We start from the raw sequence: 116,870 nt of genomic DNA on the forward strand, positions 1-116,870 counted from the left end.
AAACAAACGTGCTCACAGATAAACCAAGTAGGAAGCATACCGACATTTAAGTAAGTCAAATTTTTATAATAACGAACAATTTCTAAGTTAAATAGGTTATTATTCTCTTAGAATTTTGGACGAGTAGTATGTCGATCTCGTCAAATTCAAATATCGAATACTTTTACATTTAAGATAAGATTTTTCCCGTTTGTGACGATAACGATGAAACCTAATTTTCCGACCCAATTCTAAAGGAGAAAATTTTTGACTGGTTGACTTGCAAATTCTTAGGTTAATAATTGAAGGATTGAAAATCCCTAAGGGTCCTCCCTTCTCAAAACGTGTATATATATATATATCTATATATATATTTATATATATATATTTGTGCATTTTTTATTTAACCTTTTTTTATACTTTAATTTTATTATTTTTTTTAATTAATTGTGTTTTTTGAAACTTTATTTAAAGAGATAGCTCTCCTCCCCCTAGCTCCATCACCTTTCTCCCTTTCCCCTCACCCTTTCCAACCCTACTCCGTCGTCATGGCCGTGCTCCCGATCAACGACTCCCCGAGCTCCGATGATGATGGTCGCCCCAAGCGGACTGGTAATTGATCTCCTCATCTCCTTCACCTTCTGTTCGTTACAATACATAATTCAATTCATCTATTCGTTTCTTCTTGAATGTTTAGGTACGTTTTGGACAGCAAGTGCTCATATAATCACAGCCGTAATCGGTTCGGGTGTGTTATCATTAGCATGGGCGATCGCTCAACTTGGGTGGATTGCTGGTCCCATCGTGATGCTCCTATTTGCCTTCATCAGTTACTATACCTCTTGTTTGCTCACTGATTGCTATCGCTCCAACGACTCAGTTAACGCCAAGAGAAACTACACTTACATGCATGCAGTCCGCTCCTTCCTAGGTATGCAAAGTAACACAAACAAACAAAAAAAACTGATCAATCCATCTCTTGTTTCTTAAATAATATCGAGATTTGTTCCAGGTAGAGGTCAAACAGTAGTATGTGGAGTAATACAATACATGGACTTGATTGGAGTCGCAATCGGATATACAATCGCGTCATCGATCAGCATGATGTGAGCACACAACACAAACTTTCTCGAATATAACTTATAACTTTCGGTTTTCGATTTTTGAGTTTTAACTCAAAAGCTTATTGTTGGTGTCGTTCGTGTTTGGCAGGGCGGTTAAACGGTCAAATTGCTTCCACAAAAGTGGGGGAAAGAATCCATGTCGTATGTCAAGCAATCCATTTATGGTATCATTTGGAGTTGTGGAGATAATTTTGTCTCAAATTCCAAATTTTGACCAAATTTGGTGGCTCTCCACAGTGGCTGCTATCATGTCGTTTACATATTCAACCATTGGCCTTGCTCTTGGGATTGCCAAAGTTGCAGGTTTTAACCTAAAAATCCCTTTTATTTTCTTTCGATTCGTTTCAAAATGATTAAAGAAATGTTCGGGAGTTCGTCACGAAGAATCGTTCGTAGCTCGTAGCTTATCCATGTTTAGATTTACAGCTGAAAAAAGGGTTTGGGAGAATAAAGGTAATTGTTTAAAATAGAGTGAAAAAAAAGTTTTTTTTTTTTTTTTTTTTTTTTTTTTTTTTTTTTTTTTTTTTTTTACAATTTTATATTTAAAAAATATTTTTTTTTTCTAATGGGTTTAGGATAATTTTAAAAATAAATGTGTTTTAATTTTCTTTAAAAAAAAAATCAAATTTTGTACTAGAATTTTAAAAAAATAATTAATAATTTAGAGTGTATTTAATATAACTTTTCAATGTAGTATTAAATAATAATCACTTTAATTTTTTTTTTTAAAAAAAAGTAAAGAAAAAATACGTTTATAATTAATACAATTATAAAAATATTTATTTTAAAAATTTTAAAATAAGAATTTTTTAAAATGAATTTTAAATAAAATAGAATTAATAATTTATAATGTACTTAATATAATCTTTCATTTCAAAAATAATTTTCAATCCTAATATATAAAAAAAAAAAAACTTCAAAAAGTCGATTTTATTTGATAGATGTTTAGAGATGAATTATCCAAAAAATACATTTATAATTAATAAAATTATAAAAATATATATTTTTAAAATTTTAAAATAAGTATTTCAAATGAACTTTAAATAAAATAGAACTTAAAAAAAAAAAAAAAAAAAAAAATTCAATCGTAGTATTAAAAAAAAAAAAACTTTAAAAAGTCGGTTTATCTAATAGCTGTCTAGAGATGAATTATCCAAAAATATCGACTCTGAAGTTATTAGTCGAGAATCTTACAAATAAATAAATAAATAAATAAATATTAATTTGATGTGCAGAAAATGGGAGTTTTAAAGGAACTGTGACTGAAACCCAAAAGATTTGGAGAACTTTTCAAGCACTTGGAGATATTGCTTTTGCCTATTCTTTTTCAGTTATCCTTATTGAAATTCAGGTATTTTTTATTTCTTTTTTATTTATTTCTTTATTTATTTATTTCTTTATTTATTTATTTATTTATTTTATTCCCCTCACTTTTACCATTTTTTAAAAGTTTTTTTTTTTTTCCTTTTCTAGTTAAATTAATATTATTTTTTAAAATTAATCATATAATAATAGGGAAAAAATAATAAAATATTTTAAATGAAAAATCAAAATTATAAAATAAAGTGGAATAAATACAAAAGTTAGTGACCAAAAAGTAAAATAAAATAAGTACATAATATTCCCGAATAATGTAAGGATTAATTTATTACTTTTCCTTTTCCTTTATTCTATAAACAAAACAAATAAATAAATAAATAAATAAATAAATAATCGAATATATTTGAAACTTCAAAAAGCTTATTCTGTCCACATGGACACTTTTAATTGGATTAGATTAATTAAAGTTTTCTTTTGCTTTAATCAAATCACAAAAATCCCGTCAACGGGTTGATCGATATTTTTTTAAAACTTTCTTCTAAAATTGGAGCTAGAGACTTGAATATACGTTGCCCGATTGTTGGTGACACTAATACAAAATTGGCTTAGCTCACTTGCTGTTGAGAAGTGAGTGCTGCATAATCGTAAAGGTATGACTTTCATTTGAGGATTCTATTGACATGACTAAGTTTAAGGTATGACTTTGATACCATGTTAGATGAACACGACTCTCCACAATGGTATGATATTGTCCACTTTGAGCATAAGCTCTCGTGGCTTTGCTTTGGGCTTCCCCAAAAAGCCTCGTACACATGGAGACAGTGTTCCTTGATTATAAACTCATGATCAACCTAATCAACTCGACCAAATATTTTAGGATTGATTGGATTGAGTTCATTATTTAATAAGAGTCATCTGGACAATTGGGTAGGATTGAAAAATTATTCCAACCCGACTCAACCCGACTCAATCCAACTCATGAAGATTCTTAGTTCTTAGTTGACGGTTTCTGATTCTTTGTGTCGATATCGAACACGGAAGCACGTTTAACTAAGACGGGGATTTGATTTAACATAATCGAGATTATATCGAACGCAGGACACAATCAGATGCCCACCATCAGAAGCAAAGACAATGAAGAAGGCCTCAGGATTCAGCATTGCAGTGACCACAATCTTCTACCTACTTTGTGGATGCATGGGCTATGCAGCCTTTGGCAACAACGCCCCAGGCAACCTCTTGACAGGCTTTGGCTTCTACAACCCGTATTGGCTCCTCGACATCGCCAACGTCGCCATCGTCGTCCATCTCGTCGGCGCCTACCAAGTCTTCTGTCAGCCCGTCTTTGCCTTCGTCGAGAAGACGGCAGCTCAAACATGGCCCGATTCCGCCTTCATCACCAAACATTACAGGCTCTCCCTCTCTTCCTCCCGCTCGTACAATATCAACTTCTTTCGACTTGTATGGCGAACCCTTTTCGTGTGCTTCACCACCGTCGTCGCCATGTTGCTCCCGTTCTTTAACGACATCGTCGGGATTATGGGGGCCTTCCAATTCTGGCCGTTGTCGGTCTACTTTCCGGTTCAGATGTATATTGTTCAGAAGAAGATAGCTAAATGGAGTGTGAAGTGGGTATGTGTTCAAACTATGAGCATGGGATGCCTTTTGATATCCATTGCTGCTGGTGTGGGCTCTCTTATTGGTGTTGTGCTTGATCTTAAGGTTTATAAGCCTTTCATCACAAGATATTGAACATTCAAAGCTTTGAACTTGTCATGTATTGAGGAAAGGAAGTGGAAAGTCTTTCCCTTAACTCTCTTTTATGTATAATAGTTGTTTATGTATCGGTAATTTACGATCTCTAGTTCAAAATCAATTCAATTTCGAGCATTATTGGATGAAGACGTCACAATCTATCCACTTGAAATGTCACTTCATTAAAAAATAACTATCAGACACATTGTAACGACGGTTGAAGATATTTAATCTTCCATTATGGTTTACTGTATGCATCATGTTTAACCTTTGATTATAGGCTAATGTCTTGTATTATTGAGATTAATTACCGTTTACTATATGTATCATCTTGTTTAGGAAACCAAGCCATGGAACGAAGCCACGAAACGTCCTGTTAAGGAAGCCATGGAACGAAACCACGAAACGTCCTATTAAGGAAGCCATGGAACGAACCACGAAACGTCCTATTAAGGAAGACATGGAACAAAACCACGAGGACGCAGCAAAATGGAACAAGATCAACGAATTTCCTGTTATTACTCAAATAATCTCAGTTGCCTTCTTCAAAATCCATCTCAATTGGCCTTCTTTGAGGGAAGCAAAACCACAAAAAAAACATGAGTTTTTATATAACCAATCACAGACTAAATACAACTAAGATAGAATTGCAATCACGTCTGAAGCCCTCAAAGCGATGTAATCAGATCCATCTTTGCCCTTGAACTCGTTCCCAGCATACTTCGAGTACATAACGTTATTTCCCGCTGCAATCGAAAGCGGTTTCTTGTTGCCCTCCTCGTCCAGATGACCAGGGCCAACTGCTATCACCTGAGTAAACCATAATTTTCAAGTCAATCACAGCTGATATGAATCTCTAATGAATCGAAAGGCGTGATTCACACGCTTACTGACCGTTCCGATCGACGGTTTCTCTTTGGATGCCTCTGTCAGCAACAAACCTCCTGCTGTTTTTTCCTCAGCCGCAGCCACCTGAGATATAATTTAAGAACAAGTATTACATACCTGTTATAATTCATGTTTCTTTGATTAGCTGCTTCATTATGCCTCCCATACTCCAAATCAATAGAACTTTTTCGTTCTTAGATTAGGAGAAGGATGAAAAACAATTGGAATATGATAAAAACATGTCAATGGCATTATATCAGAAAGATTTTCTAGATAGGCCAGCGCCAAGCTTCTAAAACATGCACATTCCAATGTTTTGACTATCTGGTCCCATATGATAAAAAATTGTGTTTGGTTGTGTCTAAAGCCCGGGTTATCTCTCTTAATCAAAAACAAAAACAAGTTTTTTAAAACTACTTATAACGGCCCCAAGCCCACCGCTAGCAGATATTGTCCTCTTTAGACTTTCCCTTTCGAGCTTCCCCTCAAGGTTTTTAAAAGGCGTCTACTAGGGAGAGATTTTCACACCCTTACAAAGAATGTTTCGTTCTCCCCAACAGATGTGGGATCTCACACACCTTGCTTCCAAAATTTACCTTCGATTTTGAAAACATTTGTAAGCAGATAACAAGCTGTTATTAAGCCTAATTTTCAGAAACTAAGAACAAAAAGCCTAATGGTTGTCAAATGGAGGAGAAGTATCCAAGGAGACAAACCTTGATCAAGACCCTGTCGTTCAGGGGCTGAAGATCTTTCGCATCATCGGTTTCTAGAATACCGACGATATCATCTTCCTTCAGAATAAGATGCTTTGAACCATTGAACTCTAACTCAGTTCCAGCATACTTGGAGTACACAACTTGAGCACCAGTCTACCGAATCAGAAGAGCATTGAATCAATTAACAGCATAAGAAGATCAAAAGCCACTCCAAACATGTATAAATTCGTACCTTTACACTACTTTCCACTTTGGTATTTCCAATTGACTTGCCTTCTCCAACAGCAACAACCTCCCCACCTTGAGGTTTCGACTGAGCTGTTGTTGGAAGTAAAATCCCTCCATCAGTCTTCTCTTCAGCTTCCTTTATCTTCACCAACACTCTGTCGCCCAATGGCTTGATCGAAGTGTACTGAAACATAACAATTCACAAACCAGAGTAAGTTTCTTATAGATGGACTCAGAAAACCATCTTCAACATGAAATGCACACCACCAGAAACTTATAGCTGTTTGGTTAAGCACCCACACTGGTTTCATTGAATTAAAACTTACCTATCACAACACATACACACTGCTAGCAGCTTCGATTGTAATTATGTAACTACACCAGACTATGAAAAACGAAATATCAGCCCCAAGGGACGGTGTAACGGGCTAAGCCCACCGCTAGCAAATATTGTTCTCTTTGGGCCTTCCCTTTCAGGTTTTCCCTCAAGGTTTTTTAAAGGGTAGGCTAGGAAGAGGTTTCCACGCCCATAAAAATGATTTGTTCTCCTCCCCAACCAATGTGGGATCTCACAATCCACCCCCTTCGGGGCCCAACGTCCTCGTTGGCACTCGTTCCCTTCTTCAATCAATAGTACCCCCAATCCACTCCTTCGGGGCCCAACGTCCTTGCTGGCACATCGCCCGGTCTCCGGCTTTGAAACCATTTGTAACGAACCAAGCCCACCGCTAGCTGATATTGTCTCTTTGGGCTTTCCCTTTCGGGCTTCCCCTCAAGGTCTTTAAAACATGTCTAGCACCCTTATAACGAATGATTTGTTCTCCTCCCCAACCAATGTGGGATCTCACAATCCACCCCCTTCGGTGTCCATCGTCTTCACTGGCACTCGTTCCCTTTTTTAATCGATGTGGGACCCCCTAATCCACCCCCTTCGAGACCAGTATCCTTGCTGGCACACCGCCTCGTGTCCACCCCCTCTGTGGCTCAGCCTCCTCACTGGCACATTGTCCGGTGTCTGGCTCAGCTTTCCCTCAAGGATTCTAAAATGTGTTCTCTAAAATGTGTTTGTTAGGAAGGTCTCCACCCTCCTAAAAAGAATGTTTCCTTCTCCTACACAACCAATGTGGGATCTCACAATGAAAAACGAAATATCAACCACTAAAATGGACAACAAAATGCCGAGAGACGGGAAGTTAGATGCGTGGAAGCAGTAAGAGGGGAATGCAGAAGCAGCCATTCAAGTAAAATGCAGAAAAAATTAGAAATATACTGTGAAGAAGCATATTTCACAGACGTACAGCTCAAAACAAAACAAAAATTAATTGGCTAATGCATTTCAAATTTGCAAATATAAGAGGCATATCCTTGTATGAAACAGAAAAGAAAGAGAAGATGATAAGGTGTAGAAGAATGGATGTTGTGAAACCTTTGGAGCAACCACAGTAGCAGCTCTAACAACCAAGCCAGTGTAAGATCTGTTGGCCCGACCCCCCACTATCATATGAGCAATAGAGGGAGAGAATTTCACCGCAGAAGGACGAAGCCCATTGAAAGAAGGCAGATTCTTCGCAGAAATTAGAGATCCTGTAAGCTGAGCTGCCGCCATTTCACGTTCTATCCACAAAAACACCCAAAAAAATCCAGAAAACAGGTAGAGAAAAGATTAGAACGGAATCCTATTGGTACGAAAAGAAATGCTCAATTTCAAGTGAATCCAAGTACATTCAACGTCCACAACGCAACACATTGCTCGGACACAGAAATGAAGAATCGAGAAAAATCGAAAGAAAACAGATAACGAAATAGAAATGAGAAAAGGAAGAGCACCTGAAGATGAAGAGAGAGCCGCGGCTTCAACGGATTAGAAGATTAGAGAAGAAGGAAGAAGATAAACCCTAGCAGCTCCAGCAGTTGAAGTGGGTTTTATCCGAGAAATTAGAGCCTTCTAGAAATTGCTTCCATAATGTGGACAAATAATGGACCCTTATTATTACTATTTGCAATATTCGTTTGAAAATCATATATTATTATCTCGAGCATTCCATCGTCAAGCGTAGTGTCACGATCGTACATTTTCAACCGTGTAGCGTCATGATTTTAACATGATCATGACAAGTCGTAAGGGTAACTCAAATCCCCTGTATACGTTTTTCATCTGTCTTTGTGATTTTGTCGGACCTTAAGCGAGATTTGTCTTAGTTAATCGAACACAGCTCGTGCGGAATTCAAACTTGTTCGTCCACACACACCACTTGTGCATGCATGTTCAATTGTCTACGACCTAATTGACTTGCCTTTACACTAGAGCAAGTCACTTGGCTCGACCTTACCTCTACTCGGAACAAAGGTCGCTTGTATGCAACGTTGTATCTCATATTCTCATCTTGGTTCTCGATTAACACGTTTTTGATGTCAATGCTCATCGAGAACGGACTCATGTGTCATTTATATCATTGAGACATCCCGAACATCCATTCATTTGGTCTACATGTCCATGTCATATCATTTATGGAATCCGTATAAGATATCAGGTGCATATATCGACCTCTAACACATGAGTTGGGGTACAATGTCGGCGCGCCCTTGATGTTCGACAATGTCCTTGAAAGACCCATTTCAAAGAAAGTTCCCTGAGATGCTCGTCTCGCAATACTCGCCCACACTGTGATAACGTATGTGTCATACGGTAACTCACTTAAGTAACAGGGCCCAAGGGTGTAGAAAGCTGACTCCATGTCTCCCCCTATAGTACGTTTTGAGACATTTCTAATGTTTCTAGAGTAGACATCATTTTAACAAGTAGTCATACGACCTTATAGGGCATTCGTTAGATATTCGATTGACACCAAATTTGATGACTTTTCATCATATAAACAAACTTAACCCTAAAGTCATATGCAAAACTCATATCGAAACTCCGACGTTTGAGGTTATGGTCGGGGACCTTACTTATCCTTCTCTTCAACCGTTTTTATGCCTCAACTTAACTTCGATGCACACTCTTCTTGGTGTGTTGGATGATGCATCGTCATTTTCTATCACATCATGACACTTTCATCTATCTTGGCCCTCACGAGGCCAAATGAGCCACTTGAGGGTCATCACCTTGTCAGGGTCACGCCTTACCTGTCTTATTAGTGAGGTTGTGACACGTAGCACCAGATACCGTCAGTAAGTAGTCTTCCCTAATTCCTTTTTTCTTTCGGTCTCAACCATTGTGTTTCCTGATTTGTATCTCCAGCTTGTGTACACGTTCATGATCTGTCATTCAATTTTCGACCCGACTTTGCCTGTTGATCCTATTCTCGATGATTTGACGAAAGAGAAATGACTAAAAAAAACCAACGATTCTCTCCTCTTAAACAACATATATCCTCCACACTTAATCAACATTCAATAAATTATCCGATAAACAATACGTATTCTATCATAACTTGTTCTCGGCACAAGCCTAAACCTCTAAAGACAGCAATCCCCGATGCCAGATGGATATGGATTTTTTTACCGCTTAACTTGCTTCTAGGCTTAGGGCTGTCGGAGCACTGGGGCTGCCACCCCCTGATAGAGGCAAAAGCCAAGGCTACCGTCCCAACGGGGGGTCGATACCTTTCTTTTACGACCTAAATTCCTATTGTTCGGTCGAATTCGCGGACGAAACCGAAAGCTAGTATGCGACCTCGATTCAAAGATTGAAATATGATCCCGGAGCGAATATCTACTGGATTAAATTTTTTTAAAAAAAGAATTAGATCTTCACAAATTAATTTGATTGGATGGATATGCCTTCCACTCCTCCCACGTGTGGCCCCCAATTCACCCTATGGATAAGCCAAGCCCTTCCCTAAACGCTCCCATTTCAATCCCAAACCCCAAAAAACCTCAAAAAAGTAAAAGAAAAAACCCCTCTTCACAGATCGAAGCCATGACCTCCTAGGGAACAAGAAGAGAGGATCTACAGATATGTCTGTGTTGGCTGCGACCACTGCTCAGATTCTGTACAGCGAAGTTCATCACAATCAACACCAAATTCCGAGCAATGGGGGGAGGCGGTGTTTTGTGAACAGAGATTTTGGGTCTGTTTTATTTGGCCGGAGAAATGGCGAGCGGCGGAGGCTGCGGCGGAGGGAGTTCAGGATGGGGACGGAAGCTGGGTTTTGGCCGGATCTGTCCCGGCCGGCGATGGTGGAGATGGAGTCCATTGAGGATTCCGAGCAGCTTGATCGGATTTTGGCTCACGCCCAGGAACTGTCTCAGCCGGTTCTTATCGACTGGTTCGTATCTCTTCCTTCTTTTATCTCGAAAGGACTTAATCGTCATTTCACCCCCATTAGCTTAATTAGATTATTATTATTATTATTATTATTATTTTTAATAATAATAACTAAATTAATAAAAACATCTTTAAATATATTGTCTACAAAATATCAACATTAAAAAAATAAAATAAAAAAAATAAAAAATATTAACATGAGTGGTAGATGAAAACAAATATTTATTAATACTCTCCGATTTTTTTAATTTTAAAAAATACTATAAACGTCAGTAATATATTTTGAAATTTCATGAGTATTTTTTAAATATTGTATTAACGGTAAGAGTATTTTTAAACTTTTTTAAAAAAATTACGAATATTAATGAAACTTTTTAAAAAATTAATGATATTCTCGAAATATTTTTGAAAGTTAGATGATATTTTTGAATTCATTTTAAAAGTTTAAGAGTATTTTTGAAACAAAATATTAACGAAGAGTATTTTTGAACTTTTTTTTTTTTGTTAAGTTTAGTCTTATTGAAACTTTTAAAAGTTCAGAATTGATTTTTTTAAAAACGGAAAATTTGATTTGGTTTCGTTGGTGGGTTGATATGTTTTTGGTCGGGTTTTGACCAACTCGAGAATAGGGCTACAACCCTACCCATTCCCTATACTGAGCTAAGTTGTGTCAGCATACCCTCGGTTAATTTGTTTTTTTTCGTGTTGGTTGTGAGTATCCTTATAATGAAGGAGACTATGTGTACGAGTAGGTGTTCGTGTATTAGATGTCGATAAATAAAATTAACATAAAATTATACTTAATTAAGGGTAATTAATCCAAATTGGAATGAATGGGGAATAGGATGGCAACGTGGTGTAGGAAATGCATCTACTTGAAGCCTAAATTGGAGAAACTTGCTGCTGATTATCTTACCAAGTAACATTTATTTTATTAACATTTCATTTACGTAACGACAGCAGATATTGTCTTCTTTGGACTTCCCCTCAAGACTTTAAAATGCGTCTGTGAGGGAAAGGTTTTTCATACCTTTATAAATGGTGGTTTGTTCTCCTCCCCAACCAATGTAGGACATCATAATAATGGTATCAAAGCCAGACACTGGACGATGTGCCAGCCTTCTCGTTGTTCCCCGAAAGGGGTAGACACAAGGCGGTGTGCCAGTAAGGACGCTGGGCCCCAAAGGGGAGCGGTCTCACATTGATTGGAGGAAGGAAAGAGTGCCAGCGAGGACACTGGGTCCTGAAGGAGGTGGATTGTGATGTCCCACATTGGTTGGGGAGAACAAACCACTATTTATAAAGGTGTGGAAACTTTCCCCTGACAGTTTTAAAGCCTTGAGGGAAGCACGAAAGGGAAAGCCCAAAGAGAACAATATCTGCTAGCGGTGGATCTGGGTCGTTACTATTTATTTATTTTAATTATTTACTAACTTTTCTCAAAAAAAAAAAAAAAAAAAATTTTGCAGAGCAAAATTTTACTATGTGGATGTGAATAAGGTCCCTCAATCTCTAGTTAAACGTGGAAACATCTCTGTAAGTATACATGTACATCTATATATATATATATATATATATATTTGAGTTCTTCAAATCCTTCAATTTATTAATTTATATATGTTCTCATTATGCAGAAAATGCCAACAATTCAGGTGATCAATTTTATTTATTATTATTTTTTAAATTTTAGATTATAAATTGTTAAATATCTTGTATTTCTTTTGAAAAATCAGTTTCGGGTGTTGATTTTACGTTTTTAAAATCGTTTGGAAGTGCTTTTCGATCAAACTCTCGGGTCAAAACCTTTGAAGAAGTGCTTTCTCTAAATATTTGACTCTTGTATTATTTTTTAGTTTTGTTGAGTACCCCGAAACGTCTTTTTGGGTCGAGAGAGGGACAAATAAGGTAGTTAAAAATTTTGCAAAATTATTGTTTTAGCTTTGGAAGGATGGAGAAATGAAAGCAGAAGTGATTGGAGGGCACAAAGCTTGGCTTGTGATTGAAGAAGTTAAAGAAATGATTCAAAAGTTTGTTTAGATTACGAGAAACACGTTCCTCGTTCTGTTTGATTGTTTAGTCTCTGGTCAGCTCTCGTCTTCAACCTTTCATAGGCCAAATGGTTCTCAAGACTTCATTTTTTTCGTTTATAAGTTGTTATCTTCTGAAAATTTAATGTACATGTATTATAAAAAAGAAAATATCAATGTCAATGAAAATATTAACGAACTTGATAACTATTTATCTAGCTAAGATGGATGCTTCAATGCCCTACCACGCCAGGGTTGAAAACAAGCAACCAACTAGTATTCAATTTAAGTAATTTAATCACACACTTACGAGAGGTCATTTAGAACATGTATCTTCTGAATTTGGACCGCTATAGATCAACTAAAAAAGAAAAAAAAAAACTTAAACCCAATTAGTTTTGAATGTATCCAGTCAAATTGGCTAGCAAATAAATCAACCAGACACGAGTTGAGTGTATTTGAACAAGACGAACTAATACACACTCACTTACCCATTGTCATGTACGACACTGCATAGTGCATCAACCACAATCGTAGTCATGATCATCACACCTTCCAATAACTACAAAGTAGACTCATTTGAGGTAGATGTCATTGAAAGTTCAACGACACGTGGGGTGAAGACATTCAAACCTCTAATCTTTTAAGTCGATAGCCTATGTCTTGAACAATTAAACTATGCTCAAATTGAGGACGTAGTAATTACATCTTGTTCAATACTAATTCAATGATTCATATAGTGTATCAAAAGATGTTTGCAAGTAGCACAATAGTATCCAGCATTTCCTCTCCTCTGTGGCATATCCTCTAACCATGTTGACTCACTTCAATCCTTCCGAATATTATTGTCTCAAACATGCACTAAACATTCAAGTTAACTCGGCCTAAAAATCTACCAAAGATGATGTTTACCAACACGGACCACCTCCATTGTGAATGTAACAGTCCAGCCTACCGCTAACAGATATTGTCTTTTTTGGGCTTTCATTTTTGGACTTCCCCTCAAGGTTTTAAAACGTGTCCACTCGAGAGAGGTTTCCACACTCTTATAAGGAATGCTTTGTTCCCCTCTCCAACCGACGTGGAGTCCCACAATCCACTCCACTTGAGGGCCAACGTCCTCACAGGCACGCCATTACACCACCTCTTCATTCATTTTTTTTTTCTCATTCAATTTAGGGAAGAGCAAAAAAAATTTCATACCAACTTCAGCTACTTTATATCAGTACAGTTGCCAAGTACTACACACTTAAAGAGCAAAGTCGAAATAAAAGCAGATAATCACGCTACTAGCAACCAAAAATTAATTAATAGCCTTGAAGTAATTTCATTCGCATGTCTTTAGAATACTGTTATGTTTTAGTTTTTCTAAAGTATTTAATTTAAGACAGAAACAGTGAGAGAAATTTCGTCCCAAATTTAGAAAGAAATGATGTATAGCAGATCTTCTAATTAAATCATCATTCATGAACCATTTTAAGCCAAGGCAGCTAGTATCTGTTCTATTTACTTATTTTTGCATATACATACCAGAATTTCTTCTGAACACTTCAGAGATGAGAAAAATTTACCAATTTTTTTTAAAAGAATTGAAAATCCTTTTAACAAATAAAAAATGAGCTCTGATGCAAGGAAACAGAGGTAAAGGGTATTTTGTATCCTGTCGAATACTTAACTACCTTTCCCAATGTCAACTTCATACTCAGACAACCTAAAACATAACATAAAATCAAAACCCTATAGGATATATTTCATGATATTGGTACCTTAACTAAGTATTAAACAATTCTATATTTGTGAGATCGCCTTAATAAAGTGGAGAATGGAAAAAAAGATCAAATAGAATGTACATAATGTACCGAATTACGTCGTACGAGCACCATGTGTCCTCGATGCCCAAATGCCGAACAACACCAGGAACAAAAAGATGAGCAAAATAGCCCAATATCGTGCAAGACTGTATTTTATCCTGGTAAGCACAAACTACATAAATGGAAGGAATAGAAGTCAGAAGGCTGAGCATTGAAGTTTATATTTCCAGAAGTAAACAAAAAATAAGAAATTAGATTTGATAATTAGATTTGATGTTTCCAAAATTTATATATAAATCAGAAACGTTCAAAATGAAAAAAAAAAAAAAAAGAGAAATCTGAAAGTAATAAAAACGTCCTCTTAAAAAACCTGAACGAATATGGTTTCCGAACGGGGTCAAAAGGACTCGCAACAAAACCTTGCTAACTAAATGGCTCTAGCAGTTCCTCATTTATTCTAATACCCTTCAGCAGGATTATAGTGAGTAAATCAGTTCTCATCCAATCGAGTGGATGTTGGGTGGGGTCAAAGACACTTAATTATCAAGAAATTAAGAAATAAAAAGCGTAAGTACCTCCCTGGTTTCCTCTTTGTTTTCCAGACCGTTCACATACTTACTCCCTAATTCCAAAAAATAATCCTTGGCCATATCATTGCAAATGGTTTTTTTTATCATAGTTTTAAAAGATGCTATTAACTAACATAAAGCTAGAACCCAAACAAATTTTTGTCCTGTCTAACTCTTGGGGAATATTTTGACATTTCTTGAACCATGAAACGTTATGAAATGTCTTTACTGTAAAAGCCAGTGACGACCTTCCTAGGAAAGCATATCAAATCTATGCCAAGGGTAGGGTATTGTATCCCTCCCTCCATCCAGCTACCTATAGATTCCCCCATCTCACTCTGTTCCTAACCAACCTTGGTAGGCATCAGTTATAGAAATGCAGAAATATCCCGGGCAGACTAGTTACTTGTAAGCTAATTATGGTTTGCCTCCCTGCACATCTAGCATATGTGAATTACTTAGGTAGCCCAGTAATGTTTTCAATAAAGTGCATGAATGAAAAATTCACCAAATACTTCACCAAGAATCAACAGAAGTTGTCAACCATCACAATGTTATATGCGGGAAACTGCTCCTTTTATTACTTTCAGGGAGATTTTCTTTGCTAAGAATCAATACTATCTCAAAGATTCGAGCTGTAACTTGGACAACGTATGAGAGAATTCCCGTACCTCTTTATGGCTTAAGAATTCCATTATTTTTTGTTCCTCTCGTTTTCTTCCATTTTAAATTATGGCCAATCGGAAAGCTTTTTGTACACTGCCTAGCTACCTTTGAGTGAGACCCTCTATACATTACTCAAGAATAAAATTGTTTCCTATAATAAAACATTGCCAGAAAATCAACTTCAGGGCCGTATAAAATGCATTATACTCACAAAGCGGAAGAAAACAACCACGGCTAACGCACAAACTCCTCCAAGAAGAATGTGAAGGCCACTTTTCGCTGTTTTCTGCACCAAATAGAATTTTTTTTAAGATATGGAGAAAAAGTCAAGCACAATCAAATAAACCCAAAAGGATATCACATCAGAGAAAAGGAAGACAAAAATACTCCTAAAGTCATATTTTTCCTTTTTATATTATTCCTGCTTTCTTTTTTTCATTTTTTTTTTTTTTTTCTTTTTTGATAAGAAGAAACTGCATTAAGGAGATGAAATTTAATGAAGCTCCAAAGCTTAAATGGACGACATAAACACATTTCATTATTTTTCTTAGTTGTGTAAATTGAATCCCTTCTTGAAATTACGGTTTATTATATTATAGCGCAATAGACAAGTTTCTTTTAATTCATGGATAGGCTTTTTTTTTTGTTAATTTAATCATATCAATCAAATGAAATTGTTTCCTATCAAAGAAAAATGTATTATCATTCATTATATGTTTGTAACGTCCCAAGCCTAGGATTCCATAGTCTTAGTGTTTCAAAAGAGGCTGAGGAATGAAATTTTTAATCAGAATGTAGATTTTTGTGGTCAAATCCCCAAAATAAGAACTGTCAAATTAATAAATGATCAAGGCATTAGTTTTCTTAATAAGAAAACAAGGACAGTAGCTTCCGACTTATGTAGTGTCATTAGGCATGATACTCAAGTGTGGCCTACTGAGAAGCTTAATTTTTCAGTAATTCCCAGTACTCTGAATTCCCATGTTGAAAAAGAAAATTCTAAATGAACTTTTTTTCTATAAGAATAAATCTATATTAATTATTATAATATAAGATAGCTATAAAGACTTACCTTCCCCAGACGAGGAGCTATTAGGCAAGCGAGCGTCACAGTAAGCAGTCCAGTAGCAAGGAGAATTCCAGTACCCTCAACAGCCCATCTGGTTGCAGGATTTTCAGTATGAATAACATTTTCCGAGATGATATTCGGATGTTCCGAAGCAACCTGGGAGGCTGCAGTAGAATTATTGTTGCTACTATAATTATGAGGACTAAACCACAATGAGATTTCACAAAGTCGCTGCCTGCGGATGGCAGCAACAGCATCAGGATCTATATCAGTACCGGTATTAGTATGCATAGGATTAGGTTCCCCATTAGCAGTTCTTTCCCTTAAAGCTTCATATTCCTTCAAAGAACTCACAACCTTTCTAAAGTCATTAGTTCTAATATTTTCTGCAACACATCCACAGATTTCACAAACTGTAGATCCATGATTGACAAACCACTTGAGAGCACACGCATAATGTACGAGAGCAAGGTCACTCTTGCAAGAACATCCAAGCTCGACTAATGCATCTTCATAATGACATGAACCCATTTCAATATCAGCTTTGCAAATGAAAACCTCCCCATTAGGACCTATGAACTCAATTGAACCAGAATCCCTTTTAACATTTTTTACACTTTGCTTCTCGGGCTTAGAATCCTCGTCATTTTTTCTTGCTTCCATTTTCGGAGAAGTGATGCCAAGAAATCCTAAGGCAGCATCACCCCTTCTGTCCGATTCAGTACATTGACACACACGACAACTTGCCCCAAATTCCTTGCCTACGCTATGGCAAGACTGAGAACCCAAATCTTCATCATTCCCAATTGTTGAACAACCATTCACTTCAGCTTTTTCATCAACACACTGCAACAAATTTTCCTTTCCCATTTCATCAGTTATGGAGTACAAAAGAGTTGAATAAACTAGTAATGTCCTTGGACTACTCAATCATTCTACTTCGATAAGCCCAACAATCATCCAATTCAGACATAACAATCTTGCTCCCCTGATATAACTGACGAATTCTGAACAAGTGATACGATCAGTAGTTTAAGAATCGACCATCAGTTCCATACTGCCTCAACGAACATATATTTTCGTCATCTTTACCCAAACACTAATGTAGCCAAACGCCACAATAGTACTCGTCGACAAGAAAAATCCCTACACCAGAGCAATTTTTTCGCGCCATGAACTTGAAATCTCGAACTGAAGAATAATAATTATGGACTTACAGCACTAGATCACTAGAATTCCGCACATTACAACTAAAACAGAATGTTCCTCATTCCCATTCCCATTCCCACAATTATCGAAGATAGCTCATCAAACTCCTGATAAAAAACCACGCAGAAATGGGAATAAAGTCGGCAAGAGCATGCTAGTTAGTTGAAGCGGCATTGAAACGACAACAAAATGAGATTCCATAGACTGATGTGCAAGTAAAAACAAAGAAAAAGCAAAAGGTATGAGAGACAGACCTGTTGCAAGAATCAATCATTGAGGAAATCGTTGAAGGAATTGATTAGGAGCTACAGTGATGGAAATTCTCCCCTCCCCCTCTTCGTGTGATCTACTCTGCATCTGCATTTTTGTGGCTAAACGATTGCCGTGAGAGCGCGAGCGAGTGGTATCTGCTAGCAACGATATCGACTGCCTTTTGAGATGTTGCCAACACCATACCATCTTTCTAATCTTTTCCATTGCTAAAATTTTGTTCTTCGTTAGATTTCAATCCATAGTTATATTTTACACTAAATTTTACTTCTCTTAATCAAATCCAATACTTAGCTAAATACCACATCTCGGCCCGACCCGGCCCGACCCAACCCAACCCGACGGTCTAGGAATAACGGTTAACTTTCACAACTCAATTCAGCTTCTACAGGCCTTTGCACTCTCTGACTAAACACTACTCGTACTTGATTGACCTTATCAGGTCCTGACTGTATCTATACCCCTCATCTCGTAGTCTCATAAATTCTAGCACTATCTGGTTACTTGTCGTGTCTCGATGGTTCATAACTTGGCTCTTTGGAGTACATCTCGATCTAGCTCTATTTGGGTACTCCTCGCATTGTAATGACTCATAACTTAGCTGCTCGAAGCTTACTTAAGCCAGTATGGATTCTCTAGAGGCTATAGTTTACGGGCTTTATTGCAAGTGCTCGCCTTATGTTTTAGTTAGCTTCACGAGCATTACTTTCATGCACACAAAACTTACTAAGTGAGTATCGCTTTACTATTCCCTAGGTCTTGTCGGGTATGCATCATATCCATACATAAGTGACTATCACTTTCATACACACCGACCATGTAGATATCACTTTCATACATATAATACCCTCGAAAGAAAATATTATACACATACACCAATCACATATCTTGCACAAAATGTTCGGTTCATAAACATGATGTATAGAACGTTCTCCTAACACACATGACTAGCATACATATAAGATCAATCACATATAGATCATAGCTTATTATTTTAGGAAAACACAACTATCGTGCAACAACCAGTCATCTTGGTAGAATGAATACTTCATCCGCAGTGGAGCATTGAATCATCGTTGAATTTGTTTAAAAAATACTCAGTAAGTGATATCACTGTTAAATCGAAAAAATGCATTCACATGCTATATGTATCATGACGGATAGGACTTACTTTTTCATGACTGTTCCTTGGGCTCTACTTTCTCTTCCATGTAGGGTCGAATGCATTGTACTTCTCTACATATGGTTCATGCACGCATGAACCCACTAGGTGGACTCGTTAATGTGCCCCCTAGGTCTGACTAGTGTCACGGTCATGCTCGTCCAAGGCGTGTTGTCCATGACCGCATGCCCATGACAAGCCAAACCCTTTATGTCTTTTCATGTTATAGTGTTTTACTTTTGTATTTCTAAGAAGTATGATGTTTCGGCAAAATCATGTCTAGGCCTGCCAGACATGAAATGCCTCAAAATGTACTATAGGGGGATATGACTAGTAGTCAACTTCTCCCTACCCGATAGTTATATGCAGTAAGCCGTTGTTGTTGTCTTTTTGCTTACATTCCCATATAACACCAATTTCAATTTCTCAAATCTTGCTTTCAAAACTCTCTTTCGAAATCTCTCTGCCCCTATTTTCTAAAACCTTCTTTTTGAACCGGGGCTAGAGGCTTGAGCATACGTCGCTTGGCCGTAGGCAACGCAAGAACGAATAAGCTTAACTCACTCGTTGCTAAGAAGTGAGTGCCGCACAATCGCAAGTCCGCTGCCATCAAAGTGCGATTGTGACAACTAGCACGCCCATGTTGTCGAAAATCAACAGAAAAGAAAGGAACACTAATAATATCGGGGGTTACACGTGCGTACATAACATACTGGAGAAGTAATCTATGATTATATGACATATAACATGCCTGAGGTTTCGAATTAATAATTATGGTTCAATAAAATAATGCACATAATACTTCCATACTTATAATGAAATAAATTCCTCACGAGACGTACATACATATAAATAATATACATTCATGCTTACCCGACATGGTACATCATTGTGTCTTACAAGTCATAAATATGGTCATATTAACATATCAATCATAGTCAAACATAAAATAAAGTACATGTGTCATAGTTCATTCAAATATCGAAACATAAATATTAATACGTAAATAGGGTCATGGGGTACGTGATATTCATTCATCAAATAATTACATCTAACATATCTTGCAGACGTTTCAACAGTACGTCCACTTATCATTTTAGGTTAATGTAATACCGAGTCTCGATGAGGATTAATTTTTCGACTTTTTTTTTAACCACATACTTCCAAAATTTTATTGAGGATCTTAAACATTAAATTTAAGATGACGTACGAGAGAAAAATTTCAATAACTAAAAAAAATAGTGAACATTAAGAAAAAGTCGGTCTAAGTCAAATGAGGGGCAAAATAGTCATTTTGAACTGCTCGGCTAACAAGATTGTTGAGGTAAAAGAAAAAGAAAGAAGAAAATGGAAAAAAAAAAGAGAGAAGAAAGAAAAGAGTTAAGGAATTTGAAAAGAGAACTCTCCCAAGGAGTGGTTCGAGACACGTGACGATTGTGGATTGGACGATGAAAAAAGAAGATTTAATATGTGCTGCATATGGTTCAAAGGCGCGACCCCTACCCGATTCGCAACCTGAACTTGAAGCTTTGATCCAATCCGACTGTCTGGGGACTATCAAGTACACCCTTGTTACATGCGTAATACGAGCGCATGTGTAACGGCCCAAGCCCACCACTAATCGATATTGTCCTCTTTGGACTTTCCCTTTCTGGCTTCTTCTCAAGGCGTGTGTCTATTAGGCAAAGGTTTCCACACCCTTATAAAGGGTGTTTCGTTCTCCTCCCCAACTAATGTGGGATATCACAATCCACCCCTTCAGGGCCTAGCGTTCTCGCTGGCACTCATTCCTTTCTCCAATCGATGTGGGACCCCCCCTCACCGCCAAATCCACCCCATTTACGGCCCAACGTCCTTACTGGCACACCGCCTCATGTCTACCCCTTCGGGGAACAACCTCCTCGCTGGCACATCGTCCGGTGTTTGGTTCTGATGTCATTTGTAACGGCCCAAGTCCACCACTAGCAGATATTGTCCTTTTTGGGCTTTCTCTTTCGAGATTCCCCTCAAGACTTTAAAACACGTCTACTAGAGAAAGGTTTCCACACTCTTATAAAGGGTGTTTCGTTCTCCTCCCCAACCAATGTATGATCCCTTGCAACGATTGGTGAGTGTCTCAACTATAATAAAAAGAGAGTAGGTTATGACCCAGATGAGCATGTCAAGATCAAGACGTGGAAGACGTGGATGGTTGACAAATTCCTCTAACAAAAAACAAAATGAGTAATGCCATATGACACAATTACATACCCCCACCAACAACAAGAGAACTTATTGAATTGAGACAACAAAGAACACAACACAAACAACAAAACCAATACCTACCTTACTATTTCAAGATCAAACCATTTTATTTTCCAAAAACAAAGCCATTTTTGGATCAATTTGGTTCCTTAGATCGTCGTCCACAATCTCTTTGCAATCCCCACTCATGAATCCTCAATTGCAACTCCGCAGCCGCTATGAAAAAATGAACCGTTTGTGACTTTGTCAATATCCCAACAATTTCCTTCAACGTTGTAAGCCTTAGTTCATCAGCCATTTTCACTATCTCTTTCAAACCATCTTCTCTTCTTCCCAAAGCCACCGTCAATTGCTCTTCCATTCTTGTCATGCACTCACCCGATGACTCTCCCCTTTCCCTTTTGGACTCACTCGCCACATGAGCTAGCTCCACCATTGATGGATCAGCTATTGTCTCTTGATATTTCGCCATCTTTTCACTTATTTCCCTCTCTTTCTTAATCGTCGCCCTTTGTAACGTGTCGGTTTCCATGATTTGTTCGTAGGAGAGATCGGCTAGATCGCCCGTCGAGAGGCCGTGGATTAGCTCGGAAAGACGACCTTCGAGTTGGAGACCGGATTTCGAGTAGAGTAAGTGAAAAGCTATGCTTGGTCGCCATCCTCCTAGCCATAGGAATGTGTCTTCCAATGATGATATCCATGTTGGCTTTAGCATTGCCAATGCATCTTGGTCTATCCAATCGGATTTCACCTTGTAGTAATGCTCGTAACACTCCATGACTCGTTTGATTAGCATGTCGACATCGTTCGAACATGTTGTTGGATCGGTGTCGTTGGCTTTCGCTAGGGAAATGAGTTCACTTAGGTATTGATTTTGCTCGACCAACCAATTTTCGAAGAATTCTCGAAAGGTTTCACTCTCGAGATTGCTTGACATTGTGTTGGTAGACATATTGAGATCTTTCGAGACGAAAATGGTTTGTGTTCATCTGATTCGTGTTGGGTTTTATATGTATTGATGATATGAGAAAAGACAAGAATATTGATGTCATCCACTTGTTAGAAAAGTGATTCTCACATGAAAACACACCTAGAGGGGATGAAGTTGGATGAGTTTTGGTTTGGTTTTTTGCAACTCTCAACTTGCAAGTGGTAGAACTGTGGGCTCCTCCTTTTAAATGAACATGTTGTTTCTTGTTTTGGGTATTGATTCTTTTGAAGATAGGACAATCAATCTTCTAGATAGTAGTGCTTAGTTTGACACTTCTATAGCTGTAAATTAGGGTTTTAATATAATTCGGTTTAGTTTTGATTGGATGTTTCAATTCAGAATTTCGATTCGACACTTCATAACCCTAAAATTTTTCTTGTGATATGGTTCTGTGAGATCTCACGTCGGTTGAAGAGGGGAACGAAACACTCTTTATAAGGGTGTGGTATAGAGCCAGACACTGGGTGGTGTGGCAGCGAAAACGGTGGATTCTGAAAGGGGGTGGATTGTGAGATCCCATACCTATTGGAGAGGGGAACAAAACATTCTTTATAAGGGTGTGATATAGAGCCAGACACTGGGTGGTGTGGCAGCGAGAACGCTGGGTCCTGAAAGGGGGGTGGATTGTGAGATCCCACATCGGTTGGAGAGGGGAACAGAACAATCTTTATAAGGGTGTGGAAATCTCTCCCCAGCAGACGTATTTTAAAATTGTGAGATTGACGTCGATACGTAATGGGCTAAAGCAGACAATATCTGGTAGCAGTGAGTTTAGGCTCTTATTAATGGTATGAAAGGCAGACACCGAGTGATGTGCCAGTGAGGATGTTGGGCCCTAAAGGAGGGTGGATTGTGAGATCCCACATCGGTTGGAGAGGGGAACAGAACAATCTTTATAAGGGTGTGGAAATCTCTCCCCAGCAGACGTATTTTAAAATTGTGAGATTGACGTCGATACGTAATGGGCTAAAGCAGACAATATCTGGTAGCAGTGAGTTTAGGCTCTTATTAATGGTATGAAAGGCAGACACCGAGTGATGTGCCAGTGAGGATGTTGGGCCCTAAAGGAGGGTGGATTGTGAGATCCCACATCGGTTGGAGAGGGGAACAGAACAATCTTTATAAGGGTGTGGAAATCTCTCCCCAGCAGACGTATTTTAAAATTGTGAGATTGACGTCGATACGTAATGGGCTAAAGCAGACAATATCTGGTAGCAGTGAGTTTAGGCTCTTATTAATGGTATGAAAGGCAGACACCGAGTGATGTGCCAGTGAGGATGTTGGGCCCTGAAGGAGGGTGGATTGTGAGATCCCACATCGGTTGGAGAGATGAACGAAACATCCTTTATAAATGTGTGAAAACCTCTCCCTAACAGACACATTTTCAACCTGAAGCTGATGACGATACGTAATGGGATCAAACAGACAATATCTACTAGCGGTGCGTGCGTTTAGGTTATTATAGATCCTTTATTCTCACTCACATGCTAAAGCGTATGACGGTTCATCCAAAAGCATATAATTTAATTAGTTGAGCTATGTTCAAATTAATCGGATAGCTAAAACGGTCATTTGCCTCAATAGGTCGGTAAGCTTCTACAAAAGGAGAAGACTACAAAAAAAAAAAAGAACATAAAAACAAAAACCAATGTGTTGGAAATTGGTAATTTCTTGTCTCTTTTGTCCCCGAAACTCGTGCTTCGAATCTCACTCCCTCTCTCAAACGCCATCTTATTCAAAGAATACTTAATTTAAAATAAATACAATTCATTTATTTTCTAAAATATATATTTTTAATTTTTTTAAAAAGATTTAACCAATCATATTTTTATATGCATTTAATAAATATAAAATTTTAGTATGTATTAGGAGTTAAATTTTATGAGGGTGAAAATAGTAATTGGCCATGAGAATTCGAGAGATCCGATTACGACGCAGAAGTGCACATCCAAACCCAACCAATCCCTTAGGTCTAGTTGGGTGACCCCTGGATGGTTCAACCTTGGCCAGGTGGGCCCTCGATCAATTTCGAAAGGTTGACCAAGGTTTCGATAAGTACTTTGAGAGTTGATTAAGTGAGTGAAATCAAACTTAAAAGATGAGAGAAAAGACTAGTTGGCTAATGACCAACCCTTTAGCAATCTTGTTGAGCTCGAGCGGGAGTGGTTGAGTGACTAGAAATGGATGCATCCTTTTACTATCTCTCACGACCCCTAATTCTGCCATCTCGATAGCGAGTATTGTCAAAGAAAACTACACAAAAGTTTTTTTTTTTTTTTTTTTTTTTTTTTTTTTTTAAAGTAATTTCTCTTCAAGAGTGTTTTTTTTTTTTTTTTTCTTTTAATGTTAATGGGTAGGTTTTATTTAGCTCAATGATCGTGAAAGTAGAGCGTTGAAATCAATTTTAATTAGGTAACAGTTCAAGCACATAGCTAGCAAATGTTGTCTTGTATGGACTTTTTCTTAAAGGGTCTCACCTCAAGATTTTAAAACTCGAGTCCCGTGACCCCACAAATCGAGAAATGGTATTAGAGCTAGTCACCGGATGGTGCGAGACACTGGTTGGAGTAGGGCTGACCCTTTTCATAGTAGAAGTATTTTAAAATCTCGAGGGAAGCCCTAGAAGGAAAAATCTAAAGAGGACAATAAAGTAGGAAGATTCAAAACGCTACTTCTTACTCGAGAATATATAGTTTAAGTAATTGAATTATGCTCAAGTTGACTGAAACGTGAAACCTTAACCCGAGTTAAAACGGAGTTGTTTGAATGGTTAGATTTGTGGCTCGGGGTGTCAGGGAATGGGGGAGCTGATTGTTTTTGACCAGCCGTGGTCGTCATTTGCACAATAGGTCGGTAAGCTTCCACAAAAAGAAAGATAAAAGAAGACAGAACAAAAGACAAAACCAATGTGTTGGAAATTGGTAACTTCGTGTTTAAGAAATCATGTCTTCATATGCACATATAACCATATTATGTATGTGTTGGGCAATACGATTTTAAAGATATAATATCCTAATAAAACCTAAAAACGAATACGCCTATCACAAGCCTAACACACGACCCGAAGTACACGGAGTTACACCCAGATAAACTCTAGAAAAGTCGACCCAAAATATAACCGTTCAAGTCCACTGCTATCAGATATTGTTCTCTTTAGGTTTTCTCTTTCGAGATTTCTCTCAAGGTTTTTAAAACGTGTCTAGTAGAGAGAGATTTCCATACTCTTATAAAACATGTTTCGTTCTTCTTCCAAACCGATGTGGGATCTCACACAAAAGTTTGGCCCGGGCCCATTTGGTCGATCTCTTAAGCAGAAGTTTTGATATTTATAATGCAATTCTTGTGGTAGATTTTGTTTGTGTCGTTGAGTCCAACCTTGATCAAGTTAGATTATAAAATGAATCAATTTAGAACAAGATTTCCAAATTTTGCTTCTAAATCTTTGATGTTAACGAGTAATTAAATTACAACTTTTACAACTTTATCTCTGGGTTGATCCAAATTTGCATAAGGAGGTGTTAATTTCTTTGATTCTACGAATTCTTGTTTCATCAAAAGGGGACGAGGACGAGGAATATAAGCTCGTCTCCAACCCTATTTATCTAATATAAAAAATATGTTCCTCACTCTCTCTCCAAGTCCTGATCTAAACAAGGCATCCCATTCCCGGTTAAAGTGAATATCTCTAGTAAAAGAATTAATTTTTTTGTGTTATACAAACTCATTATATAGGATACCTCCACTTACATGTCTCGATCAGAATGACACCCAACCTTATCCATATAATATAATCTCTTTAGGTTATTACTTGAACATGGTCCTTCTATATGTCAACCAAATATTCAAACTTACACTAAAGATAATCCTCGATGATTGATTAAGGGAACGATAAAGTTGTATTACGACAACAAATAAGCTATCAATATCGACGACAATGTACGATAGGATAATTAACAATGCTCTTGCTCCATAATGTTCATTTAGAACTCAAAAATGTTAATCCATCTGTGAAGGAAAAGGACCTCTCCTCATAGTCTAATGAAACAATTATTCAAAACAAATGCATCCACACAAAAATGCAACAATCAATGAAGTTCTTAAACATCATGGCTACTAGAGTTGAGTAACTTGTCTTCTTCGGTCGAGAGAGTACTCATTGAAATATGTACGTTCGGCTTCAAGTTCATCTTGCTCCACTCGTTTTCAACTCGGAAGAATATCCACTGGAAACGTCGAAAGATCTCTAACGCAGTGATCGCGAAGACCGTAAGATAATTGTGGCGAAGATGAGCAGATAACTTATAAGTCCATGTACACCGCAATATCAGATTACTTCCAAGTACCCAGACATAAACCTGAGTATCATTAAATCAATATAATCCAGCTAAATAGATATCATATTTCTGTCAAGAGGGTAATCTATTTGTGGTTTTTTGAATTACAACTCGAAAACTTTATGAATGAAATAGAACTTGGTTATCTAAGGAAATGCATGAAGCATTTTATGAATGAAATTGTAATGGCTCAAGCCCACCGCTAGTAGATATTGTTCTCTTTGAGTTTACCCTTTCAGGCTTCCCCTCAAGGTTTTTAAAACGCATCTATTAGGGAGAGGTTTCCATACCCTTATAAAGAGTGTTTCGTTCTTCTCCCCAACCAATGCGGGATCTCACAATCCACCCCCCTTCGAAGTACAGCGTCCTTGCTGGCACTCGTTCCCTTCTCCAATCGGTGTGGGACTCCCCCAATCCACCCCCCCCCCCCCCCCTTCAGAGTCCAGCGCCCTTGCTAGCACGCCGCCTCGTGTCCACCTCCCTTTGGGACTCAGCCTCCCCTTTGGCACATCGCTCAGTGTCTGGCTCTGATACCATTTGTAATAGCCAAAGCCTACCGCTAGCAGATATTCTCTTCTTTGGGTTTTCCCTTTTGGGCTTCCCCTCAACGTTTTCAAAATGCGTCTGCAAGAGAGAGGTTTCCACACCCTTATAAAGAATATTTTGTTCTCCTCCCCAACCAACGTGGGACCTCACAGAAACTATATTGGTGAAAAAAACCTTGAGGGGAAGTTTAGGGAGGACAATATCAGCTAGCGGTAGGCTCGGGCGGTTACAGAAAAGATGCTTGAAACAGGTTAAGCCAAGTGGCCAACGAGGAAGGTCATTAACAAAGCTCAGCAATAAGAAACTATTCCGTTCCCAAGTTCGGGTTTACGCAGCCCGTAAGTCCCATGTTAAATCAACAAGGATTGAATCTTATTAGAAAACCATGTAGATTATGGCTGGCTTAAGAAAACAATTCAAGTGTTCGAATCAAGAACATTACCCATTTCTGCCCATATAGGAGATGCGATAAGAAGTGCGGTCGGTTGAACTTGAAAATCCGGGTGAAAGTGCTGTCATGAGATATAAACATAAGTAAGCATAACACAGGACCATTACAGCTAAGAATTTCTCCAGACACTTGCACAAGTAAACCGTACAAGCACATACAACCTCATAAAGCATGTTCTCTATAACGACCCTAGATTTCGGCTACCTAAAGTCGCTACCATCATCTTAGCCTAAGATCATATGCAGAATATAACTCTTAAAACATCATCATTTAAATAATAAATTTCAGAATAAACATACTTCATCCTTAAAAACAACGTCATAGTCTTACGTGCTCAAAACATAATTCAGAAATGAAAATAGAAAACGATAATGAAATAAATTCAAAAACATGAAATGCACAACCATCTATTTTAACCTAAGTCTAGGATGCCATGGTTTACTTGAAGTGAAGCCCGAAAGGGAAAGTCCATAGAGGACATTATCGGCTAGCGGTGGACTTGGGCCATTATATTCTCTTTTAACATGGATTATTATAATAACGCCAAGTTCCCCCTTCCGCTCTGTCCCCCTCCCCGACCCACCACCCTCACCCCGAAGTCAGAACGGCATTACAAAACGGCCAAGATTCACCGAAAAGCTATGAAAATGAATACCATATATAAATATTTATTTTCAACCAGGAACCCAACTATAGGAGGGAACAAAAAAACAGAACTGAAAAGAAAACACAGGGTAACTAGCATACCTCAAGTTCCAATCTCGTTTCACATCCCAGTAAAATGAGTATGACGAGTTCATAACACTCGATAGCAGCCACAGAGGTCGATAAACGTTGGTCCATTTATCAGGGAAGACATGGTATTTAAGGGCGGATAGACAAATAACCGGTACTGCAGTCGAGTATTTTAAAGCTGCAATGATAAGCAGATAGAATCACTATGGCATGACAAGCAACAGATTTGAAGCACAAGTACAGAAACAAATTCACGGAAGCTAGTTTGGGATGGTAAGGGGCTCAAGGAAATCAAATTCTTTCTTTCATCTCCCAAGACTGGAGCACCGGAGAGATTATGAAAAAAGAATCTTTTTCGGGCTGAATAAGTTTTACAAATGCATAACTACAGAACGCTTAGTTCGTGAACAGTCGTCATGCGCACAAGCTGGTCTGAACGCTCGTGGATATCAACCAACATAAAAGAGAAGCCCCGAGCATAGATGATTCTAACCGATCAATCCTATGAAAGTGTTTGCTTTCGAAGATCCTCTAATTACGAAAAAAATCGAAGAATTCTTTCAAGGTAAATAGAAACACATAAAGATTCGTGATATGGTTACGGCGTATGGCTTCTCGTTGGGGTCCCTTCACGGGAATTTTCCGTAAATGTCTCTTGCAAAATATACATATTAGAAAAACATAATTAAGACAAACATCGGGTTTTATAGAGACGGAACAATAATCATGAGATCTCACCATTCAAAAGGGTTGCTTTTTCCCCTGTATCCTTGTATTGTCGAAGACATTGGAACAAACGAAAAAGATAAGGCAAAACAAGGACCACAGGGATTGCAACAGAGTGACTTCCACAGACAGAATCAGCTTCAAACCATGCAATGGTGGCAACCTAAATAAGTTCGAACCGACATTATTCACAGACATAATAGCATAATCTCTTAACCCTTTCGTCCACCAGTTTGAAAAACGTAGGAATGCTATCAACATTTTAAAAAGAAAGCTAAAACGTGATCGAAGGAAAAGACGGTTGTAATCCACATAAATAATTAAGGCTAAGACTAAAGAAGAAAACCGACCTGTCTGTGAATCATTCGACACACTGATCTTTCCAAATCAGAAAACACCTGCAGCCAAAATAGCATTATAACACAATGAGATGTTTGTATTAAAAAATGATTCAGGAAACAGTTTCTGATCATGAATTCCCGAGGGCGAATACGTATGTTTGACATTTACACCTTAAGCTATGATTCATGAAAATGGAAAAACACTCATAATCATTTGTATAAAACCGCCCTGTGGTACTACGACTATTATAAGCAGACAACAGATTTTGGAAATTTTTTACTGAAGAACAGCAGGGTACAAACCTTTGACATTGAAGTCAAAATATCAGCTACAAAAAAATCAGCAAATGTAATGGCCTGCATTGGAAAAACATTAACAAATTAACATCCAGCCATAGCAACCTAACTCCAACAATTCATGTATAACAGTCGAAGCCCACCGCTAGTAGATATTGTCCTCTTTGGGCTTTCCCTTTCGGGCTTTAAGGTCGTGGAACTATTTTAGCCAAAAATACATATGAAACTCGACCTTAAAATAAAGAAAGTATATTCATTTCAACGGCACAAACATTTTGAATCGACAAAGAATATTCTATATGCATTTATTTGCATTAAAAAGTTGTGTATTGTCAGCTTTTCCTAACATTGAACATCAACTTCAAGGCTAGAAAAGGAAAAAAAAAAAGTAATCCGTATTTTACACTTTAACAGACTTGACCAGAAAACTTACCTGCAGTGGTACAACTATTCGCCAAAGAGTCCTTAGTAAGAAAAATCGAGATGACAAATAAAATATTTCGAAAGGGAAAACCAAAATTATCACAACAGCGAGATATAAGAGAACCTGCACGAAAAGTAAATAAACTTAATGTCATTTCGTCTACAGATAAGTAACCATAAAAAGATAGCCAGCTCAAATCTACATATCGTAATTGGAATACAATCATCGTCTAACGTGCGCTAATACCTTATTCTATAAAGAAGTATTCTTGAGAGCTAACGTAACGCAAACTTGCGTGCAACAGGCATATTAGTTATGTGATGCACATCTCATAAAAAAAAGAAAAAACTAAAATTTTTCACAGGTTTAGGGTTCTATGAAGCCATATCAAAGCAAGTATCATATCTAAGTAAACATGTTTTCCATGTCTAAGTAAATATGTTTACCATGTCAAAGTGATAAATAAAGCTGTAATTATGTATAACTTTGGCAATCAACAAGCATCATACAACAGAACTTGCAAAAGGCCAATTCTAACGAGTTCAAAACGAAAAATGAACTTCCAAAAAACTAAAATAGGCTAAAGTATAGAACTTTGTACTTTGTTTCAAAAATACTCGTCAACCTTCAAAAGTTTCAGTAGTACCTATAGACTTTCAAAAAACGTTCAAAAGTATCCTTACCGTACAACCTTATTAAAACATTTAAGTCCCAATAGGTCCCTGGGTATTTTCATTATTCTCCTTTCTTCTTGAAACCTATATACCTTGATTGAAAGAGTAATTTTAGAGATTGGGGAATTCAAGGAGAGTAATAAGGTATTGAAGAAGAGAGGAAAAAGGGTAAAACAGGGAAGAGTTAAGTTATATGATTGAAGCATAGGAGAGAGAGAATGGAAGAGGGAGGCGATGTGGTGTAGATAAACAATTTCTATCCATAAACTAACCGTAAAAGAATTTTTTTTAAAAGGGTTAAGGGTAAACTTTTGAAAGTTTATGGTATTCATTATATTTTTGAAAGTTTAAGGGTATTTTTGAAACAAAGTACAAAGTTCACCGACGTTTCCTATAATTTAGCCATAAAAATATTCGTCAAATACTAATAAAAGAAGGGGTATCTATTACACTGGTTGTGATGCAGCTAGTGATACTTCTCCACAAGAGTAAAGATACAGGTAGGCTGTCATGCTAGTTGGGACAACAATAGTCATCCATGTTGCACACTACAAAAGAAATTTAGTCACGATTACAGATGGAGTTAGTAGATACAGTACACAAAGTATAAATAGCAGGTCATAATAGGGAAAAATATACAATAATAGCTTTGAGAACGATTTTGAATGACGAAGAACGTGCATGACTAAGATTTTTTACCTTCCAAATTTCATGGTGAGTAAGATGATTCTGATCGAGTTCAAATATCTTTGCGTAATTAACGTTAGACTGGGAAAAGAACCATAAGTTAATTCCCCACAGCCAAACCATCATAGTCTGCAGTACCAAAACTAAAAAGTCTATTAGTAATCATACAAAAGTAATGATAATAATGGTAAAAAACATATTCAAGAGGCATTTACAGAGGAGAAATTCACTCACCACCAGAAGAAGAGGATTATAATACAAAAATGCCTCGTAGAGAAACAGGTCGCGCACGTCTGCACTCATTCTCATAACAGAATCCCAGCCGATCTGTATTCGAACAAAACCATGGTGAAAAGCAAATCAGATCAACTCATCTGCAACAAACTACTATTCTCAGTTAACCATTAAACCATAATGATCCAATAGAACCAACCTTGCAACAAACTACACCCCAGAAGATGAACAAGAAAACCTGGGCATTAATCGTAATTAGTATTCTAAACAGCAAGGGAAAGAAAATAAATTAAAAGGAACAAAAGAAAATAAAGGAAGGCACATTACTAGGTCAGCATTAAAACTTCTACATGCGAGTCCAAAAAAATAAGAGAAAATATAATTTTGGTCCTTATTGATCTAATGTATTCCTAAGTTTGATAAATGTAGACACTCTGCTAATATTTAATTCCATTTTCAATATTATAGTGCTCGCGGAGGTGGGGTTTAGAACATAACTCTGTAATAGCTCAAGCCGATATTGTCCTCTTTAGGTTTTCCCTTTCAAGCTTCCCCCCACGGTTTATAAAATGCGTCTGCTAGGGAGAGGTTTCCACACCCTTATAAAGAATGATTGGTTCCCCTCTCCAACCAATGTGGGATCTCACAATCCACCCCCCTTCTAGGCCCAGCGTCCTCGTTGACACTCATTCCTCTATCCAATCGATGTGGGATCTCACAATCCACTCCCCTTCGAGGCTCAACGTCCTTGCTGGCACACCGCCCGATGTCTGGCTCTGATACCATTTGTAATAGTCCAAGCCCACCGCTAGCATATATTGACCTCTTTGGGCTTTCCCTTTCGGGTTTCCCCTCAAGGTTTTTAAAACGCGTCTGCTAGGGAGAGGTTTCTACACCCTTATAAATAATATTTGGTTCCCCTCTTCAACCGATGTAAGATCTCACAGTTCACCCCCCCCCTTTGGGACCCAGCGTCCTCACTGCACTCGTTATCCTCTCCAATCGGCGTGGGATCTCACAAACTCTCTTAGAGGAAGTAGAGATTCCTTATTCACAAAACTATACTCTTAAAAAAAAAATTGATCTCATTTTTTAGCAGTCCTTTTATTATGAAGGATTATTATTCATACAAAATAATGTGCCATGTGAGTTTGGAAATCCATGATGTTTCGAACCAAACGATTGATAATTTGCACAATTTTCCCGTCTCCAACAACTTGTTTCTCTCTTCAAAGTGTCTTCATCCTCTCTTACTTCTCTCTTTTCCTTCCTGTCCATTGAACTCTCCTCTCTTCCTCCCTCCAATCTCTTTGAAAAACTCTCTCTTCTTCTAAAATGTTAAATAAAAAAGAATTTATTTCAAAATATATATTTTTCCGCAATCGAAGTCCTGATACTCATAGCTTCTTCCCCAGGGATATTGAGCAGATCCCCGAACAATATATATATTTATGCAATCGAAGTCCTTAGAGAAACATAAATTTCTATCTTTGCCACTACTTTCAAATGAAGCATAGAATAGATTAAGAAGAATGCAAGAAAATATAGGTAACTTTCTAAACATAGACAACTTGGATGTTGAAACCATTACTCAAAACTCAATTTGTTGTTCCTATGGCATCAACGATCATAATGAAGACATGGTGGATACATTTTTTTTTAATATGGCACCTGAAGCTAAGTTCTCTTCAAAAGGAGAAATTCTTAAAAGAACATAACATAAAAAGCTTAATGTGGTACATTTTTTTGTTAGAAAAATAACTTCAAACCTTGGATCTCCATAACAAAATAGGAGATGGAACTATGACTGTAGGATTCATTGTTAACATGGTACTCTTCAAATCATCTGCCTCCATTGAATTCAACAAAGTTTCGTCCACACCATTCCCTGTCTCAGTCCCAGACAAATATTCTGCAAAAAGAATGTGTCATTGATAGATTAGACCCTACGAATGAAATGACGGACAAAAATCATAAAAAACGAACCAAAAGGAACTAGTAAAAGGGCCTTATGATTAACTCCCCACATTATATCCATTACTCTCATGCCCTAACGTGTTGTGCAGTTCCTACACTAAGATCCAATGATGTTAAAAGGGCCTTATGCATATATCCTACCGCGTTTTGGTATGAGTGAAAAAACAAAAACAAACAGAAACGTGACTGAAAGATATAGGGAGGGAGTGAGCCCTTGTCTTTGAAGAGACAGACCTAATGTAACAACCCAAGCCCACCGCTAGCAGATATTGTCCTTTTTGGGCTTTCCCTCAAGGTTTTTAAAACGCATTTGCTAAGAAAAGGTTTCCAGCTACGGAATACTTCGTTTCCCTCTCCAACCGATGTGGGATCTCACAATCCACCCCCTTGGGTGCCCAGCGTCCTCGTTGCACACTTTTTGGTGCTTGGCTCTGATACCATTTGTAACAGCCCAAGTCCACCGTTAGCAGATATTGTCCTTTTAGGCTTTCCCTTCTTGGCTTCCCCTCAAGGTTTTTAAAATGCGTCTACTAGGAAGAGGTTTCCACACCCTTATAAGGAATGTTTCGTTCCCCTCTCCAACCGATGTGGGATCTCACACTTAAGGAAGAGGCTCTGGTTTCATCGGCGGTGAAGTAATTGCAAATTCAGTGTCTGAAGAGGAATGGCCAGAAGATCAAAGAAGGAACTCTAGGATCAGGTGAGAAAGGCCAACGGCAGATCTGTGGACCAAATTATCATCTCTACTACAAGTCTTCTACAGAGATTCAAAATTGAGTTCGAAATCCCACTTTCAAGAACTCAATTCAATCCCAATTTTCCTCCCTACAAATTCCATATAATTTCATAACTTATTATTAAAGAAAAACACCATATCTATCTATATGCGACTAATAAGACAACCAAGCGACAACACAAAACTCATCAGAGGTACTTTCTTCACCAAAATCAACAACATCTAGAGGCAAAATTTACAAATAGCTTCCGATACAACAACACCCAGAACAAAATAATCATAATTAAGCAGCACAGATCGATACCCATCTCCAAAAGTAAAGGAAATTTAAGATGAGGACATAAAAAACACGCCAATGGGAGAGAGATTAACAACAAAAAAACAGAGTAATAGGGTTAGATCAGATCCGAAGAGACTTACAGCGAAAGATTGAATGACAAAATGCGAAGCTGTTTAGAGCCCGATGGATCGCCCCCCACCCAATCTGGCGCGAAGGGTTGGAGGCTAAATAACGATTTTCATATATATGAGATTTGAATAAAGATTAAGCAGAAGAGAAAGCGTGAAATGCAAAGAACAAAACGTCCTCCGTGCAAGTTAAAAACTTCAGCTTGCTTCCGTTTTGAATTTCATTTTTTCACATTTTCTTCCATTCCTAAACAAGGGAAGAATTGTATTTTTGGTTCACAATTTTTTATGACAAAGTATCAAATTAATTTTTTAAAAAAATGTTTAGTGTCACGGTCGTACATTTTCAACTGTGTGGCATGATGATCTTGACCCACTCACAATCGGTCATAAAAGGATCTAATCCCCATATTTATTTTTCGCCCAGCTTTGTGGTTATGTCAGACCCAAGACGAGGTTTGTCTTCGGCCACCGAACATAACTTGTGCGGAATCTAAGGTTGTTTGTCCACACACGCCACCTATGCGTACCATCATAGCTCATTCAATTATGTCATCGGGCTCGTGTGTAGTTCATAATAAAAGGACATTTCAAACATCCATCCATCTAATTTCTATCGAGGCATTGAACCATCCTATGTCGATACTACGGATTCCGTATCAGACAGCGAGTGTCGATACTATATTTTTCATCCATTAAAATTTTTAATATTATTAATATTATAAGTTAATTTTGTGGTGCACATTCATTCACCCTCTCTCTCTCTCATGGGAACATCTCCAATATCTTAATACTCACCATTTCAGTCTCCATTCTACAGCTGCTTTCCATCTGTCACATAAAAATTTCATAGTTACATTAATTTTATATAATCTTTACTTTAATTACATACGCTAAAAAAATTAAAAAAAGTTCGATAATCAGAAAAATTCGATCAATCCAACACAACCCGTAAAAATTGATAGGTTTTAGTTGGATTATGAACTCAAATCAGATTCAAATAAAATAAATATTCAATATATTCAGATGATTACACGAACCTGCTCCGATTTATTTTTAATTTTAAAATATATATTTTTACTTTATATATTATTTTCGAAATCCATGAGTAGCAAAACTTAAATTATATGTTTGATAATAATATTTTAGTTTTATTAAAAATAAATTTTTTGAATAAATGACCTGAATAACTCGAACCAATCAACTCAAAATATTTTAGCTCGGTGGTTAGATTTATTATTTAACAAGAGTTGTTTGGGTTGAAAAAATATTTCAATCCGAACAAGTGAATTGGATCTAAAAAATGTCTCAACCCGATCTAATTTGATTTACGAACACCCTTAGTTCATCTCGTATATTATAAAAGAAATAATTGTAATTAAATAAGCTAAATTAGAATAATAATAATAATAATAATAATATTACCTGTAGATGCAGATTATGGAAAACCTTTCCATCAAATGACTCAAAAGAAGAAGCATTCCAAAGAAGAAGACCATCTTCCTCCAAGCAAACCAAAAGGTCAGACAGGGAATTCCGGTGGCTGCCGTCGATATCGGTGCATATCTGAACCGCCATTTCCCGACGACCGAGTCGACTTGCTGAAATGATTGAGGAGGAGCTTGTAGCTGCACATTTCTTCCTTTTCTCCTCGTCACTATCAACTTCCTGTCCAACCATGGCTGTCATGAGCTCTTCTTTCTTCCTCATCAGCCCCTCCACCTGCTGCTGTAGCTCCGGTATGTAGCTCAATATCCTCGAGATCGTCGCCGGGTTGCTCAATTTCTTCTGAAAAATAAAATACCGTTAAACCAAAATTCAATAAGTTACCGAACCAAGCGCATATATAATTCAATGATCAAGATACTATTTTTTAAAGTCAAGTTAAAAAAAATCTAATAACTCCAAAAACATGAACCCGACCCAACCTGAATTTATTGTTATTTTTAAAAAATACAATATATATATATATATATATATATATATATATATATATATATATATATTTTTTTTTTTTTATTATTTATTCTCCCACCACCTCAAAAATAAGTTTTAAGAATTACAAATCTTAATTAAAAAATATAAAAATAAATTTTATTTTTATTAAAAAATTAAATAAATGAGTTGAACGACCCAAGGGAATTCAACCCAAAAGTTTATGATCATGTTAGATTGGGTTCATAATTTAATAAGGACGGTTTAGTTTGAAAAAATTTACAAGTTAATTCTAAAAGTATTCGAACCTGATTTAACCCAATCTACAGATGCTCTAAGTTTGAATTTACGAAATACTAATAATTGTTAGTCCATACTCTTAAGAGAAGCCATACCATATGATAGGTGGAGGGAAGAAGGGAGCGGAGAGACGAGTAGAGAGAGTTGATCTTCTTACGACGATCACGTTCACTAGCATTATGGCTAAGTTTCTTGGCCACATTTGAGACCTTGGTGCTACCATCTAGCAATGGGGTAGCAGTGGATGGATAGTTGTCGAGCTCGACATGGGGTAGCTGCAATGGAGGTGGAGAGAATTGAACGTGAAATGAATGATCGGAGGGCTCAAAGAGAGAGAAGTGATAGTTGTGTTGGTGATGGAAAGAGATGGGATCATCTAATGGCCATTGATGAGGAGAAAACAAAGGAGAGGAAGCTACCAACATGATGATGATATGAAAGTTGATGCATAAAGTGAAATGGAGATGCCCTTGTCTTTCCCTTTTATAAAAAAATAGATTCTCCACGTGTTCGTAAAATCTATTCGTTATTATTCTATAATCACGACTCGAATTTTGAAGTTTTGAAAACGTGGTCGAGACTAACAAACTGGGCAATGAAAACATGTTGCAATAAAATTTTATTTGATTTAAAATCAATTCACTGGCCGTTTAAACCAATGTAAAAACGTTTACAAATACATATATATTATGTTGTTTACGAAGAAGGGAACGAGTACGAGATACAAAAATGCATGATGGACACAATAGGCGTGTTAGGTCGACACCCTCGTCTCGACCAGTAACATCAGTCACCAAGAAAAACAAATGTAGGAAGGGTGAGTATAAAATTACATCGAGTTAGTAATCTATTTGTAGGTTCCTAGCACAGCTTTAACCTAGTAGTTGAATACGAGCTTGTTCTTGAGGCTTTTGCAGAAGTGTCCGAGGACTTACAAACCCCGAAAAATAGTAAAATGGGCAAAATTAACATTTTTCCCAATTGACTTTGACGGATATTTTTTTAATTTTATTTTTCTAAGTCCTTGGAATTATTCCAAGCGTTTTTATCTTCTACGTCTTGTTGAAATTCGGTTTCTAAGGCTTTCAATAAAATTTTAGAAGTTTAAAAATCAAAGAGAAATAAGAAAACTTATATATCTGTCGGACTCAGGCGTTACAAGAAAACAAAACGTAGATTAATAGCTACGCATTGAACAATGCCGTGAACAGGTTGAAAGGCAGAAATAGTAATCAATGTTGGTAACATTTCTTAGAGCTTATGTATAATTATGTGATGAATGTGAGGATTGTACATGCATATCTATCGTGTATTGTTAGATATGTGTCGATATATGTGTGACCCCATTAGTTCGTTACTTAATTGAGTATTTTCAATACTTAATATTTTTCAAGCAACAAGGACATATAAGGCGTTTGCTAACCAAATTAAACAAATTGTTTTTACAAGTACTAGAGTGCCACAATCGCACTCTTGTGGCAGCTAGACAGTGATTGTGCGACACTTGTTCTAACTCAACGAACAAGTCAACCATACGGAAGTTGGACTTTGTAGACAACCTTATTTTATGATCGAGCCTTGATCACGTTTGAAAGAAATATTTTATAAAACGTGAGCGACGAAATGCGTTGAAAAAATTTGAAAGAAATCAATGTTATAAGCTAAAAGCGAATAAGTAATTGACATGATTTTAGTGACAGGTTATACACCACCAAATTGACACAACAAGAAATAGTAGAGGTCTATTTAACATGAAAGCAGGTAAAAGTGGTTTGGAACGAGCATGCGGTCATAGACAACACGTCTTAGACAAACATGACCGAAACATTCGATATACGGCGACAGGCAACACGCCTTAGACAAATATGACCATGACAAATAGCATACGTATGGTAATAGCCAACGGAGAAGTTGTAGAAGTCGGCTCGTTATCTTTATTATACTAACCTAATCAACTTTGACACTTGTATTTGTTTATTATTTTGATATTACATGTAAGGATGAGCTTGTGGAAGAGGGGCCTTATCCACGCGCAGATTGGGATGGTTTCGTAGGATCCTCGTGCCATTCGATGACATGCACAGGCCGGCGCCGGCAGCTCCACACGCATCGTCGCTCCTTGCTTACGCTGTCCCAGGCGCTGCACACAACCAAAGAATATATTCTTCACTTTTAGTTTAATATATACTCATCATCAAACTTGTCCCATTACATATAAACTAATATTTGTTTCCTTTCCATTTTCTATTCTATTCTTTTCAAATCCACCTCCTTTGGGGTCCAGCGTCCTCGCTCGCACTCATTCCTTTCTCCAATGGATGTGGGACCTCCACCAAATTCACCCCCCTTTGGGGCCAGTGTCCTTATTGGCACACAGCCTCGTGTCTACCCCCTTTTGGGGGAAGAGCGAGAAGGCTAGCACATCGTTCGGTGTCTAATTCTGATATCATTTGTAACGACCCAAGCCCACCGTTAGCCGATATTATCCTCTTTGAACTTTCCCTTACGGGCTTCCCTTCAAGGCTTTAAAACGCGTCTGCTAGGGAAAGGTTTCCACACCCTTATAAAGAGTGTTTTGTTCTCCTCCTCAACCAATGTGGGACATCTCAGTAAATTTGGTTTAGGTCAAATTCGACTAATTTACATGCTAATTTTGTTTCCTTCACCAACCCACGAAGTCATTGTTATCTTCATAAGCACCGTCCACAGGAACCGGCCACGCCCCAGAAGGGATAGGGTAGAAGATTCGCCTATGTGTTTAACTATCTATGTTACCGATTCACGATTTTGTATGTGCTTATTCATATTATCATGTAACTATGGAGGAGCTACTAGAGGGTTGCCAAATTAACCTCTAACGGTAATTTGAACCATCTGACCCACATATATATTTCAGATGGTTCAAATACAAGGTCGCTCTCCTATTTTATGATTACGTTACATTATTACGTTACAATATTTAGGGTTCCAGAGGATTGCCAACTAATCTCTAACAACAAGGAGTCTATTATGACTAACTCCCATATGTCACTCCTCTCGTGTTTAAGATGTTATTAGGTTAATATGATGAGGCTGTAGCAGGTTGCCAACTAACCTCTAGCAGTGATGAGTCTATTATGATTGGCTTTTAGGCACGAGGTCTCCCCTCTCATGTTTATGATGTTATCCATTACTATGATTGGGCTACTAGAGGGTCGGTAATTAACCTCCCGAGGCCTTGAGTCTATTATGATTGACCCACTGTATATTGATTAGACAGGGAACTAGTTAGTTGCATACTTAGATCGATTAAGCCTAGACATGTGACATTTATGTTTCAAGACATGTATTAATGAATATATAGGCCGAGTGCATACTAAGTGCCGTTATATTATTTTTAAGTAATTATGACTTTACAAGAGGGCTACTCACTAAGTATTTTTATATTCATCCGTACTATTTTTTATTTCAGATGATCCCTAAACTTACACGACGTGTGACAAGGCATTTTAGAGCTACGATAACAGATAGAGAAACCAAGTCTTGTGCTAGGTTCTAGTAACCTTCGCCCATATTTTAAGTTTCCATTAGTCATAAATTATATTGCACGTGATTACATTTCTCAATTTCAACATCGAGATATTTTTAAATTCTCATCTCATGTCTTTCTGTAATGACCCAAGCCCACCGCTAGCAGATATTGTTCTCTTTGGGCTTTCCCTTCTGAACTTCCCCCTCAGTATTTTTAAAACACGTCTACTAAAAAGAGATGTTCACACCCTTATAAAAATGTTCCGTTTCCCTCTCTAACCGATGTGAGATCTCACATTTTCGTTTTTCCAGATAAAAGCAAGAGCCTCATGTAGAGATGACGAGACCATCTAAATACATAGTTTTATTGTCATGTTATCAAGAACACTACTTTTTTTTGGACGTTTGTTCATTTGAAAACTAAGAATCCCGATCCTCGAGATCGCTTTTCATCGACCCCTATGCACATTTGAATCCTTAATTCATTAGGTTGATTAATTATTTCAAATTAATGTTAGAGATAAATATAATTAATGTTATATATTACAATTTTAAAAACATCTTTGCCTCTAATCTTTTTATTAGATGGTATAATAATATTAATAATAAAGCATATAATATTATATCCATTCTCTCTTTTCTTTTCCTACAACGGCTAGAACTTTCTATTCAAAATCTCTTGCAGCACTCTTGAGGGAGTATTTGGCTTAGCCTGCATTAAACATAAAATTAAATTAAATTATATGATGCATATTTCATTAAGCCTTAAAACTTTAAATAAACAAATAAAATATCTCCGTTTTCTTAAATATTTAGTTAGTACGAACCTCCGAGAAAAAAAAATATTAACATACATGTATATATGTATCAAGGTTTTCCCTCAATGTTTTAAAACGGGTCGATTATGAAGAGGTTTCAACTGATGATGTTAGATCTCACAAATTCACAACCCAAACAATTAGATTGGGTCGGAAAAATATTATAATCCGACCTGACCCGATCCAATCCACGAACATTTGTATGGAAAAAATATTATATTATACCTGAACGAGCAGAGTAAAGAAGTGCCTCCCATCGAATGACTGAAAGGTAGAAACGGTCTTAACGAGAAGTTCATCTTCGTCTAGAGAACGGAGAATTTGTGAAAATTTGAGTTTGAAGGTATCATTAGAAGTGAGTTGAAGCAATGCTTCATTTTCTCTTAGCCAATTCACAGCACATGAAGAACAACCCATCCATGGGGCTTCCTTGTTTTTCCTCACTTGCTTTTGTTGGTCATGAGTTATGGCATTAATCTTTGTCTCAAGCCCTTGCTTCCTTCTCCTTAGCTCCTCCACATGCTGTCTTAGCTCAGGTATATACTTCAAAGCCCTTGATATTGTGGCTGGATTACTCATTGTTTTCTGCAAGAAGTGATTTTCGACCGTCAAAAAATGTTCTAACCTGACTAAATCCAACCCATGAATACTCCTTAAATAGTCTAAGTCTAACGCTAGTAGATATTGTCCTCTTTGGACGACTTTTTCTTTCGGACTTCTCTTCAAAGTTTTTAAAACGCGTATGATAGGAAAGGTTTTCACACCCTTATAAAGAATGTTTTGTTTTCCTCCGCAACTGACATGGGATATCATAGTTCACCCCCCCTTTGGAGCCCACGTCCTTGCTGACACTTGTTCCCTTCTCCAATCGACGTGGGACCCCCCAGTCCACCTCCTTTCAGGGCCCAGCGTCCTTGTTGGCACACCGCCTCGTGTTCACCCCCCTTTGAGACTCAACCTCCTCGTTGGCATATTGCCCGAAGCCTTGCTCTAATACCATTTGTAACAGCTCAGCCCCGGTAGATATTGTCCTCTTTGAGTTTTTCCTTTCGAGCTTCCTCTTAAAGTTTTTAAAACGAGTCTGCTAGGGAGAGGTTTCCACACCCTTATAAAGACTTATAAAGAATGCTTCGTTCTCCTCACCAACCGATGTGGGATATCATAATCCACCCCCTTTCGGGGCCCAACGTCCTTGCTGACATACCGCCTCGTATCCACCCCTTTCGGGGCTCAACCTCCTCATTGACACATCGCCCGGTGTCTGGCTCTGATACCATTTGTAACAGCTCAGGCCCACCGCTAACGGATATTTTCCTCTTTGGGTTTTCCCCTTCACGCTTCCCCTCAAGGTTTTTAAAATGCATTTGACAGAGAGAAGTTTTCACACTCTTATAAAAGAACTTTCCCAACGTGGGATATCACAAACCTGTTAGAATTTATATCCAAATTTGAAAAACATATTAACACATTCATGCCTGACGAAGAAGCAAAACCTACCGTTCGATTTGTCGATGGAAGCAAGCAGCGAAGAGAAGTATAGAGAGAGTTCATCTTCTTGCGACGATCGCGTTCGCTAGCATTATGTTTAAGTTTCTTAGCTACAGCGAGCGGATCATCACCGCCACAGCCACCGCCACCACGATGATGACCGTCACCAGCTGATGGTGGAGAACAGCTCTCAAACTTGACATGATGAGATGGCTGTGGTGATGAGAACTGAATGAACAGCTCCGATGAGCGGCCGTTTGTAGACTGAGGGTTCCCTGGAATCCACCCACCATGAGTTGTAGAAGATGAAGGGATCATGGCTAACATGGCTTTTGAAAGTGGGATGAGATTGGAACAGACTTTTTTTTGTTGGCTGCCTTATGGGATTGGTTTGATTTGCAGTCTACTTTAGGCATTATTTATAGGCACAAGTCAAACAATTTTTTAAACCAGTTTCCACACTCTTATAATAAATCATTTGTTCCCCTCTCCAATCGATGTGAGATCTCACAATCCACCTCTTAGGAGCCCAACGTTCTCATTAGCACACTGTTCGGTGACTGGCTTTGATAACTTTTGTATTGGTATTAGAGCTAGTTGTTGGATGGTGCGAGACACTGGTCGGATTTGGATTAGACCCTCTTTGTAGTAGACGTGTTTTAAAGCGGAAGTCCAGAAAACTCAAAGATGACAATATCTGATAGCGGTAGGCTTGGACTGATACAAAATTGTGAGATCCCACGTCGACTGGAGTGAAAAACAAAAAATTTCTTATAAGGGTGTGGAAACCTCTTCCTGCCAGACGCGTTTAAAACTTTGAGAAAAAACTCGTAAAAGTCCGAAAAAGACAGTATCCGTTAGCTATGAGGTTGCAGTATTCTTACAGACTAATTTAAAAATAATATTCTTTTTCTTATTCTTCTTCGAATCATTTCCATCAAAATAGGGGGAAAAAAAAATCTACAAGATACGAAGGAGCTCAATGATATTTGCAAAATAAATTATTATTTGACTTTGACATTTGTGAATTTTATATTAAGTTATTGATGCATACATTAATAATTTAGAACTTTGAACACATATTAAGTTGATGAATTGAAAAAAAAAAAAAAAAAAAAAAATCAGTTGACAATCTGCAACTATTATATTTTTGTAGTAGTTAAAAGTTTCATCTCTCCACCATATGGACCAAAAAAAAAAAAAAAAACATTGTTGAATCTTTGTAAACAATAAAAATAAAGATCGGGAAGGACAACACTAGTTTGTGGGGGTATAACACGGTACCGTGCTCAGATTCTTCTCTTGCAAGTCTATGGGTCATTTCTCAGTGTCACAATTATACTAAGAAGAGAGTAGGTTGTGATCCTGATGTGTAGTTATTGAAGGTGACATAGAAGTGGCGCCCATGAGGCCATGTGAAGGTAATAGACAAATGTGATAATGACCTGTTTGACCAACGGTAAGAGGTATCTATGTTCTCAAAGGTAGATCTAAGGTTAGGATACCATCGACTTAGAATCAAGGAAGAGGACATACCGAAAATTGCATTCAAGAGCCGTTACGACCATTATGAGTTTACGGGTTATATCCTTTGGCTTGACCAATGCCTCTGTAGCTTTCATGGACTTAAGACAGAAGCAGAGCATGAAGATCCCCTAAGGGAGGTCCTAACGAGAGTAAGGACATACAAGTTATATGCCGAATTTTTGAAGTGTGAGTTTTAACTCTAGGAGGTAGTATTTCTTGGACACGTCATGTCAAAAGAAGAAATCTCAGTAGACCCCGTGAAAGTAGAACTTGTAATGAAATGACCCTATCGAGCTACAGTTACAGAAGTGAGAAGTTTCCTTGAGATATGACATCTATTATCGGGAGAGGTCACGACACAATTAGCTTAACTATCTTAACTATCAATGCAACTAACATTGTAACAACGTACCATTGATGACCAACAAATGGATTCGTATTTCATTGAGATATGGCATCTGTTGGGCATCGAGCAATCGAAGGAGTTTTTATTGGTGTCAGATAAGTGACTATTATGGCAAGGATGATTGTGTATGCTATTGACGTGGAACTGAAGACTAGGGTATTAACCTAAGCCCATTGCTCGTCATTTGCAAATATCCAGATAATACTAAGTAGAAGCATCTAGGGTTCTATAATTTTCTTTTCTTTTTTTCTTAATTTCAACGCGGTATATATCTAATTCAGACAGGAGTACTTTACTGAGTATTTTTAATACTCACCGTTTTTCAAAATTATTTTCAAGGAAAGTCAACATTGTGGCACGGGGTGACGAGTAGGGTTTAGAGAACACGCTAATGATGACTCCGCTTTTATGCTTTTGTTTAAATGCTTCCGCTTTAGTGTGTTTTGTGTTACGAAACTTCTGGATTATGGGAACTAAGAAAATTGTGAACCAATTGTGTTTTTCTAACAAAGTTTCGTGGTGTTCATTTGTTTTGTATAAATGCATGTCTTCTAAAGTTTTTGTAAATGGGATACCCGAGCATATTTTGACTATTTAATATGGAAACGTTGCACGTTACTTATTTTGGAAGTAACCTTTCAGTTTTCAAAATTCAAAAGCATAATTTTTAAGTAACGAGTCTGATTGGAAGATCGTTCAAATAAGATATAATTAACACAAATATTTAAAAATATAGAAAGAGATTTTTAATTACAATTCTTAAATTAATTTAATAATCAAAGTTTACCTAAACATAATTTTTGCTCTTCTATTCTTGAAAAAGAATCCAAAAGTCAAAAGCATATAAACCAACCAAATGAAAGTCAACCAATTAAATTAATTCTTTATGAATTAAAAAAAAACAACAAATGATGAATTTTGTGTAAATATAGAGAAAAATAAATGGTTTTTTTTCTCCAAAATTTAAATAATTTTATGATAAAATATGAAAAATTATGAGAATGATCATTTTATGTTTTTTTTTTTAATGTTGAAAATCAATAAATGATTTATAAAAAATGAAAAATGAAAATAATAATTTTGATAATTTCTTTAATATTTTTTTTTCTTAGTTTTTAATTTAACTCCATAAAAAAAATTAAATATTTTTATTTATATCCACGTGGTAAATTAAAAAAAAAAACAAGACATTTTTTTTAGAATGAAAATTTTTGGTATAAGCCACGTGGGCTTCATAAGTTTTTTTTAGAATAATAAAATTTGGACCAATGAAGCAAAATGTATAAGTCAACTTCTAGAATTTGGGTGGAGAGTCAAATATTTTTTTATTAAATCAAAAGTCAAATGAATATAAAAGCTTCAATTATTCGTTGACATTCAACAAAATAGCTAAATTGCAAATTTATTAAGTGCTCGTTTGTGGAAAACGCTCACACTTTTATTAACACCAATCAAGAACATATTACAATATATTTTATAGAAACTATTATAATTTGCTTTAGAAACCAATATAATTTTTATAGTTCGTCTGATTATTGGACTTGACCGTGTTAGGCTAGTGATGATCTTTTAATACTCCCCTCAACACTAGTCTACATTTGTCGTACCATGTTGAGTTGACAGCGGAAACCCTCGTATTTTTCGGTACTAAGCCCTTTTATAAACAAATTTGCCACTTTGTCATCTGTCTTGATTAACGAAATCTTGATTTATTTCTTAAGACTTTCTCTAATAAAATCTTAGTGCACCACATGTTTTGTTCTAGCATGAAACACTGAATTTTCTACTTGGCGGACCGTGGATTGGTTGTCGCAGGGAATAGGTGTTGGATAGTCAATTTGCTGATACAAATCCTCATTTAAGAGTTTCAATCACGTACTTTCTTAAGTTGCGACAAATAATCTGCTTCTCTAGTACAAATCCTAGTTGACAATGATACTGTCGGTTGTCTTTTAGTATACTAAGAAATTGTTCATAAACCAAACTCAAACACATACCAAGTGGTTGATCTTCGGGTATCGTGATCTTCTATATAGTCAGCATCACAATATCCAACTAGTTTGCAATTTTTCCTTCTTTTGTACAAAAGACTATAGTCGATTGTACCTTTGACATATCTTAAGATCGGTCAATTAATTGGAAACAGTGAGAGGTCGCTCCTCATAGTGTAACACCCAAGCCTCAACGATAAGTAACCACAAGGATTTTAAGCAAGTAATATTGCTAAGACGTGCTAGCATGCGAGCATTCCTTACCTTAGGTAGTTAGAAACTGCATGTTAAGGACATTGGAAGGTTATCTTTTGATAAGTATGTACTATATGTATGTTATTGAAAATTATCGTTATGCTCATATGTCGAGTGCTATTTTATGTATTATATAAAACTAGAAAGACCATGACTAGAATACGAGTTGAGAAATATGCATGAGTCTGTTATGCATGAATTAAAAACTTACCAAAATTCTCGTATGATGAGATTTGTGATGACGGTTGTTTTGTGCTTAAAGAAGGATGGATTATTAGGAGTGTACATCATACCCGACAATAAAATAACCCAAACAGAGCTGAGTTGAGTTGAGTTAATTTTTTGAAACCGAATAGATTCGGTTCGAGTTTTGGACATGAAAAATCTTAAAAAATATATTAAGATAACTAAAATATTCGTGGGTATGCCAAAGTGGTAATGAGCGGAATTACCTTAGAATTTAATGAGGGCCTAAGAAGACGAATTTTAAGATAACATAGAAGAGAAAAATATTTGAATGTGAGATTTTTTTTTTCTTAATTTTTTACATTCTTATTTATGTTTGTTTTTCTTTCTTATATTTTCTCTTTCTGACTTTAATCTTCAAATAAATTCAGCTTAGAGTCCGCTAAACTTCGATCGAGTATTTTTTGAAAGATCTTTGGAGCTCGCGTTACACTAGGTAGACCCGCCAGAATACTTTACAATTTAAAGGGGCCGCTTTGGTTGACCCGAGGTCAAGAAATCCATATGCCAAAATTGTATATGTTTCCACTCTCTCCTTAAGGAAGATTTTTTAGACCAGCTCGTTCATAATCGAGTAATTATCTTAATCCTGTCTTTCTAAGTGTGACGCAGATTAATTTCTTTTCTCTAAAAATCTTTTATACTAAAGTTTTTATTCAAACTCAAACGTATTAATGCACCTACAAATAGAATTGGTATTACAACTCTTATTTTAAACTTAAAAGCATTGGGTAGTTTTCTAAATCAATTAGTTATGAAATACCGTTAACTCTGTATATTATCAATATCTCTACATGTGATTCGTTGCGAAATAAACTTCTCCGACAATAGATATCTTCCTTTTTATTAAATTTGACTTTCGTTTGTGAGATTCTTACCTTTCAATTTTGTGCATTAATATTAAGTTTACAGATAAATTTAAGATCAGATAATCAAATGAAATGGAAAGAAAATAGCTCTGAAAATGATCGATTTGATGTAGAACATCAATTATAATTTATTTAAATAACATTTATGAAAGATGTTTTATCATTAATATTGTTCACATAATATTGTTGGGTTTATTTCATTACTTTTATCAACCAACAAACCAACAATATTCAATTGATATCTAAAAGTTAGATATTAAAGTTACGATGTTTTAATACTGTACTTTTCTATACATGGTTCACATAATTAGGCGGGTCCATTAGACAAGCTCGAAAAAGGAATAAATTTTCGTCGTCGTATAAATTTTTTTTTCTTAATAGGTTTTGGGGTAATGATCGATGACCTCCATGAAGTTTTAATCTGGAGTTTATTTTAACAAAATTTCAAATAAGTAAATTAATGTTACGATTTGGAATTTTCGGAGATTTCAAAACTTTGACCATTATTAAAGTAACACCGAGACAAAAAAGGAAATAAACTCAATTATAAAATGAGGTTGTTCAAACTTATTCCAAAAAAAAAAAAAAAAAAAAAAATGGAATCAAGATACAATTATGAATCGAAATACAAAAAACTCAAACATAAAAATAGACTAACATACTGGAATGACCCCGTCTATACACAGGAATGACCCCCTCTATACACATATCTCATAATTGGCGGGCTTTACTTTTGAATTCTAGGAAGTCTCGGCTCTAGCTTTACTCTAGATTATAGGAAGTTCGGGCTTAGTCTCAACTGCTATCTAGTCTACGTAGTGAAAGACCGGTATCTTAGGTTGACGCGTTACCTCATAAATTTCTAGAAGGTTATCTTGGATTGATGTGCTACCTCATAAAGTTCTAGAGGGAGAGTATGGTGATTGGTAGTCTGGATATCATCCATGGAAGGTTAGTCGGTGAACCTTTCGACAGGACCATAAAGTCACCCTGGTTTAGGTGGTGCGACCTTCGTATGCCAACCAGCTAATGTGTCAACTCGTGTAATGTCATGCCCCCTCTCAAGATGAATTTACTGCCTTGACACTTCCATGAGGTTGGGCGACTGGTTGCCTTGACGTGCTACCCTAACTGACCTATGCTTAACTCGACATGGTACCAGAGTGAAAAGGGTACTGAAAATTGTGATGGCACCATTAAATAGTTAATAGCCTAGAGAGCTACTAATGATACCATATATACTACTAACAACTTGGAGAGCTATCTTTTTCATTCTTTAGGTGTCGTGGCCGTCTACTAGGTTTCAAAGACGTTCGGGACCAACTTCTTGGAGCTAATCCATTCTCTGAATGCACACAGGTCTAGACCTCTAATCCATTCTCTGAATGCACACAAGTCTAGACCTCTGATGGTTGCTCACGATCTTAGGGTAAATGGTCTAGGTCAATGTATAAGCTACAATAACTTTTGTGCCATAATCTTAACTTGGTTAGGGAGATATTTCTATCGATCACCTAAAATACGGGATACATATTCTAAACGTCACTTTGGTCATCTCTGGGTGTTGAAGAGGTTTAACAAGATTTCTAGTGTGGCTGAGTGGCTTAACATGAACTTTCAACTTCAGGTACTCTATTTTAATTCCTTAAGTTTTTCTTAATTGGTGAGCATTTGGATCTAGACCTATCTAACCATCACTCACAATCCTAAGGTGCTCATTCTAGTGAATGCGTATTGACCTAGGTCATCATCCAAACAACTCATATAATCAATAATATGAAGTTAATATCTATCATCATACAAGCTCAACGAGGTGATAAATACAACATCTCATCCTCTATTACAGCACAACAGAAACCATATAAAACACATCTCATCCTCTATTATAGCACAACAGAAACGTCCCAAAATCTCGTCAATGGGACATTTTGGTATTTATCCACATAATGCAAAACTAACTCGACCAAAAGTTCCCTACTTGAGTTCTATCATGCATAACCCCTTCGGAGCTGAGAATATGAGGTTATGCTTTTGGTGGCAACATGCTAATTTTCCATTTTTAGATACTTTTTCAGACCTATTGCCGAAAAATTAAAATCATTTTTTCGTGATATTATGCAAAAAATTTAAATCCTTTTTTCGTGATATTATGCATGGATCAACTATATGATGGCGAATTCTTCTGAAAAAAATTTGTCTTCCAAAATGGAAAATCTTGGAAGTGAGATAATAATCAATTCTCGTTGATCACGTCTGATAGGAATCATCGAGTCAATAGCAATAAGTCCTATTTGAAGAGCCTCATATATGAAACGCCTCGAAATAATACCAGGAGCGGGGGATTCAATTAACCGAGAGTCATAGGTTGAAATTTCACTTCGACCATCAATAGGTCTAGCCAAAGCGTTTATAAAACGACCTAAATAAGCCTCGCTTACTGGTATCTGGGCAATTTTTTCCTGCTTTTATAGAACTTCCCTCTTGTATCAGCAATCCATCACCCATTAATACAACACCAACTAAAAATCTCATTCCGGAGAAATTTTGATAATTTTTCATCTTCTATTGTACTTACATACTTATCCAAAAATGCCATTATGAGGTCCTAAACACACATATATTAACCACCTAAGGTAAGGAGGGCTCACATGCTAGCACTTAGCTATCTTTACTGACACGTGCCTTCCCAAACTAGCTTTTTTGCATGCTAGGATCTTTAGAATTTTTGAAAAATCTTCCGTAGGTATGGAAATCGAAGCAAAACTAACAAATGGAGGTCTAACGCGTCAAAAAGTTGCACAAGATTGGTTAGGGTAGTGCGTCAAGGCAACTAGTTGCCCAATCTTATGGAAGTGCCAAGGTAGTAAATCCATCTTAATAGGGGAATGGAATCACACCAGTTATCTCAGTTGGTTGGCACACGGGGGTCGCACCACCTAACCAAGTGCCAGAAGGTCAAGAAAGTTGGGGACCTAATGACAGGAGAGCTGACAACTGAGTTCCGATTTGCACAAAAGGCGTAACGATCTAGGCACAGTTTTGAAGAGAGGTTTAGTGAAATCGAGGTTGAAATGACAGTGCAACTTGCATCATCGGACTCTAAAGCTTGAAAATATCCACAAATTTAAATATCAATAAAACACTAAAAATAATTAGAAAAAATATTACATAAAATTGAATCAAATCAAAGTTGTATTATTATTATTTTTTCTCTAAAAAGGACAATTGTGAATTATGTTCATGAAAATCAAAAATTCATTGTTAATTTTAGAGTGTATCCATCAGCGAGTACTAGCTTGACCAACAAACTTAATGGCGTGCGAGCCCGCTTGATTGGCCAACGTTAGTGTAGATAGTGTGTAAAGTATAAACATTCTAGTAGAAAAATAGAATCATTACATATATACACACAAATAGATATATTTCCGATTCTAACTCTAATATCCAATTTTATAATTAATTTTAGATTTGAATTATTAATTTAATATAAAAAATTAAATAATTTTGTAAATAAAAGCTATAAATAATTTGAATTGGGTTGGTTGATAAAAATAATGAAATAAACTTATTAAAGAAACATTTTATAATAAATAAATAAATTACAAAAATGAAATAAATATTATTTAAATAAATTGTATTGGATGTTCCACATCAAATTAATCAATAATTCTTCGAAGCTGTTTTCTTTTCATCTCAGGCTCGATTATCAATGGGGTATCTTGATTTTAAATTTATCTGCAAAATAAACAATAAAAATTTAAAAAATAAGAATCTCACGTACTTAAATAAAAAAGAAACTAAGGGTTGCACTAACAATTCTATTTGTAGGTATATTAATAAGTTAGAATAAAGAGTTATACATTTTCATCTAGAATGTTAAAAAGATTTGTCTAAAAGAGATAGAAAATGTACTTTCAACTTCCTTTTTGCCGCAATCTGCATCACACTTAGAACGACATGAAGCATTAGTGCATTTCTTTTGGCAGGTTGCAGCGCACGACTTAAATTTTGCCTCCACGGTGCTAAAGTCGCTAAAGAACGACTTGAATTTGACCTCCATTTCAGTTGATTTGTCAGCAGTGGAGAATTGCAGCGCCGATACCACCAACACACACATTAGAACCACCGCCATCATCTTCTTTGCCATTTTTTTTCTTGCCTTGAAGAAATTCTTGGACTTTTTTGTCCTTATTATATTTTTTCTAAATTTGAGTGTGGATGATTGTTTGAAAATAAAGAAGACCCGTTAAATTTAGACAATTATGTACAAAATTAGGTTCTTACCTTTCCTAAATTTAAGTGCAAAACGCCTCTTCTTATCATTATTTATTAAGGTAAAAACCTAATTTTGCACATAATTATCTAAATTTAACAAATAGCATTCCTATAAAGAGACCTTTATTTTCAAACAATCATCCACACTCAAATTAAGAAAAAAAATATAAGGACAAAAAAAGTCCAAAAATTTTCTTAAGACAAGAAAAAATGGCAAAGAAGATGATGGCAGTGGTTCTAATGAGTGTTTTGATGGTATCGGTACTGCAATTCTCCACTGCTGACAAATCATCAGCTGAAATGGAGGCAAAATTCAAGTCATTCTTTAACGACTTTGGTTCCGTGGAAGCAAATTTTAAGACGTGTTCTGCAGCCTGCCATAAAAAATGCGCTGATGCTCCATGTCGTAATAAGTGTGACGCAGATTGCGGCAAAAAGGAAGTTGAAAGTACATTTTTCTATCTCTTTAGACAAAAATCATTTTAACATTCAATAGGAGAAAATGTATTAACTTTTTATTCTAACCTATTAATATATCTACAACTACAACCGTTGTTGCAGCCCTTAGTTTAAATGTATAGTTTTCTCATCGAATTTTGGTAGACTTACTCAATAAAGTTTGATTTCATATCAAATTTGACTTTCTTTTTTAGGTAAGTTTGTGAGATTTTTACTTTTTAATTTTGTGCATTATTCTTAATTTTTGTTGTACTTATTTTACAGATAAATTTAAGATCAAGATACCCCAATGATTATCTAGGAGGATGAAATGAAAAGTGAGCGGTGAAGATGGATTAATTTGATGTAGACCATCAAATATAATTTATTTCAATAATATTTATTTCATTTTTGTAATTTTTTTTATTATAAATTGTTTCTTTGACATGGTTGAATATTAATTTATTTAAATAATATTTGTTTCATTTTTGTAATTTATTTATTTTTTGTTATAAATTGTTTGTTTGATATATGTATACTTCTACACATTGTTGAACGTTTGAACGTTGGCCCATCAGGCGAGCTCGCCTTGTTGGTCAAGCTAGTAATTGAGGACAGACACCTTAAAATTAACCATGAATTTTTTATTTCAATGATCATAATTTACAAATGTCCCTTTTAGGGAAAAAAAAACGGCCTTCAATATTTTTTCTAATCATTGTTAGTGTCATTTCAATTTTTGTCACATAAGTGGTGTTATGTTTTAGACTTGATTTTCAAGATTTCAAAATTTAGACGATACAAAGATAAAAACCAAAAGCAAGTAAAAAAATAAAAATATAAAAAATGTCGAATATTGTTGGATTTAGGATACAATTACAAGACTCAAGACATAAAATGGACTAACATGCTGGAAAGACCCCTCTATGACCGTGCAACTCTCATGTGCTCCCCCACCTCGATCGGTAGCCTAACTCCTCTATGATTGTGCAATTCTCATACTCTCCCCGTACAACTCTCATATCACATTCTAAATAAGTAATCACATACTTTACTCTAGATTCTAAGAAGCAAGTTTAGTCTTTACTACTATGTAATTAGTCTCTACTACTATGTAAGCATCTTAGGTGACTCAAAGTTTTGAGCATATCTCTAATTTGGAGGGTCTACTAGGCTCTACATCCTTATTGTTATTTAACTTAGGTAACTTGCTCTGTCTAGTGAAAGATCGGTATCCTGGGTTGATGCTCCTCAAAAAGTTTAAGAAGGTTCATATCGGTATCCTGGGTTGATGCTCCTCAAAAAGTTTAAGAAGGTTCAGATCGACATCCTGGGTTGATGCTCCTCAAAAAGTTCTAGAAGGTTTAGATCAGTATCCTGGGTTGTCTACATAGTCACTTCCATAGTCACTTACCTAGTTTGGGTGGTGCAAGATGGATTTACTGCCTTTGGCACTTCCATAAGGTTGAGCCTATGCCTAACTCGACAATATTGGTATGAGAGTGCAAAGGGTAGTGGAGATTGTGATGACACCGTTAAATACTAATAGCCTCGAGAGCTACTAGCGGATGTTTTGATGCTCCCATACATACTACTAATGGCTTGGAGGGCTACCCTTTTCATTCTCTAGGTGTTGTGGTCATCTATTAGGTTCTTAGGGCCGTATACTAGGTTTCAAAGATGTTCAGGACAACCTCCTTGGAGCTAATCCATTCTTTGAGTGCACAAAGGTCTAGATCTGTAATGGTCGCTCATGATCTACCAGAAACATATTGACTAAAATGCTCTAGCTTGAGTGCCCTAATCTTAACTTGGTTCACGCATGCATGCTTGTTAGGGAGATATTCCTATCGATCACTGAAAATACGGGATACATATCTTAAACGTCACCTTGGTTATCTCTGGGTGCTTACGAGGTTTACCAAGATTTCCAGTGTGGCTATGTGACTTAACATGGACTTTCGATTTCAAGGTACTTTATTCTAAGTCCTTGAATTTTTCTTAATTTGGGAGCACTTGGATCTAGACCCATCTGGCTGCCACTCACAATCATAAGGTGTTCATTCTACTCGAGTCGCCCAGACCTAGATCATCATCTAGAGCTAAACATACTATATCTACCAACATACAAGATCAAAGGTTGATAATATCCATCAATCGCCTTGAGCATATATCACAACATTTCATCCTCCATTCTAACATAGTGAAAAGCATATAAAACAACATTCGTCTCAAAATCTCGCTAAAGAGAAATTTTTGTAATTACCCACGTACTAATTATAATATTCTTTCTTCCAAAATTTGGTTGCTTACGCTATAGCTCATTTTCAAAAAATTTCACATAAATTTTTATTTTTCTTTGAACACTTAATTTTCACAAGATAAAATAATTATGAACATCAAAGCATATATGTAAGCCTAAAACTATAATAGAATAAGAATTAAAAGATACTACATTTTTCTATTATATTTTTGTTTTGTTTTCTTATATTTTTCTCTTCTCTCTCCATCTCCATTTTGTCACCAACTCTAACCGGGCCGAAGTGCTTTAGAATTTGCCACTTGCTCTTGTGAGTTTTTTTTATAGGCTAGACAACGCGAAAATCTACCTATGATGATGGTTGTAAGATAATAACAAGAAAATTTGACCCCTCTTCCAAACATAATTTCTGGACACAGCAAGAAAAGCGAGAGCTTCACCATCGTCTATATATCACGTTGATTGATCTTCGAACAGACGATCTAAACACTCTCAATTTATAGTTCCTTCTCCCTTTCAAGTCATTGTGGATCTAAGAACTCTAAAGCGGATTGTTGTTGATGAGGGGGAGGGGGAAATGTGTAGGTAGTTTCCAATGACTTCATGAAATTAAATTAGGTCGAAATTGATCTATAAAATAAGAAAAGGTATCTCACATGAAACTATAAAAATATGAGTTATTATGATTTATCCTATTATCGTGATGTGTTCATAATCGGCTGCATATGAAGCAATTTAATTTTAAAGTAACTTGATTTTGAGAGTTGATAAACATTGTTTGTTAGTGAATTATGACCCTTATTGCTTCATTTTTTATGGTTTGTATTTAATATAAAGAATAAACTTTCAACTCATTTTTTTTTTTTTTTTTTTGTTTTCTATGATATATTTATACCTTAAAATAAAGAAAATAACAATGAAAAAACTTTTTCTTCGTCAACCTATAGAACAAAAAAAAAAAACTTAAAAATAGAAAATAAACAAAGACCCATTCTTACCATTATTTTCGAAAGGTAAAACCTAATTTTGCACTTAGTTGTCTAAATTTAACAAATAACATCCTTATAAAGTCTTCTTTATTTTCAAACAATCATCACAATCAAATTAAGAAAAAAAAACATAAAAAAGGAAAAAAAAAAGTCGAAGAATTTTCTTCAAGGCAAGAAAAAAATGGCAAAGAAGATGATGGCAGTGGTTCTAATGTGTGTTTTGATGGTATCCGTGCTGCAATTCTCCACTGCTGACAAATCATCAGCTGAAATGGAGGCAAAATTCAAGTCATTTTTTAACGACTTTGGTTCCGTGGAAGCAAATTTTAAGACGTGTTCTGCAGCCTGCCATAAAAAATGCGCTGATGCTCCATGTCGTAATAAGTGTGACGCAGATTGCGGCAAAAAGGAAGTTGAAAGTACATTTTTCTATCTCTTTAGACAAAAATCATTTTAACATTCAATATCAGAAAATGTATTAACTTTTTATTCTAACCTATTAATATATCTACAAATACATAGTTGTTGCGATTCTTACTTTTTAATTTTGTGCATTATTATTAATTTTTGTTGTGTTTATTTTGCAGATAAATTTAAGATCAAGATACCCCATTGATAATCGAGGAGGATAAAATGAAAGTGAGCGGTGAAAAATGATTAATTTGATGTAGAACATCAAATATAATTTATTTCAATAATATTTATTTCATTTTTTGTATTATATTTATTTATTCATTATATAATGTTTCTTTCATATGGTTGAGTTTATTTCATTATTTTTATCAATCAAAAAATCGAAAAAAAATTCAAATTATCTATAGTTTTTATTTACAAAATTATTAGTATTATTATTTTATTGAATTCATGATTCTAATAAAAAATAATTATGGATATTAGCGTTACAATCACAAATATATCCCATATAGGGTCTCTAGGGTCTTGATATGGCATCCAAATGACTGAATTGAATTGAAGTTTTGACCAGAGTTTATTTTAACAAAATTTCAAATAAGTTAGATTGACTCTTTTTTGTCAAATAAGTGGTGTTAGGTCTCGATTTTCGAAGTTTCAAAATTCAGGTTGGGAATAAAAAAAATAAAAATCAAAAGCAAGTAAAAAAAATGTAAAAATCAAAAGCAAGTAAAAAAAATACAGTAAATTTTAAATTAAAATAAAGATAAAACAACGTCAGTCAATACATAAGAACGGACTAACATGCTGCAAAGACCCTTATGACTGCGCAACTCTCGTTTACTCCCCCACCTCGAATGGCCGCCTAACCCCCTCTATGACTGCACAACTCTCATCCTCTCCTCCACCTTCATTGCATACCGAAAAAGTGATTATAAAAATCATCACATCCTTAATCTAGTAAGTACTAACAAACTTTATAAATTCTAGGAGTGCTCTACTACTATATAAGCATGTTGGGTGCCCAAAAAGTTCAATATCTATGGTACCAGTATTTGACTTACATAGCTTGCTCTGTGTACACAGTGAAAGACTGATATCTTTGGTTGAAGCCCTACTTCTTAAAGTCACACTAGTTTAGGTGGTGCCACCCATGTGTGACAACCAACTAGTGAGTCAACCGATGTGGTTTCATTCCCCTATCAAGATAGATTACGGCCTTGGCACTTCCATAAGATTGGGCAACTAGTTGCCTTGACGCACTACCCTGGTTTCATTCCCCTTGGCACTTCCATAAGATTGGGCAACTAGTTGCCTTGACGCACTACCCTAACCAACTTATGCCTAACTCGACAATACTGGTACCATAGTGCAAAGGATAGTGATGGCATCATGGCATCGTAAAATAGCTAATGGCTTACTAAAAATAGTTAAAATAATAATAATAATAAAATTAATTAATTAATTATTTTAAAATATATATATATATATATATTTCCCCACTCCTCTCCACTAACCTCTCATCCCTTCCCACAATTATCTCTCCTCAATAGTTACTAAAAAAAAGAAACAGAAAATCTAGATTTTCTGAAGATAGATCTGATCAATAAGGTATATATTAAATCTTTATTTTCTTTTATCCTATTATTTTAGAAATCACAACTAGATCTTCATTGAATTATTATAATGATTTAGCTTTGAGTTAGAAACTAAATGTCAATCATTTATACGATTTTAGTCAATCACGTCAGATTTTAGTAATGTTAGATTAAATTTTTATCAGTAGTCATAGAATGGCCAAGAAAACTTTTGAATAGGAAACTTAATCTTAACTTGGTTCGTGCATGCATGCTTGTTAGGGAGATATTTCTATCGATCACTGAAAATACGGGATACATATCTTAAACGTCACCTTGGTTATCTCTGGGTGCTTACAAGGTTTACTAGGATTTCTAGTGTGGCTAAGTGACTTGACATGAATTATCAATTTCAGGGTACTCTATTTTAAGTCCTTGAGTCTTTCTTAATCTGAAAGCACGATGTTCATTCTTCTGGAGGCGCCCAGACATAGATCATCATCTGGAGCTAAACATACTATATCTATCAACATACAAACTCAAAGGGTGATAATATCCGTTAAATCGCCTTAAGTATATATCACAATATTTCATCATTCATTCTAGCATAGGGAAAAGCATATAAAACAACATACGTCTCATACTCTCAGCAAAAGAAATATTTCGGTAATTACCCACATCATGCATCTTATAATATTCTTTCTTTCAAAATTTCACATAAATCTTTATTTTTCTTTAAATACTTCATTTTAATAAGACAAAATAATTATGAACATCAAAACTTAAGAATTAAAAGATATTTATTATATTTTTGTTTTTTTTTTTCCTTACATTTTTCTCTTCTCTCTCCATCTCTGATTCGCCACCAACTCTAACCAGACAATGGCCGAAGTGCTTTAGAATTTTCCACTTGCTCTTGTGGGTTTCTTTTATGGGTCAGACGATGTAAAAACTTATACATGACGATGGTTGTGAGATAATAATAAGAAAATTCGAACCTTCTTCCAAAAATCATTTCTAGACACATCCAGAAAAGCGAGGACTTCACTACCCTCTTTATATCACGCTGTTTAATTTCCGGGAAGACGATCTAAACACTCTCGATTTAGAGTTCCTTCTCCCTCTCGAGGCATTGTGGATCTAAAAATTCTAAAAGGGATTGTTGTTGATGACGAGGAGAGGGAAATGCATAGGTGGTTTCCATTGACTCCATGAAATTTCACCATTTTTTTTTCTAACTGCTACGTCACTAAATCAAATTAAGTAGAAATTGATCTATAAAATAAAAAAAGGTATCTCACATGAAAATATGAGGTGTTATGATTCATCCTATTATCGTTATGTATTCATAATCGGCTGAATATGAAACAATTTAATCTTAAGTAACGTAATTTTTTTGTGAGAGTTGATTGTTTGTTAGTTAATTATGAAGCTTCTGAAAAAAATGAACAACTCTTTTATAATTTGTATTTACTATAAAAAATAAACTTTCATCTCATTTTTCTTTTCTATGATATATTTATACCTTAAAATAAAGAAATAACAATGGAAAAGCTTGTTCTTCGTCCACCCATAGAACAAAAAACTTAAAAATAGAAAATAAACAAAGACCTTGTCATTATTTCTGAAAAATAAAAACCTAATTTTGCACTTAATAGTCTAAATTTAACAAATAACATCCTTATAAAAAGGCCTTCTTCATTTTCAAACAATCATCCACAAGAAAAAAAAAAAAAACATAAAAAGGGAAAAGAAAAAAAAAAGTCGAAGAATTTTCTTCAAGGCAAGAAAAAAATGGCAAAGAAGACGATGACAGTGGTTCTAATGTGTGTTTTGATGGTATCGGTACTGCAATTCTCCACTGCTGACAAATCATCAGCTGAAATGGAGGCAAAATTCAAGTCGTTCTTTAACGACTTCGGTTCCGTGGAAGCAAATTTTAAGACGTGTTCTGCAGCCTGCCATAAGAAATGCGCTGATGCTACATGTCGTAATAAGTGTGACGCAGATTGCGGCAAAAAGGAAGTTGAAAGTACATTTTTCTATCTTTTTAGACAAAAATCATTTTAATATTCAATATCAGAAAATGTATTAACTTTTTATTTTAACCTATTAATATATCTACAAATACAATAGTTATTGCAACCCTTAATTTAAATGTATAGTTTTCTCATCGAATTTTGGTAGATTTACTCAATAGAAGTGAAGTTTGATTTCATATCAAATTTGACTTTCTTTTTTATTTAAGTTTGTGAGATTCTTATTTTTTAATTTTGTGCATTATTATTAATTTTTGTTGTGCTTATTTTGCAGATAAATTTAAGATCAAGATACCCCAATGATAATCGAGGTGGATGAAATGAAAAGTGAGCGGTGAAGAATGATTTATTTAAATAATATTTATTTCATTCTTGTAATTTATTTATTTATTTTTATTATAAATTGTTTGTTTGATGGGGTTGAATATAATTTATTTAAATAATATTTGTTTCATTTTTGTAATTTATTTATTTTTTTATTATAAATTGTTTGTTTGATATGGTTGAGTTTATAAGGTGTATACTTCTACACACTGTCTATACTGTGAACGTTGACCCATCAGGTGAGCTCGCACACCCTTAAACTTGCTGGTCACGCTAGTAATCAATGACAGATTGTTGTTGAACACCTTAAAATTAACGATGAATTTTCTATTTCAATGATCATAATTCACAAATGTCCCTTAGGAAAAACTTCCTTCAATATTTTTTTTAATTATTTTTAGTATCATTTCAATTTTTGTCCCATAAATGGGTTATGTCTTAGACTTGATTTTCGAGATTTCAACAAAAATGCAGTAAATTTTACATTAGAATAAAAATAACATCAAGATTAAATACAAAATAAAATTCAATTATAAAATATTGTTGTTCAAATTTATTACTAGGATACAATTACAAAAGACTCAAATACATAAAAACGGACGAACATGCTGGAAAGACCCAAGACCCCTCTATGACCGTACAACTATCATATGCTCCTCCATTTCGATCAGCAGTATAACCCCCTCTATGATCGTGCAATTCTCATACCCTCCCCACCTCGATCAGCATCGCACGAACTCAAAAAAAAAAAAAAAAGGAAAGGTGATTACAGCAATCAACCTAATTCTTGGTTGATGCTCCTTTCTAGAAGGTGGGTTGATGCTCCTTTCTACCTTACTAGTATTTGACTTACCTAGCTTGCTCTGTCTATATAGTGAAAAACCGAAATTTTGAGGGCTAACTTGCATGTCTTCCACAGAAGGTTAGCTGGTGAACCTTTCATAAGGTTGGGAAACTCCCTAACCCCCTATGCTTAACTCGGCAATATTGGTACAAGAGTGCAAAGAGTAGTGGAGATTGTGATGACACCGTTAAATAGCTAATAGCCTAGAGAGCTACTATCGGATGTTTTGATGCTCCCATACATACTACTAATGGCTTGGAGGGCTACCATTTTCATTCTCTAGGTGTTGTGGTCATCTATTAGGTTCTTAGGGCCGTCTACTAGGTTTCAAAGATGTTCAAGACCAACTCCTTGGAGTTAATCCATTCTCTGAGTGCACAAAGGTCTAGACCTGTAATGGTCGCTCATGATCTACTAGAAACATATTGACTAAAATGCTCTAGCTTGAGTGCCCTAATCTTAACTTGGTTCGCGCATGCATGCTTGTTAGGGAGATATTCCTATCGATCACTGAAAATACGGGATACATATCTTAAACGTCACCTTGGTTATCTCTGGGTGCTTACGAGGTTTACCAGGATTTCTAGTGTGGCTAGGTGACTTAACATGGACTTTCGATTTCAAGGTACTTTATTCTAAGTCCTTGAGTTTTTCTTAATTTAGGAGCACTTGGATCTAGACCCATCCACCACTCACAATCATAAGGTGTTCATTCTACTAGAGGCCCCAGACCTAGATCATCATCTAGAGCTAAACATACTATATCTACCAACATACAAGATCAAAGGTTGATAATATCTATCAATCGCCTTGAGCATATATCACAACATGTCATCCTCCATTCTAGCATAGTGAAAAGCATATAAACAAAATCTGTCTCAAAATCTCGTCAAAGATACATTTTGGTAATTACCCAGATCATACATCTTTACCATATACTAATTATAATATTCTTTCTTCCACAATTTAGTTGCTTGCTTTATAGCCTATTTTTTGGGAAGTTTCGCATAAATCTTTATTTTTCTTTAAACACTTCATTTTCACAAGATAAAACAATTATGGACATGAAAGTATATATGTAAGCCTAAAACTATAATAGAGTAAGAATTAAAAGATACTACATTTTTTTATTATATTTTTGTTTTGTTTTCTTATATTTTTCTCCTCTCTCCATCTCCATTTCATCACCAACTCTAACACAAGGATGATCAAAGTGCTTTTGAATTTGCTACTGGCTCTTGTGAGTTTTTTTTATAGGTCGGACAACGCGAAAATCTACACACGATGATAGTTATGAGATAATAACAAGAGTTTTTGTCTTTTTATAGGCCAGACAACGCGAAAATCTACACACGATGATGGTTGTGAGATAATAACAAGATTCGATCCATCTTCCAAACATAATTTCTGGACACAGCAAGAAAAGCGAGAGCTTCACCACTGATTGATCTTCGGGAAGACGATCTAAACACTCTCGATGTATAATTCCTTCTCCCTTTCGAGTCATTGTGGATCTAAGAACTCTAAAAGGGATTGTTGTTGATGAGGGGAGGGGAAAATGAGTATGTGGTTTCCAATGACTCCCATGAAATCTCACCCTTTTTTTTTTTTTGTTTCCAATGATTCCCATGAAATCTCACCCTTGTTTTCAATGACTCCCATGAAATCTCACCTTTTTTTTTTTCTAACTACTAAGCCACTAAATCAAATTAGGGTGTTATGATTTATCTTATTATAGTGATGTGTTCATAATGGACTGCATATGAAGCAATTTAATCTTAAAGTAATATGGTTTTCTCTAAAAGCCGATAAACATTCAAATAGATGGTTTGTTAGTGAATTATGACCTTATTACTTCGTTTGTATTTAATATAAAGAATAAACTTTCATCTCAATTTTTTTTTCTATGATATATTTATACCTTAAATTAAAGGAAATAACAATGGAAAAGCTTTTTCTTCGTCCATCTATAGAACCAAAAAAAACTTAAAAATAGAAAATAAACAAAGACCAGTTCTTATCATTATTTTTCAAAGGCAAAAACCTAATTTTGCACTTAATCGTCTAAATTTAACCAATAACATCTTTTATAAAGGCCTTCTTTATTTTCAGACAATCATCCACAATCAAATTAAGAAAAAAAAAACATAAAAAAGGCAAAAAAAAAAAAATTGAAGAATTTTCTTGGAAGGCACGAAAAAAATGGCAAAGAAGATGATGGCAATGGTTCTAATGTGTGTGTTGATGGTATCGGTACTGCAATTCTCCACTGCTGACAAATCATCAGCTGAAATGGAGGCAAAATTCAAGTCGTTCTTTAACGACTTTGGCTCCGTGGAAGCAAATTTTAAGACGTGTTCTGCAGCCTGCCATAAGAAATGCGCTGATGCTTCATGTCGTAATAAATGTGACGCAGATTGCGGCAAAAAGGAAGTTGAAAGTACATTTTTCTATCTCTTTAGACAAAAATCATTTTAACATTCAATATCAGAAAATGTATTAACTTTTTATTCTAACCTATTAATATATCTACAAATACAATAGTTGTTGCAACCCTTAGTTTAAATGTATAGTTTTCTCATCGATTACTAATAGACGTGAAGTTTACTTTTCAAACTTTCTTTTTTATTTAAGTTTGTGAGATTCTTACTTTTCAATTTTGTGCATTAATATTAATTTTTGTTGTGCTTATTTTGCAGATAAATTTAAGATCAAGATACCCCAATGATAATCGAGCAGGATGAAATGAAAAGAGCGGGGAGGAATAATTAATTTGATGTAGAACATCAAATTTAATTTATTTAAATAACATTTGTTTCATTTTTGTAATTCATTTATTTTTTATTATAAATTGTTTCTTTAATATTGTTGAGTTTATTTCATTATTTTTATCAACCAATAAACCAACAAAATTCAAATTATTTATAGTTTTTATTTACAAAATTATCTAACTTCGATTCAAAATTCTAATCTAAAATTAATTATAAAATTGGATATTAGAGTCACCGTCATACAAATATCTATTTTGGTGTATATACGTAATGATTCTATTTTTCTACTAGAATGTGTATACTTCTACACATTGTCTATATTGTGAACGTTGGTCCATCTAGCGTTGGCCCAGTAAGCGAGATCGCACACCCTTAAGCTTGTTGTTCAAGTTAGTACTCGATGACGGGGTGTTGTATGACACCTTAAAATTAATGATGAATTTTCTATTTGAATGATCATAATTCACAAAGTCCCTTTTAGGAAAAAAAAAATATCACCTTCAATATTTGTAATTTCAATTTTTGTCACATAATTAGTGTTAGTCTTAGACCATTTTTGAAATTTCTTTGAAATTTCAAAATTTAGATGATATAAAGATAAAAACCAAAAGCAAGTAAAGAAAATAAAAATATAAAAAATGCTGTAGATTTTAATTAGAATAAAAAACAAAATCAAGATTAAATACAAAATAAATTCAATTATAAAATGTTGTTGTTCAAATTTATTAGGGACGGAAAAACGATACAATTACAAAGGACTCAAATACATAAAAACGGAATAACATGTTGGAAAGACCCCTCTATGACCGTGCAACTTTCATATGCTTCCCCACCTCGATCGACAGCCTAACCCCCTCTATGATCGTGCAATTCTCATAACCCCCTCTATGATTGTGCAATTCTCATACTCTACCCACCTCGTCACTCGGCAATCAACCTAATTCTTATCATATTCTTAACTTAGTAAGTAATCACATACTTTTCTCTCTAGGAAGTTTAAGTTTAGTCTCTACTACTCTAAGCATCTTGGGTGCCTCAAAGTTTTGAGCATATCTCTAATTTGGAGGGTATGTATAGGATCTACAACTTTATTGTTATTTAACAAAGGTACCTTGCTCTGTCTAGTGAAAGATTGATATCGTAGGTTGATGCTCCTCAAAAAGTTCTAGAAGGTTCTACAACCTTACTGTTATTTGACTTACATAAAGTTCTAGAGGAGTCATAAAGTTCTAGAGGGAGAGTATGGTGATTGCTAGCCTGCATGTCATCCATGGAAGGTTAGCTAGTGATCCTTTTCATAGGACCATAAAGTCACTAATTTGGGTGAACATTTTCATAGGACCATAAAGTCACACTAGTTTGGGTGGTGCAAGATAGATTCACTGTCTTGGCACTTCCATAAGGTTGGACAACTCCCTAACCACCTATGCCTAACTCGAAAATATTGGTACGAGAGTGCAAAGGGTAGTGGAGATTGTGATGATACCGTTAAATAGCTAATAGCCTAGAGAGCTAATAACAGATGTTTTGATGCTCCCATACAGACTACTAACGGCTTGGAGGGCTACCCTTTTCATTCTCTAGGTGTCGTGGTCTTCTATTAGGTTCTTAGGGCCGTCTACTAGGTTTCAAAGACGTTCAGAACCAATTCTTTGGAGCTAATCCATTCTGTGAGTGCACAAAGGTCTAGACCTCTAATGGTCGCTCATGATCTTAGGGTACATGGTCTACTAGAAACATATTGACTAAACAACTCTAGCTTGAGTGCCCTAATCTTAACTTGGTACACTCATGCATGCTTTTAGAGAGATATTCCTATCGATTACCGAAAATACGGGATACATATCTCAAACGTCACCTTGGTCATCTTTGGGTGCTTAAGAGGTTTACCAGAATTCTTAGTGTGGCTAGGTGACTTAACATGGACTTTCGATTTACTTTATTTTAAGTCCTTGAATCTTTCTTAACCTGGGAGCACTTAGATCTAGACTCACCTGACCACCACTCACAATCGTAAAGTGTTCATTCTATTGGAGGCGCTCGACCTAGATGATCATCGGGAGCTAAACAAACTACATCTACCAACATACAAGCTCAAAGAGTGATAATATCCATCAATCCGGAGCATATATCACAACATTTCATGGTCAATTCCAGCATTGTGAAAAACATATAAAACAACATGCATCTAAAAATCTCGCCAAAGAGACATTTTGGTAATTATCCACATCATTCATCTTTACGGCGTACTAATTGTATTGGTTTAAATTCACAATAGAAAGAGGTTGTCTATGCTAATTTTATAACTTAAGAGTTTTATTTTTTTTTTATAAACACTTAATTTTCACAAGAAAAAATAACTATGAACATGAAAGCATATATATAAGCCTCAAAACTATAATAAAATAAGAATTAGAAGATCTACATTTTCTTATTATATTTTTGTTTTGTTTTCTTATATTTTTCTCTTCTCTTCATCTTCGTTTCACCACCCACTCTAACTCGACGATGGCCCAAGTGCTTTAGAATTTGCCACTTGCTCTTGTGAAGTTTTCTTTTATAGGTCAGACAACGCGAAGACCTACACACAATGATGGTTGTGAGATAATAACAAGAAAATTCGACCCCGCTTCCCAAAATCAGTTCTAGTCGCTGCAACAATAACGACGGCTTCACCACCCTCTGTATATCACGTCGATTGATCTTCGAAAAGACGATCTAAACACTCTCGATTTATAGTTCCTTCTCCCTCCCAAGACATTGTGGATCTAAGAACTCTAAAGGAGATTGTTGTTGATGAGGGGAGGAGGAAATGCGTGGTAGTTTCCAATGACTCACATGAAATCTTACTCTTTTTTTTCTTTTTCTAACTGCTACGTCACCAAATCAAATTAGGTCGAAATTGATTTATAAAATAAGAAAAGGTATCTCACACGAAAATATGAAAATTTAGGGTGTTATGATTCGTCCTATTATCATGACGTGTTCATAATCACATGAAGCAATTTAATCTTGATGTGTTAATTTAATCTTAAGGTAACATGGTTTTTTCTAGAGTTGATAAACAGATTTATCATAATGAACAACTCTTTTATAGTTTGTATTACTATAAAGAATAAACTTTCATCTCATTCTTGTTTTCTACAATATATTTATACCTTAAAATAAAGAAAAAAACAATGGAAAAGCTTTTTCTTCGTCCATCTATGGAACAAGAAAAACTTAAAAATAGAAAATAAACAAAGACCAGTTCTTGTCATTATTTTCAAAGGTAAAAACCTAAACTTAATTTTCTAAATTTAACAAATAACATCCTTATAAAAAGGCTTTCTTTATTTTCAAACCATCATCCACAATCAAATTAAGAAAAAAAAAAGAGTCGAAGAATTTTGCTCCAGGCAAGAAAAAAATGGCAAAGAAGATGATGGCAGTGGTTCTAATGTGTGTTTTGATGGTATCGGTACTGCAATTCTCCACTGCTGATAAATCATCAGCTGAAATGGAGGCAAAATTTAAGTCGTTCTTTAACGATTTTGGCTCCTTGGAAGCAAATTTTAAGACGTGTTCTGCAGCCTGCCATAAGAAATGTGCTGATGCTGCATGTCGTAATAAGTGTGATGCCGATTGCGGCAAAAAGGAAGTTGAAAGTACATTTTTCTATCTCTTTAGACAAAAATCATGTTAACATTCAATATAAGAAAATGTATTAACTTTTTATTCTAACCTATTAATATATCTACAAATACAATAGTTGTTATTATTAATTTTTGTTGGGTTTATTTTGCAGATAAATTTAAAATCAAGATACCTCACTGATAATCGGTGACCGAACCGAGGAGATGAAAAGAAAAGAGCTTTTGAAGAATTATTAATTTGATGTTGAACATCAAATACAATTTATTTGAATAATATTTTATTTATTTCTGTAATATATTTATTTATTTATTATAAAATGTTTCTTCATATTGTTGAGTTTATTTCATTATTTTTATCAACCAAAAAAACCAAAAAAATTCAAATTATTTATAGTTTTCATTTACAATTTTTTTTTTTTAATTGAATTCATAATTCTAATCTAAAATTAATTATAAATAGGATATTAGCGTTACAATCACAAATATATCTCATATAGGGTCTATAGATATAGCATCCTTGATATAGCATCGAAATGGCTGAATTGAAGTTTTGACCTCTTGAGTTTATTTTAACAAAATTTCAAATAAGTGGTGTTAGGTCTCGATCAGACTCTTTTTTGTCGAATAGGTGGTGTTAGGTCTCGATTTTTGAAGTTTCAAAATTCAGGTCGGGAATAAAAAAGATAAAAATCAAAAGCAAGAAAAAAAATGCGGTAAATTTTAAATTAAAATAAAGATAAAACAACATCACTCAATACATAAAAACGGACTAACATGCTCCAAAGACCCCTATGACCACGCAACTCACTCTCATATGCTCCCCCACCTCGAACGGCAGCCTAACCCCCTCTATGACTGCACAACTCTCGTACTCTCATCCACCTTGATTGCATACCTAAAAAATGATTATAAAAATCATCACATCCTTAGTAAAGTACTAACCTACTTTATGAATTCTAGGAAGTTCAGGTTGTCTCTACTACTATATAAGCATGTTGGGTGCCTCAAAGTTCCAAGCATATCTCTAATTTGGGTGGTCTACACAAGCTCTACTCTATCTACGTAGTGAAAGATCAGTATTTCGGGTTGATGCCCAAAAAGTATGGTACCAGTATTTGACTTACATGGGTTGATGCCCAAAAAGTATGGTACCAGTATTTGTGTGATGTCCCACATTGGTTGGGGAGGAGAACAAATCACCCTGTATAAGGGTGTGGAAACCTTCCTCTAGCAGCGTTTTAAAGCCTTGAGGGGAAGCCCGAAAGGGAAAGCCCAAAGAGGACAATATCTGCTAGCGGTGGATCTGGGTCGTTACAAATGGTATCAGAGCCAGTCACCGGACGATGTGCTGGCCTTCTCGTTGTTCCCCGAAGGGGGGTAGACATGAGGCGGTGTGCCAGTAAGGACGCTGGGCCCCAAAGGGGGGTGGATTTGGGGGCGGTCCCACATCGATTGGATAAAGGAACGAGTGCCAGCGAGGACGCTGGGCCCCGAAGGGGGGTGGATTGTGATGTCCCACATTGGTTGGGGAGGAGAACAAATCACCCTCTATAAGGGTGTGGAAACCTTCCCCCAGCAGACGCGTTTTAAAGCCTTGAGGGGAAGCCCGAAAGGGAAAGCCCAAAGAGGACAATATCTGCTAGCGGTGGATCTGGATCGTTACAAATGGTATCAAAGCCAGTCACCGGATGTTGTACCGGCCTTCTCGCTGTTCCCCGAAGGGGGGGTAGACACGAGGCGGTGTACCAGTAAGGACGCTGGGCCCCAAAGGGGGGTGGATTTGGGGCGGTCCCACATCGATTGGATAAAGGAACGAGTGTCAGCGAGGACGCTGGGCCCCGAAGGGGGGTGGATTGTGATGTCCCACATTGGTTGGGGAGGAGAACAAATCACCCTCTGTAAGGGTGTGGAAACCTTCCCCCAGCAGACGCGTTTTAAAGCCTTGAGGGGAAGCCCGAAAGGGAAAGCCCAAAGAGGACAATATCTGCTAGCGGTGGATCTGGGTCGTTAGAAATGGTATCAGAGCCAGTCACCGGACGATGTGTTGGCCTTCTCGCTGTTCCCCGAAGGGGGGTAGACATGAGGCGATGTGCCAGTAAGGACGCTGGGCCCCAAAGGGGGGTGGATTTGGGGGCGGTCCCACATCGATTGGATAAAGGAACGAGTGCCAGCGAGGACGCTGGGCCCCGAAGGGGGGTGGATTGTGATGTCCCACATTGGTTGGGGAGGAGAACAAATCACCCTCTATAAGGGTGTGGAAACCTTCCCCCAGCAGACGCGTTTTAAAGCCTTGAGGGGAAGCCCGAAAGGGAAAGCCCAAAGAGGACAATATCTGCTAGCGGTGGATCTGGATCGTTACAAATGGTATCAAAGCCAGTCACCGGACGTTGTACCGGCCTTCTCGCTGTTCCCCGAAGGGGGGGTAGACACGAGGCGGTGTACCAGTAAGGACGCTGGGCCCCAAAGGGGGGTGGATTTGGGGCGGTCCCACATCGATTGGATAAAGGAACGAGTGCCAGCGAGGACGCTGGGCCCCGAAGGGGGGTGGATTGTGATGTCCCACATTGGTTGGGGAGGAGAACAAATCACCCTCTGTAAGGGTGTGGAAACCTTCCCCCAGCAGACGCGTTTTAAAGCCTTGAGGGGAAGCCCGAAAGGGAAAGCCCAAAGAGGACAATATCTGCTAGCGGTGGATCTGGGTCGTTAGAAATGGTATCAGAGCCAGTCACCGGACGATGTGTTGGCCTTCTCGCTGTTCCCCGAAGGGGGGTAGACATGAGGCGGTGTGCCAGTAAGGACGCTGGGCCCCAAAGGGGGGTGGATTTGGAGGCGGTCCCACATCGATTGGATAAAGGAACGAGTGCCAGCGAGGACGCTGGGCCCCGAAGGGGGCGGTGTGCCAATAAGGACGCTGGGCCCCGAAGGGGGGGTGGATTGTGATGTCCCACATTGGTTGGGGAGGAGAACAAATCATCCTTTATAAGGGTGTGGAAACCTTCCCCTAGCAGACGCGTTTTAAAGCCTTGAGGGGAAGCCCAAAAAGGACAATATCTGCTAGCGGTGGATCTGGGTCGTTACAATTTGATTTACATGCCTTGCTATGTATACATAGTGAAAGACTGATATCTTTAGTTGAAGCCCTACTTCTTAGAGTCACACTAGTTTAGGTGGTGCGATCCATGTGTGTCAACCAACTACTGAGTCGGTGTGGTTCCATTCCCTTATCAAGATGGATTTAGGGCCTTGGCACTTCCAGAAGATTGGGCAACTAGCTGCCTTGATGCACTACCCTAACCAACTTATGCCTAACTGACAATATTGATACCATAGTGCAAAGGATAGTGGAGGTTGTGATGGCACCGTAAAATAGCTAATGGCTTAGAGATTTAGTAGCGGATGTTCTAATGGCGCCATACATATTACTAACAGCTTGGAGAGCTACCTTTTTCAGTCTCTAGGTGTTGTGGTCGTCAATTAGGTTCTTAAGTTAGTCTTCTAGGTTTCAAAGACGTTCAAGACCAACTCCTTGGAGATAATCCATTTTTTGAGTGCACAAAGGTCCAAACCTCTAATGGTCACTCACGATCTTAAGGTACATGATCTACTAGAAACATATTGACTAAAATGCTCTAGGTTGAGTGCCCTAATCTTAACTTGGTTCGTGCATGCATGCTTGTTAGGGAGATATTCCTATCGATCACTGAAAATACGGGATACATATCTTAAACGTCTCCTTGGTTATCTCTGGGTGCTTACGAGGTTTACTAGGATTTCTAGTGTGGCTAGGTGACTTAACATGGATTGTCGATTTCAGGGTACTCTATTTTAAGTCCTTGAGTCTTTCTTAATCTGGGAGCACGATGTTTATTCTACTGGAGGCGCCCAGACATAGATCATCATCTAGAGCTAAACATACTATATCTACCAACATACAAACTCGGGTGATAATATCCATTAATCGCCCTGAGTATATATCACAATATTTCATCGTTCATTCTAGCATAGTGAAAAGCATATAAAACAACATGTCTCATAATCTCGTGAAAGAGACATTTTGGTAATTATCCACATCATGCATCTTATAACATTCTTTCTTCCAAAATTTCGCATAAATCTTTATTTTTCTTTAAATACTTAATTTTCACAAGATAAAATACTTACGAACATGTAAGCCTCAAAATTATAATAGAATAAGAATTAAAATATATTTATTATATATATATATTTTTTTTTTTCCTGACAGTTTTCTCTTCTCTCTCCATCTCTGTCTCGCCACCAACTCTAACCCGACAATTGCCGAAGTGCTTTAGAATTTTCCACTTGCTCTTGTGGGTTTTCTTTTATAGGTCAGACGATGTGAAAACCTACACACGATGATAGTTGTGAGATAATAACAAGAAAATTTGACCCTTCTTCCAAAAATCATTTCTAGACACATCCAGAAAAGCGAGGGCTTCACCACCCTTTTTATATTACGCCGATTGATCTCCGGGAAGACGATCTAAACACTCTCGATTTATAGTTCCTTCTCCCTCCCAAGGCATTGTGGATCTAAGAACTCTAAAAGGAATTGTTGTCAATGACTGGAGGGGAAATGCATAGGTGGTTTCCATTGACTCCCATGAAATTTCTCCATTTTTTTTTCTAACTGTCACATCACTAAATCAAATTAAGTCGAAATTGATCTATAAAATTAAAAAAAAAGTATCTCACATGAAAATATGAAAATATGGGGTGTTATGATTCATCCTGCTGAATATGAAACAATTTAATCTTAAGATAACCTGATATTTTTGTGAGAGTTAGATTGTTTGTTAGTGAATTATGAGAACAACTCTCTATTGACTAATAAAGAATAAACTTTCATCTCATTTTTGTTTTCTATGATATATTTATACCTTAAAATAAAGAAATAACAATGGAAAAGCTTTTTCTTCGTCCATCTATAGAACAAAAAAATCTTAAAAATAGAAAATAAACAAAGACCAGTTCTTGTCATTATTTTAGAAAGATAAAAACCTAATTTTACACTTAATTGTCTAAATTTAACCAATAACATCCTTATAAAAAGACTTCTTTATTTTCAAACAATCATCCACAATCAAATTAAGAATAAAAAACATAAAAAAGGTAACAAAAAAAAAAAAAAGTAGAATTTTCTTCGAGGCAAGAAAAAAATGGCAAAGAAGATGATGGCAGTAGTTCTAATGTGTGTTTTGATGGTATCGGCACTGCAATTCTCCACGGCTGACAAATCATCAGCTGAAATGGAGGCAAAATTCAAGTCGTTCTTTAACGATTTTGGCTCCGTGGAAGCAAATTTTAAGACATGTTCTGCAGCCTGCCATAAGAAATGCGCTGATGCTGCATGTCGTAATAAGTGTGATGCAGATTGCGGCAAAAAGGAAGTTGAAAGTACATTTTTCTATCTTTTAGACAAAAATCGTTTTAACATTCAATATCAGAAAATGTATTAATATCTACAAATATAATAGTTTTAAATGTATAGTTTTCTCACTGAATATTGGTAGACTTACTAGACAAGTTTGATTTCATATCAAATTTGACTTTCTTTTTTTATTTAAGTTTGTGAGATTTTTACTTTTTAATTTTGTGCATTATTATTAATTTTTGTTGTGTTTATTTTGCAGATAAATTTAAGATCAAGATACCCCATTGATAATCGAGGAAGATAAAATGAAAAGTGAGCGGGGCAAGAATGATTAATTTGATGTAGAACATCAAATATAATTTATTTAAATAATATTTATTTCATTTTTGTAATTTATTTATTTATTTTATTATAAATTGTTTCTTTGATATGGTTGAATATAATTTATTTAAATAATATTTGTTTCATTTTTATAATTTATGTATTTTTTATTATAAATTACTGTACGATGAATTTTCTATTTCAATGATCACAATTCTCAAATGACCTTTTTAGGAAAAAAAAATATATACACTTGTCTTCAATATTTAAATTAATCAAATTCAATTTTTCTCGTTGTATCGAGTATCCATTCACTCGAAATTGATCTGCTTCCATTTCCGACTTTTTGTAAGCGGGTTTGGGCTTTTCCAGCTGTTCAATGCCCCCCACCCCGGAGTTCTTCTGAATTTTGAATTGTTTTCAAGATCCTCTATTTTCGATTATCTAATAAATCACTTAATGAAAGTAGATTGTCTTTCCATTCATTTCAAAACTTCGACGATCCCTTTTCGGTCAGATGAATGAATTGTCGGGAGCTCGTATGAGAGTTAGTTTAACTGCCCAAACTATGGCGGAATATTTCCGAGATGTTAATGAACAAGACGTGTTTCTATTTATCGACAATATCTTCCATTTCGTTCAAGCGGGATCCGAAGTATCTGCGTTACTGGGTAGAATGCCTTTGGCTGTGGGTTATAGTACCATGCCTTTGGCTGTGGGTTATCAACCAACTCTTAGTACCATGCCTTCGGCTGTGGGTTATCAACCGACTCTTAGTACCGAAATGGATTCCTTACAAGAAAGAATTACTTCTACCAAGGAAGGGTCCATAACTTCACATTTTTAGTGTCATTTCACATTTTGTCACATACAAAGATAAAAACCAAAAGCAGGTAAAAAAAAATAAAAATATAAAAAATGCCTTAAATTTTAAATTAGAATAAAAACAACATCAAGATTAATTACAAAATAAAAATCAATTATAAAATATTGTTGTTCACATTTGTTAGGGACAGAAAATGGGTTAGAAATGTGGCTCACACTAGACTACAATGAAGAATGGATTGTCGATTCTGGCTGTTCTCATCATGCAACTGGAAACGAAACTCTTCTATCTGGAAACGAAACTCTTCTATCTGGAAACGAAACTCTTCTATCTGGAAACGAAACTCTTCTATCAGACATTCATCCACATTGTCAAAAGAAGACCGTTGATAATTCAATGCATCCTGTGACGAAAGAATGAGATTTTGAATGATGGGAGTGTTCTACTCAAGCATATTACAAAAGACTCATATAAAAACAGGTGGGGATACAATTACAAAAGATATACATAAAAATGGACTAACATGCTGGAAAGACCCTTCTATGACCGGGAAACTCTCATGTGCTCCCCCGATAGCCTAACCCCTCTATGATTGCAATTCTCATTCTCTCCCCACCTCAACATTGTGCAACTCTCATATGCTCCCCCACCTCGGCAGAAAGGTGATTACACTACGATCTCACACTCAATCAACCTAATTTTTCTCACATTCTTAACTTAGTAAGTAATCACATACTTTACTCGATTCTAGGAAGTTGTTTAGTCTCTACTACTAAGCATCTTGGGTGCCTCAAAGTTTTGAGCATATCTCCAATTTGGAGGGTCTGCATAGGCTCTACAACCTTATTGTTATTTAACTTAGGTAGCTTGCTCTATCTAGTGAAAGATCGGTATCCGGGGTTGATGCTCCTCAAAAAGTTCTAGAAGGTTCAAATTGGTATCTTGTTCCTCAAAAAGTTCTAGAATGTTTAGATCGGTATCCTAGGTTGATGCTCCTCAAAAAGTTCTAGAAGGTTCTACAACCTTACTGATATTTGACTTACCTACAATAGTCACTTACCTAGTTTGGGTGGTGCAAGATGGATTTACTGTCTTGGCACTTTCATAAGGTTGGGCTTATGCCTAACTTGACAATATTGGTACGTGCAAAGGGTAGTGGAGATTGTGATGACACCATTAAATACTAATAGCCTAGAGAGCTACTAGCGGATGTTTTGATGCTCCCATACATACTACTAATGGCTTGGAGGGTTACCTTTTTCATTCTCTAGGTGTTGTGGTCATCTATTAGGTTCTTAGGGCCGTCTACTAGGCTTCAAAGACGTTCAGGACCAACTCCTTGGAGCTAATTCATTCTCTAAGTGCACAAAGGTCTAGACCTGTAATGGTCGCTCATGATCTACTAGAAACATACTGACTAAAATGCTCTAGCTTGAGTGCCCTAATCTTAACTTGGTTTGCGCATGCATGCTTGTTATGGAGATATTCCTATCGATTACTGAAAATACAGGATACATATCTTAAACGTCACCTTGGTTATCTTTGGGTGCTTACGAGGTTTAAGATTTCTAGTGTGGTTAGGTGACTTAACATGGACTTTCGATTTCAAGGTACTCTATTCTAAGTCCTTGAGTTTTTCTTAATTTGGAAGCACTTGGATCTAGACCCATCTGGCCGCCACTCACAATCATAAGGTGTTCATTCTACTGGAGGCGCCCAAACCTAGATCATCATCTAGAGCTAAACATACTATATCTACCAACATACAAGATCAAAGGTTGATAATATCCATCAATCGCCTTGAGCATATATCACAACATTTCATCCTCCATTCTAGCATAGTGAAAAGCATATAAACAAAATCTCGTTAAAGATACATTTTGGTAATTACCGAGATCATGCATCTTTACCATATACTAATTATAATATTCTTTCTTCCAAAATTTAGTTGCTTACTTTATAGCCCATTTTTGCCAAGTTTCACATAAATCTTTATTTTTCTTTGAACACTTAATTTTCACAAGATAAAATAATTATGAACATATGTAAGCCTAAAACTATAATAGAATAAGAATTAAAAGATACTACATTTTTTTATTATATTTTTGTTTTGTTTTCTTATATTTTTCCCTTCTCTCTCCATCTCCATTTCATCACTAACTCTAACCCGTGGATGGCCGAAGTGCTTTCGAATTTGCTACCGGCTCTTGTGAGTTTTTTTTTTTTATAAGCCAAACAACGCAAAAATCTACACATGATGATGGTTATGAGATAATAAAAAGAAAATTCGACCCCTCTTCCAAACATAATTTTTGGACACAGCAAGAAAAAACGAGAGCTTCACCACCAATTGATCTTACGAAAGACTACTAAACCACTAAATCAAATTAGGCCGAAATTGATCTATAAAGAATAAACTAAAGAATAAACTTTCGTCTCATTTTTGTTTTTCTATGATATATTTATACCTTAAAATAAAGAAAATATCAATGGAAAAGCTTTTTCTTTGTCCGCCTATAGAACAAAAAAAACTTAAAAATAGAAAATAAACAAAGACCAGTTCTTGTCATTATTTTGAAAAGGTAGAAACCTAATTTTACACTTAATTGTCTAAATTTAACGAATAACATCCTTATAAAAAGGCCTTCTTTATTTTCAAATAATCATTCACAATCAAATTAAGAAAATAAAAACATAAAAAAGGCAAGAAAAAAATGGCAAAGAAGATGATGGCAGTGGTTCTAATGTGTGTTTTGATGGTATCGGTACTGCAATTCTCCACTGCTGACAAATCATCAGCTGAAATGGAAGCAAAATTCAAGTCGTTCTTTAATGACTTTGGCTCTGTGGAAGCAAATTTTAAGACGTGTTCTGCCGCCTGCCATAAGAAATGCGCTGATGCTTCATGTCGTAATAAATGTGACGCAGATTGCGGCAAAAAGGAAGTTGAAAGTACATTTTTCTATCTCTTTAGACAAAAATCATTTTAACATTCAATATCAGAAAATTAACTTTTTATTTTAACCTATTAATATATCTACAAATACAATAGTTATTGCAACCCTTAATTTAAATGTATAGTTTTCTCATCGAATTTTGGTAGATTTACTCAATAGAAGTGAAGTTTGATTTCATATCAAATTTGACTTTCTTTTTTATTTAAGTTTGTGAGATTCTTATTTTTTAATTTTGTGCATTATTATTAATTTTTGTTGTACTTATTTTGCAGATAAATTTAAGATCAAGATACCCCAATGATAATCGAGGAGGATGAAATGAAAAGAACCGGGAAGAGTGATTAATTTCATGTAGAACATCAATAATATTTGTTTCATTTTTGTAATTTTTTTTATTTATTATAAATTGTTTCTTTGATATGGTTGGGTTTATTTCTTTATTTTTATCAACCCAACAAACCAACCAATTCAATTGATTTATAGTTTTTATTCAACAAGTTATTTAATTTTTTTTATATTGAATTCATAATTCTAATGCAAAATTAATTATAGAATTGGGTATTGGAGTTTAGTTTAATAGAAAATATATCTGTTACAAAATTCGTATCGAAGTTTCTTTGGAAGAAGCTGGCCGGCTACTAAGTCAACCTAAATGGTTTTAATGCACTACCTTAACTAGTCTAGTCCCACTTCGATAATACTAGTTCTAGAGTGGAATGGGTAATGGAGATTATGATGAAACCATTAAACGACAAACAACTTGAAGAGCTACTAGTGGAGGTTCTAATGACACCGTACATACTACCAACGACTTGGAGAGCTATGTTTTTCATTCTTTGGGTGTGGTGGTTGTCTACTAGATTTTTTGAAGTGTCTAAATAGTATATCTCTGTGTCCTCAAAATGTTAGTTGACTGAACATGTGTGGCCGAGCTCGCTCTTAATAGGGATTGAAGAAGCAATTACAACTTATGTTTTAATAATTTGAATTCCATGATTAATTGTATTAGATAACTAATGGGTTGTATTAGATGACAATCACTAGGGTCCTTCATAATATCATAATAGAATTATAATATTTTTTTCTTCCAAAAAGCATTCCAAAATTTTGTTGCTAGACTTTATATTATAGCCCATTTAGCCTATTTTTCGGTCAATTTTGATCTATACTTCATGTTTGTTATAATATCAAATGTCTTCAAATCTCAATTTTCTCGTTTATGATGAGCTTGTTGTCGATGTTGTATAATTGGATCCTTTGTCGTGCTTAACAAAAAAAGGAAAAGGGAATAGATAGAGGAAAAAACACAGGCTCTCATCGCATCCTTAACTTAATAGGTATTCATGGACTTTACTCTGAGCTTAAAGAAGTTTTGAATGGACTCCATGTACTTGCCAACTAGCTATTAGAATTACCTTGATTCTACACCCCTCTTAGAAAGGATCTTCTATGCAGAGTAATTCGTAACATTAACTAAAATATTTATTTAAACAAACAAGAAAACAAGCTCAACCGAGCAATAACATCCATAAATCACCCATCAAAACAGCTCATCCTTCTTTCTAACACAACACGGAAATCATTTAAAATAGCACTCATCTCACAAAACTTATTATAGAGGCTTTTTTATAATTTATCACGTTTTACATATGTAACGACCCTAAATTTTCACATACTCAGAGTCGCTACTAACATATTTCAAAAAAAACGTTTAAAACAATCTCTCTTGTCGGGAAAACACAGCCATGGTCTAACTTAAGACTAGAAATTTAAATATGAATCTACCCTATGCACGTGCCACAGTCTCTGCTCGCGATGCTACCGTCCTCCGTACAAGTGCGCCTTGCCTTTACCTGGAAAATGATGTGGCACACGGCCTGAGTATTTCAAAGAATACTCCGTAAGTGGCCCCACTATACCGGGCGCAAACAAATGCAATCATGATTTAGGGACCTATCTCTAATATCTTATGGGTGGCCTCCAGTCTCGGACAAATTGGATGTGTAGTACTTCCCTACACACGACTCACACGTGCGAGTGTGAATTCCCAGGGCGCTCGCACACCCCCTGGACCCTCTGGTCAAGCTAATCTGCAGCGACGTCCGGAGGTCAGCTGAACCCCATAGTGTCATGCACCTCATGAACACCCTCATCTGTGTGCTTTCGCACCTGTGCGCATACGCAGTCATCATACGGTGCGCGTCCGCACTCATCATCTCTAGGGGAAGTAGCCCTATGCTTATGAACATACAATATGCATGAGGTCCCTCTAAATCCATCATAATGTCTCTTCTGGCACAACCCTCTAGTCTCATCTCTTTGTTACTCTAGGTAACACATACTCGTGGATATTTATATTAATATCATTTTCACGCTCTTAGAGTTGTGTCCTATGTCGATCTAACGACATGATGCAATATGGCACTCATCATAATATAGCATGCTCAATATGGAAAACATCATCATATTAAGGTAAACGTCACGCAATTATCATACTCATCATATTGCCACAAAGTGCATCAAACATATCAAGTACGACATTCATCAAAATATATATATACTGAGCACATCATCAGGTATCATAACCCACACATCATCATAAGTCATACATCATCATAACTCATATACCGCATCGTACGACATAGTTCATACAACATCGTAACTCATACAATTTTTTAGCATATCCTATAGTAAGCCACTTACCTGATTAGCTTATAAGGGTGTCACCAATTTATCTTTAACTAAAGTTTGATTTTTCCCTTTGTATCCAAGCCAACCTATAAGAATCCATGACATCAATTTCATGTTCAATTCTCTGAATCTTACAATGGTTCATGTGCTAAACTTCATGCGAGCATTAAAGACTTTGCATGGATAAAGTCTTGGAACGTTATAATATACATTTAAATATATATACATATTCTATTTATATTAAGATTTCATTTTCTATTTTTTTATCTCGAGTGACTACTTTCTTGTCTTCTAATATTCGTTTTGTACTCTGCTTTTTCTCTCAATTTTTTTTTGTTCAAGACATATTCTTGACCAATTTTTAATCGATTCTTACTTAATCATATTATTGGTCAATTTCGATCGATTCTTACCGTAACTCTTCCTTTTTATTTTTCTCTTCCTTGTATCTGTATTTTCTCCTCTCTTTTTTTCCTTCCCTCTTTATTTATTTATTTTTTTCTATTTCCTCTTTTTCTTTTCTTTTTTTTCCTTTTGAGTTTATTAACAGTATTCTGGCTTTTCTCTAGTCTTCTCTTTGTATTTTTTCTTCCTTCCAAAATCTTTCTTTTATCTTGTTTTTTTTTTCTTTCATTTTTCTGTTATCATTAATTCTTCATTCCAAATCTTTCTTTTATCATATTTTCTTTTTTTTTTTCTTTCATTTGGTTATCATTAATTCTTCCTTCCAAATCTTTCTTTTATCTTGTTTTCCTTTCTTTTTTCCTTTACTTTTGTTATCATTTAAATTCATAACCAAAATAGAATCTTTTCTTTCTCCTGTCTTGTATTTACTTCTTATCTTCTATTTTTTCCCTATGTTCTGTATTTTTTTATGGACAGATATTAGCCTCGGTCATGGTTAATTGTCTTGTATTAGGGTGCGTGCTTATGCAGAATGGTAAGGCGTTAGCTTACGCTTCAAGAAAGTAGAAAGAGCACGAACAAAATTACCCTACTCATGACCTTTAACTAGCAGCAGCCGTGCTTGCCAAAGATACATGGCAACATTACGAGCATGGAGAAAAGTGCAAGCATACACTGACTAAAGAGCCTCGAGTACTTGGTCGTACAGATGGAATGACACAGACCGTTCATACATCTGCAATGATCACCAAGCAAGGGAAGTTACAAGATGGAAGGAATGCTAGAAACTGGGGTTGCAGTTAATGGTGATATCGCTAAGATAGCATAGATGACCATGCAACTCACTTTATGAAAACGTGTCTTTGATGACCAGAGATCTGATGAACACCTTAACAAAGTGTGGAGTCAGACTGGGGTGGAAAAGCCAACTAGGTGTTCTATCTCCTCAGACGGGGTCCTGCACTGGCAAGACTGCCTAGGTGTTCCCTGAGACGAGGAAATCCTAAAGATGTTTTAGCTTAAGCCACTATACATCTGATACGTTCCACCTAGGATGTACGAAGTTATCTGAAGAGATACTATGGGTGGCTTGGGAATGAAGAGAGACATGGCGGGTTTCGTAAGACGATGCTGCTAGCAGGTTAAAGCATCGAAATAGCGCCCAACAAGATTGTTACAGTCCTTAAATGGGAAGTAGTGAGTGTGGGTTTTGTCTCGGGTTTGCCAAAGACTAAACAGACTCATAACGTGATTTGGATAGTTGGAGTAGACCAACCAAGACAACTCACCTCATCCCAGGTAAGACCACTTATCGAGTAGATCAATGAGATAAGTTATATGTCAAAGAGGTAGTACACCTATACGGGTACCAGTCCCTATTGGGTCAGACCAAGACGCGAAGTGTTGGTATGAAAGAGCGACCACCTTAGTAAAAGTCTCGTGGGAGTAACCAGCTTAATGAAGAGGCAACCCGTGAACGTAAAGAAGACGTGAGAGGGGCCTGTCTCAAACTCTTCCAAGAGACGCCAACTTTCGGGAACGAAAGTTTCTAAGGGGGGGAGAGTTTGTAATACCCGAAGAAAGAGAAATAGAAATAGAAAAAGAAAAAAAAATAGGAAAAGTCGAGAGGGGCAAATAGGTAAATTTGCCCCTCCAACCACCTAAGGGGTCCAAATGAAACCCCATCCATAGTCCTACAAAAGAGAGATAGTGAGAGAAAGGGGCAGAGAGAACCTAGAGAGAGGAGAAAGGATGAACCGCCGGAAGACTCACCGAAAACTACCGTCGGAGTCTATTCCGGTGAAGATCATCATGCAAGGAGGTGAAGATCATGCAGAGAGACTTTCTTGGAAGGGAAAAGAGAATGTGGGTGGCCGGGGTCCCATTTTTCATCAAGAAGTCGGAAAACCCGCAAGGTAAAGATCTTGAACGTTTTCTCAGATCTACGATTTTCCTTTGTGAAAATCAAGATCTGAAATCTTGATATATTCATCTAGGAACAACTCGACGCATGATCTGTGAAGAATTTTGGCCGAGACCTCAACCCAAAGGCGGAGATCCGAGAGTCGTCCGAGAACGGTGAGCGAAATTCCGACCTTCTTAACTCGTCCGGTAATTAAGCGAAAATTACGAAAAAAATACGAGGACGTAACCCGTAACACGATCTAAAACTTTGCCGAATGAATCATGTCGATCCGATCTACGGATCGAAAGATATGAAAATCAGAAAAGAGGGAAAAAGCAGACGATGTGCCGCATTGGTTGGGGAGGAGAACAAATCACCCTTTATAAGGGTGTGGAAACCTTCCCCTAGCAGACGCGTTTTAAAGCCTTGAGGGGAAGCCCAAAAGGGAAAACCCAAAGAGGACAATATCTGCTAGCGGTGGATCTGGGTCGTTACAAATGGTATCAAAGCCAGTCACCGGACGTTGTACCGGCCTTCTCGCTGTTCCCCGAAGGGGGGGTAGACACGAGGCGGTGTGCCAGTAAGGACGCTAGGCCCCAAAGGGGGGTGGATTTGGGGCGGTCCCACATCGATTGGATAAAGGAACGAGTGCCAGCGAGGACGCTGGGCTCCGAAGTGGGGTGGATTGTGATGTCCCACATTGGTTGGGGAGGAGAACAAATCACCCTTTATAAGGGTGTGGAAACCTTCCCCTAGCAAACGCGTTTTAAAGCCTTGAGGGGAAGCCCGAAATGAAAAGCCCAAAGAGGACAATATCTGCTAGCGGTGGATCTGGGTCGTTACAACATAGCTTACTCGTCCATATTGCACAACTCATATTCTAGTCAAGCATATTCTCTCTAGCCTTGCATAAAACATAAAAGAGCATGCTTCTCGGAAATATCATTATAAGGATATAATGGTAATTTTTCATTTTCATAACATGCATACTGTACCTACTCTTCCAAAAATGTCTTTCTGAAGTCCTAAACATGCAATTTTTAACCATCTAAGGTTAAGAATGTCTGCATGCTAGCATGACCTAGCAATCCCTATAAGCATGTCCGTAGCATGCCCTAGCAATCCCATAGTAGGTACTTAATTCAAGTCATATTATGGTCAACATTGAAATTGGAGCAAAAAAAAATTCAAGCGAAGAAGTCCAACACGCGTAGCCACGCGTGAGTATAGACTTGCCGGAGGGAAGGATACGCTCGCCCACATTGTGATACGTGTGGCAACCTCTGATTCACACATCCGGCTCTCAAGGACTAGGTTTGATCCTTAAGGCATGAAATTCTTTTGATTATTCTTGGAGTAACATGTGGCACGCTCAGGAGAGAGACGGGTCACGGGTTGAGCCAGGTGGACGGATTAACTTAAATTAACTTGTTTTATTCTTTGGATTTTTGTAACTTTCTCTACATAACTTAAATTAACTTGTTTCATTCATGAAAGTTTTGGAGTTTTAATTCATCTTTACAAATGTATTTTTTTTCATAATTTATAACCACACACACGAAGAAATAAGTAAGTCCAAATATAGTCCAAAATCGTAATTTTACCATTTTTGACACACGCCAAAACATCGACTTTTGATTCGTATCAACTCCGTTTTCCTTCATACTCATATCGGTTTTTCTCAATTCATTGAACATTTTTTCATAAGAATCTCGTGCAAAATTATTTCAGTTTTCTCGCTCTACCCTCTACTTCAAAACCCTAATCTCATATATTCTTCTCATTTTCTTCTGTTTTTTTCTCCGTCCTCCATAATATTGAACATGGAACGAGGGGTCAAATGACCACTTTACCCCCTCAGTTGTCTTTGATCGACTTATTTTCAATTTTTCTCTATTTTATGTTATACTTTTCTTGAGCTCCTTAGATTTTTGTAAACATTTTCTTTTATCTCATCTTGAAACTGAACCTTGAAAACTCTAAAAAAAATCCTAGAAATTCAAACTTCAAAGGAAAGATCGTTTACTTACATCGGGGACTCGGATTTTACAAATTCACTCCACTTAAATATATTTTTTTGAAACAAGATTTGAAATAGCAATCCACTAAATCAAATTAGATCGAAATTGATCTATAAAAGAAGAAAAGTTAATCCATATGAAAATATGGGATATTACAATTCATTCCGTTCATAATCGAATATGAAAATCAAATGATTTATTGTTTGAAGATAAATAATTTCATCAAAATCAAATAAAGAAAAGAACAATGGAAAAACTTTTTCTTCGTCCAATTATAGAACCAAACACTTGAAATAGAAAACAAACAAAGACCAGTTCTTGTGGGAATGTAAAAATCCAATTTTCTAAATTTAACAAATAACATTCCTATAAAGAGGCTTTCTCTTTATTCAAACAATCATCCACACATTAAGAGTCCAAGAAAGGAACAAAAAGGGGAAGAATTTTTCTTTTAAGGTAAAAAAATATTTTAAAAAATGGCGAAGAAGATGATGGCAGTGCTTCTAACGTGCGTTGTGTTGGTATCCGCACTGCAATTCTCCACTGCTGATAGCCCAGCTGAAATGGAGGCCAGATTCAAGTCGTTCTTCGGTGACTTGAGCGGCGTGGAGGCAAAATTTAAGTCGTGTGCTGCAACCTGCGAGAAGGAATGTGTGGCCAAAGGCGAGACCAGTGAATCATGCAAACCAAAGTGTGAGACAGATTGCGGCAAAAAGGAAGTTTCAGGTATATCTTTTTTTTGTCTCCTAAGAGAACGGTAAAATAATTTTTCTAAAAAATTTTACACTTTGTGTATTAATGTTAATTTTTGTTGTGCTTATTTTGCAGAGAAGTTTAACATCCATCTAACCTGATAAGATGGAAAGGGAAGGAAGAGCTCTTTAGTGATCGATTTGGTTTAGAACATCGTTATAATTTCTTTAAATAATTCTTGTGAAAGGAATTTTTAAAATTCTCTTTCATTTTTGTAATGTATTTTTTTTTTTTTTTATTATTATAAAACGTTGGGTTTCTTTCATTATTTTTATCGATCAACAAAAATTTATTGTTTTCATGGCACTCGTCTAGGGATGAGACCCATTTGAGGGCCTTTACTTCTCCTGTCGAGAGTCACACCCTACTCTCTCATAGTTATTGTCTCGATTGACTTAGTTTGGGGCATAACCATGGTTAGGTGGTGACATTCTCTCCGTCATTCACCTAAATAACATTGAACTTGGAAAAATGAACTATAACTAACATTGAACTGGTAAAAGGAACAAATATTGTCAGAGGTCTATCCAATGCTAGATGCAGAGGTGCATAATAGATCGATATAAACATCATGAGTTGTAATAAAACCTGTTGTTGTTGATACTTTCTTCTCGGTTCCTTCTTCCATAACCCGAGCTCGAAGGAAGAGACAACGACCGAATTGATTATCTTCGTGTAAGGATAATAGATTACCTAGTATAAAAGATTTTAAAATTCAAACCTCCCTTTTTCTAGGCAAAGACCAAAAGCAAATAAAATAGAGTATTCATCACATCCCTATGGAAAGATAACATCAACGGTGCATATAAACACCCTGTGGGAGATTAACAAGAAAATCGATAAGATATTCCTTGCCCAATGGGAGAAGATATTCCTCATTTAACACAAAGGATCAACAGGTCAAGTTTTACTACAATTACTTAGAATGCGTTTGGAATGATTTTATCGTTAATGGTTCTTTAGTGGATATTAGATATAGTGGATATAGCAAGTTATTATTGCAAACCCCGAGATATTACTAGATGAAAAAAATATCGAGAGCACTGATTCAAAATTATCTTAATAAAATTATCGTAATTCATCCCCGCTTCAAAAATTGCCAAAACATTTATTCATCACAAATCTTATATCATAGGGACATTTTAGTAGTTTCACATTAGGCAATCAGGTTGAAGTCTAGGGGCTACAGATTCAAGTCAGATTGAACCACAAGGTGTGTGCTCGTTACCACCAATTTCAACACGTGGCATCACCACAGTCGAACATGTTCCTCTATTGATCGTCCAATATGTGTCTTCCACTTTCAGTTCCTTTTTATTTTCTTGGGAGGATTTTCGTATCTTTCTCTATGTAGAATGAACTTGATTTCTTCACCGAACTTGTTTTAATCTATCTTCACAAAAGTATAAAATTACATTATACCTATTGTGAGTCTAATATCCAATTTTATAATAAATTTTACATTATAATTATGAATTTAACATAAAAATTAAATAATATTGTAAATAAAAACAATAAATCAATGGAATTTTATTGGTTCGTTGATCAAAGAAACCAACAATATTAAAGAAACGTTTTATAATAAAAATAAATAAATACATTACAAAAATGAAAGAGAATTTTAAAAATTCCTTTCACAAGAATTATTTAAATAAATTATAACAATGTTCTAAACCAAATCGATCACTATGCTGAGCTCTTCCTTCCCTTTCCATCTCATCAAGTTAGATGGATGTTAAACTTCTCTGCAAAATAAGCACAACAAAAATTAACATTAATACATGTAAAATTTTTTAGAAAAATTATTTTACCGTTCTCTTAGGAGACAAAAAAAAGATATACCTGAAACTTCCTTTTTGCCGCAATCTGTCTCACACTTTGGTTTGCATGATTCACTGGTCTCGCCTTTGGCCACACATTCCTTCTCGCAGGTTGCAGCACACGACTTAAATTTTGCCTCCACGCCGCTCAAGTCACCGAAGAACGACTTGAATCTGGCCTCCATTTCAGCTGGGCTATCAGCAGTGGAGAATTGCAGTGCGGATACCAACACAACGCATATTAGAAGTACTGCCATCATCTTCTTCGCCATTTTTTAAAATATTTTTTTACCTTAAAGAAAAATTCCTCCCCTTTTTGTTCCTTTCTTGGTTTCTTAATGTGTGGATGATTGTTTGAATAAAGAGAAAGCCTCTTTATAGGAATGTTATTCGTTAAATTTAGAAAATTGGGGTATTATATTCCCACAAGAACTGGTCTTTGTTTGACTATGAACACATCACGATAATAGGATGAATTATAACACCCCATATTTTCATACAAGTTTTTTTTTTCTTCCATTTTATTTAGAGTTTTCAAGGTTGAATTTCAAGATGAAATAGAAGAAGAAAAAATGCTCACAAAAATCAATCTCGAGAGAGCGGAAGAAAAGTATAACATAAAATAGAGAAAATTTGAAAATAGGTCGATCAAAGACGATCGAGGGGTAAAATGGTCATTTGACCCATTTTTCGACCCATTTTTCCTAATTAGATGTCGGCTAGTTCCACAATCAGTATTATGTTTTGAATTGTTAGTATGTTGTTCTTGAAATTATTTCGCTCAAGTTTTATGAAGAAAACCAGAGTTGATTCGGATTGAAAATCAACTTTTCGTTATGTGTCAAGAATGGTAAAATTTACAATTTTGGATTATATTTAGACTTGCTTATTTCTTCGTGTGTGTGATGAATGAAATTCCCACAACTTTGATGAAGGAACCGAGTTGATTTGAGTTATGTAAAGAAAGTTACAAAAAAAAAAAAAAAAAAAAAAAAAAAAAAAAATTTCAAAACTCGATTTGTCTACCTGAATCCGTTTCCGACTCGTCAACCCATACACGACCTTGTTTAAAGCTCACAACTCGATTTGTCTACCTGACTCGACCCGTGACCCACGTCTCGCTTGGCATGCCACGTGCTGCAACAAGAGTAATCAAAAGAATTTCATGCTTGTGATGGATCAATCACAATCCATTGGAGCGGAATGTGCGAATCAAAGGCTGGCATGTGTCACAATGTCGACATGCATATCCTTCCCTTAGGCACGTCTATACTCGTGTGTGGCTGCGCGTGTTGGACTTCTTCCTTGTGTTGATCCCCGCTTGACTATTTTTTGCTCCAATTTTGATGCTAATCATATTATGACTTGAATTGGTACCGATTATGAAATTTAAAAAACTTTGGAGCCTCCAACATGTGGAAAAGCTAGTTTGGGAAGACACATCATTTAAATAAGTAACCACGTGGACTTTAGGCAATCTAGATGGCTTAACATGGACGTTCGACTCCAAGGTACTCTACTCTAACTCCGTGAGTCTTTCTTAATCTGGAAGCACCTGTATCTAGACCTTTTGACCACTGCTCACGATCCTAAAGTTCTCAGTCTACTAGAGGCGTTCTCACCTAGGTCATCGTCTAGCCAACCCAACTCTGACGTCCTAGCTCTAGTTCTATGCATATAAACACATTCTACAAGGTGAACAGACAATCAATCATCCAGAGATAACACATACAACATACAAGCTCAACCGAGAGATAACACCCATCAATTGCACGATGCATAGATCACAATATATCATCCTCCATTCTAGCACAATAGAAAGCATATAAAACAACATGCGTCTCAAAATCTCGACCTCGAGACGTTTTGGTAGTTATCCACATCATACATAACTTACTCGACTAAATTACCCTACTTGAGTTATCATGCATAATCCTTTCCTAGCTCGACAAAAAACATAAAATCCAGCATGCAACTCAAAATCTCATTTTAGGGGCATTTTAGTAATTTTTCTTAACATTCAGAACATACTTAAAGGAATGCTTGCATGTTAGCACGTCCCAGCGATCCCTACAAGTATCCCTACAAGTATTATTTGAAAAAAGTCCGAGTGGTTACTTACATAAATGACATGTGCCTTGTAACTTTTCCATGTGCTAGGAGCTCCAAAGTTTCTTAAAATTCTCAGGCAAGGAGTGAAAAACTAACAAATAGAGGTCCAACGAGTCAAAAAGTGACACTCACGTGTCTAGAGGGCTTCCCACTCGAGTATAGACGTGCCTATAGGAGAGATACTTGTGCTCTCTGTTTGACACATGACACATTCTCGTTGGCACGACCAGAACCAGGTCGGGTCGTCTAAAAGTGAGTTGCGATTCGAGAAGAGGCGAGTCATGGATTGTGGATCGCAGATTGGGTCACCCTTTACAGGAGCAATGTGTGTCCTTGCTAGGCACCGACGCTCGTCTACTCTCCTTGCACGATACATGTCTCGCTGTTTGCCTGACATGTGTCCTCCTTTTATTGCATGCACAAGCATTTCTTTAGATTTCGATTAGATTTTTAATTTCCTTTTATTTTATATGGATTTTCGTAACTTTTCCTAACCTAACTTGAATCAACATAAATTTTGTTCTCACCTTGGTAGAATTACTCAATAGTCAACTTCGAAGTTTAGTTAATGCCAAACTTCACTTTTTTTTATTCAAGTCGGTGAAATTATCCTCGTTGGCATACCGCTCAGTGTCAGGCTTTGGATACTATTTGTAACAGTCTAAGTCCACCGTTAACAAATATTGTCCGTTTTGGCTCGTTACATATCGTTGTCAGCCTCACAGTTTTAAAACACGTCTGTACGGGAAACGATTCCACACCTTTATAAGGAATGCTTTGTTCCCCTCTCCACCCGATGTGGGATCTCACAATCTACCCCTTGGGAGCCTAGTATCTTCGTCGGCACACCGCCGAGTGTTTGGCTTTAATACCATTTGTAACAGCCCAAGCCCACCACTAGCAGATAGTGTCTGCTTTGCCCCGTTACGTATCGTCGTTAGTCTCACAGTTTTAAAACGCATCTACTCGGAAAAGGTTTCCACATACTTATAAGAAATGTTTCGTTCCCCTCTTCAACCAACATGGAATCTCACGTCCCATTTTGACTTTATTTGGATTAAGTTTTTTTTAGATTATTGTAGAATTATTAAATAAATAGACAAAAAAAAAAATTAAAATGGAATGACTAAATTTATAATTTAATAAATCCACGTGTGCAGAAAGTATAGATCCATCCACAGGCAATTCCAACCCCTCTTCTGGCGGGTTTATTCCTCTCTCACAGGATCTGCCATTTCCACAAACCTCTGTGCGCTTCACTCTCTCTCTCTCTCTCTCTCTCTCTCTCTCTGTCCATCGCCATGGCCGAACCCACTGACCAACCTCCCTCTCCTTCTTCTTCCTCCGCCACAATGCCACCAAATGATCCAATCTCTCTGATCCGTCCCCGCCGCGAGCCCTTCGAATATGGCCTCCTCCCCATTCCCAAGCTCGTCTTCTCCGACCCCGTCCAAACCCTAATCCCGCTCAAGGACAAGCTCCTCCTCCACTCATCCCCTTCCCACCGTATCAACTCCGCTGCCATTTCCGAATCCCTGCAGATCTCCCTTGACCATGCTCGCCTTGTCCTCGACACCATCGCTTCCGTTCTCCACTCCCCCTCCGACCCCCTCCTCAATGCTTCCCCTGATGAGATTGACTCTGTTGGCGTTGATGTTCATGATCTCATCCTCTTCTTGTATATTCATTCCTACAAGAGGCTGCTCCCGAGATCGCATAAGGATGCTGCTGCTGTTGCCGATGTCTGGCCTTCTACTTCTGCTTTTGATGGCTACTTGTCTGCCCTTTCGCCCTTGCAGGTCGATTTTTCTTTTTTTTTTCTTTTTTTTTTTTTTTTGGTATCTTCAATTATGCTGCTCTCGGGTTTTGGTGTTTATGTGGATCTTGGGGTGAAGTGGCTTGTTTTGGTTTGCTCGTTGGTGTGTTTTTCTTGGGGTTGCTGATTGTTGAATGGGTGTTGATGAATTCGTTGGTGAGTTTCAATTGTTTATTCAATATGAGGATTTGTTCTTTCGTTTTTTGTAGTTTCTGCATTTGTATTGCCGAGTTTTGTGAATGAGGGTAACTAATTCCATATAATGCGAAACTAAATTGTTATGTGGTGAGAATTAAGAGCTTCAGTTTAGTGGATGAACATTCTATTTTATAATCTCGGAGTACGTAGGACTGTCAATTATGAATTACCTGGTTTGTTTGATGCTCAGTAACAATGATTTGGGAAATAACAGATAAGAATTGTTTTCTTACTGGACCTCATTTTTTCAGTCGGCTTAGGTCTCATGTTTAACTAGTTGGCTGGACAAAGAATTCATCGCTTGCTTTCAACCATTGATGGTCCATCAAGTAGACCTTGTTTTGGCTTTCATGATCCATGGGCTTTAATTTTTCGACAATGACACTGATGTTTTCTTGTGATTAATGTTTCTCTGGACAGGGCTCTGTTAGTATCATTTGTTTGTCTTAGTTCTGCAGAGTTTTTCTTGTTGACATTAGTACTTCTGCATTGTAGAAATAGTGCTTCCTCGCTCTTTCTATGCATACGAGCAGGTGTTTAGATGTGGAAGTAACAGAGGAAGTTGATTGTTCACTTTTATATGCTTTACCATTCAGGTTCATCGTACCTGCATGTTGTTGTGAATTATCTCTTTATTTCTGTATGGCAGTAATGTTTACATCAATCACTTTATTATCAGCTTACTGCTGAAGTTAGCTCAAATTTCTTCTTCCATCACACTGCAGCTTGTGCGCAGCAATAGCCGTCGGCTCATGCCATCGCAGGCTGATGAAGAGGCTCACCAATTATCATATTTACAAAAGCACATTAGCAACATTCTCTCTCTATTGGCAGAGACTGTGGAGGGGGAAGGCGAGGAACTTTTGGTTAGTAATTTTTGCCTACTACTCTATTTAGCTTTTATCTACTTCTTCTTTCAATGTTTTTCCTTTGTTGTTCTTTAAAAGGAGAAATCAACTATGATGAAGCAGGAGAAATTAGAAAAATAAATACTGGTGTTTGATAATGAAAAATTCATTGTAACCCTTCGCATGCAATGTAGTTTACTTTATGTCTTGGTTTTCATCCAATTTCCTCTAATGAGCACAGAACTGTATTGTAATATGTAAGCTGTCTCTAAATTGAAGGAGTATGGTAATCTAATTGTTTCACAATGCAGTTTTTTTTTACTGCTATGGCATTATGATAAAAAAATATAATCTTTTGTTCCCTCTGCAGACATGCATGTAATATGCCGCTCTTTCTTGAGTGGCCTCATCAATACAGTAACTTGGTCTTAGCTCACGCACTTGTGAGCCGGAAAGACTGCTGTAATTTTTAGTTGGGTTATCCTAGGATTTCTCAATTCTCAGCAAAATTCTGAAGTGTATACTTTGGGGGAAATACGGTGTTGAAACTATGCTGAAGCTTAACTATATCAAGTATTAATTGGATTTTTGGTTGTACTGTGACTATCAATATTTTTGTACTTGTCCTCCTGTGTATTATTTGCAGTTTGCTTCCTTATAGGTTCTAAGGTACTTTAGAGCTGATTCCAACTGATTTAGACGATGATATATACACTAGAATTCATACCAAATAAGCTTCACTATTTGCAGGCTTGTCCAGTTGTGATGCATTCTTGTTTACTAGTCGTTTTCTCACTACTAATCTTAGAAGATCTGTACCGTGGTGAAGATTTCTTTTTTTTTTTTTTTTTTGTTATAATATCTGTTCATTATGGTTGGTTTGACTTGAAAATAATCTACCATAATGAACTTCTGCTTTTATTTACAAGATTCAGAATATCTTGTTCTTTGCTAACTGCATGCAATGTCATAGGTTTTATCTGTGGACAGATTTGAGCACCTTGGATTTTTGGTTCAATTTGGTGATAAGGGTTCTGATGGAATTCAACTGAGCCAACATGCTCCATTTTTTGCTAACTCAGATCCTGATATGCCTGCCGCTCCTGTGCCAGCAGCTCAAGTGTTGGACTGGATTCTGCAGAACATTGCTTCTGCCTTGGAACAAATTTCTGAGAGAGCTTCTCTTAAAGAAAATGGACCATCTGACCCAGATATTGCTATGGCTGATGCATCCACGAGTTCAGTCAATAAGACTAGCTTCACCAGGGGTCCTAGTTATATTGAGGGAATTTCTAAGTCCTCGCTTGTGAAGCAAGCATCTGATCTCAAAGGTTCTTCTGTGAAGGTTTGTCATCATTTTGTTGCTACTGTATAGTAATAATCTGCTGTGATTCTAAATAGAAGCTTAGTTTCTGCATTGCAAGGTTATCATTTTATTTTTCTTAAGTATTGATCCTGAATCTGTTGTGTCTTTTGCTTTTGAGCGTATGGATTATGATTTGTTCAACAAGTGAATTCAGAATCTGGCCAAAATTTGCCCAATTTACATTTAATTGAAATCAAGGTATTTATGATGTTGGAAATGATTGAAGCAAAATTTATTTCTGACCCTAACCTCATGGAGGCAATGAAAGATAGAGTAGAAGGAAAAGATCTTGAAGTTGGTCATGTTAATATTTTGTTTTTACCTAGGAGTTGTCTCCGGATTTGATATCAGTTGTAAGTTTTAGCTATATGTTAAGTGCTTTTTCTTTCATCTATTTCTTTATGGTCATAAAAAATCCAACTACCATGGGGTTATCCCAATGGTCAATTAGAGTCATGAGAATAATAAATGGCTTAAAGGGTATGAGTTTAAACCAAAGTGGTCACTTATGATTTAATATGCTATGAGCTTTTTTTAGTAACGCAATATGGTGGGGTCGATGTTTTTCTTGTGAGATTAGTCAAATTGTGCGCAAGGGGGCCTGGACACCCTCAAATATATATATAAAACATCAAACACCCTTGGGGTTTCTTCACAAGTTCTTGTGACTAATTTGTAGCTTACCTGAATGAGCTAGTCTCTATCTTTGTTGTTTTGAAGTAATATGCCAATCATCTTTATTTGTTTTACACATGATTGAGAATGATTGTTTGACATCATTTGGTCCTGCCTATTTGAGTATGAAGTTCAGTTTGATCCAATAGAGTTGTGCATCTTCTTATCTGTCAAGTGCTTTGTGAAATTGGACATTATTTCTTAAGTTTGATTCAATAGAGTTATGCTTCTTCTTAATTGTTGAGTGCTTTGTGAAATTGGACATTATGTTTTAATATTTTATTTGTGGCTGCAGGTGCTTAACTGTCACGAATCTGTCATTTACATATTAGCACCTCTGAGATATGCCACAATATACGGGTGTTCTGATACTACCATTGTTCTTGGAGCGGTTGGAAAGGTAATAATTAATAATAATAATTGCATTTTGCTAATGGCTGCTGTTTGTTGATTGTGTATGCAATATTTTAGGTGGAGAGCTATACATTGTTTTCATTAATGGAACAGGAACCAAATATATTTTGTTGGTTTGAATTTGCTTATGTTCTTGGTGAGTAGTGTGCGTATGACATTTAGCTTCTATTTAGGGTGAATTTGACCTAACTTCTGTGCAAAGAAGGGAACTTACTTTTTCTCTACAATGGTATGATATTGTTCACTTTGTGCGTAAGCCCTCGTCATTTTGTTTTTGGTTTCACTCAAAAGGTCTAATTATATTCACTTATATTCCATGAATCCCTCATTTCTCTAGTTAATGTGAGGTTTTATTTGCGCTCTTTACAATCCTCCCTTTGATCAAAGTACCACTTGAGTGTCCTCTTGAGTAGTCAGTCATCTGTTTACTTTTATCTTGTAACAAGAGCTTTATCTTATCAAGGCCAATGCCACATCCAGATAGAGCACAACCATGGATTTCATTATGGGATATACTTTGGTGTTGATCACTATTGAACTCTTGATCTTGTTCGACTAACAAAGATATACCCCTCTATCAGTTAACCAAACTTGATAAGGCTACTTTTCATCTTTCTATCATCAAGGAAACCTTTAGTTGATATTAATCATAAAGGACATAATGATGCACACTTGGAAGAGTAATTAAAAGATTAAGGAATGTGGATGGGATATTTTATGAGAGGATCGGGATTTGAAGTGTTCAAAATAGTATTATCCATCATTCTTATGTATTCTTTTGGTTCACTTTTCCATGACGGGATCTTTCGGCACTATTTTTATTGTTCATCTCCATGAACCACGACAAAAAAATCCAACCTTGTGTTGTAGTTTACACTATTTATTTCATTTATTAATAAAATTGTTTCCCTTATATTAAAAAAACCCAGTCTCTTAAACATGTTATGTTTCTTTTTCAGGCTGTAAGAGTGGAACATTGTGAGCGAGTTCATTTAGTTACAGTTTCGAAAAGAGTCTGCATTGCAAACTGTCGAGAGTGTTTGTTCTTTTTGGGGGTAAATCAACGACCGCTGATAGTTGGTGATAATCATAAGTTGCAGGCGAGTTGTTATTTAATCTTGTTCATTAGAAATTAGGATTGCCTTATATTTTCATTAAATTGGAAATTTGAAATCCCATTGCAGGTGGCACCGTATAATACATTTTACCCTCAATTGGGAGACCACATGAGTGAAGTTGGCCTTGAAGCAGCTTTGAACAGATGGGATGAACCACTTGCCCTTGGAGTGGTAGATCCACATGATTCATTATCTCATCCTGCAGGTGTCTCTGATGTACAAACTGAGTCTGCTACGTGTCTGGATCCTGATCAGTTCACAAATTTTTTGGTAGGCTTTTCTGCAAGTATTTTTTTTTAATTTTTTATGCAATCGTTTATTGGAATTGTCTTATATATATATATATATATATATATATATATATAAAGAGGCTCTTTTATGGATATTTTGGTATGAAAGAAACATGGCATGCTTCATTGAAGTGGCTCGTCTTTAGGATTTTTAGGATCAATTTTTGGTGCTCTCTTCATCATGTTGACTTTTGTAATTTATTGTTTGATGCAAATATATACCAATTGGGAGTCCTTTTTGTTGTCCCCTTGACTGACTGTGGATATCTCATCTCCTTTTTTGTATTTCCTCTTTCTTTTGATTAATTAAATCATGTGTTTCCTATCATTAAAAAACAGCCAGAATACAAAGATTTTGTTTTCACCTTATGACGCAGCCACTAGAGTTAGTAAGTTAAGATTCAAATTTGTATTGCCTAGTTTACGGGTTTTAATTTCATTTCTGGCACGTGGATTTCTGCACTCTTTTGTATGGATGGAAAAGATTGTTTACATTTTGTTTTGTGGTGCTCTATCATCTATTGCAGATTCCGAACTGGGTTTCTGGTGAATTTCTTGGATCTACTCACTGCAATCCATTCCCATTACCAGAAGCCTATTCTGCATCTCTCGAGAGGAATGTATGTCCCAACAAATCTTGTTGATTAGGTTTAAGCTTGCGTTGGCATGTGCATGTTTGTTGGTTTCATTTACCTCATGTAATGGACTGATTATATGTTTTTTTTTTACTCTCAGCAAAAGACTTTGGAAGAAGTAAATCAAATACTGAGAGAAACCCCACTTGAAGAGAACCGCAAACGAGAATTGTCATCTGCACTTCATGTATACTTCAAAGACTGGCTATATGGTAACGATCTTCTCTTTTCTTTGCACGTACTCTATCAATACATCAAAGACGTGATTGATAATGGTCCATTTGACTTCTTTTTTACCGCAAAGAATGACTACTGATCAATGCCTAAGTTGGCTTGAATGTTCATAGACATAAAATGATGAATAGCCTGTTTCAGGGAGTGTTTTTGTAGGACAGACACATCCAGACACATATTCGACACGTAGTCAGTTGTTTACTACTTTTTAAATTTTGGACATGTTGGACACGTGAAGGATACATGAAACTTTAAAAACATACAAAACTAAAAACCCTAACTATTTTTCAGCTTCTGCATTTCACGAAGAAGCAAGAACCACTACACCACCACCCTCGTTTTGTTCATGCTCACCCACTGCAATTTTTTTTTTTTTTTTTTTTTTTTTTTTTTAATGTTTTTTTAGTGGATTTACCTTTTTGTATTTTTTATTTTGAGTTCACATATTTCATAAAAGCAAAAATGTATCTCGAACGTGTGAAAGGTGTTGGGAATGTTACATAGCGCTGGCCTTTGAAGGATTTACCCACACACCCTCCTTCGAAACGATGTCTCAAATATTCAATTGACCTTTGCCCAATTAATGATAGTAATTGAAAACTAGTCTGGAATAGTCACAAATCATCCAATGATGAACCATTCCAAATCTCCAGTTTCCAACCTTGTCTTTCACCAACTAGGCTAGAAAAATACCGTTGTCTAGATTGAACAATTTAATTGACCAACATTTCTCTATATGGATCCTGAATCTCATTCTTCCAATCTAGGGGGGATACCCCTACGGTTGGGACATTCACATGCATTGATCCTTCTTTGGCATGTTACCCGTAATGACTTTGCTCCTTGTGGTCCTCTAGAATCAGTAATATCTTCATTTCTTTGATGGTCCGTGGTGCCATGTACAAAAGCGTAGTTTCCATTTCCCTTTTAGTTGGAACTCAGTATCAAACAGATCTTATCGAATCCAAGGTTTCTTGTATAGCTTAGCTTACTAGCACTACAGACGTTTATCGAATCCAAGGTTCTTTTGTATAGATTTAGATATGAATCAGGCTTCTCTCCTTAACCTGTAATGTGTTTTGCATGTTTTTTAGTTCAACATGATGTTTAAATGGCTTATTTTGGTTGCAGCTTCAGGAAACATCCGTCAGCTTTACTGCTTGCAAGGTGAATGATTAATTAAGACCAAAAGAGGTGGTGGGTCTTACAGTCAAATATGACGGTAAAGCAGGAAAACCTTTTTTTTTTTCTTGTTTCTTAATTCAATTGTCAACTAGTAGTTTTCGCCAATTCCTTTTTGGAACTCTACTTGCTACGAGTAGCTGAGAGGTAACCCTCTGCACGTTGCGGTAGAATCAGAAAAGAAAAACAAAAAAAAAAAGAGTATTAGTAATCTCAATTGTAATTCTTGTGGCGGAAAAGAAACGAATAATGTCTCTGTATTATTTTTATTTATCCCATGCTTCCATGCTTCCTTCAGGGCCTTGTGAATTCCACCTTTCCCTTGATTTTTAAAGCTAACAGCTGAGTTTTGTTTTGTGGAATCATTGAGTCCTCCTTCCATGGTCAGTTTTTCCCCCTCTCAAAATCCAATGAAATTTTGAGCTGTAATGTAGGTTTTGATGAAACCAAAAGTTTAATGTAGAAAGCATTTAGCTAATCTCAAATGTAAGGTAGTGTTTGTTCTCTCTTTCTAATGCCTTAGTTTAATTCTTAATAAAATTAGATTTGTTACTAATATTTCTTGTCTGAGAATGCATCATTCCCTTAATCATGCATTAAATGATTCATTCAACCAAGTATTTAGGCATTCCAGCAGTAAGTTTACTTGTCTAGATGAACTCAAGTCATCAGTTTCGATCGCCTAAGTTCAACCTTAACAAAGTCTAATTTCACCTGTAGTAACCTTCAAAGTACTCGGAAATCAAAGTTTTTCTCTTTTCTCATTTATAATATTAAGGGTAAGTGTGCAAGATTTTAAGGGGATTGGGTGAACCAAGAGAAAAAGTACAATACTACTGAAGACACTAAGAAATTAAGATTTTGAATACTAAGCGACAAGATGCTTATGAAAGATTTATGCATATGAAGAAATATTTATGCATATGAAGAAATGAGTGATTGTACTTATGAAAGATATATGCATATATGAAGAAATATTTATGCATATGAAGAAAGGAGTGATTGTACTTATGAAAGATTTATGCATACGAAAAAATGATTGGCTCATGAAAGATTTATGCATGTGAAGAAATGATTGGCTCATGAAAGATTTATGCATGTGAAGAAATGATTGGCTCATAAAAGATTTATGCATGTGAAGAAATGATTGACTCTGAAAGATTTATGCATGTAAAGAAATGATTGACTCATGAAAGATTTATGCATGTGAAGAAATGATTGACTCGTGAAAGATTTATGCATGTAAAGAAATGATTGACTCAGGGATCGCGACACAAAATGCTTATGAAAGATTTATGCATGTGAAGAAATGATTGACTCAGGGATCAGAGCGCGAACCTTTTAAGAATTTTTCTTAGTTGTGCTTCACGACTTAACAAAGCAGTTTTAGAACAAGAATTCGAGATAATGACCTCCCGATTAACTGTGAGTGCAATATGGTCTTAAGACAGGTGTCAATGGGTTTGGGTGACTAGAATTCAACATTCTATCATGAGAGTGTTAAGGCTACGACTCTCCATAAATAGTCTTTTATAGTCGGATATGGCACGAGAGGATATATATATTTTAAGAGAGTTATGAGGAAATGTTTTGAGTTTCGAATACAATCTAAATATTTAATGGCCAACATAAGCAAAAGACTAACCTAATCAGATTATGTAAACATTCAATGGCCATTGAAAATGAGTAAGAATCATAAAAATTAATAACTTAATTATCTTCAGTTATCTTCTAATCAAGGAATAACAAGAGATGCTCATAAAGCTACAACATAAAGAACAAGAACCCTACCCGACTTCAATATCGCACTCGTGTCGATCACATGCTTTGAAACAAAAACTTTCTTTTAATTTAAAACTACACAAAATCAGGCACATGATCATACTCCGGACTTGCGTAACTCGGCCGCCCCGTGTGCAAAATGGCATCTCTCACCAAAAGTACAAGAACCTTTTGCAAAATTATCACACATCTTTGTTTTATAGTTGCTACCTGAAGGAGCGGGACCTCCTCCCATCGCGCCGGGGGCTTTGCCGGGTCCTGCCATTGATACCGTGATAATAAGCTCTCTCACCATTGCACTTGCTTCGTTAATTTGCTCAAAAGTACCCTCCAGTTCTATGTTTCTGAGATTTGTGTCTGATTCGTGGTCCCTGATGGAGAGTTTGGCACCCGTTTGGCGACAAATCTGTTTCGAGTTGATCCCACCCTTGCCGATGATTGCTCCTGCAAGGGAGGCATCTATACTGATTTTCGCTGTAGCTGAAGCACCAAAGCTTGCAGCAGGACCTGGTTGTGGCAGGTCCATTCGGCCACCCATTCGACCAACCATATGTCCTCCCATAGCACGGGGATTATCGTGAGATGGAGGCCTCCCAAGTTCCCACTCTCCATGAGCAAAGTTGCATTTATCGCCAAACTTGCAGCCTTCGGCAGTGTTGAATTTGTTGCACATGCGAGTTTTGACTTGGGACGGAGCAGAGGACCCGCCATTGGTGACCGAAGGCGGGTGCGGGGCAGCCATATTTCTGGACGGTTGAGAACCAACAGGTGGGAGATTCATCATTTGAGCCACAACATTATAACCACCAGGAACGTGATGCAAGAAATGGCAGCTTTCACCAAAAGGACACCCAGCAGTACTGAAATCCAGGAAGATAAACACACCTATAAGATCATCCAAACCAAGACACAAAACACGAGCAAAACACAAGCAAAACAAGAACAAATACAGTCCTTCCTCGGAAAATCATAAATCTAAACACAGACTATTCTGTAGACAGTACATACAGCATACAAAACAAAGAAGGAAACTATAAAAACAGCAGCCCCACAAGAACGAACTTGCAAATATATCAATCCCCTCCCCAATCAATCTCCCCCTCCAAGCCATGCACCAAGATATACTCATACGATGACTAATGATCATACAAACAGTAACAAAACATGAAAACAATAAAAGACAATTTCTATTTTCTCCCCTTTTCTATTCTGTTGAAAAGTTACCCTGCCAAACAAGTGAACTAACCCATCAAAGAATTCAAACCTTTAGGCACTTAAAATATCGTCATGAACAATTAGAAAATAATTTTACTGAGACAAGATAAAATTGTGGTTGATCACCTTTTTAGAAGTATAAAGATGCATGGTTACAATAATTTATAGAGGCGAAACGAAGGATTGAAGGAAATGAATTGCAACAAACAAATACCAAGACAAGAAATTGACATCTACGTGATCCATAGAATGACTCAACATCAATAGGATACAACGTAGCCAAATTGAACTCAGATCATAAAATGGATCAAACTAACTAAGTTTTAACCAATGAGAATGAGATTGTTTTTCACGTGCAGTGCAAAATAACAGAGAGAGAGACTCTGAGTTCGGTAGCAATTGAGCAAAGTTTAAATTTCTAAACTTCTAAACTCATAAATATGTTCAGTTTTTAAATCAATTATTTACTTCGTTGAAGGCTTAGAGTAATGATTTATACCTGTATTCCCAGTTTTCAGAAGCGCAATTACTCGGCTTTATTTTGTAATTCGCGATCAATTAAATTCTTACAGAAGGTTTAAATCATTAGGAGAGATAATATGCAGTTCAAATATTTATTTAGGTAGGTAAGATATGAACCTGAAAAACTTGGTGCATGGCTTCGATTTGCTCCCTACAGTTGATAAGGGCTCCAGTTCTGTTGCAAAACATTAATTATTCTTTCTCAGTTACAAATTGTTAAGATTTTTTACTCTAATACTTTAATATATCTTCACACTAGAATTATTTAGGCAACTAAAATATTACTAAATAGTTTGTAGCTTTCTGTTACTGTAGAGTAACTTCTTAATATATGAATTTGGTAACTTCAAGAGTTTCTCGTTGAATCGTGATGAAATCTCAAGACCCAAAAAAGTAATTTAAAAATAGAACCCTTACTAGAACCGAATCTCATCAATGGAAGGATAATATTTTAGCCTCCAAGCCTTCATTATAGCCTTGATTACTGACCTAAGGATACAATAAACCTATTGCCAGAACAATTTTAACTTTTCTTTTGATCTAATGTGTACCTTGCACATAGATATATTAATATAAATAAATAATTGTTTCCATCACTCACTGCTTAAAGAAAGAAAAACGTAGTAAATAAACTCAAGATATTGAGGAGTTGTTATTTAAGTCACAATTCTTCAAACAGATATTCAATTCATATTCCAAAGAAGTGTATACCACTCAAATATGCCGGAAGGCTGAGGAGCTAGTCACCAAATGACAAAGTAACTAACGATTGACCTTGATGAATGGCAACAGGTATTTCTAAGTTACAACAAGCCCAGAGCTTTAAAAACTACGTGTTATTTCATAATAAATGGCTTGAATGTTGAACTCAAGAATAAAGGATAAAATAACGTATCACTGAATTTAAAAGCCAAAATAGAGTATGAATTTCAGCAGAACATAAAATAAAACTACAGGAGTTAAATTGATTGGACATTTTTTACGACGATTTCAAATTCACAATTAATGGAGAAATTGGATTCAAGGCTACATTAGCAATTCTAGATTCTAGTCCAAGGAGGAAAATAGTTGCATCAGAGGTGTTTGGCAAAGGTTTCCCTTTCTAATTCTTTGTTTATCATCAACATTCTCAACAAACTACTGGATAATTCAGTAAAGGTCGATTATGAGGTATTAAAAGTGGAGAGAGATCAAACCGCTGATAGAAACTTACAATTACGTTAATGTCATTACCATTTATTGCCCAAAAAGGGAAATCTAAATAAAATAATTGTCATTACTGAGACAGATTAGTTAGTTTTGGACCTGAATGTTGTTAATGTGAGATCCCACATCGGTTGGAGAGGGGAATGAAGCATTCTTTAAAAGAGTGTGGAAATCTCTCCCTAGCAGATGCGTTTTAAAGCCTTGAGGGGAAGCCCGGAAGGGAAAGCTCAAAGAGGACAATATATGCTAGCAGTGGGTTTGGGCTGTTACAAATGGTATCATAACCAGACACCTGGCGGTGTGCCAACAAGGACGCTAGCCCCAAAGGGGGTGGATTGTGAGATCCCACATTGGTTGGAGAGGGGAACAAAGCATTCTTTATAAGAATGTGGAAACCTCTCCCTAGCATACGCATTTTAAAACCTTGAGGGGAAAGCCAAAGAGGACAATATCTGCTAGGGGTGGGTTTATGCGGTTACAATTAACCACATCAGCATAGCTTAAATTTAAATTAGAAGTGATGGAGAACCACAGCATGGTCAAGCTACTCAACTTTAGGCTGTGCAGCTAAATCTCGACATAGTTACTTGTCCTTACCCCTTCACGAGTATCTAAAGCAAAGAATTCTAAAACAATGTTTTTGAGAGAGTTGAAGGTTATAAACTAAAAAGGCTGTGAATAGTCCAAAAGGGTTCAGTTAACTTCAGTATAATTAGTTCCCATCAAGATGTCAGCTAGATGGCCAAATTCCTTGAGTTGAACTCAGACTTGAAAACTTCCATGGGGGTACAATCAGAGGTACTAATCCTCCAAAGCACAAAACGAAAGATAAACTGACATTCTTCCGGAATTCAGGAACATTTAAAAAAGACAAAGAGAGAGTGATCTAATATGAAATGGCTTCATTGGTTGCTTGATTCCCATTGAAGAACATGCATTGTAGAACTACCTAATCGCCAGAAAAGATGAGCATAAAAAGATTAATTTTGGAACAATTGAGAATAGTTTCTTCCAGTTACCCAAATTAAAGTTTTCCCTTGGGGGCATGTCTCACATAGTTCCAGCAATACTTCATTAATTCCATTTGGTTTCTTTTTCGTGAACTTCTGTAGCTTTAGACTAAGGATATTGTTTTCGATTTTTTTTATAAAAGAAAAGGATTGTTCGTTTAATATGCACAAGATGAAACAGAAAAGAGGATGGCTGATGATCATCCCAAGCCCGTTCAGGAGATCAAGAAAAGGGCTCTACAGTTAGCCATAATAATACAATTCAATACTGAACCCTACGGACACTTTGCAAGGATGACAACGGAAACCAAGCCCCTCACATGGTCCCAACTCACACCACCAACAGCCACCGTTCTACAGGCCCTCCAATTACCCCTTTCCAATTTCACTTGAATTCAGATCTAACCATCTTCAAAGAGCAGATTGCAGTTATTAAAAGAGTATTCCAGCCATCAGATCAGGGGGCTCGAACACATGGTCACTAACTCTTCTGAATCAACTCAAAAATCCAAAGAAAAACAACAAAGACAGCAAAAGCGACATTTCTAGCTTCAGAAAAGAAACGAATTAAATCAGGAAAGTGAAATTCCTTCCACTCCCTCTACATTGAATAAAATAAACCACTGACTAAGCACATAATTTTCCCTTCAATTCCTCCCTCTCATAAGCAACCAGACGAAGATTCAAACTAGTTGTACAAAGGAAAGAGGCAGAGCATCGAACACCCACTTCAAAAAACAGAACAATAACCCGGAAAAAAGAGAGAAAAAAAAAAAAAAAAAAAAAAAAACGAACCTTGCTTATGCTTCTTGAAGGTGCCATTAGAATTGAAGGCAGACTCAGGCCTCCGCTTACGCATGTCCATTGAAGAGAAACAGAGATCGAGATCCAGAAATTAAATCGAAAAATAAAGCAACGAAGTGGAACAGCAGTTGCAGTAATTAGAGAGAGAAGCGTGAAATGGAGAAAAGAAATTGAAAAGGGAAAAAGGTAAAGTAGAAGAAGAAGAAGAAGAAGAAGAAGAACTGAAAACCCTAACCCTAGAAGCCAAGGGTTACACTTCTGGTGGTGAAGGAATATTTGGTGTTTGTCCTAAAAAACAATAACCCTAATTTTTTTTTTTTCTTTTAATGCCGTTAAAATTATCAAAAGATGTTTCAGTTCATGCCACCTGATAAAAATCGAGCTCTCATTGTTATAAATTTTAGGTGGATCGTAATTTCAATAATGCATCTTAAAATTAGCTAGAGCAGCGAGTGTCGTAGCGAAACTGATGGCAAAAGAGGGGAAATCGGCCATATTAAAATTAACTACTAGGGAGGTCCGTTTGATACCCAAAAATTGCTCAGCAACAGTCGAACAAGTGGGGAATGCTGGAGTAAACTAGAAAAGTTTGGGTAGAGCCGGATCTAAATGTTGGCTAGGTAAGCGTCCTGTAGTAAGAGGAGTAGTTATGAACCCTGTAGGACCATCTCCATGGACGTGGTGAAGGGAGGTAAGCGTCCTGTAATGTCAAGAGTTTCGTTTTGAGACTATATAAAGTCATGTATGTTGTATTTGTAAAAAAGACTTGAAAAATATAGTAAAAAAAGCATTTATGGTTTCTTCTAGTTAATTGCTAAGTTTCTTTGGATTGCATGTTTAGAATCATTCGAGCTTGACATGATCCATCTTGGTTGTGGAATCGAGAGGTCCTTCTGCCCTTTGTCCTGATCTGTTGTCGGGAAAAGGGACCTATCGTCATTCTCAAGTCACCTACCCCTCTGTGATGAAAGGAGGATCGCTTCATATTCGCCTAGAGTTCGCTCCCAGAAATAGGGGGTACCCTCGATCCGGAATCTAGAAACAACCCTACTGGCAAATTTGGAAACAAATCGCTAACCCTGATATTGATTCTGTTGCTGTGAAACCTGAGAGGAATAATAAGAACCCTAATTCAGTCGTCGTTGACATCAGAAGGAAAAGAAGACAAAAAATGATAGATTAAAGCAAGAATGTCGATATGAGATCTGAAACGAAGGGAACTTACATGGAAGAATAACAAATCTCGAGAACTCTCTAATCTCTTACTCTTTTTCGTATTCTATCAATTTTACATGATTGAGATGTGAGTTCCTTTGTTTAATTCAGTTCAGTCGTGATTGAAAGCTTGTTACCCTCAAAGTAGTAACGAAGAATGACGACAAAAATAAATAGGTCAAAGTCGTTAATATCGAGATAGAGTCTGTGTACTCCATCTTATATGGACCCGTAGATCCTCTTGATGCGGTCAAACTCATAGAGTAATATCGATCTTCAAAGTAAAACGAGTGACAAAGGGTTAAATTTAATAGGAGAAAGTCGACTCTACGAGCATTCCTTTTCACTTGTTTGTCATTCTACAGTCTATAAGTATTATCGAGATATGTCCAATGAGTACTTAGAATTATTTTTATTTATAATTCGAGGCTATTAGTGTAATTTTGAACAACATGTGGTTGACATACGAGAGAATCATGTTTAAGAATATAACCAAAAGGGTCTATAGTGTATGAATACGATCGAGTGTGTTACACTGATACACTCTTTATAAACTCATTTGGTAATTGTTACAAATGATTTGATCCAATCGTTTATGTAGAGACATGTGAGTGAGGTTATCATATACCACGAGTTTGTTTAACGCTATATCACGAAAAAATTAATCTCTTTATAAATTCGTTAAATGAGCAGACTAATAACACCGATGATTATAAACGACTCGATATTAACCCTGAGTGAGTTAGAAATCGCTACTTACGAGGATTTGTCTTTTCATTTGTACCAGTGAAAATGACTTTTGTAGTAAATTCAATAAGTCTACGATTCTGAAAACTTGACGAATAGGGGGCTGGAAACGTAATTTCACGAGCTGGAATTCACTTTTTCTCGTATAGGGTTTAGGGTTGATTTTGGGACTTGAATAATTGAATCTCACCTTCTCATTGGCCCGAGAAGGAAATTAGATCATAAACGAACTATTAATTAGATAATTAGTGATAGTGTATAAATATAAGGGGTAAAATGGACTTTTGACCTAACTAAAATTACGAGCAACTCGTAAAGGGATAAAATAGAGTGAGGTTATCATATACCATGAGTTTGTTTAAGGCTATATCACGAAAAAATTAAATCTCTGTATAAATTCGTTAAATGAGCAGATTAATAACACCGATGATTATAAACGACTCGATCTTAACCCGGAATGAGTTAAAAACTGCTACTTACAAAGATTTATCTTTTCATTTGTACGAGTGAAAATGACTTTTGTAGTCAATTCAATAAGTCTACTAATCTGAAAACTTGACCAAATAGAGGGCTGTAAACGTAATTTCACAAGCTGGAATTCATTTTTTCTCGTATAGGGTTTAGAGTTGATTTTGGGCCCGAGAAGGAAATTAGATCATAAACGAACTATTAATTAGATAATTAGTGAGTGTACAAATATAAGGGGTAAAATGGACTTTTGACTAGTTAAATTACAAATAGAGGGATAAAATAGACTTTTGACCCAAATGAAATTAGGAGCTAACCGATCAACTATATATATATATCGGTCCATTGGCTTATTGTTCTCGCCACAAAATCGAAATGATTGGAAGTTCTAAATAGCAAATCCAGAAAAAGGATTCAAAGCCCTAAATTTGAAATGGTTGCACAGCCGCCCTTCTCAAATCATCTCGGACTCTCAATCGACTCCTTCACAACGGCTAATCATTATTAGCAAACAAAATTTCAGAGAAGATCTCTACTTCAAATTTCTCTGAAACCATCGGACTTTTCAATCCAACAGTTGGAAGAGGTACCTTTTGAAATTTCAGTTTTGATATATGTAATGAGATTGAACTGCGTACACTGTGTATTCTGTCATGTCCTACTTGCAAAAGTTCAAAACATTTTCGTTGGTTGCTTCTTCGATTATTGCTGATAACAAGTTTAACTTAGTTCGAGTATTGTATTGGCGAATTGGATTTTCCCCTGTTTTCTCGAACCCTAGATTTTATGGAACTAAAAAGGCTCCCCAATCGGGAGAATGTGGAAATTCGACTACGGGTAGTGGAAACGGGCATCGGATTTCTCGAGCCATTAGAAAGGAGGCTCAGGATGCTTTGTTGGAGTATTTGCATTCTACTAGAGGGATTCAGTTTATGGATGCTGAGAATATAAGTAAAAATTCGCCAATCTTTCTTGCAAAACTTCTGGGAAGAGTTGAAAATGAGGGCGAGATTGGGCGGTCGATTACTCGGTTTTTGCGGTACCATCCTATTAATGAATTCGAACCTTTCTTTGAGAGTGTGGGGTTGCAACCTGCAGAGTATAATGAATTTCTTCCGCGCGAGGTGATGTTCTTGAGTGATAATGATTTGTTGCTTGAGAACTATCATGTGTTGTGTAACTATGGTATTGAACGAAATAAGATAGGGAAGATTTATAAGGAGGCAACTCAGATATTTCGCTACGACTACGGTGTTTTGCTATCGAAGTTAAAAGCGTATGAAGAGCTCGGTCTTGACCAACCTACTGTTGTCCAATTTGTTGTTTGTAGCCCCTATCTATTGGTTGGGGGTGTTAAAAATGGGTTTGTCAAGGTATTAGACAAATTGAAGAACATTGGATTTGAACCAAGCTGGGTTGAAGAACAACTATTGGATGGTCATTCCTATAACTGGAAGCAAATTCTTGGGCTTCTTTTCTGGTTTAAACACATGGGTTGCAGTGATGAGAAGTTGGCTGATTTAATCAGATTACGTCCAGATTTTTTATTTGAGGATTCAGGAAGTAAATCACTTTCCTTAATTGGATTGTTACTAAAAATGGGATCCTCGATGATGCAGATATATTCCGTGTTCCTGCAATTCCCTCAAATGCGAGTTGGTAAGTTCGTTTCAAATATAAGGCAATGCCTTTTGTTCTTCAATGAAATCGACATGGGTGTGCAACAGATAGGATACCTTTTCCGCTCTCATCCCTTGTTATTAGGATCGTGTACTCTGAAAAAGACTAACAGCTTGCTCTCTATCTTGAATGTTGGAAAGAAACGGCTTCGTCAAATTATCTTAGAGAATCCAGAAGAATTGAAGAACTGGAGGCTTGGGACAAGAGTTCTGCCACTTCCAGACAATGGGGAAGTTGAAAGATCAAAGCAACAGAAAACTCAGTTCTTGTTGAAATTAGGACTAGAAGAAAACTCCAGTAAGATGAAAGAAGTGTTCAAGGTGTTTCGAGGGAAGGGAGAAGAGCTCCAAGAGCGGTTCGATTGTATTGTGGAAGCTGGCATCGACGAGAAGGATGTTCGCAGAATTATCAAAGTTTCTCCGCAAATCCTTAACCAATCAAAGGATATAATAGAACTAAAGATTGATCTCCTTGTGAATACTTTTGGGTATCCTGTTTCGGCTCTAGTAAATTTCTCTTCATATCTTTCGTATTCCGCTCAGAGGGTCACTCTTAGGTTGTCAATGTATAGTTGGCTTAAGGAACAAGGAGCAGCCGACCCAACGTTAGCATTGAGAACTGTTGTCGCGTGTTCGGAAAATAGATTCCTAAAACAGTATGTGCATCATCATCCCGAAGGCATGGAAGTTTGGGAGAATTTGAAGAGAGAAATATATTCAGATTCTTTGGCTTCTCCTGCTCAGTAGAGTAATATTATTTGAACATATTCTTTGTACCAATTGATGACCAATTGCTTCATAGCTGTTTTGCTACAGTTCTTTCCACAATTCATGGAATTGAGGGCTAATGTTCTGTAAGGATGAGCAAAATTGGTACTTCTATCATGGAAAAGTTTGATATCATCCATTTTACTCGAGCTACTTATCCTTGATCAGAGAAACGAGGTCGAACTTTGAAGAACTGTATCATTTTCACAAAGTAAGTTAACATATACTAAAGTATGTTAACATTTGCAGATTTTGGTGGTCTCTTGGGGCTTTGTAACACGACATTGTTTTGTTGTTACTCGGGATTCCAGCTTCGTTTAACACAGTACTTACCAATCAAGCAATTCGAGACATTCTTTACTCGTTCAGAAATCCTTTAAAGGTATACCTTGTACGCTTTTGTGGCAAAGCATTTGTATCTCTCATTCTATCGACAATCAATTCTATGATCAAATCATTAGTATTTATGGTCATTTTTCTGTTGTTACATATCGATCATAGTATCGGACCTATTGGTATCCAGTGCCTAGCTTGTGTTTGAGGTGAACCATTTCTAAATACATGTCTAAATTTTCGCAAACACCTCAGGTTGTGTTAGAGGATCTATCTTCTCTCTTCATGTGCAACTCTGTGACTGTTTTCTTTATTTAACATAAGAAGAATTTGGAGTTTTTAGCCAATTCTATGACCAAATCATTAGTATTTATGGTTGTTTTTTCTGTTGTTACATATTCAGCGTAGTATCAGACATATCGGTATCTAGTGACTAGCTTGTGTTTAAGATGAACCATTTCTAAATACATGTCTAAATTTCTGCAAACACGCTCTGTCGTGTTAGAGCGTCTCTCTTCTCTTCTCTCTAACATGACAGAGTAACTTTGTGACGTAACTTTGTGACGATTCTGTTTATCTAACCTAAGAAAAATTTGGAGTTTTCAGAATATACTATTATAGCTTGTGATCCTATAACTAACTCAATATGAGACACAGAGTAGAATTTACGTCTCGAAATCTGCATATCTCTGATCACGGGTGGATATATATTCAAAATATCATGTAGTTTCTCTCGTATACCTAAGAGGTAAAATTGCTAGTTTTTCTCTTTAATACAAGGGTAAGGGTAACTTTCTCGTAAAATTTACTTTTATGTTGTTTCATCATGAATCTGGCTGTATATAAATTTTCAAAAACTTCGTATTTTATTTAAACAATACACTCTTTACAATTTGTTTTAGATAAAAACAGTTAATATGCAGTTTCAAAGATAACTCTTGAACTTTACAAAAGTGTTTTAAAAACAATTCTAAATTTTTAAAAGTTTTCATATAATTATTGTTACTATATGGATGAAATCATTAGTACCATATTTAAAAGTGCCATCGATTTAAACGTGACCTGAGACTCGATTTTACATCAAGGTTGGTAAACCAATTCTAACTTAGGTTTGACGGGATGAATGCAAAAGCAAGTAAATATTAAAACACGATAAAATTTTACGCAATTTAAAAACAAACAACTCCGTAATTAAGAGACGAAATCAAGTACAAACTTATTTACAAAACGAGAACTAGGAATCAAAGATACTAATATAAACCATACAAAATGTCCAAAATTATAAGGACGAGTCACAGTGACCGCGTTGTTATCCCTCTCTTGCTTGCTTATATAACGTCTCTTTCTAAAATCTCTCTCTCTCCTCGTTTTCTAAAACCTTCTTTTAAAACGAGGCTAGAGGCTCGATCATACGTCGCTTGGCCGTAAGCGACGCAAGAACAAATTGGCTTAGCTCAGTTATCGTTGGAAAGTGAGTGTCGCACAATCACTAGTCTGCCTTCAAAAGTGCAATTGTGTACTAAATGTTATTGGATGTATTAGGAATATAATATTTTACATTCTTTTAATAGAAATTATATTAAAAAATGAAAATTATCCAATAACTTTTGAGCTATTGGCTAGTCCAATCAGGCTAGCTCGTTCAAATCTCCACAAAAATAAATGGATGGATAGTTGAAGTGGTCAATCCCGAGTAGGTGGTTCAAATCTCCACAAAAATAAATGGATGGATAATTGAATTGGTTGAATTTTTTAAGGAACAAATGCACAAAAATAGAAAACAAATTTATATATAAACACAAGAAGTGGACTCAATGATCCATCCATTTGTTGCAAACTATTAAAGTTGTTTGGATCAATGGGTCCACGAGGTGGTGCTTTCCTTGCCATCATCTTCTTCCTTCTCATTGCCATCTCTTCTCCCTCCACCATCATCGCAACTTCAAGACACATTCTTGCTTTGGATACTAAGGAATCACCACCTCAACCCTCCATGGATAAGCCTCCAACCTCTAATGATTTCGACACTCTTTTATTTCCTAAGGGAACGAACGCAATGCCACCCATGCCCGAATCCGCCATTCGAAGTTGCAAGCCCAAAGGACCCGTTAGATGGTCTTCTCCGAGTCCGATCCGAAATAATTTGCCTATTTGTTAAGAAAATACTTCTTTGAGTGAAAAAAAACTCAAAACATTTTGTACTCATATCATTCAATTTTTCAATACATTTCTATCGTTTCATACTATTTGAGTTCTATTCTCGTGCTCCATATATTGTTAAACTAAATATATATATATATATATATATATATATATATATATATATATATATATATATATTATAGAGAGGGGTAGTAGATAAATTACGAGAGGGGACGAGGTATGATTGTTTTATGAATTCTATGTTTGAACTACTTTGAAGTATGATAAAGTAGGGAACGTGAGCACTCCCTGTGTAGCTGTAGATCTTTCGGGTTGACATCCCTTTGTAGCTGTAGAGCTCCCGAGCACTCCCTTGCCTCAACTAGCAACATTAAAATTATACACAGGCTCTCATTGCATACTAGGTATGCACTGACTTTTCTCGGCTCGAGGCTCAACATAGTCTACTTAGCTTCATTAACTACTTGAATGATTGGGTATGTTTTAGCAATATATGTGCATATATGTATGGCATTATGCATATGTTATATGTAACACCATGAATATGATTATCTATAAGTAAAGTATTATAGTCGTGATGAACTATATAACTAACTGATAATTTAAAATGTGGTATCTCATGCATGTTCTATTTCTCTGATAGTCATCGACTACTTTTCTAGTTATATTCACGATATTATATATATTACTTTTTTATTTTATTGGCTTCGAGAGCGTGAGCATGTGGTAGCTCGTAGTTAGGTCTAGAGAGTATAGGTCTAGAGAGTATATTGAAAAGCTCACCTACGGCACCCTTGCATGTTCGTGGATCATATGTAGAGAAATACTATACCTTGAAGTTTGATTGTGTTCTTGCTTGAGTTGGTTTAAAAACGTCAATGGCATGCATATAGAAATAATCTGGTCATACAGAAGGATGTGGCCATCAAGTCCTTTTTGTCTCAAGCATATTTTGATGTTATACTCTAGTTTTATAAGTAATGACTTTGTTGGTATAAGTATGAATTCTCGAGTCTTTTAAATCATATATTTAGGATCGCTCTCATCTGGATATGGTCTCGTTTTATTTATATACCTCTCCTTCACTCAAGTATTACAAGGAGATTCAACAATTGAGTATCAATTGGAATGAGCGGCAACGAAATCACTTGCAGGCTAGAGCTATAAAGTCGGGAACGACAATGAAAGCAATGGACCACCTAGCAATATGTATAGAAGAGTTACTATGACCTAGATTTGGTATGTCTCCCTCTTTTGTAGTATCCAATGGATATCCATTTAAAAGCACGGTGGAGCTTCTAACTAGACCATCTTTTGGAGTTAAATGATATTCCTCTCTTGAAGCTGTTCTCTTTCGTCTATGCTTTAAACGAGAACCCTTTGTTCGAGAATTCCTTTTATGCAAACTCATGTTCATGGGGTTTTTAATGTCGATTATAAAGTGAGTTGTATTGCTCAAATTGATGAAAAGCACCGGGCTACAAGAAAATGACGAATTAGGACCGGTTAATGGTATCAGATAAAATTTTAGTTATTTAAATATAAAATGGACTTCTTACCCTTCCTCTCGAACAATGAGCATAGCTACGAAACGAATGATATAAAGTCGGTGAAATAGAAGTGCACTAATGATATAAAAAAACGAAACGAAGTGAGATTTGTATAAATATGGTAATTAAAATATATAAGAAGAAGAGATATGGTTACCCATAGTAATCTGGTGTAGGAAGTAAAGTTGAGGATTTGAGGACGGCATAGAACCCACCAATCAAAGTCTGCCTACAATATACTTTTGTATTGTACGAAGAAGCCATCTCGAGCTGATCTAGATACCTAATGCATTCAATTCATTTTGTAAGTACTCGAGTATTGTTCTTTTCTTTATATTTAAATAGAGACAAATCAAATCACGACGGAAAAAAGTTGAAATAGATTTGATTACCAAAAACTATTGATAAATTTGTCAGAAATATGAGGACTGCCACCTTGATACGCTCCACCGGCTTCTCCAATCCAAGCAGCAGCCCAAGGAGCATTATTTTGAATTACATTATGTGTTTGATACTTGAGAAAGATACGTAGAATTAATGAATCTGTATATCAATTTGGGGTCGTCACCTACAAACTAAAGACACTTTCTCAATACTCACGCTACAATTTAGATATATATATATAATGAGAATGGTAGCAAGAACAGTAGTCGAACCTGCATCCATGTTTTTGTTGGGAGTTGTCGTACAAACGATCTATGATTTCTCGAACCTTAATAAGGTCTTCTGCGTATTGTGCTGTAGTAACACTTGCACCAATACTATTAACTCCAGCCAATTCATTGCCTTTGTAGTAGCAATGATGTATGCCTCAGTGAGCATGAATTATAGTCATTAAATCACCCAGAATAATCGACTCCCGAGTATTATTTAGCTTACCAAACTCCCATGAATTTATTTGATAATTCTTTACGGTGTATTTAATAAGAGCCTCGGCATTGCTATAATTCCATTTTCCTTTTGTCTTGTACTTACCCAAGAGAGCGTTTAAGCCAAAAATCACAATCGCCCTATTGGGTTACAAGACGACAAGAAGTTTCGGTATTCGAAACGAAAAAAAAAAAAAAAAAAAAAAAGCAAGAAAACATTGTTGAAAAAGTTGTTCAAATCGTCCCACCTTTCCATGTACAAACATCCCACTGAGAAGTCAAATAACGAACCTTCGACTGCTTGAAATGGGTGACATGTTCCCTTGAAACCGGCCCCAACGTTATAAATCAATTTGTCTTGCAAAGTACCTCCTACTCAAATCTTTACCGACTTGAAAGCTAATGATAGAGAGTAAATTAGGGTAGATTTTTACGAAGAAACAGTATGCTACAAAAAGATAAGCAGTTAAGGATCGGAAGAGTTAAATCCTGAAACAAAAAAAAAGAAGAATCGATTAATAAAATACTAGTTGTATTTTTTTCTTCATTTTCTTTTGATTTCATATGTTCTCACCAAATTGAGCATAGATGCATGACCGTCCCAAACGCAAAGCTTGGGCTAACGACATTCATCATGAGGCCAAATGTCCAGAGTTAAAAGCATATGAAATTCTCATCCGTTTCCGCTATTGTTGTGGTTCCATCGACCACAATTCTACCCGTTACAGCATCATGACCCAAAATGGTTAGGACGAAAGTAAGAACCGAAATTAAAAGGATTCGGTATCCCATTTTTTAATCGAACTCCTGTTCAACAATTGAAATGAGATCAAATGAGGAATTTTGTTGATAAATTGTAAATATATCAAAAGATCTTCATCAAATTTTTGATGGGTTGTCTCTCCCGATCGAGATAATTGAGTTCTACGATTAATTTAAGGGGAAGAAGATAGAAATATGGAAATTGTGTTACCTAGTTTCGAGACTCGAAACTTTCAGATATAACCGAACAAGAAAAGGATTTCCCGACCCTAAAACCGAACAAGAAAAGCTAAGAGTGATGAAACAAATGGAAGGAACACTTTATATATACTTCAACTTGGTAACAGTTAAAATGCAACTCTACCAACATTAATAGCTTTCAATTAAGAATGGAAACTTGAAATATTGCATTAAAATAGAAGGAGTTTTGTTCTTAAATGTTAGTTTCAATGGGTTGATTTTCATAGCTTTGATAGTTAATTGTTTTTCTTGATTGGGTCATGAAACTTTTTTGGACAATTTCTTATTGAAAAACATTCAATAAACTTTAACCTTCCACACTAAAATTAAAAAAGGTTGATCGTAACTATGAGACCTCACGGAGAGAAAAACGAAATGTTTTTTTTATAAGGATGTGGAAACCTATCCCTAACAGATACGTTATACAAACGTGATGCTAAGCGATAGGTAACAGACCAAAGCAGATAATATCTACTTACCGTAGACTTAGTTGTTAGAGTAACTCAATTTAAGAAAAATGGTCAATGGTTTTTTTTTTTTTTTTTTTTTAATTAAGCTTTATAAAATCTACTTTCAAAATTGAAATTTATTTTCTTTTGAAGTGAAAATGGGAATGAAAATAAAAAGAAACCAATATAAATCGAAAAGAGAAAAGTGGGTTGATAAATTGGTATTAAAGCACTTAGGTTTTAGGCCTCATAGATTATTCTTAGGATAGAGAGTCATACACCTCTATGATTCAGCTTGACGATATGTCTCGTCGCGATCAAGTGTCATCTAACCCTGTTTAGTAGTATATGATATGTTGTAAGACCTCTATGAACTTGTATGTTCTGGGTTTCGTGATAGATATGATAACACCCTAAGACATTAAGAAGTTAACGTTAACCCTATGAGAGAATGTTTGATCTGAGTTATAGTGTCCAGAGACGATTAGGAGCCCGAGAGGGGTCATGTGATAGCAGACTGGGTCGAAGACAAAGAGCCGATGCCGCAAAGTGCGTGGCGTTCAACCCATGGATTTGGGTACAAGATACCTTAAGGCCCAATAAACGATTAGGTACCTTTGACCCCGCCTCACGTAACCATAACTCTAGATGTCAAGTACCTTTGGCCCATACAAATCATGTGGTAGGCTTAGACAGTAGAGTTCACCCAGGTAATGGCGACTACTAGAGGAATTAAAAGATCTCTCAAGCAAACCATTACCCCAAGGGAGTTTTGAAAAAGTTGGCATTAACTTTACGAGAGAAGCTATGGAATTCACGGCGGCATGGTTTTGGTTGGAGTCTTCAAAGATTAAGTTCAAATTTATGGATTTCCAGGAGTGCAAAGTGCACGTTATGCCATTCATAAGTTATGAGGTAAAGGATATTCCCTATGAAGGATTGCCAAAGAGATGACAATTTGCTTTGGATTTCAAAGGGGAGGTCCTAAGTCAAGTAGCAACACGTGGTATCAGAATTATGTGACCACGTCCTAAGTCATCCTTAGGAATGGACAAGCATGGCTAAGTCATCCTTAGGAACGGACAAGCATGGCTAAGTCATCCTTAGGAACGGACAAGCATGGCTACCAGAATAGGTTGTGGAACTGTCAAGGTAGACCAGTGAACCTTGAAATCGAGGGCAACAGAAAAAGGTTAAGCTATGGTCACACCTTCATTGGCTAGGGAGAGGAAAAACTAGATGTAGTGACAATAGGATATTTGTGAAACATACTCAGATAGACTAGAATACAAAGAATACAAACTAGATTGTAACGAGTGTATAACGCAC

The 116,870-nt window shown here is 36.2% G+C and overlaps 11 protein-coding genes, 9 long non-coding RNA genes and 1 pseudogene across 26 annotated transcripts; 12 read left to right on the forward strand and 9 right to left on the reverse strand.

Moving 5' to 3' along the window:
- The first annotated feature begins 438 nt into the window (after positions 1–438).
- LOC111781749 (amino acid permease 2) lies at positions 439–4,325 on the forward strand. The gene is made up of 6 exons (XM_023662442.2): positions 439–591; positions 677–910; positions 992–1,085; positions 1,192–1,406; positions 2,339–2,454; positions 3,522–4,325. Exons 1-6 carry the CDS (start codon positions 528–530, stop codon positions 4,173–4,175), a joined length of 1,377 nt encoding a protein of 458 aa, XP_023518210.2. The 5' UTR covers positions 439–527; the 3' UTR covers positions 4,176–4,325.
- Positions 4,326–4,668: 343 nt separating this feature from the next.
- On the reverse strand, positions 4,669–8,000 carry LOC111782266 (20 kDa chaperonin, chloroplastic). The gene is made up of 6 exons (XM_023663106.2): positions 7,841–8,000; positions 7,440–7,627; positions 6,018–6,197; positions 5,783–5,938; positions 5,073–5,150; positions 4,669–4,988 (listed from the first exon to the last, which is right to left on the reverse strand). Exons 2-6 carry the CDS (start codon positions 7,617–7,619, stop codon positions 4,815–4,817), a joined length of 768 nt encoding a protein of 255 aa, XP_023518874.1. The 5' UTR covers positions 7,620–7,627; positions 7,841–8,000; the 3' UTR covers positions 4,669–4,814.
- A 1,851-nt stretch (positions 8,001–9,851) lies between these two features.
- Positions 9,852–12,520, forward strand: WCRKC1 (WCRKC thioredoxin 1). The gene is made up of 5 exons (XM_023662207.2): positions 9,852–10,284; positions 11,128–11,202; positions 11,753–11,819; positions 11,918–11,935; positions 12,222–12,520. The coding sequence occupies exons 1-5, from the start codon at positions 9,974–9,976 to the stop codon at positions 12,318–12,320; spliced, it is 570 nt and encodes a 189-aa protein (XP_023517975.1). The 5' UTR covers positions 9,852–9,973; the 3' UTR covers positions 12,321–12,520.
- A 349-nt stretch (positions 12,521–12,869) lies between these two features.
- On the reverse strand, positions 12,870–18,172 carry LOC111781546 (uncharacterized). 3 transcript variants are annotated; one of them, XM_087120158.1, is made up of 4 exons: positions 17,889–18,172; positions 16,429–17,741; positions 15,568–15,642; positions 12,870–14,279 (listed from the first exon to the last, which is right to left on the reverse strand). In XM_087120158.1, the coding sequence occupies exons 2-4, from the start codon at positions 17,293–17,295 to the stop codon at positions 14,118–14,120; spliced, it is 1,104 nt and encodes a 367-aa protein (XP_086976284.1). In that variant the 5' UTR covers positions 17,296–17,741; positions 17,889–18,172; the 3' UTR covers positions 12,870–14,117. The 3 variants fall into 3 exon arrangements, with proteins under 3 accessions (XP_086976284.1, XP_086976285.1, XP_023517973.2); XM_087120159.1 differs by having other exon boundaries at positions 16,429–17,788; XM_023662205.2 differs by having other exon boundaries at positions 12,870–14,293; positions 17,889–18,156.
- Positions 18,173–21,227: 3,055 nt separating this feature from the next.
- Positions 21,228–22,310, reverse strand: LOC111782063 (protein DOG1-like 4). The gene has a single exon (XM_023662840.2). The coding sequence runs from the start codon at positions 22,260–22,262 to the stop codon at positions 21,447–21,449; it is 816 nt and encodes a 271-aa protein (XP_023518608.2). The 5' UTR covers positions 22,263–22,310; the 3' UTR covers positions 21,228–21,446.
- A 3,938-nt stretch (positions 22,311–26,248) lies between these two features.
- On the reverse strand, positions 26,249–35,117 carry LOC111781862 (uncharacterized). Of its 5 annotated transcripts, XR_015414493.1 has the most exons (14): positions 34,884–35,117; positions 33,520–33,662; positions 31,950–31,988; positions 31,751–31,843; positions 31,529–31,645; positions 31,282–31,377; positions 30,165–30,278; positions 29,738–29,791; positions 29,444–29,491; positions 29,106–29,256; positions 28,380–28,545; positions 27,624–27,693; positions 26,926–27,259; positions 26,518–26,656 (listed from the first exon to the last, which is right to left on the reverse strand). XR_015414493.1 is itself a non-coding variant. In XM_023662584.2 (13 exons), the coding sequence occupies exons 2-13, from the start codon at positions 33,604–33,606 to the stop codon at positions 26,399–26,401; spliced, it is 1,293 nt and encodes a 430-aa protein (XP_023518352.1). In that variant the 5' UTR covers positions 33,607–33,662; positions 34,884–35,112; the 3' UTR covers positions 26,249–26,398. The 5 variants fall into 5 exon arrangements, 4 of the variants coding, with proteins under 4 accessions (XP_023518352.1, XP_023518353.1, XP_023518354.1 ...); XM_023662584.2 differs by lacking the exon at positions 26,926–27,259 and having other exon boundaries at positions 26,249–26,656; positions 34,884–35,112; XM_087120170.1 differs by lacking the exon at positions 26,518–26,656 and having other exon boundaries at positions 26,663–27,259.
- Positions 35,118–35,607: 490 nt separating this feature from the next.
- LOC111781015 (transcription factor bHLH100-like) lies at positions 35,608–37,540 on the reverse strand. The gene is made up of 3 exons (XM_023661410.2): positions 37,202–37,540; positions 36,297–36,659; positions 35,608–35,702 (listed from the first exon to the last, which is right to left on the reverse strand). The coding sequence occupies exons 1-3, from the start codon at positions 37,529–37,531 to the stop codon at positions 35,637–35,639; spliced, it is 759 nt and encodes a 252-aa protein (XP_023517178.2). The 5' UTR covers positions 37,532–37,540; the 3' UTR covers positions 35,608–35,636.
- Positions 37,541–41,271: 3,731 nt separating this feature from the next.
- On the reverse strand, positions 41,272–43,240 carry LOC111781595 (transcription factor bHLH101-like). Its single transcript, XM_023662281.2, has 3 exons — positions 42,932–43,240; positions 41,660–42,019; positions 41,272–41,328 (listed from the first exon to the last, which is right to left on the reverse strand). The coding sequence occupies exons 1-3, from the start codon at positions 43,238–43,240 to the stop codon at positions 41,272–41,274; spliced, it is 726 nt and encodes a 241-aa protein (XP_023518049.2).
- Positions 43,241–52,636: 9,396 nt separating this feature from the next.
- LOC147786580 (uncharacterized) lies at positions 52,637–53,423 on the forward strand. Its single transcript, XR_015414585.1, has 2 exons — positions 52,637–52,939; positions 53,215–53,423. It is a non-coding gene; the product is annotated as an uncharacterized LOC147786580 (long non-coding RNA).
- Positions 53,424–56,297: 2,874 nt separating this feature from the next.
- Positions 56,298–56,932, forward strand: LOC147786581 (uncharacterized). Its single transcript, XR_015414587.1, has 2 exons — positions 56,298–56,597; positions 56,766–56,932. It is a non-coding gene; the product is annotated as an uncharacterized LOC147786581 (long non-coding RNA).
- A 2,963-nt stretch (positions 56,933–59,895) lies between these two features.
- On the forward strand, positions 59,896–60,668 carry LOC147786582 (uncharacterized). The gene is made up of 2 exons (XR_015414574.1): positions 59,896–60,198; positions 60,480–60,668. It is a non-coding gene; the product is annotated as an uncharacterized LOC147786582 (long non-coding RNA).
- A 2,828-nt stretch (positions 60,669–63,496) lies between these two features.
- Positions 63,497–64,294, forward strand: LOC147786583 (uncharacterized). Its single transcript, XR_015414578.1, has 2 exons — positions 63,497–63,813; positions 64,073–64,294. It is a non-coding gene; the product is annotated as an uncharacterized LOC147786583 (long non-coding RNA).
- A 3,204-nt stretch (positions 64,295–67,498) lies between these two features.
- Positions 67,499–68,121, forward strand: LOC147786584 (uncharacterized). Its single transcript, XR_015414577.1, has 2 exons — positions 67,499–67,791; positions 67,932–68,121. It is a non-coding gene; the product is annotated as an uncharacterized LOC147786584 (long non-coding RNA).
- Positions 68,122–72,878: 4,757 nt separating this feature from the next.
- On the forward strand, positions 72,879–73,647 carry LOC147786585 (uncharacterized). Its single transcript, XR_015414582.1, has 2 exons — positions 72,879–73,194; positions 73,431–73,647. It is a non-coding gene; the product is annotated as an uncharacterized LOC147786585 (long non-coding RNA).
- A 3,342-nt stretch (positions 73,648–76,989) lies between these two features.
- On the forward strand, positions 76,990–77,790 carry LOC147786586 (uncharacterized). Its single transcript, XR_015414576.1, has 2 exons — positions 76,990–77,270; positions 77,548–77,790. It is a non-coding gene; the product is annotated as an uncharacterized LOC147786586 (long non-coding RNA).
- Positions 77,791–84,711: 6,921 nt separating this feature from the next.
- On the forward strand, positions 84,712–85,287 carry LOC147786587 (uncharacterized). The gene is made up of 2 exons (XR_015414588.1): positions 84,712–85,024; positions 85,127–85,287. It is a non-coding gene; the product is annotated as an uncharacterized LOC147786587 (long non-coding RNA).
- A 1,270-nt stretch (positions 85,288–86,557) lies between these two features.
- Positions 86,558–87,187, reverse strand: LOC147786588 (uncharacterized). Its single transcript, XR_015414591.1, has 2 exons — positions 86,894–87,187; positions 86,558–86,796 (listed from the first exon to the last, which is right to left on the reverse strand). It is a non-coding gene; the product is annotated as an uncharacterized LOC147786588 (long non-coding RNA).
- Positions 87,188–90,227: 3,040 nt separating this feature from the next.
- LOC111781147 (uncharacterized) lies at positions 90,228–98,056 on the forward strand. The gene is made up of 9 exons (XM_023661594.2): positions 90,228–90,782; positions 91,723–91,863; positions 92,819–93,190; positions 94,182–94,286; positions 95,260–95,400; positions 95,485–95,688; positions 96,236–96,328; positions 96,444–96,555; positions 97,709–98,056. The coding sequence occupies exons 1-9, from the start codon at positions 90,285–90,287 to the stop codon at positions 97,750–97,752; spliced, it is 1,710 nt and encodes a 569-aa protein (XP_023517362.1). The 5' UTR covers positions 90,228–90,284; the 3' UTR covers positions 97,753–98,056.
- A 1,373-nt stretch (positions 98,057–99,429) lies between these two features.
- Positions 99,430–104,579, reverse strand: LOC111781148 (zinc finger CCCH domain-containing protein 52). Its single transcript, XM_023661597.2, has 3 exons — positions 104,290–104,579; positions 101,396–101,453; positions 99,430–100,401 (listed from the first exon to the last, which is right to left on the reverse strand). Exons 1-3 carry the CDS (start codon positions 104,357–104,359, stop codon positions 99,639–99,641), a joined length of 891 nt encoding a protein of 296 aa, XP_023517365.2. The 5' UTR covers positions 104,360–104,579; the 3' UTR covers positions 99,430–99,638.
- A 2,496-nt stretch (positions 104,580–107,075) lies between these two features.
- Positions 107,076–109,774, forward strand: LOC111781149 (transcription termination factor MTEF18, mitochondrial). Its single transcript, XM_023661598.2, has 2 exons — positions 107,076–109,352; positions 109,425–109,774. Exon 1 carries the CDS (start codon positions 107,382–107,384, stop codon positions 109,152–109,154), a length of 1,773 nt encoding a protein of 590 aa, XP_023517366.2. The 5' UTR covers positions 107,076–107,381; the 3' UTR covers positions 109,155–109,352; positions 109,425–109,774.
- Positions 109,775–112,714: 2,940 nt separating this feature from the next.
- LOC111781596 (heparanase-like protein 1) lies at positions 112,715–114,882 on the reverse strand (annotated as a pseudogene).
- Between the last annotated feature and the right edge of the window lie 1,988 nt (positions 114,883–116,870).

Source organism: Cucurbita pepo, chromosome 19, assembly GCF_057944985.1.
Source record: "Cucurbita pepo subsp. pepo isolate OVF chromosome 19, ASM5794498v1, whole genome shotgun sequence".
NCBI classification, from domain to species: domain Eukaryota; kingdom Viridiplantae; phylum Streptophyta; class Magnoliopsida; order Cucurbitales; family Cucurbitaceae; genus Cucurbita; species Cucurbita pepo.

Bases quoted from the DNA above. Each gene is read 5' to 3' on its own strand.
- LOC111781749 (XM_023662442.2), top strand. From the start codon at position 528: ATGGCCGTGCTCCCGATCAACGACTCCCCGAGCTCCGATGATGATGGT. The intron at 1,086-1,191 runs GTGAGCACACAA...CGTGTTTGGCAG, and splicing joins GCGTCATCGATCAGCATGAT to GGCGGTTAAACGGTCAAATT. The intron at 1,407-2,338 runs GTTTTAACCTAA...TTTGATGTGCAG, and splicing joins TGGGATTGCCAAAGTTGCAG to AAAATGGGAGTTTTAAAGGA.
- LOC111782266 (XM_023663106.2), bottom strand. From the start codon at position 7,619: ATGGCGGCAGCTCAGCTTACAGGATCTCTAATTTCTGCGAAGAATCTG. The intron at 6,198-7,439 runs GTTTCACAACAT...GTTATGTTTCAG, and splicing joins CTACTGTGGTTGCTCCAAAG to TACACTTCGATCAAGCCATT. The intron at 5,151-5,782 runs GTTTGTCTCCTT...ATTATATCTCAG, and splicing joins ACGACAGGGTCTTGATCAAG to GTGGCTGCGGCTGAGGAAAA.
- WCRKC1 (XM_023662207.2), top strand. From the start codon at position 9,974: ATGTCTGTGTTGGCTGCGACCACTGCTCAGATTCTGTACAGCGAAGTT. The intron at 10,285-11,127 runs GTTCGTATCTCT...AATGGGGAATAG, and splicing joins CAGCCGGTTCTTATCGACTG to GATGGCAACGTGGTGTAGGA. The intron at 11,203-11,752 runs GTAACATTTATT...AAAATTTTGCAG, and splicing joins GCTGCTGATTATCTTACCAA to AGCAAAATTTTACTATGTGG.
- LOC111781546 (XM_087120158.1), bottom strand. From the start codon at position 17,295: ATGGGAAAGGAAAATTTGTTGCAGTGTGTTGATGAAAAAGCTGAAGTG. The intron at 15,643-16,428 runs GTAAGTCTTTAT...TATTTGGTGCAG, and splicing joins TAGCTCCTCGTCTGGGGAAG to AAAACAGCGAAAAGTGGCCT. The intron at 14,280-15,567 runs GTGAGTATAATG...TGTGCTTACCAG, and splicing joins TGGTTGTTTTCTTCCGCTTT to GATAAAATACAGTCTTGCAC.
- LOC111782063 (XM_023662840.2), bottom strand. From the start codon at position 22,262: ATGTCTACCAACACAATGTCAAGCAATCTCGAGAGTGAAACCTTTCGA.
- LOC111781862 (XM_023662584.2), bottom strand. From the start codon at position 33,606: ATGGAGGCAGATGATTTGAAGAGTACCATGTTAACAATGAATCCTACA. The intron at 29,792-30,164 runs GTAAGTTTTCTG...TTTCCAATGCAG, and splicing joins GAATAGTTGTACCACTGCAG to GCCATTACATTTGCTGATTT. The intron at 27,694-28,379 runs GTATGCTAGTTA...ATCTCATGACAG, and splicing joins AAACGAGATTGGAACTTGAG to CACTTTCACCCGGATTTTCA.
- LOC111781015 (XM_023661410.2), bottom strand. From the start codon at position 37,531: ATGTTGGTAGCTTCCTCTCCTTTGTTTTCTCCTCATCAATGGCCATTA. The intron at 36,660-37,201 runs GTATGGCTTCTC...TTTATTTTTCAG, and splicing joins TTCCCTCCACCTATCATATG to AAGAAATTGAGCAACCCGGC. The intron at 35,703-36,296 runs GTAATATTATTA...TTTATGTGACAG, and splicing joins TCCATAATCTGCATCTACAG to ATGGAAAGCAGCTGTAGAAT.
- LOC111781595 (XM_023662281.2), bottom strand. From the start codon at position 43,240: ATGATCCCTTCATCTTCTACAACTCATGGTGGGTGGATTCCAGGGAAC. The intron at 42,020-42,931 runs GTAGGTTTTGCT...CACTTCTTGCAG, and splicing joins TTCCATCGACAAATCGAACG to AAAACAATGAGTAATCCAGC. The intron at 41,329-41,659 runs GTATAATATAAT...TGTTTAATGCAG, and splicing joins TCTTTACTCTGCTCGTTCAG to GCTAAGCCAAATACTCCCTC.
- LOC111781147 (XM_023661594.2), top strand. From the start codon at position 90,285: ATGGCCGAACCCACTGACCAACCTCCCTCTCCTTCTTCTTCCTCCGCC. The intron at 90,783-91,722 runs GTCGATTTTTCT...ATCACACTGCAG, and splicing joins CTGCCCTTTCGCCCTTGCAG to CTTGTGCGCAGCAATAGCCG. The intron at 96,329-96,443 runs GTATGTCCCAAC...TTTTACTCTCAG, and splicing joins CTGCATCTCTCGAGAGGAAT to CAAAAGACTTTGGAAGAAGT.
- LOC111781148 (XM_023661597.2), bottom strand. From the start codon at position 104,359: ATGGACATGCGTAAGCGGAGGCCTGAGTCTGCCTTCAATTCTAATGGC. The intron at 101,454-104,289 runs GTTCGTTTTTTT...GTTTTGCAACAG, and splicing joins CTTCAAGAAGCATAAGCAAG to AACTGGAGCCCTTATCAACT. The intron at 100,402-101,395 runs GTTCATATCTTA...CCTGGATTTCAG, and splicing joins CCATGCACCAAGTTTTTCAG to TACTGCTGGGTGTCCTTTTG.
- LOC111781149 (XM_023661598.2), top strand. From the start codon at position 107,382: ATGTCCTACTTGCAAAAGTTCAAAACATTTTCGTTGGTTGCTTCTTCG.